The sequence below is a fragment of the Melanotaenia boesemani genome, chromosome 17, assembly GCF_017639745.1.
Source record: "Melanotaenia boesemani isolate fMelBoe1 chromosome 17, fMelBoe1.pri, whole genome shotgun sequence".
Classification (NCBI taxonomy): Eukaryota; Metazoa; Chordata; class Actinopteri; order Atheriniformes; family Melanotaeniidae; genus Melanotaenia; species Melanotaenia boesemani.
Genome location: NC_055698.1, coordinates 7121388 through 7265566, shown reverse-complemented (window position 1 = coordinate 7265566; position 144179 = coordinate 7121388). Strand labels below are relative to the sequence as shown.

Genomic DNA, 144179 nt, shown 5'->3' with positions numbered 1-144179 from the left:
TTTATGTCTCTCTGAGAATGTACTTTACCATTATCTCCTCCACCACCAGTTTGTTACTGTCTGAACTCTGCACTGCCCTCTAGTGGAATCATTGCTTAACAATCCTGCTAATGTGGACAATACTGTATATGGGGAGAGATGTTTAAAAAAAACTGAAACAGACGTTTCTATTCATGTATGTAAAGGGAGCATAAATGAGGCTTTAAATGTATAAAACACTTATTTTAAACAGTAAAACAAATTAACCTGCAAACACTGTTTACCATTTCATTGCAATCTAACCCATTGCTGTAATTAATTTGCACTCAATTGTGCTCTCCTCTCACTCCACTGTAAACTATAAGTTCTAGTTTCCCCTCATTTATAAAGTATGGCATGGGAGCTACCAACACTTCATTATACCAAACTGCCCCAATGCACACATCTGTCAAAAACTCAGCAAACTCTGTCAAACAGTTCAGTCACCTCTAAACTTTTTTCTTAGCTTCTACCATTAAGCTCAGCCTTGTGAGTTAAAGCAAAAGTCAATTAAGATATTCGACCCCCACCTCTCTCTCCTTGCGGTTTTGAGCATGATATGAGCCGAGGAGTTAATAAGCATATTAATTACCTGTGTAGGAGACAAACCAGCTCCCAAAGCGTGCTCAGAACCCCCTCGTCTGCTTCTTCCCACACCAACTAATGGCCATTACAGTCATTTTGGAATGAGCCATTATTGTCTCTCCCCATTGTGTCCAAGGTCAGCTGAGGGTTTGCTGCTAGCACAGTACCATCTACAGGAAATCTCAGCTATGAGAATAATTTGAATAATATAATGTCAGGGAGGACAAGAAAGAACATAGAGACAGAGTGAACAGCAACTGGGATAAAGTAGGGGGAGAGGAGATAGTAGTAACCTTGGAGATTGAATGCGATCACAGCTCAATGCTTTTTAACATGTTTTCAGGATACATGTAATTAATAATGTGCCAAATCTTCACTCTTTCTGGAGATATCTGAGAAAAAATAAAAAGTGTAAAAATTTCATAGGTTTGCTTGACCATGTCGCTAAATTCAAGGCTATATATCCATCACTCACACCCTCACAAGCACCTGTATATACTGTGCAGTAATGTGATATCTTCTCCAGATATTAACATACATGTATTTGATGCTTTGGGCAAGCCAGGGCAGAGGTGCTTTTTAAAAGCAAGCTCCAGCAGAGGCAACCGGCAGCACAGCCAGAAACGAAGAGCAGCAGTTCAGTGTGCACAGCGCATAGAGCCAGAGGTGAGCACAGCCCAGCTCACGGAGCATATAACAAGCCCAAATAACAAGCAGAACTAACAGCAGGCTTTCACTTCTCTGCTGCAGTCTTTCTCTGAAAGCTTAAAGGAATCAGTCCATCGGTGCTGTAATGATCACAGATTTGGACTTTCATAAGTTTCAACAGTTTTTAGCCCTTTGTTGATGTCAGACAAATGTTTGAAAGTCATACTGTGCTTCAGGTTTACTTACACCAGCAGATTCTTTTAAAAGACGTTGGGCAACTTTATTAAGTTTTGTAACTGACTGAAGGTGAACTCCAAATATTTGCTCATGATCTTGCAAGACGCTGGTCAGTTGTGAGTTTGTTGTCGACCAATTTATACAAGAAACAAATGGTGAGACTTAAATTTTATCGCAACCAGGTGTGAATTGTATCTATTTCCCTTAATGTAAATTAAATCTTCAAATCAAGAAAGAAAAAAAACACTTTAAGCAATTTTGTTTAAATTTTTTTCCAACTTTATCCAGTTTCACAACTCCTTTCATTCACATCTTAAACAAGAATGGAAACCAAGCTATTGTTAGCGAGGAGCACATCAGCATCACCTGACTACAAGGCTGCAGGGATCTGTTAGTAAAATATGCACCCTGGTTCTAGGTTTGCCTTTCAGAAAGCCATGTTGAGATCTTTTTGTTTTAGCTGTTTTGCTCTTTTACCACAGCCCTATGTCAACAACCAGAGCCCCATATCCTGTTTTCTTCTTCCTCTGATCAATCCACTTATGTCTTCTGGTAAAGATTAAGAATTTGCTGCGTTCAGATACACATCCTGTGCAAACACAGAACATCTAGGAAGTTGTTTTAATCCCTCACAAAGGCACAAAGCAGACAATGCTGTGACTGAAGAACAAGAGGTGGGAAGAAGAAGCATGTGCCCACGAAGCTTTTTGTGGCTGCCATGAGCTCACTTCTTCAGCTTGCTGGTATTTGAGTGTCTGCTGGGTCTTCAGATCTTTGCAGTCTCATTTGCATTTGTATGACAGAGCAGCCGCCATAAAAATGACATAATGTAATAGCCTTTTTTCAGAGTAATAATGTACAGAGTGGGTATATTTATGTGAATGTCACTAAGTGCGTGATGGTAAAAGGGTAGGAGTTACAGTGTGTGTGTGCGTGTGTGTGGAGGGGGAGGTTAACTTTCTCGCTTCATGTGGCTGCTGCACATCATCAACGAAGTGAAAGACAGCATTCTGGCATCTTTTACACACCGATACACAGGAGAATAAAAACTCCCTCACCAGACCACCCTTTCCTCCATATGTGCACATGTGCACGCACACACAGCAACCTTCTAAAAAAAGCACAAACATCAGACACGAGTAAGTTGCTGAGAAGCAAAAAAGCCGTCTAAGCTGTTGATCCTGTTTGCTGCTTTGAAATTTACTGGGGAATCTTTCTTTTCAATCTCCTCCACTGAGGGATGAGCATGTGGTGAAGGGGGCTGACAGAGAAAGGGTCTTATCTTTTGTAGGACAGAGTAGCGTCCTCAGATGCGTCATCTCATGCATCCTCTGCTGGCAAGCTTGAAGCCCTTATAAAACAGCAGGGAGGACCAGTATATACTGGAAAGGTTTTATAAACAGGGTTCAATCTACAGATAATGTACATTGTTTTGGGGATACTTTATACGTGGGTGCTTCAAATCTTACAAATGTCATTTGGCTTTAAGTAACTAAACCTAATGATGACACTGATTTATTCTAGTGTCCAACACAGTCCGTTTGTATGCCCAAGCTTTACACAGTGCCCAAAGTAAAGATGTGGTGATGAAACAAAGTAGATTTTTTAAACTAGTAATGCTGTTGGTTTATTTTAATATCTTCTTCTTCCAGTCCCTCATAAAACCTCAAAATAAACCCAGAAAGAGGCAGTTTTTGCACTGTTTGCACCACCTACAGCAAGTTTTCTTTAGAATGAACATTAAACTCTCTAGACTATAGATGGCAGTGGTAGAGTAGAAATGGATAGCTAAATCAGGATTTTGTAAAGCTCAGCACAACACAGACAGACATATAGCCCTCCAAAAAGCTAACAGTGTAGTGTAATAAAAGGAAGAGAGAAACTAAAGAGGGGCACAGATCTGAAGTTGTTCCAAAATGTACAGCACCGCCTCCATGTGGCAGATCAATGCAAAAACAAGTAGACATTAGCAGGCAAGACACCACTGCAGAGACATGCCAGAGCTTATGTAGATGTTTAAGTCTTAGGCCTGGTACACAGATAACAATTTTTTTTAATCTTATGACACTTTTTATCTGGTTGCGACCTCACACGTGAAGATAAAAAAATCAGTTTTGATCATATTGTGTGTGGTGTGTTCCGATAATGTAATCAGAGAACAACACACATATAACAATGCTGTCCCGTAACTCATCTACAGTATAGTCCACCGAACTGGACAAACGTTGAAACGTAAAAGAAGAATAGCAACCGGCAAAAATCGAAGAAGAAGAAAGATAGTAACAATCTGAAAACACAACACCAGGCATGGAAGAGGATATATAGGACGAGGGAATAATGGTGGTCTTGGGACTATTGTTAACAGAAAAAGCCAGAAATGAAAAGAAAACACTAACAGACTGGAGGTGGTGTGAACATGGACTTTATTTACTTCCTTGTTCTCCAGTCAGCTCGCTCTCTGATTGGCTACATTCCATACCACGTCACCATCCATGCAGTCACAATGCACGAGTCGCTCCTCAGAAATCGGCTCTGAAGTATTGAACACGTTCAATATTCCCAGTTGTCGGCTACGACCCATTTGGGAGCGGATTATCGGGACAAATCGGATCATAACACACCACAGACTAAATCATGACTGGACAGGGAAATCTCATGATGATCGGGTGTTTGCTTTCTGAGGTCGGGAAGACGCAAAATCAGGACAAAAACAGCCTAAAAATCGTGATGTGTGTATCAGGTTTTAAGGACATGCTGCATGTTCAAGATGAATTGGAGACAGTAAGTAGAGTTGTACTAAAGATAATTTACATATATATATATATACACTGAACAAAAATATATGCAACACAACATTTTTGTTTAGACAAATTTATCTAATCTGTTAGTGAGCACTTCTCCTTTGCTGAGATAATCCATCCACCTCACAGGTGCGGCATATCAAGATACTGATTAGGCAGCATTAAATATTGCACAGGTGTGCCTTAGGCTGCTCACAGTAAAAGGCCACTCTGAAATGTGCAGTTTTGTCACGCAGAAAAAAGCCACAGATGTTGCAAGTTTTGTGGGACCGTGCAATTGGCATGCTGATAATTAAATTAATGACAGAAAGCAGCAACATATGTTACAGATGGAAGTGTTCACTACAGCCAACATTATATGCGTGGCTAACTACTGTATGAAATATAAGCAGATGAGAGTAGTGGGGTTTAAAGGGTTTGGTGGGTAAAAACCAGACTGTTCCAGTAAAAACAAGATCCACCTTCAATCAGTAGCTTCCAGTAGCTCCAAGAACAGCTAAGTTAACTGGATGATCGCTGGTCTATCTGTGTGTTTACTCTGCAGTAATGTTTAAAGCCTTTCTTTCCTCTATGAGATGAAGGATTTTGTCTTACCAATTAGCTCCTTTTCAAAATTCATATACTGTATAATCTTTTACTATGTAAACAGTGTTTTGGTTTTGACATTGGAAAGGGTTCAAAGCTATTACGTAAGTATTTTCATACATCCAAGAATCCCTGTACTTCTCACATTGATTCTAATTAAACTTAACAATGATTCTGCTAAACATTGTACTTAGTGATATTTACTGATTGGCCACCCCAACTACTTTCTTATCTTGGCCACCCCATTAAAATTTCCTGGATACGCCACTGCTACAGGATGCTGATCCCCCTGTTTCTTCAACAGAATGCACCAATTTATTTGTATTACTTTACTTTACTTTTTTTTTCATACAAAGGAGCACAGAAATACAGCAGATGAAGGTTAAAGCTTTAGGCTACGTGTAGGCGTCACATAGGCTATGTTTTTGTTTCTTATTGGAACATTTGACAACTGTTAGTTCAGTAACAAGAGGTTGGGTTTCTTTAAACATTAAAGATCCCCTCTCCCAAGTTTGTATCCCTACTGAGGAGGATGACAATGGATGAAGCAAACTAAGGAGAAAAAGTTGCAGGGGCCGGAGTGAAAGACGAGAATGGAAAATAAAACACATATCGAGCGTTGAGGAGAGAGAAGCCTCTGAGGAGAGGCGAGCTTTGCTCATTTCATCTCAACCTGCTTGTGTTCATTTGAGGAGGTGCTGCAGAGACATACTCTGAGTTATGGGGGAGAATAAGTCAGGAGGGAGAAAAGCAGCACGGTGAAATTGCGACAAGCCTTTTTTGGAAATTCTTATCTGACTGGAGGAAGAGGGACCAAGGCCCTGACAGATTCAGGGCACAGCATGGCAGAGTGTGTGTTTTCCTTTTATTTGTCCTGTGAAATAGGACATAGTAAAAAAAAAAAAAAGATTCCTCCTCATCCACTCCTCAGTCGTTCCTTCTAGGGCAAATAATCTATTTGGCTGTAGAAGGGGGTTTTATTTGAACAGATACACACCAAGAGTGTCATGCAGTAGAAGCAATCAGAGAAGCTGGAATTTTCTCGTCTCTCAGTCTGAAGGTAACCTTTCCCTTCGCTGCTTTATCTTCATCTGCGTAGCGCCCTCTCCTCTCTTCGTTTCTCACCTCCTTTTCTCTCACTCCACAAAAAGGACACCTTGCTGAAAGGTGACGCCTGCAATGAAATGAAATCTTATCGGACAAAAGGGAGCGTTTAATGGATAACCAAACTGGGAAGACACAGAAAGAAACCCCTTTGCTCAGCTTTTACAGACAGTCGGAGCGGCAGCCAGCTCGACAGAAAACACCCCAAATCAACGCCTTCTCCCGGACTGCTCGTGCTGCGAAAGTAACAACCACTGACAAATTGAGTTGCGTTCTTTTCATGCCACTTGTGTCATCAAGTGTTTTGTGAGGCAGCTAAAATAGCCGGGAAAATGGTTTACCGAGCCAGAGGATGGTGTGTGCAGTCAGCAAAACGGGTGGCAGGTCATGAATTCTCTTTTGCTCAGGAAAAAAAAGAGGATGAAAAACTCTTCTAAGGGAATGAATGATGGAGGAGTCATGTTGGTCTCAAAGCCTGATGCTGTCAAAACACACTGCTGGATGCTTAAGTGTGTGTATTTGTGTGTGAATGTCTGAAAAAGGGCCTGTGTTGCTGGTGTACCGTGGAGTTAAGCCCTCCTTCAGGTCTTTGACCTGATCCCTCTGGGAACTGCACAGAAAAAAAGTCATTAAATAAGAATTTAAAAATGCATTCACCACAACATGCAGCAGCAGGAAATTACAGTTACAGTTTCCCCCTGGAGTGTGAGATTTTTCCTTTTTGTGTCTCTGGGATTATGAAAGTCATGACCGTTAAATCCTCATCATGACTGTCTTTATGTTGACTGCGTTGTCTAATGATGTGTTCATGCTACTACAAAATTCAAGGTGGCGGCCAGCAGTGTTGACATTATCTCCAGTCATTACAAAAGATTAGCGCAGTCCCTGTAGGTTTTGGTCGTTTTTAATTGTGCCTGTTGATCTCTCTTTCTTGTTCCCTTCCTGGTTGAGGCAGATGGCCGCCCTTCCTGAGTCTGGTTCTACTTCCTGTTAAAGGTAGTAGTGGGAAATCTGGTGTTCTGTCATCCCATCCCAGACATTTTATGCCTGGTGCACACCAGAGATTTGTTTTTATCTGGTCGAGACCTCACATATAGATAAAAAATTCAGGCATGTAAGGATAAAAAAATCAGACATTTAACAGTGTTGATCGTACTGGGTGTGGTGTGCTCCGATAATCTAATCACAGAACAACACACACATAACGATTCTGTCCCGCAACCGATCTACAATCTAGTCCTCCGAGCAGGAAAACTGTCGTGATCAAACGTGATCTAAAAAACAAAACAAAGAAGAAGAAACATAAAAACAACCAGAAAACACAACACCCAACATGGAAGAGGATCTACAAGATCTGGGAATGATGGTGGTCTGGGACTATTGTTAAAAGAAAAAGCCTTTCCTCACACACATGAAGATTTTTGGTAGTAAATATTCAACACCTTCAACAGTTGGCCACAACTCTTTTTGGAGCCGATTATTGGGACAAATTCGCTCTTAATGCACCTCAGACCAAATGATAGCTTTATAGGAAAATCCTATAAGACTCAGGATAATCTGGCGTTTGCTGTCCTTGGTCGTAAACGGGCAAAATCAGGACAAAAACAACCCGATAATCTTTATGTGTGTATCAGGCCAAACCTAAGCTTTCTGCACACACACACAACATGGAAACACCATTTTATCTATGGGTGAGGACACCCTCGGCTCTGTTTATGAAAAAATAAATTAATTTATTAACCTTCTGATGCATGAATTATTATGTCCAGTGGACACTATGCATTAAAGGGTTAATAATTTTCATTGTTAGTATTTTTATTTATTTTTATAGAAATTGTATATAATAAATTATTTTAACCCATAAAGGCCCGACCCTTAAAAAAAATGGTTAGAAAAATCCAATTTTTTTAATTTGAGGTCTTTATTTGGCCCTTTAACAAAATGTAACAAAATAAATTAACATTTTTATGGGGGGGGGGGGGGGGGGGGTATCTACCATTTACCATGTGATATATTGAAAATATTCTAAGGTGGTTTTCTGCTTCTGGGTATCTATTAGGGGACAGAAGTTTCACATTGTGTTCAACAGGATTTTGAGCAAAGTTTATACCATAAATTGAAGCAAAATGTCTCAGAAACTGTGTGTAACATATATGTCACGTCGGGCTCTTATGGGTTAAATCTTGAGTTTTTCATTATTATGGATGAACAATCAGTGGAACAGAAAAAATAAGATGGCACTGCTGAGACAGGAAAAACAGCAGAAGCGATCGGAGGGCTATATGAATGAGCATCTGACTAAAAGAAATGCAGACTGCTGTGAAAACAGAAGATCTGTTCAACATGGACCTCCAACTGTTAAGTCTTCATAAAACTGAATGGTGCACCAGAGGAATCTTAAGTGCTTGTCAATAGAAATGTGGAAGTGTTGGACAAGTACTCATAAGAAGAGTAACGCAGTAAAGCTTAAACATAAATGTCAACTGTGTGGAACTTCAGGGTGATTTAACTGATGTTTGGACCTGAAGAAAATAGTTTTCCTAATAACAATTTCTAGAATAACCTTAGCACTAATTTTCAATACTACACAGATGAACAGTTTGATTCAAAGTTTGAGTCTGGTAATTATTTGTCACATGTTCTTTTCAGCAGCAGACGTTTATATGTCTAAATATCTAAACCAGTTTACCAAACCATTCAATGTGATAGCTATTTCACGAACTTGGCTCAGTCCAGAGAAGAAGATGATGAAGAAATGAACTAGAATAACTGAAAGAAAAAAGGGGGTGTGGTTTTGTACAGTAGAAAATGTGACAGTTGATTATGTAATGGAGTGTATTACTATAGAAATCTACATGGAAAATAGGAGAAATATAATAGTTAGCTGTGTATAGCAGACACCAAGTGCTAATATTGACACTTTTAGAAATATCATGGAAGACGTGTTTGCAAAGTCTCATCATCATCAGAAGATCACCTTCATCTTAACATAGACTTGTTGAATCCCAGCAAGCATGCAATGACAGTTTGTTGCATCCATGAACAGTATGAGCCTCTATCCACTCATTACTAAGCTGAGCAGAATAACACCACATATAGATAATATTTTTACTATAAATATGGACACATACCTAGTAAGTGAGCTGCTACTGAATGATATTAGTGACCATCTCTTTTTGACAAAACAACACTGAGTTGTGTGAAAAATATGCTTGGTATTCTTCTCAGACGGGGTAGCATAGATTGACAAATGTATCCATGAATTCAGTCCGTGGAAGGATGTTTCAACACAGTAGCAAGTTTTGACACAACACCGGCTCTTTTGGCTCAGCTCCTATTGGTCTAATTTAGCAAATATGATGTGTTTGTATGTTCCAAAGACATTTTTATTAATCTTTTTGGTAAAAACTTTTTATGCATATTTTTATTAAAAGAATACAGTTAAAATGTAATATTTTAATTAAACCTTTAAATTAACAACTGAACACAGAATCATAACAAACAAATAATAAAATGAAGTACAGTTTTCACATTCTGAGACTTTAGTTTCACCACTTGTTATTTAAATCCAGCTCCCACTCTATACCTGCCATGTACCAGTACTCTCCGTCTTCTGAGTCTGCCCCCTTTCCTCCTTTCAAAAAATGGTATGATCCTAGTCTTCTCATGCATGTGATTGGATGCATGGTGTGCCAGTCAAAATAAAGCCCAGCCCTTCTAAAGAATAGGTTCTTCCTCCCCCTCTCAGCCCCACCCATTTTTGTATTTTCCGGAAGCATGAGGCTGCCAAGATGGCGATGGTAGCCCGAGGAGCTTCACTTTTTCTCCTCAGAAACCTACGGGTGACGTCATGGGGGCTCCGTCCATCTTTTATATACAGTCTATATGCAGAACTGAATCAAAGAAAAGTTTAAATGTTAGGATGTTTAATAAACAAAATAGCAATTACGCTAACGGCTAGCTTTAGAGTCAACTGATCACTAAGTTATTTTTAAATGAAAACCCCAAAATTTTATTTAGCCATCAGATATTGTATTAAACTAATGAGAAGTTGTGTAACGTATGGAGTGAATACATGTCTTTACTACCAAGCACAATGACCTCTTTTAACTTTGCTTTTGTATTAATAACATCATTCTGTTGGGGGGTAATTCCATGTGCATGTTTTATAAATAGCTTAATTTATTTTTCATTTAACCCTAATTTAACCAGACAAGACAGACTGAAAAATTCTTATTTAAAACTTCGACTTGGCAAAAGGCAAGGCCTGTTGCCTCTCCCACAGCTGAAGTAAAGTTTAACCATAAAATTCCTTACTTTAAACATCAGTTGATATACTCCATATATTAGACATAATTATGGACTAAACACCTGCATAAGATGAATGAGCCGTATAAATTTAAATGTGTACATGTATTTTTTTTCTTTTTTGACTTTCAGTAAAAAACAAATTAACTGGGTTTTGGCTGCAGATTTTGGAAAGAGACTGTGCTGCATGCATGGAGGTTAACAAGCCACTGAACACGTACATAAATTACTAGTTTATTAGGGAAATGGATTTCTATGTTTTGCGTTAATAGTTGTATTCAACCTCTTAACTAACCTCTTTTGTTATTTTTGGTGTAATTCTGGCCATAAAATTATTCCCATTGCTGCAGCAAAGTTTCCATGCTTCTGAAAAGAAATGGATCTCTTACAGGGAAAGATAAAATCAACAGAAAAATCAACAGAATAAAAACATTTCACTGGCTGCAGCTCAAAAGCCGCTAACACGGCATCATCTCGCTGGGAAAACTCTTGACTTCTCAGAAGCTTGAGGCCCAGGTAAGTTGTCCTGCAGAAGACATGTTTGTTCGAATTTATTTATATTCATCTCATCATAAGTTCTTTAGAAATGAAAATGTAGCATGAGCTGCTGCACTGGGGAAGCAGTGATGGTTTATGGGTATTTAGTTTAAATAACATGTCTTGTAGTGTTTTAAAGCCTCCGAGCTTGTCATTCAGGGAGACAATGACCTCATTCACATCCCTGGGATTCGCAAAATCATCTTGGAGAGGAACGATAAGGATGATGTGCCGTCAGGTGTCACCCGACCTCTACTCTAAACAACATATTGGGGGTGAACTTGACTGAACGCTTCAGACCGTGTGGTCAACTAAAGCACAGCTGCTCTGGGGATGTCTTCAGACTGCATGGAGAAGGAGGCAATAAGCTACCGGGGAAAATTCGCTCATCAAAATCAGATTTTGAGGAGCTGAGCTCAAAGACAAAGACAGCTCTTTAGAGGAGTAAAAAATCTAATCCCTGTTACATCAAACTTCATGCTGACTTGCACTGTTTTCCCTCAGATTTGATGTTTTTGCATTACCTTTCTGTGTGTGCTTGGGGTGATGGTGCACTTACAGTCAGGTCTTTAGCAGCATGGTTTTTTAACTGTTCCTTTGTACACCCGGACAATGGATTTGAATTGATTTGAATCTGTCCGTTTGTCCTTGGGTGAGACACCTTACCCTCTTTGCCTCCAGTGTTAGCATTGCTGCTGTATGAATGGTGGTCGGAGTTTGCTGCTTCAGGGCAACTGTGGCTACACATGTAGCTTACCACCACCCAGTGTGAAGGAGTGAATGAATAATGGATTCACTGTAAAGCACTTTAGGTGCCTTGAACAGCGCTGTAAATCAAATCCATTATTATTATCATCATTACTGAAGCTATGAATGTTTACTGCAGCCCCGGTTTGGTGTTGCATGTTTGACTTTCTGCTTTCAGCTTTGTCTCCAGTAAGTACACACTCATCTGGGCTGAGGTCAGGTTCCCAGCTGAGCCTTTCACAAAGTTTTCATTTTGGACCATTATCCATCTATGCTGTGAAGATGACCCAAATGCATGTCGTGTTGTTTATGTGGCATAATCATCTTATAAGTTTTTATCTTTCTCTGCCGCATCTGATTCACTTTGCTGAACAGAAAAACACTTGGTCAAAACTCTTCTCTGCCACACTGAAAGAGAACTGACTGCCAAAAAAAGGGGGGGGGAGAAAAGTTGTTTTATGTAGTCAATATAAATTCAGTAAAAAAAAAATTTAAAAGATGAGTGTAAAGTAGCCGATTGGCCACAATGTTCTTAAAGGTGAATAAAGCCATATTTTAATAGCTTTGAATGTTCACACATTTGTATGTATCTACACAGTCAAGGTACATTCACACTGGTGCCACTTCCACAGATCGTCCCATTCATTTGGATTAGTGTGAATATGCATCCCAACTCCGGCTCGGATGCATATCCGATCTGTGTTGAAGCACAGATCCGAATGGAATGGAAAATGGAATAGAAAATGCTGTATTTCATACAACTTTTACGAGGCGGGTCAGGGTAAGATGGAATGTAAACAATGGACAGAACAATGTTAGGCTGCCTTCACACCGCAGGTCTTACTGCTGAAATCTGACTTTATTTTTTTTTTAATGAAATCTGTTTTTTTTGTTGCATGGTCATTCACATTATCATTTCAAAGCGAACTTCATCACGCTGAAGTGTGAAAGGCACGTGGCCCTGAAGTGACACGCGGGTTGTATTGAAATGATAATGTGAACGACCACGTAAAAAAAAAGAAAATAAAAAATAATTGGTTTTGGTGAAAACTCAGATTTGAGCATTAAGGCTTGCTGTGTGAACGTCGCCTCTGATGTGGACCAAAGACGTGAAGTCTGATCTTCTGTTCTCTTGCCAGTAAAACCTGGTGTAGTTCGCTTGCAGTGTAAAAGCAAACGGACCATCCAGTGAATCAAAGTGAGGAAGTGATGTGGGGGCGCATCACCAAAGTAAAAACAAAGACAAGTCTTTAAGTTTATTGTTGACTTGTTGTGAATGAACTGCTTTCGGTCCTGGCCGATCAATGAGCCAGATTTTCTTCCCCTTTCTTTCTGGAATATCACCTGTAATGAGCAGCTGTTGTAGCTGCGTGACGGTGTCCTGCTTGGTGAATTGGTTCGCTTGAGTAAAGTACAGTGTGCAAGCAAACCAAAGGAAGGTGGGAAATTCTTCAGAATCCCAGTTAAACTAAGTGCCACGGACTATCCTGGTATGAATGCACCGTGGAAGCGAAGTACTCTCTTGGGAAAATTTGGAACAATGAAATCTTTAATGAAATCTTTATATGTGAGGGAAAAAAATCATTCTGGTTTGGATTTGATGGGGAACCAATGAAAAAAAGCAGAACTGGAGAAAAATGACCCTGCTAGTTCTCTTCAGAACCCTCACTACAGCATTTTGGATCAGCTGGACACTTTCCGGCCATATGTGGGATACCCCAATAATAAAGATTCTGTATTAAATCGCTGACGCATTTATCACTGTCTGATTTATACCCCACCTACCAAGTAAGGGTACGAGGTGGCTGTGTAAACCCAACAGGGATCAGGGTTTATGTAAACACACTGTCCACTCCAAGCTGGACCCCTTGGTTGAACTGGGGTTTAAAACTTTCTGCTCTATTTCATTCTCTTCCCATCATCCAGATTGAAGTTCACCATGGTGCCATCTGTCCAAAAACACTTACCCAGAACTAATCTATCTGCTCTTGCTGCCAGTGCTTTGCATCTTTAGGCAAAATAGCTTTATAATGCCTGTATGAGGCCTTTTAAAATTCCAGATTTACTCAAAAATTCTATGAAAATTATAAACCCGAACAGCTGAACAAATAGCCAAAAACCAATATAGAGATATTTCAATTACAAGAAATAAATATATATATATATATATATATATATATATACATTGCAGATGCGATGGGAAAACCCTGTTTGACTTGACCTGATCCTTTAGTATTTTAGCTCTGCAGAGGTGAACTCTGCTCTAAACAACAACAACAATAATATATTTAGAGGTGCTGGTTTTGGGGTACTGATGAGATTTTCTGCTAAAGTTCCTTTTTAATTCCATTATTTCTCTAGTGAATTGTTCACACTGGTTACAGTAAGTCACGCTACATTCAATGTGTTTTTGGAGTTGAGAAGCAGTTGTGAAAACTGACAGTTTTTCTCTGCATAAAGTTGGTTCACACCAAGATACACTTGGTCTTTGGGTTGTTAAATGTGCAAGATCAATTAGCAAAAATATGCAGGAAATGTCGGAAAACTTGAGAAAACTAAGAGCTGAGCTAATCTGACTTGTAAATGCATGAGTGTGATTTCTGACACTTGTTAGAAACCTGTTAGGATGTGTTAAAACTGGTTTTATTGTTTTAAGTTATTTGCTGAAAATAAATTTTTTCATTTTATTTATTTACCTATTTATTTATTTATTCTTAAATATGGTGCACATGTTTCTTATTTACATCAAGCATCTGAACACAACAGAATTTATATCAGTGGGAAACAGCAGATCTGAGCTGAACATGTCACAATGTCGCCCTCCTGTGGTGAAGAAGAGAATTAGCATGAAAATGCAGCCTGATTTCCTCGTGATTTCTGAGTGGACACAGTGCAAGCATACACACATCAATACACACCGTGTTCAGATACGGATACCACCCCATGCACACACCATCAGTCGATTTAAGTAGTAACAGATTAAAAAAAACAAAAAACAAAAAAAAAAAAAACATAGCTTCAGTCTCAAGCTGTCTGCACCACACAGACACAGCGGTCTGGACAGATTTGATCAGATTTGTTTTTAAAACACTTAACATTAAATTCTGAGTTAATATAGTTAAAATCAATAAAATGTTTTATCCATTTCCTCCCGCTTCTAGTCATTTTTAGCAACCTAATAATGCTTAAAAGAAATTCTAAGATTTAAAAACCCAATTTACATTAAATAATTCTAACAGCTGAAATAAAATTATGTTTGACTTGACATGTTGACTTCAACACCAGAGGGGTGTTGAAGTCAACATGAGGCAGTGAGGTCTGCAGTTCTGAATCTTCTGAACTTTTTAAAGTAAGAGCGATCAGATTGCTTAACCGGGTTGGATCCTTTTACCTCCAGAACCGCCTCTAGTTTTGGTGTCAAAGCTTCAACAACTAGTTGGAAACATTCTCAGAGGTTTTGCTCCATATTAACATGACAGCATCACACAGCTGCTGCAGGTTTGATGAGAATCTCCCGTTCCACCTCATCCCAGAGCTGCACTACTGGACTGAGATCTAGTGGCTGTGGAGGCCGTTGGGAGTCCAATGAACTCTGTCATGTTTAAGAAAGCAGTTGGAGATGATTTTAGCTTTGACATGGAAAATTAACCTGCTGGAAGTAGCCATCAGAAGATGCTACACTGTGGTGTCTTTTAAAGTGGCGTCAGTGTAAAAGAAAATAAAAAAAAACACAAACTCAAAATGAATCGAGACACATCCCGCAGTTTGTGTACTCTTTTTATTATGTTTTTCCCTCGTCAGATAAAAGCAGAAAGAGAGGAGCATAATAATCAGGAACTGCAGCAGCTTTGGGGATTCTTGTCCAAAGCTGGACGAGAACTGTCTGAGGTGAGTGTACACTGAGTGTGCGGCGTGAAGGCCGCCGCCGTTACTGCTACATAACACTGTCCATATCATAAACAGTCCTAACAGCTGCTGCCAGTGGTTCCTGACAGCTGGCCTGTAAATCAGTCATGATAGTTACTCTGAGGTAAGCTAGAGGTTGCTAGTGTTGTACTGAGCAAAAAAAAAACTATATTCTGCACTGTGTATCTATAGTGCTGTGATTCATGTCCTGCTCCTGTAAGCTCTGCTGCTCTGTCGTCTTGGCATAGCTTTGGCATTAGGAGGCAACATGGTGGCACCAAGCGTCTTTGTTCATTACATGAACACACAGGAGAGGACGCCTGAGGCCTTGGCCTGGTAAATATGAGGGTCTACGAGACGCAGAGTGTAAGTCGGCTATTTCAAGTTTGAGAAGTTTCTATATACTGCTTATATAATCTGAATGAAAGCACCCACAGACGTGTATTTACTTGGTTATGTACAGGAAAGCTCCCTTCTTATGATTACATGAACTTTTAGCTTTTAGCTCAACCCAGTAAGAGAGAAGGTGCTTGTAGCGTTTCTGGTGAGCCTTTTTGTTTTTAGCGTTCTTTCAAACGATTTTTAAAAAATAAAAGAAACTAGTCTAGCTTTGTTGGCAGAAGATTGGAGCATAAAAGCAGCGTTCATTAAAAGAAAGAAAAACAGATCCTGTCGTAGGCGTGTTTGGCAAATATAAAAACAAATATAAATAAAACTTCCTGTGTTGGTTAAACAAACACAGCGAAGAACACGTTAAGACACGAAGAAAGAAAACCTGGTGCAAATTGGTCGCCATCTTTATCCGTAATTGGTGGGAATCTACCTGAGACTACGGGTGTCCCTCTGGGTTTTGTGGATTTGCTGATGGATCGGCGGATTAAATCAATCAAAATGATTGAGGTCAGGTCGGATACATTCGAGCAAGCAGACTTTTTTTTTTTTTTTTAAACTCGATCACACCTGACCTGCAGGCTCAGCACATTCATGTCACCACAGTCCATCACAGACTCCTTCTGAAGAAGCTGAAGTTGTAGCAAAGAAAGCAGGAAAAGCTTAAAATGGGCGAGGTATCAGAATTCTCCCTCTAAGGAATTTAGGCCGTTAATACCATCTTGGAATGCACTATATATCGATATATATTTATCTATACATAGACTGTATATTGCCATTAATATAAGCAGGATTACTGTTGTTAAATACAGTGCCCTCCTTAACATCTGAGGCACCCTCCTCCCTTTCATTTCTGGGTGGCCTGAAAATGTCCCACACAGGTGGAGCAGGAGGTGTTTAAACTTTTCCTATTTCACTGGATTAAAATTCAGATTTGACGATTCAAAACTCTTCCTGGATTGAGTCACTCTTCGTCTACGGGCTCCCTTATTGTATCCTCTTCCTTTTGTTCCCCGACCTGAGAGCTGGGGCTCGGCAGGGCTGCCATCTCCGCTGGAGCCAGCGAGGAGGGGTCCGGCTGGTCGACGACTCTCTGGGAAGAAGCCTCCTCCTGTGGAGAGCAAACAGTCGATGTGTGAGCTGTTGGTTTTGGAATTGATCCGTATGTTAAAGTCGGTGAAATTAATCTGTGTTAACACGAGGTGTTCAGCAGGGTTGTGCATCTTCACTAGTCTCACGATTTCATTACGATTATCTGGTCAACGATTCAATTTGATTCAACGATGAGTCGCTCCGTGTTGCATCCTCCATGTTCTTAATCACTGCTACTTTCTTCATCAATGAACACAAGCAGATAATTATGAACTGCCTGTTTATTAATAATTATTTCAGAAATGAATCTGAATGTCCGGATTATCACAAACGTCATAAACATGTAAACGATGTTATTTTCAACTTCATTATTCAACTTTATTTTTCCTTTGCTGGAAAATCAAGAAACCTCACTATAATGTGACATTAAATTTTGCAGTAAAGCAGTGCGTTTTGTCCCTTCAGTCTTTCCGTAGTCAGTCCAGACAGAATATGGAAGATGTCTTTTATGGCCAGAAAACATATTCTTTAAGTCTTCAGTTTGTAACTGAACACAGAATATTGTTGTAAACATTTGTTGATGGACAAAGTAAATGTGTTTAGTCCAGCGGCTGCCGGTGAGTCGGTCATGATCGAATGGTCCATCTTTGAAACTTTCCCTGTAGCTCTTGAAAATAAAAGAAAAACACATTTGGTCTCTCAGATTAATGCCCAGTTTGGCTCCAATCTTCTAATCCAGTTTTTATTTTTTCAGTGTAGCGCTGCACTAAGTGACCAGTGACATGAGAAGAGTGCTGTAACGTTTACATATGGCACCCCGGTGAGAGCGAGTTGACACACCGTTAGCTAGCATGAAAAAAAGCAAAAACCTACAATTTCCATCCAGACTGGGAGGAATTTTTCTCCTTGTTGCTTCTGTCAACAAGGAACGAGGATCGGCGGAACGTTCAGCTGAGCGTGGCGACTGGACCTCGGGTTTCTGACAGACTCCCTCAACAGCGAGCTCCAGGGAAGAGACCGACACCTTCCCCACATGGTAAGCGCCATCAATGAGTTCAAGGCCAAGCTCAGGGTCTGGACCACAGAAAGGGAGGCTGACACACAAAATGTCTCAGTCCATCAAAGACAACTAAGAGCATTAGTGTGTGTACCTGCATAAACTGGCAGCAGTTCAGTCTGCGTTTTGATGAGTTAGACAGCATGGAAGATATTGCTGCATGTGTCTCAAACCCATTCATGCCTGTTAATATAGAGGAGGTAGCAGCCAGATCCCAGCAGGTATTTGCTTTGTCATGTGGAACTGACATGGAAATGGTTGATTTGCAGAATGATGTGGAGCTAAAAGCCGGATCAGAGAGAAGTTTCCTCTCCTCAGCGCATGGGCATTAAAAATGAGTGCCTACTTCGGATCCACTTACCTCTGTGAATCGGCATTTTCACAGATGAAAATAATCAAAGTACAGGAGCCGACTTTCTGACAGACACCTCCCAGACTGCCTCAGACTGGCTGTAGTTATGAGCCAAACGGCCCAGTGTTCAGCCACGGCCATCACACGAATTTAAGCAACAGTTTTTGCTTTGTGATGGAACAAAAGTTGCATGAAACCTGAACTGCACTTACCTGAAAATCCATTTGCTAAACAACATGGGTACATGGGAACTGGGTCATTTGTATGCTCACTGCAAGCGTTTTTCTTTGTTGTTATTCATTTCCTCAAATGGGAAATCGGTCACGTGCTTCTGTTTTTTGTGACACTGATGATAAGAGTTCAGGAATATAAGTTGTGAATGCCTTACTATAACAGTGTTACAGTACATTCTTGGTCACATCTATTTGAAAGCTGGACTAAAGTTTTTTATGCATGTTTATTACAATAAGCCTGAACTTGTAGTGATTATCTGGACAGACTTTTTCTCTCAACTCCTCAGCAGGGTAGAGCTTTCCTGTCACCCATGCTGAGGTAAAACATCTTAAAGAGGTTGGTGATCACTGCTTTAGTCCATTCACGCATGCTAACCGCTAGCTTGCCAATGGTATTTTCCTTAGACGTTAGCGTTAAGCTAACTTATTGGTTTTTATACGTTTTTATGTATGTTACATGATTTTTGCTTAGTTTTACATTTTTCTAAGTGAAGGTCTCAAAACGCATTCAGCCTTCTTTTAATTCTAGTATTCTAGTATTCTGATGTCATTTTTAATGTTTCTTTTAAACCTTACTTTTAATGTTTCATGTAAAATAATTAGTGTTTGCTTGTACAGGAAATGTGCTGTACAAATAAACTTCACTTGCCTCGCCTTGGGGTCTGAGGCTGTGTTTGAATACTTTGTTGTTTCCTTTATATACCACAGAAAAAAGATGTTTGGTATATGTGTGTCAGCTATATGATCTGATAATTATCTTTTCACTTTAAGCTTATTTAATGAAATTTAAAAAGGGTCAGTGCTTTGATACAATAAAAACAGCCACTGGATTAAAGAGATTTGGAGCAGGGTGGGTAGAGAAGGTGGCATCCTTCTCTTAAAAAACAACTTAAAAAAACAAGTTGTCCCTGTTGTTATTGAGTGTATTCTTTATATCTTGTGAACAAATTTAGTTTATTTCAATGGGACTGGGCATTGAGCATTTTTGTGGGTATCAATGTCAAGTTTAAAATGATTACATGATGTGATCATGTTTAAATGTTTTTAAAAACATTTTGTTTTATAATAAAAAAGCAACCATCCTTGTGCTGAAGGTTTAATGTTTGCACCAGACTGCAGTCCTCTGTAGTGGTACAAACTCAGTAACTCATTTAAAACGTGCAGGAATTTAATGTTAATGTGCAACTCGTAACACTTTAGGCTGGTAGGGAAAAAAATTCCTCACTGTGGACACTCAGAAATCTTCATTCAGTCTAACTCTATGACCTGAGGTCAGCCTGAGTGTACGAAGTGTTCTGGTTACATTTGTTGTCAATATAAACTAACCCACACAACATCTGGGCAAAATGAAGCAATCCCTCTGAATCATTGTTCTCTTTAATGTTGATTTCTGATGTTTCTTATTTAAAGTTTTAGAGCAGCGTGATCTGGCTCTTTAGATCCACCAAGCGGACTCACCTGCTCTGAGAAGCGATGATTCACCTGATCTGCGAACTCCTGCATCTCTCCCTCCTCGCCGTTTGAGTGGCAGCTTGGACTCTGAACCTCGATGCCGTGGCTTTCTAAAATGGCAGCTTCTGGTTGTGTCAGACAGGAGAGGAAAGTTGGAGAAATGCCAATGTACGTGTAAACTGTTGGGTCTTCTCCTCCTCATCGGGTCTCACCGATATTCGCTCTTCTCTTCATCTCCTTCCGACGGTTGGCGAACCAGTTGTACACTTTCAGCGCTGTGACACGCTCAAACTCAGACAGTTTACAGCCTGAAGGAGAAAACAAACAAAACTTTAAAATAAATTTAACAGTTTTTCCTTGTAGAAATGAATAAAATAAAATTCGATTATATAAACAACTTAATTTTTACTAGAAACAATGAACCTACCAGATAGTAAAAAGCATTCTATGCATCCTGAATTTAGAGCTGCACACCCGGAGATCATTATCATTACACCTGACGTCTGTCTTTATTCTTCATTTAGTCTAAAACCACTGACGCTGGTGGCTGGTTCTGTGTCAGGGGCAGCTGTGTTTAGGGGGTGTGGCCTCTGTATATGGAGGGGCTGCTCTACAAGGTGAGTGAAACTGGTTCTACCTGGCTTCTGGATGACGGAGTTGCAGGCGTTGGCGATCTCCTCCCGCTTTGCCTCATCCGGGTACTGGTTCTCCATAAAGAAACTGGAAGAGATGAGGAGCAGAACTCTTTTACACTTCGTTGATTTTCTGTCACTGTATCAAACCCCAGAAGAACGACGACTATTTTTATTCAGTGTGGGAGCATCAGGTGTCCTGATTGGACAGGAATAAATGAATAAACACACCAAATCAGACATTACAGTCAGATCTCCTTCTCAACCCACCAAGACAAAGTCCCTTTTATAAAATTGTATTAATCTGGAGCAAAAACTTCTTTTCCCTGTGAAAATTTGTCCTGCTAATGTCCTTCTTTCTGTCCCTTCATGGCGGAATCATTATCTCGCATTACAAAACACAAAGGGATCAATCTCCTCCCAGCACTCCTATCCTCTAACCCTCTGAGCTGCCCTATCCTGCCTCACACACGCACACACACACACACACATCACATCATCTTCACCTCTACTGTATCGTCCTTGAGTCTAAACTAGCTCATAAGGATCAGCACTGCAGCAGAATTGCGTAATCTCTGCTGGTGAGCGTTGTCTGTGTGGTCTTATTACTCTGAGTGCCCAGACTGCACTGTACTTACAGCAACCATGTAATACAGAAATCAATTGCAGACAGAGGCTACTTTGCTCCTCTTCCTCAGTGCTCCTCTGGGTTACCAAAGAGACTGTCTGGGACCAATATGTTACAGAGAATCTGTTCACAGTATGTTTAATGATGTTAAAAAAAGCAAATCAGGCATGAAAAAGTTGCCTGCAGAGCTCAGGCTGCTCCTGATGAGCTTTTTATAGCTCAAAGCAAAATGAAAAACTGAATGTAAATGACAAACTGGGCCTGCTTACCACAGCTCAACACACAAGCTTTGTTTTGGTATGTATTCAGTTTATGAAACTGACTAGAGATTCTCTATCATTAACACATTTAGCCTTTTTCATGCAGAAATGTCAAACATTCATCTCAGTATGTCTCTCTAATTCTTCATTTTCATATTTCTCAGTGTTGCATAAGTGTTTTCTATTGACGTGGTTTTAGTTTCTCTGCAGGATTGTCTATGATAAAACAGAATTATCAATATTAGACCTGATATTCAGGGAAGACACTTGAGCTACGTTCACGCTGCAGGCAAATCTGCCTTTCTTCCTCCCTTACATGTGACCCATATCTGATTTTTGATGTCAGTCTTAAGAGCACAAATCAGATTTTTCCATTTTTCTGGTTTCATACGAGGTCCTAAATCAGATAAATATCCAATGTTTTCAAAGCGATCTCAGTCTGACTGGTCATGTCTAATTTCATCCTTTAACGAAGTGAGACAGATGTCACAATCTGCTCCAGAGGAGGGGAAAATGAAAACAGACAAAACAACATTACACTTAATTTTGTCAACTGATCACACAACAACAAAACTGATGCACACGCGTCACATGTAGCATCCATGTTTACATGCTTTGTGACATCATGTCTTCTCCTGCACATGCGGGTCACTTAGGGAACAAGAACATTCATACTGGATATTGCATTAAAACTAATATGGACAACCACGCAGAAAAGTCTTAGCAAGGAAAAGGAATCGAGTATTGAAGTCAAACCCCTAAAATTTGGCAGATTTTCTCAGTAAGGTGCTCCCTAAAGATGACCTATTCAGAATCAATTTTGCATCCTCTCTCTCCTCTGAGCTATCTCCAGCCATTAAAAGTCAGTCTGATGCTGACTCTTGTCTTATCTCTTTCTTATGGTTATATTATGGTGGAAAAGTCAGAGGTGTTCTTCTATTATGACATTCCTTTTAGTTCAGTTTTCATAGTTTGGATATTTGTTTTTTTAGAAAGTGTGAACATATATTGTCTCAGCTGAGACCTCACATTGTCCCTGACAGCTGTGAACATCTGGGTCACCATTAAACTACCGACTTTGTCAGCAGATGAACTTCTCAGACTTCTCCCTTTACTGGCTTTTAAAGCAGCAAATAACTTTAACTTTCTTCATTGAAGTTGAGCCAACTAACATTCAAATGGTTTAAAATGATCCCACACAGATAAAGTGTGTATTATTATTTTGAACAGAAATTGTGCACATCTGAGTCTTTCGTCTTAACAGATAAGTTACCACTGCTTCATCGTATCACTAATCCACCTCTTTCCAGATGACTTCCCACATGGTTCATTCAAACAAACCTTTAGGTTAGTCTGGCAGACTTCCAGAAGCCACGGTACAGTGGATCGACTTCTTAAGGTGTACACATCTCAATTCTTCAAAGAATAACGTTCGAGCTTTCACCTCTCCATGATTGACTGGCATTCCTTCCTCCAGGTGAACCTGCTTCCTCTACGCAGCCTCAGAGGACCACCCACTATCCCCACTCTTTCGGCAGCCATAATCCCCGTCCTCCAATCAGGTTCCTCCTTCACCAGAGAACGCATTGATAAGGTGGCCCCTGAGGAAGAGAGAATATGTAGAAATTCAACTGACAGAAGTTCAAACAAAGACAGCCGGTTGTGGATCTGACTGGAGAGGATAAAGGGTTAAAGGCCCACTTTAAGTTCCTCCCTTTGGACTCAGACCTTCACTAGGCAAGGATAAGAGTACAGATCATCCATTCCTTCAATCGGGACATTGCCAGCTATTTTTGTGGCAATGATGCTACCACTGCTATGGTGCACCTACCTGCAAGAATTGATGAAGTAAAGCCGAGGGGAGGAAGTGGGATTGGGCTTAGATTAACAGTAGATGCTATGTTATAACTTATTAGATACATATTTGCCCTTTCTTCTTCCTAAAAAATCATCACGAAGCCATGTTTTAATGTAAACATGTTACAGAAGGAAGACACCTTTAACAGATCAAACATCAAAGCTTTGTCACCAAGTCAGAGTTGAATTTTTTAACATTTTTACTTTGTATTTCACACTTTAGGCAATTTCAGCAGGAAGTAAAAAGTTATCAAACCACCTACAAAGTGGTTTTTGACCACAAGAGAAAAGACAGCATCTCGGTTAACATACATTATTGATGCACCCTGCTAACCAAGCCAGTGCAAGTGCTTGCTGATGATTTGGTGTTCCTTCTCGTCCAAATAGAATCACTTTAGGAGATAGCTGAATGCAGAACTCAAGGTTTTGTAGCCGTGGGGCACAAATCATTATCACACTGGCTACACCCTCCTTATCACAGAATTTATACCAGCAAAGGTATGAAAGCATGAGGCAAGAGCACTGAGGATGATATAGAGTGGAGAGCATAGAGAATGATTTATGATTACATTAATTTTTTTCAGTTGTACCTGGCAGACATCCATTTTCTGCACCTGTTTTTTATCCTGTTCAGGGTCAGAGCAGCTGGAGTATGTCCCACCCTCAACAGCCATCAGTCATTCATGGGGCCACTTCCTGGTAGGACACTGGGATTTATTTTATTATTTATTCATTAACCCTTAAAACTACAACTTTTGTTTTTTGCTGTTTTTAATCTGTTTGGATTTTTTAATTTAACAATGCAACCTTTTTAATCACAGCCAACATACAGACATTACTTTGTAAGCTGTCAGATCAGGAGGCTAAAATTATGGTAAATACATGTATCATATATATATTTAGCACCATAAAGGCCAAACAAACAAACAAACCAGAATTCATGACCAACATTAACACACAGATTAACAATGACCAAGCCTATTCTCATCTGCGTATCATTCTCTCAAGTCTTGACTTTCAGGAGAAAAATGTTGGCATTAAAACCAGCACAACAGAACATATTTACATATTTACACTTTTTCCTCCAGCTGTTTTTTGCTATTTACAGTTATTTATTCTAATATGTACCTACTATCTTTACAAAACCAACTCCATCCTAGATTGTTTGTGGCACCACCGTGCATCACAAACAACTTCAAGGCTTTTTTCCAGCCATAGAGGACCATTATTTTTGTTCTTTTCAGACAGGCATATAAGTTTCTTGTAGCTTAATTATGTTTGGCTGCTACTGACTGGACATTATCGGCAACTTAAGCTCTCTGATTGGTGGAAGGTTTGACAAGAAGTGGCTTCATCATAATTTCTGGGTCAAAATAGAGGTCTCTTAGGAACATCGTAGTAATAGCGATCCTTTTTTTATTACAAAAATGTGAGAAATGATTATGTTATCATGGATTATTCATTAAAGATGTATCATGTAGAGTCTCTAAATAATCACTACATTGTGCAGCTGGATTGTAAACCTCCTGGAGGGGATATAAAAGCCTAGAAAACTTACGTACATCACTCAAAAGGGTCAATTATCCATCACAATTTACCCCACAGAGTTAAACACTACTGTTCTGAGACATTGTTGACAATATAAGCATTAGGGTTCTGAGGTGCGTGCGATCTAGTAGAGTCTTAACGGTTAAATGTGACATGGAACCAAAACCAGAAAATAAATGGCTTGCTGAAACAATCCCCCTTTCAGTTTCTAAATGAACGTATCCCTGCTAGGCTCAAAGACATCTGAACCAACGCGTAGCTGCAGCGTGCTCATGTGGATGCTATGGAGCTACGTCCTGTTGGTATTACAGGTGGAAATGATCTGTTTTACGGTCAAATTTCAAACTGTTAAACAGCACTCCAAGCTGACAGAGCGAACACATGGCGATAAACATGCAGGTGTCTTCTGCAGCATGCTCTGAGCCCAGAGCGGGGAGGGCATGGTTACCTGGCTGGGTCTGGGCAGCTGCGGCGGCGGCAGCGGTGTACCACGGCAGCAGGTGCATCAGCAGCTCCCTCTGCCTGCTCCACGACGGGTTGGGGTTCAGGTTGGTGTTGGGGTTGGGGAAGATGTTGGCGAGGCTGCCACTTGCCCCTGCTACCGTCCCGTCTCTGTCCCCTCCCCTGGCCCTGGCTGGGGGACTCACGCTGTGCTGGCTTTCACTCCACCTCAGCCCTTCAGTCGGGACAAAACCAATAGTCAGGCAGGCCACGGATCAGGTTAAAGACACCACTTGTGGCAAATAATTGGAGCTTTATAGTTTACCAATTAACATCCATGTCTCCTGTAGACCTGCCGTGACATTTTTAAGACATTGTTAACAAATGTCTTGTTAATGAGTTTTTGTGCATTTGCAAGTTGGAGGTCAATTTGACTGACAGCTCTGCCGAAGTCGGGATTCATGAGGGGCAGGTCAGTAGGAGGCCGTGCAACAAGCAAAGCACCGCGGCTGCTTTGGATTGCAGGAAAAGTCTTTATTGTTAGTATTACTGTTAAAGAGTCTGTTAGCCATGTAGGGATGAAAACCAGCACCAGAGTACATCCAGCGTCACAGCTAAGAACTACAGAGGAGCTAAAGCAAGGCTTAGCCGGGTCAAAAAGGTAAAAAATAAAAAAAATAGCAAGGGGAGACAGCAGATGCTCATTCACTGTTTTTTAAACTAATAAAAGTACAAAAAAAGCGACTCCTGTCATGGTTTGTTGTGATTTACTGTTTGACAAAGCACAAGAGACGTTGTGAGCATCTACTGCCGTGTAATTTACCAGAAAGCAGAATATTTTTAAGTAGCTGTGTGGCAGGACATAAGGTCAGAACTGACCCAAGCTGTTACTTTAGCCCACAAAGACAAACCACTTTCACCCACTACAGTTTCATTTCCTAACCAGAAGCCTTATCGATTAGATTCTCCTGTGATGGGACTGCCTTTCCTCTGAAATTATAGATTTGTCTCCTGTCCCTTCTTGACCTCACAGCCTTTGAGGACCAGCTTGGGAGTTAGCGTGAGGAATTAGAGGTATGTGGGTTTACCATGCAGGAGTATGAAGGTAGGGGGGTAAGGAGGATGACAGATAGATGAGCAAGCAGTGGTTCGCATTCATGTAACACAACACATATCGCCTTTTAATAAGCCTTCCATTATCTAATCTATGATCTATCATCATTAACCTGACATTCAACCTTGGTGCACTAATCTGCTCTCTCATAATGATTCTTCCCCTACGTAGCATCTGCTGTCCCTGTGGGAATATGTGACCCCTTCACTTTGCTCTGTAAAAGTCAAATTCTACAAAGCAGTGACAGCCCCTCGCGTGTCCTGCATCTCACCTGGATTGTTCCTCTCCAGCAGGTACCAGCGGTAGAAGGCTCTGCGCTTGGAGTCGCTCATCTCCAGGCCCTGCTGCAGCAGCCACTGGGAGATGTAGCTCTGGCTGATGCCTGCGTACACAAGGCCACACATGCATGGCATTGCATTTAACATGACAAAGGCAGATTTATGCCAGACCGCAGGGGCAGCGTTAAGATAATGAAGCCATCTCAACCTCTATACCTTAATTAAGAGCATGTGATTTAGAGCAGTACACTATCAGGGGAGTGGTGGAAAGGAAAAAGTTTATTGATATGAACTTCATGCAACTTGTGAGGCATTAGCTCTTCTCTTTTAATGAATTAGCAATGCAAACATAAATATTACCTACAGCACTGTCAGACCTATTAAAAGTGGATACCTATTAACAGACTCTTGAAATACACATCTGGCTCTTAGGAGAGAGCTGTTGCCAATCTGCTCTGTGAAAACTTAAACATTAGGTTTTGAGGTTTCAGGCATAAACCAGGTCTTAAAATGAGGTAAAGGAAACCTCAGATGAACAAAAACACAACATATTACACATTATTTAACACAAACTGCAAAATGCAGGAACACAGGGATTCAATAACTTGTAGAAGCACCTTTAGCAGCAATAAATGAAGTAATTGTTTTCTCTATGATGCCGTCAGTGTCTCACATTGTTAACAAAGGAAAACATGGTGTGTATTAAAGCCAAAGAGAAGCTGGTTTTTATAGAATTCAAGTCCATGTAGATCATAATAAAAAAGATTACCATGAATCCAGAGGAGGGAAATTTGCCAGAAGCCTCATGAGCTATTTCAAAGTTTGAATGTTTAGTTTCATTTAGTTCGGTGAAGCTAGATCTTTATTATTTATTTTTTACTAAACATTCATGCTTCAAATAAAGACAATGCATTTTTCTAATTTAAATAACCAACATCTGTAATGATCGAAAGACGATTATTAAAATCAGCTGCTGATAGGAACACAGTAAAAATTGGGGTGCACCCAAATGAAAAAGTCAGGCGCATCAGTGCAACCAATGCTAAAAGTTACTCTGGAGCAATATCTAAGGTTGAAGTGCTCCTAAACAGAGACACTCAAAATAAATCAAATATATGCATAATATTGGTCTCAATGGATAGCTGAGACCTCAGAATATACTTCCAGTCAAGAATTACATTTTTGTCCTCAACTACATTGTTTTGTTTTTTTTTTTAAGTTTACAAAGTGGAAAAACTCCATTATAGCAATAATTTTTCTAACACTTTGACTACAAATGTACCAAAGTACATGAGAATATCACACAGATTTTATAAAAGCTGAAGTAAGGATAGTACCAGGTGGACTCCCCATTTGGCCACTTGGATACCTAAACTATGTCAAAGTTTGCCAAATGGGTTTTTTACCTCTTGGAAGGGGATCTGGTTACGAATTACTTACGCTAAAAGAGGCTATGTCCGTCTGGCCAAGACATTTATCCACTACATAAACAGATTCTACCATTGTGCACAAAAATCATAAAACTGAAGTGTTCCACTTTGGTTTCAGTAGTTCCATATGACACCCACCATGTTGGGGTGAATGCATCACGTGCACTGTTATTTTCTGCCTATATATTTTAAAGTTATCAGAAAACAAATACTCTTGTGACAAACATACTTGGAGGTGTTGTTTTAGCGCCTTTAGGACTTCTTATTCTAGAAAAATTAGAACAAAAAAACTCCCACAGAACTTAAGTAACTTCTCACGTACATGAATTAGGTCAGAGCGGCCCGGACCGGTGCCGGGTTCGTCAGGCTGAAAGGGTCAATGTCCTACCACAGCTTTTGAGCTGAGCTGAGGTCCAGGCTTAAACTGGATCATGTCAACATCTTGAATCTCCAAAACGGAATAAGGAATTTAAGGGGTGATCCAGAGCATGGTCTGGGTTTAGGATTTTTTTTTTTTTTTTAAGGATTCTTTACTATTGGGAGAGATATCAAAATAATGCCCAGAATCTTTGAAAAGAATTACAAGATGACATCACGGTAGATGTAATAATACAACATTGTTTGACCTGAATTGTGTTGATATCCTGGATCTGGTCATCCAGATGGTTCAAAAATATAGGGGGTACTTGGTGGGCTGTTGGGACTTTTGGGGCTTTCCTCAGGAGAGTTACCCTAAGGCTTGGCAGAGGTCTGCATCTAGTTTGGAAATGATTTTATAACCTCTTCTAGCAATGACTCAAGATGAGATAATTGATCTTTTTGCTCCTTGTCATTGTGTTAACCAGCAAACAACCAAATCTTCTGCTTCTGCTATTGTTTACTTGATACTACAGTTATGTAATTTCATGACCTGGTGAGGCGATTGTGACATTTTAAAACCTTTGAGTATAAAGATGTTGTATCTTCTTTACACGACTTATGTTTTATAATGTAGCTTTACGTCAGTGTTTAAGCTCAGGCTGAAACAATCAGAATATTTTATCATCATTTTATTGTCAAGCTTTGTTTTCTAAATTTCCTTCAATAAATTTAGCTTAATGAGGCTGAAACTGCTCGTCCATCCATTCCTCTTATGTCTGAACAGAGACAAGCATACAAACATAGAAAAACTAATTAGATGAGAGAATTTGTATTAATTACAAACATTTCCAAAGATTTTCCAGCAGGCATCTTTAATATAGAAACCCCATCCAACATTCAGGCAGAGTATCTGTGAATTTACACCATGAAAATGTAAGAATATACAAGTTTGGACACACCTACCCATCAGATTTAATGGAAACGTGTGTCCAAACTTTTGACTGGTAGTGTCGATATATGTGGTCACACCCACACTAAACACCATCACCTAACGATAGCTTTCATTTAGACATAATGACACTATAAGTTTTTTTTTTTTACGTATTACAGTGGCGAGTTTATCTCTCAGAGCAGAGACTATTTATTACTTTACTTATGAATATTTATCAGGTATTTATCAGGTAAACCTTTTCTCCTGCACATATCAGTCAACAAATCAGAAGAAGGAATCAGAATTTTTTTTTTTCTTTGTTAATTTGTCCAACAATTTCTCAGTATGCAGTACATCTACATTTTGGACATATATATATTTATTAACTACATTTTTTTTCATGAAAGAAAGGTGAAGTATTGTGCAAACGTGCCCTACATCAGTAAAGTACAGCAGGAACTGTACAAAGACAAGAAAAAAAAAGTCTAATGCACACATTGTGTTTATAACTTGTTTTACGGTAAAATATTTTTACAACTTTGTGCACGATGATGGGTTGATACATACAAATGTTATTCTGTAAACCTGCTGGAACTGTTTACCATTTCACACCAGAAAATGTATATAAACCTCCGTTTCTATAAACATCCTTGATAATCAATCAGCATTGTTCGTCAGCAGCTTACCATTTATGATGACTTAAAAAAAACTGTGTGATCCTACCATCAGTGGTTCTAATAAACTGAACAGCCAAACAGCTGGACAATACTGCATACACCCCCAAACAACGGTGTATTCAGACAGAGGTTTCTTCAGCTCAGCTGCAGAAAGGACATGACTAAACTTTAATTTAATTTAAATCACAAATCGTCCATTATTATTTTGCAACATCAGATTTTTTCCTTTTTGGAAAAAATAAAGTTCTCTCTTCCGTTCCCCAAACAGGCATCAGTTTTTTGTGTTAAGTCTTTCATCACTAAATGTGTAACTGTCTGCTATGAGCCTTGGTTGTGTTTGTGTTTCATAATGCAAAACAGCTGACTTGAAAAGCCAAAGCACAGAGTGAAGGAGGAAGGGTAGAAAGCAAAGTAGTTCTCCCTTAGTCACTTTGTTCAGTCAACGACCTGTTTATATTTAATCTCTATAGCAGGATTCACACCAATTTCAGCTGTCTCCTTTCTCATCTTCTTTGGAAGTGATGCTGTGCTTTGCCAAATTAATTTATGGCTCAATTGCTTTAGGTGGAAAGTAGAAACTCACAAATGTGATAATGAATCATGTTTCCATTCAGACCGAGCAATACTAGGAAGAGATGGAAAGTCTAACATCACTGGTAAATATTCCCATGATGATTTACACTCACCGGCCACTTTATTAGTCACAGTTGCTCAAGTGTTTGTTAACACAAATAACTTATCATCAATCACATGGCAGCTACTCAATACATTTAGTAATGTAGGCCACTTGCTGAAGTTCAAACCAAGCATCAGAATGGGGAAGAAAGAAGTTTTACAAAAGGGGATGAATGTGGCATGGTTTCTGGTAGCAGGGGGTGCTGGTCTGAGTATTTCAGAAACTGCTGATCTACTGGAATTTTACATTACAGTCATTTAGCTGCGCTAAACTTACAATAGTTAGGCAGTAGCATTAAGGGTCTTGCCTAAGAACCCAACTGCAAGATATCTGTCCTCTGGGGGATTCAAAACCTGGTCTCCCACATAGGAGACTGATGCTCTGCTAACTGAGCTAACCATCTTCACACACAACCATCTCTAGGGTTTTCAGAGAATGGTCTGAAGAGAAAATATCCAGTGAGCAGCAGTTGTCTGGACCTTTATGGCTTGTTGATGTCAGAGGAGAATGGGTAGACTGGTTGGAGGTGATTTGGAGGCAACAGGAAGTCAAACAACCACTGGTTCCAACCAAAGTTTGCAGAATAGAATCTCTGAACACGCAACATTTCCAACCTTGAAGCAGATGGGCTACAGCAGCAGAAGACCATACCAGGTGTCACTCCTGTCACCTAACAACTGGAAACTGAGGCTACAATTCACACAGACTCACCAAAACTGGACAATAGAAGATGGAAAAACTTTGTCTGGTCTGATGAGTCTCCATTTCAACTGCAACATTCAGTTGCATTAAATCATGGATCCATCCTGGATCAGCATCAGTACTGTCAGTTAGCAGATGCTTTTCTCCAAAGTGATTCACCACAGAAAGATTCAAACTTCGGTCTCCGGCATGGCAGACGGAAACTCTACCGATCGAGATGTCCAGCCACATGTTCCGTTACCTCTAGCCTGTCTTGCCTTCTGACACTGCAATGACAGCATCTGCCACCTGCTGCCACTATTCTGCCTTTCTGACATAAGTAATGCCCACGCCGTGCCCACCAATTAAACATTTTTTATTTTGTCAACGTGGTCCATCAGGATCTCTGTCTCAGACCCCCAAAAAAATCCACTTTTTCCCTCCTTTTCCACTGCCAAACCATCATGGAAAGGATGTGATGGATATGTATTACAGGCGTCCACCTGACCATTTATAGCCACCATGTGGGCGTGAGAAGGCATTCCCTCACCTGCACCTGCTTTAGAGTTGATTCTGATTTATAAACGGAAACAAGTGTAAGACGTGTGTGTGCACGCTTTTATAAATCTGAAAGTAGAAGTGCGCAGCATTTCCTTTTTGCGCCGCAAACGCCACCTGTAGTTTGCTTTGCTGTGCAGAGTTTCATAAATGAGGCCCCAGATCTCAGTCCAGTACAGCAGCTTTGGGATGTGGTGGAACGGGAGATTCTCATCATGGATAAAGCAACTGTGTGATGCTATCATGTCATATGGAGCAAACTCTCTGAGGAATGTTTCCACCTTGTTGAATTTATGTCACCAAGAATTAAGGCAGTTCAACCCAGCACAACCAAAGTGTACCTAATAAAGTGGCTGGTGCTGCTTTTCATTTCTCCACTGTGCTGGTTAGTTGTTGGACATGCAGCCGTCAGTAATATATTTGAACAGTTCTATTTCTAGTCAAACCTCTTTTCATTGTTGATATTACAATCGCATTTTGTGCAGACTTAGTTCAAGTGAATACTCCCCCACATTTCAAAACTGCTGAGTAACAGTTAATAACTATTTTGTAACACAATACCGAAAGGAGAGTACCTGTAACTTGGCCTACGATTGCCTGAGAGATCCTGCGATTGTTGAGGAACGTTTTGATTTCTTCCTTCACCAGGTTGCTGTCCCTCCTGTAAAAGCAGTACCACGGCATAAGTACCATTACATGGTAGTTAACACATCAGCCCTAGCTCTGACTAACCTTATTCACTGATGCGTCTCTTTTTTCAGCCATCCCTACACACCTGACCTGAATTAGCTCAACTACAATTCTGGAGAATAAGCCTGCAGCTCTGGGGACGCTAGCTGTCATTATCTGATAATAGTCTCCTTCACTCTGCATTTCTTTTACTCTATCTTTCCAACTCATCCTCACGCAGCACTAATTCATCTCTGATAACACTTAGCACCGTCCTCTTCTTACCTCATGTACTCTTCCACCTTTTCCTCCAGGTCCCACTCCTCTTCCCCCATCATGTCATAGCTGAACGACCGCTGAACTGCCACACTGGGAGGGTAGAGAGGCGGAGGTGAGGCCTCATAGCTGTTGCTGGGCGACAGTGCGGCACCATCCAGGCCAGAGGTCTGAGTGGTGGCAGAAGCCAAGGATAGCGATGAGGAGGATGAAGAAGATGAAGATGGTGCTGGGGCGGCCGTGGCGGGGGCGTTGTTGGATGGGGCGGGGTGAGAGTCACAGTGCGATGGCCGGTGGTCCGGGTCAAGCCTCTCCAGGGACTCCAAAGCGTGGATGATCTGAGGTTTGGTCATGCCGGAGAGACGCAGGCGCTGCAGGAGGTCGATCTGTTCGATGGTGTAGCGCGGCTCCACCTCGCAGCACTCCATCCTCGGATCTGGGTTGCAGAGTTTGTCAAAGAGAATCTCAGACGGGCAATTAAACTGAAATACAAAATCTGCATGGCTGAGTTGATTTCCTGTTAGATAATCAGCACCATAAAGACTTCACAACGTGTTACCAAGACACACACACAGCTATATTTATCTCAACTCAACATTAAATTTAGATAAGATTGCACAGTGTCTCTCTCTCTGAAACAGCAAACTGATTAATTATAAAAGAATTATTAATAGATGAAATGCATTATTATAAAAAAACAACAAAAAAACATGCTCAACTGAACTCAAACACTGCTCTTTTTTTGTAGATCTCATTTATCAGGAATATTTTATATGCAAATCTGACTTCATTATTTAACTCAGATTAAAAAACACCAGTTTACAGAATTGCACTTAATAAAAAAGAGCAGACTGCATTCTCCTCTGAAGAACCTGTGGGTCATTCAAAGTTCTGGCAACCTTTCAAACACTTGGCACGCACAGTTGAGGCTAACCTTGGTCTATATGTCTAAAGTGGAAGTGAAGTAAGATCACACAAACCCTAACATCAGGGGGCTCTTAGGATTTGTTATCCATTCTTCCTCTTGTCCCATCTGTCTGTCCTGCAAAGTTGCTCTGGTTTATCAAGGAATTATGACATGACCTCGCATGCTTCATAACTAATCATCCTCATAACATCACCAAAATAAAGAAAGGGTAACTACAATAAGAAGTACTTGTGGCTTAATAAGAAAAAGAAAGCCGGAATTCCCAGAAAGATGTAAACATCTTAAAACAGTCCTGCTTTTATACTGAGGTATATTTGTTAACAAAGCAAACAAAGTTAACTTTATGGATTTTTTTTTCACTATTCTACCACTACTATGGTGTTAATAGGGATGATTTCAGTGATTTAAGCCGGCCACTTTTATCCTTCTGCTAGTTATTGATCTCTCTACGTATGAATATTAGATTTAGAACCAAACGACGGGCTGACTTTGGCTTTAAAGGTACAACGATGTCCCGTCTTTGACTTACCTGATGGAAGGGGTGACGCGGACAGGCGCCCCGGGAGTGGTTCAGCGCGTGGGGTCGCAATGGGGACACACCACTGTCGCATGGCTCAGCGGAGTTCAGCTCGGCCAGACCTCAGCAGAGTAAGAGAGGAGACTTACTGCAGTGTGTTGCGGTTAAACTGTCCCAATTAGCATGCTGGCAACCCTTCAACGACAGATGACTCGCTAGCAGGCAATGTTGGCTAAGCTAGCAACGTCAACTCTGGTTGGTTCCCCTGAGCAATAACCTCCCATCGATAGTTGCTTTGCTATCTTGTTAGCCAGTTTGAAAGTGGAAAGCGGAAGTAATGCACGCAATCTTCAAAATAAAAATACATTTTAAGCAACTCATAGCTTAAGTTTTTATTTCACATTAATACTATATTCATTAATAATTAATAGGACAGACTCGGTTGAAAGTTAAAAATATTTATGGCATTTTGAATGTTATTTTAAAGCTCTATTCACACATACACACAAAATAAAATAAACACAAAAGGTGCTGTAATATTAAAGGACACCGGAAACAACACTAAGACGTTTGGGCAACTTAACACTGCTTTGTCTCTGCTAACTACTTACCTAAAACTTACACCTTATGGTTCAGGTGTAATTATAGCCATATTTAAAATGACTGCCATTTACGAATTCTTCTCTGACACCCCATGCAAAACACGTGTTGCGTTTCGTCGAGGAGCTAAGACACAACCACCTCCTAACGACTTAGCTCGCTAGTTAGCTAACTTAGCTGGTGGCTAGCACCGGATCGTCCCACCAAGGAGCACCTCTCTTACCTCTCGTTGCTATGGATAGACAGCTGCAGCCGACTGAACTGACCGAGGAGTAAGACAGTTAAAACTGTACAAAAAGTCACTGTTCACGCCCCACACTGCAAACGAAAGTGATTTCCCCCGAAGATGACGGTTTACTAACGCCCAGGGGGCGAGCGATGCGGGGTCATATTGTAATTCAGCTATGCAGTGGGAAAATAGTGTATGCAAACATGCGTAGAGAGCTTCTTACTCAATTTGTAACCCCTCACTCGACACTACTGTAAAGGCAGCTGGATTTATGATTTCCGGTTGTACTATCCTTAATGACTATACATTATTTGTCAGCTAATTTTAATTTGGTCAATATACATGGAAAATGAAATATGTTATTTTTAATGTAGAAAGGAGATGTTTAAAAGAACATCTGATTGCCGATTTATAATATTTTAAATATGCATGTATTTATTTAAACATTGTTTTGTTTTTATACATTTAGATACTATACATTGCCTAGCCTTTGTGTGTTTTTTCTTAGACCTCTTTTTTTTCTCACAGTCGTGTTGCTATAGATGGAGGCTTGATACAAGCATGTTTTGGCTTTTCTTCTTCTTCTTCTTCTTCTTCTTCTTCTTCTTCTTCTTTTTCTTCTTCTTCTTCTTCTTTTACCTCTTCCTGCACTGTATCATCTGTTATATTTTTTCTATCAACTGTACATTTTAAATGTGCTAAATAAAAACAAAACAAAAATATCAGTAATGCTCTAAAATATTTATGACACAATATTACTATTACTGACACTATTTTATCTACACTAAACTTCAATTGAAATATATTTGCATTAAAAGAAAAAAGGGTTAAGGATTTGCACTGCTGTAATGGGGCACAGAAGCTCCATTGGTACATGGAAAAATTTATATAGACTTGTAGTCACTAGTGTTGAACCCTATAATATATAGTGCTGGGCAATGATTCAAATAATTTGTAATTGTGATTAATCGCATGAAATGTTGCAATTAATCATATTGGTACATGCAAAATGTATTTTCCTCTAAAAGAAGGTGCTATATGAAGAAAATGCAGTAAAATTTGGTTTACAAACACTACATCAGGAGTCTTCCTGCAGATGCAAGTGGCCCTCTGGACCTTCCACAATGGCTCTTAATACATGGCTAAAAATGCTAAAAAAAAAAAACATTTGTTCTTTTAATTTTTTTTTTCATTGAATAATTGCACTGAATTTTCACAACATGATGACTCTAAAAGTACCATTAATATTTTTTAATCAATTTTTCTTGTCATTAGGTTGACAACTATGGGCTTTTTTTAAACATAATTTTTCACATATATCTGCATACCATAGAAGAAAGTCTGTCTACTGCAGAAGTTTTATTTCTTTATTTTAAAAACTAAAAATAGAAATAAAAATGTGGTTCTTCAAAAATAACAACAAATTTTCTATAATGGACAGTTGTCAGAAATTATAAATAGTCTACTTTCAAAAGGCCTCATAACATTTGCGGTTGTAAAGTTTTATTTAGCTGGCTGAGGGAAAAATGGCTCTTTGGATTGTAAAGGCTGCAGACCCCTGCACTAAACACATAAACAGATTTAGCAGCAGTTTTCTCTTTAAACAGCAACAGTTAACATATTTTTAATATATATAAAATCAAATATTTATGACAAAGAAGGATGAATGTTCAGGATTTACTAACTAAAAGGTAAAAAGTCAGCAGGATGAATTTAAAGCTGTGAAGCTGTTTCCTTCTAAACACAGAAGGAACAATATGTGATGAATATCAGCATCAGGTTAACAGACAGAAAGCAGGATTAGAATCTCACAGCTTCTAGATGGTGAGGAGAGAGAAATGTTCACAATATGCACAATAACTTCCATCCATGCAGCTTCAGTCAGTCATTATCCAGATTCCCTGCCTATAAATTCCCTAACTTTGCATTCTTAGCTTGGTTGTTTAGCTTAACCTCTTGCTCTTGAACCCTCCGTTACTGGGAATTAAGGGTGTAACGTCAGGTCTGTAAATGCAACTATAGGCATGTGTGGTATCCATAGAAAGTCCAGAATCTCAGCTAACAGCTAGGTAAAACCATTTCTGTGACCACCAAACGCAGTTAAGACAAAAAAAAAAAAAAAAACAATTAAAAGACCAGGTACACAGGTCTGAAAATATATATAAAAACAAATTATGTCTCCCCATGTCCACCCAACAGCATGAACATGGAAAACGACTCCTCTACTGAAAGCTCACATCACACAGATTCCACAGCTGAAAGTTTCATCTTGTAAGACCAAGATTCACAGAACCAGAGGTAAAAGAAGGCCCTTTTTATGCTTCACGTTTTTAAAACATAGTCAAAAAATGTCTTACCTTTGCTTTACCTTTACCTTTGTCTTAAAAACGTATATCCACCAGGATAACCTACGATAAATAAATTAACGCCATTAGTCAACTACTATGTTAACACGATAATAATGCTTAACGTGCCCAACCCCTAATTTTTTTAAACATTTCTTTACTGATGCTTTAATAAGTCTTATCTTCAGCTGCTGCCATGCTCTGTGGGGATTAAATCAAATGTTTGACTTGGCCACTGCAGAATGTTCCACTTCCTTAACTCCAAAAAGTTATGGGTTACTTTTGTTTTATATTTTGGACAATATGGGCCTGTATTTGCAAGACAGTAATTGCAGCTTCGCATCTCATTCGGAATGAATCTTCTTAGTAGCCGCTGCGATTCCCGACCCCGGATGAGCAGTAGAAAATGTATGGACCCATTCATTTGGTCATGTGTAGCTTGCCATAGTTTTTATAGTGTAGCAGACATTTCGCCCTACCACACGGATCGACAACTTTTCGTAAGTATGAATACATGCTCTTCAAGGACCCATAAAATCCAGTGTAGGGTTCCCCAAGGATCAATTGTAGTCCCAATTCTTTTTAATCTTTACATGTTTTCTCTTGGGGATGACATCAAGAAACACAGCATTAATTTTCACAGCTATGCTGATGATACACAGCTTTACATTGCTGTGTCTCCTGATGATCTGAAGCCAGCTAACACCATTTTAAACTGTATTTTTAGATATAAAGTCATGGATGGCAGAGAACTTCCTACAGCTTAACCAGGTCAAAACTGAAGATTTAATCATTGGTCCTGAAGACAAGAGAAGTATAATTTTACCTAAATTATGTCATTTTAAACCTTTTCAGTGTGGGAAAGATTTCTTTTATTTTTGGACTCCAAGCTGGATTTTATTCCACATATTAGAAATGTCACAATGACAGGATTTTATCATCTGAAAAACATTGCCAGAATTTGCCCATTTCTCGCTCCTACCAGCACGGAGATGCTGATGCATGCTTTTATTTCTAGTAGATTAGATTATTGTAATGCCCTGCTCTCTGGTCTTCCCAAAAACAGTATTTCCAACCTACAGTTGCTCCAGAACTCAGCGGCACAAGACGAGAGGGTGGGAACATATTACTCCAGTTTTGAAATCGCAGCATTGGCTCCCCATGCATTTCAGGATTAATTTTAAGGTTCTTTTAGTCATTTATTAATGTCTTAATGGTATTGGGCCTTCTTATTTTTATGCACCTCTTTTAAATTATGAGCCCTCGCGGACCTTGAGACCCTTTATTTATTTTTCATTTATATAATTATTTTATCAATTGATTTGTGTTTTAGTCTGTTTTAATGTTATTCTATTTCGGTACATTATTTTTATGCTTTTAAACTTCCTTTTGTAAATGATTATTTTTAGCTTTATTTGATCTTTGTTTTAACTTTTTGAACTCCAGTGTTTTCCTCATGGGGATCCACCACACTAGGGGCTCTGCCTGCTCAGTCTGCAGGGTTGCTGTTGCAGCGTTTGTCCTGTCTGGATGGCTGGAGGTCCTGCGCTGCAACCCCATGGCTGTGTTGGGGATCCTGGCCAAATGTGATCAGGGCAGTTCTTGTGATGGCGCTCACTGTGGTCATGGGTGGGTGGGCTCTGGGTGTGGATGGATCCCCAAAATATTGTTTCCTCACAGCAGCATCAAGCCAGATGCTTATTCCATTATTGTTTCTACATTTGATTAAAAGACAAAAAAAAAGAAAAGTGGGTAAGAGTTCTTGTTTGAGTAGAATAGAGGGGGAGGGAGACGTAGGGGAACTTAGGAAGGGGGTATACTGTCAATAGTGGAAAATAGAGGTTAACCAAAGCTGCCTGTTGAACTTATACCATTTGTAAGTCTGTGTCTCAGTGAATGGACATGATTGACTGAGGTGAAGACCAGAATTTGTAGGGTAAAGTATAGTTTATGTTTTAACATTTAATACAAAGCCCAACAGTGTAACATGAGATTTAAAGGCAGAATTTAGTGTGTATTTAGGAGCAGTTGGGATTATAAACTTTTCTAAGGTTGAAAACCTAGAAGGACTTTAGCTCGCTGTCTGCATTCTGTAGGGTTTTATCTGTTAAAAATAGCAATTGTTCCATAAATGAACAAATGGATCTGTCTTCAAAATATCAAACTTTGTGCATTTGAGAAAACACAGCTGTGAGAAGAGAATGAATGAACACATCTTTTTTTTATCTATTCAAGCTTCCCATTTTCTAAATAGTCTCAAGTTAAAATCAATCAAAGGTGAATTCATGGATTGGGAGTTTCTCAAAGGTCTTCTTAGGGGAGTCAAAGAGTACTCCACTGCTTTTTGATGGATCTGGCTATCAGTGGTCTTTGTCTTTTGGGTTCTGGTCTTTGTGTTGGCCACTGAAAAGGTGTGGAGGGACCATCAGGGACACCCACCAACCAGGTTGCACAAACATCTTTTATGACTACATTTTCCCCACCTCTCACATCCAACTCATCTTTGTCACTTGCCCTTCCTTCATGGTGCTTCATGTGACTAAAGGCCCACTTATGCCCGACACAGGAGACAGCTACGCAGATGGATGGACAGTTTCGCCTGTCTCCTGATCCGTCTACACAGATCTTAGCCATCAGTAGCTTGATGCAGAAAAAAGGGGCAATATCACCAGAAATTGCAGGGGCAGTGATGAGCAGGAAAGCTGACATGTGACCAGCAAAAAAAAAAAAAAAAAAAAAAAAAAAAAAAAAGAAGAAGAAAGCACAACTGTTGAAATTGTGTGAACTTTAGAAGAAAGCCTATTCTAGTGTTTAGATAGATAGATAGATAGATAGATAGATAGATAGATAGATAGATAGATAGATAGATAGATAGATAGATGTGTGTAATTGGTGCTCTGACAGAGGTAGAGGAGTTCTGATTGCAGAAGGTAGGAAGGATTTCCTGTATCGTTCCTTAGAGCAACGGGTTGCGCGGTTGGAAACAATTTTATACCAAAGCAAAGCAACCAGTGTCTGAAACAGATGTCGGATTCTGGAAGTGAACTCTGAACTTAGCACTGCCTATAGTGGAGGAGTTGACTTAACAACCATGGCAACGTAAAAGCCTCATGGGAAGTATGAGGATGGCAACGTATGACAATGTTTGAAACGGATGTTTATGTACGTAAGGGAGCATAAATGGGTCTTTATCGGGAAGCACTAGGCCAAGCATGGCGAGGACACTCGACTGTACGACAACCCAGGCCAAAAGCATGGCGACCTGTGGTGGACCTAATAAGTCTCTTCATGAAAACAGGGTTAGATAACTTTTCTCTACTTGCTCCACTACATCTACAACAGCTTTAAGCTGCCCAGGAAGGTCCAGTCAGTCTTTATCCAAACTTGGTGGACTGCTACATATTCCTTCCAAATGAGAAGACTGTTTTCACCTACTTTATCTGTCCCATGTGTTGAGCACCACACACAGGACAGAGGCTGAGATTTTCTATCTGATAGCTTCCAGGGTGGCAAATCTGAAGCATAAAGGCTTTACTACCACTAGATGTTCAAAATAACCAGCTGTGAGAACAAACGCTAAACTTCATTGTATTTCTACAAGAGGAGTTCAACTCTACTGTAGCGAGGATATAAAAACGTGTCAAACAATAGGAAAATTCAAACAAAAGATAAAAGATGAGATAATTAAAGGATATAATAGGATATAATAATAGAATATAATCGTATCAGTTGAAAGCTATGTATATTGTATATTCTGATTTATTGTGTGTAGTAACATTGTGCGTTATGTAAGTGATGTTGTAATAGGTCATAATGTGTAATATTATTCAGAGATGCTGTGAAAGTGTCAGTATTTAAGTTGTTATTGACAAAAGGTTTTGGACTAGATAAGTGCTCAACTTCTTCCAAAACCCTTTTCGAACTTTGAAAGCTTTTTTTTTTTTTTTTTTTGTAACAAATATTTACTTTGTTTTAAATTTTTAGTTTGAAATAAAAAAGAAAGAAAAAGAAAGAAAAAAGATATAGGAAGGCTCACTATGATATGAACTGTGATAGCTGAAGCTGAGTTTCTATTGGTATCTAATCACTTTACTAAAAATGTATGACCATACTTCTCTTTGCTATGGATCAACATACATGGCAGCTGCCATATCGGTGCCACCATATTTACTATGGTGTTTCTGAATAGACAAACAACTGTATGTGAAGTGAGAACTCTGTGAGCTTTGTTTGATGTAACGCCTTAATGGGTCCACAGAAAAAGACATTCAACGTGAACGCAATATTGAAGTAGTTACCTGTAGTGAAGTAATTGCTGCCCCTGAAACCACCAGATCCTCTCAAAGATGAAAACATCTTCTGGCCATCGACGGCAACCGTCCATTCAGCATTGTGCTTGGCATTTGAAGTAAATTCTATGACCATCTTTAACACTAGATGTCAGTAATTATTACACACTAACCCTTCAAAGACAACCTTTGAAAAGGGTCAATGTAACCTTCAAGCTCATCGTATTTTGTTAATTGATTTTAGTCTATAATATAAATGTTCTCTGATTGTGTTGGAATTATATTTTACACGTGAAATAAACATTTCTGTTCCAGAGTATACATTGGATAAATCATTTAATGAAGAAATGAGCCGCTGCATAAAACATTTATGATTGCTTTCAGCATAACAATTGGCAAAGCTGACTATTTGTCTTTGTATTCCATTTAAAGCACAAATACAACATTTACTCTATTGTAATATTACTGTACCAGGACAAAACGATTCAACAGTATGAGCTGCCTCAGTGTCTTTCTCCACTTGGTGGCAGAAAAGTTCCAATCATTGAGGACTGAGAGGCCCTCAGGAAATATTGCAAGGATTTCAGAGCCATTGTAGCTTGTGATCAACCAAAAGCTGTGGATCCCCCTCATGCCCGTGTTGAAACCATGCTTGTTTTTATTCTTTCATTAGCTGCTTTTCACCATAGATTCATTCTCTCTGACTGCTTTCTTTCAATAAATCCAAAGTTAAGGTAATTATCAACATATAGTCTTACTTTTTTTTCTTTCATATTTTCTTCCAGAAAAGGACGAATCATTTGAACTGTGGCATTTCTCAGACATGTCGTATTAATGGAATGGGGCATGGCTAGTGTTTTCTGGCTGCTAAAAAAAAAACTGGTTCCATGTGAATGAGACACCCAAATGAGAGGTATTTATATATATATATATATATATATATATATATATATATATATATATATATATATATATACTTTAGAGCACTGAGCACATACAGTAAAGTCTTGCTGTATTCTTAGATTCTAGCTAGGATTTATATCAAACATTTACACAGTCTTGAGCCACTTTAAATTTCTGTATATGCTGTTTCCAAGCGGCCAGAGTTTCTTATATTCTTTTAAGTGGTCATGAGCAGTTTTTTTCAGGCTTCCTGAAAGGCTTTGATTGGTTGGTTTTACTGTCTAAATGGTAGACATATTCTAGAAAACAACCCGTTTTTAATGTAAAACTGTTTAAAATTATCTATACTTTTTCCAGTAAGTTGTCTAAAAATTCTTCATTTACTACAATGTTGTGCTATCACTATCCAGCACCCAGTACCATCGGAATCCCCTCTCAATCGGCTCTCAGACTTCGACAGTGTGTAAAATATATGGGTTCACTTCAGCGCATGCGCAATTTTTTTAATGGTTGTTTGTGTTACGCATGCGCATTAATTGAGAGTAACCCATTCTAATGGGAGTACCAAATTGTCACAACACCAGACTGAATATTTTGCTTTGAGGAGAACCGAAACTGCTCTCAGAGGAGTCTCCGTCATTCAAAACGAATGGAGACCTAACAGAGATGGCCGGTACAGGTAACTAAAAGCCACACCTGCGAAGTTAATGCTGAACTGGTGTCGTTTAAAACTTTAACGGCGTTTGCAATATTTTGCGGAAACATTTGCATTATTCTGATAAATGAAGCAGTTTTAGAAAAAAAAACTTAGTGTTTCACGAGCACATTTTAAACCACATTATTTCGCTTTGCTTTAAAAATGTCCCGTGGCTGTCATGGTTTAAATATCTCGACCAACAGCTTTGAAGAGTACAAGTTGTCAGCTCTGCATGTGGCATGTCAGAAACATGCAGGAATGCGTGAGAATTCCCCAGGTATTTTGTTTTGAAATGGTTTTGACGTGTAAATATTCACTTTAATTAAATAAGGCTACATTAGTTATCAAAGTACACATAAAAGAAGTCACAAAAAAGCCAAGAAAATATTAACACCATGAGTCGTTAAATGTGATGAGACAATCACTGTGGAATAAATAAATTTATACCCAAGGTCTGAACATACTGTACATTTTAAAGAGGGGTTAAGCAAAAGTGCATGTTTGCTCAGATGAAACATTACATAGGAGTAAAATTCTTTCATGGCATTTTTGGTTTAAAAAAAAACAAAAAACTGAATGCATGGTGCTTCTGCTTTCCAGAAGGAAACAAACTAAATCAGTCTCATTAGATGAGATCAAAATGGGGACTTCTCCGTGTTGTATTTATCCACAAACAAGATGTTATTTGGCTCAGTTTAGAATATTCATTGCTTGTAAGAACATTTAAGGGTCAGTTTCAGGTAAAAGTGCAAATAACATGAAATTTGTCCTAAATATTTTCTATTTTATTTAGTTTATTGTACCATCCGATATTTCTCTTTAATTCAACTTTGCCACACTTGTTTTGGACTGTGCCAGTTCAAACAGTCTGTACTGTAACTACTGCATGCAACTCTGCAGCCAATCATTAACGCAGGTGACATCTCTGCTTTGCTTTTGACCTGGACGTTGTGTTTCTGATCAATACAACATGAATGATGCAACACTATGTGAAGCCACGTCTGCTTCTCCTCTTCCTCTCTCCCTCCTCAGGAGTGTGTTGTGCCAACCTGGAGGAGGCCAAAGCCCTGATGAAGATGGGCCTAAGCACGATCCTCATCGGTCATGTTAACTTCCTGCTGGGAGCGCTTGTGCACGGCGTGGTGCTCAGACACATAAACCTGCACATGCAGGCCCGGGCCATGGAGTATGCCATCTCCAATGTGGTCGCTCTCAGTACAGGCTTGTTGGTAAGTGCTATACAAAGACCAGTATAAGTAGCATTTCTGCAAGGTCAAGGTGGGAGTCTTTCTAGAGGGTATGGAGAGAATGTTGAAGCATTCTTCTTTTTCTGCTTGAACAGCTCATAAAATGTACCAACAGCACCTCCGGTTTCCACTGATTCTTTTAACTATTTTTAGCTTTTGTTGGTGCTTTCTTCCTGTAGATGAGTAATGTGACAACACAATGATTACTTTCATTAAATACGTCAGTGTTGAAGACAAATTTAGCTAAATTATTTTTGCATTTTTTTCTCTTAAATCTCATATGGATCATTTAAGGTGGATTAGATGTAAAACTTAAAGGGCAAATTTGTGTTTTGTCAAAACACCTTTAAAGTTCAGAAGGGTCTTTTGTAAGTTGTGTGTAATCATACCATTTTTGTTTTATTTTCTTTTACACAGACAAAAACTAGAGCAGTTGCATGAGTAATCTTTGCTAACACAAATACAAAAGCATTACTTAAAAACTACTGATACCAACTAACCACTTAATATAGAGCTGTAACGTGGCCAGAGGAAGAGCATTTAAAGTTTGGGGTGCTTTGATATTAGCATTGTTAATAATGCAAACCGAGTTTGCCCTCGGCAGAGGAGGTGCTCTTCTTTTTCATCTTTTGTTAACATTTTTCTGTCTTTTCTGTCCTCTCTTTGCAGGGTGCAATCGTTGGTATTCTGGCTATTGTCCTGTCCAAGAACAAGAAGAGCAAAGGCCTGGTTAGTATCACTTCTGGCTTTATTTCGTGTGATTGATTCACCCATGTTGCACCAAATTAGTATTTCCATTCCGTTTCAGCTCAGGCCTGCAGAGCTGGAATAGTTTCTGTTTTTTCCACTCTTTACCTCCAGTCTGTGCTGCCCAGTTTTTCCGTTGTTTACTCAGACTCAGCTGTCAGGCTGCTCAGACGAGCCTGATGAGGCAGACGGCTACAATGAAAGAATAAGCCTAAGCTCAATAAACCACACCCTATTTCACCCTGTTTGTGAGCGAGTCATCGTGGAGAAGGCATGGAAGGGCTAACAGGCACACCAAATGTCTTTTCTTATTCATTCATTGAGTATCTCATGGCATGAATGAAAACATTACATACCTTTATCGCTTGTATGTGCTTGTCACCAGAGCCTCTTATCTCTTTGAAAAGTTTTTTTGCACTTCATTTGACAGCTTAGTCATCTTAAAATGACTTTTTAAAGGTCTAATGACTTTCTGTACCTTTGTCTCATCTTGTAAAGTCAAACGACTCCTTATGCGGCTTTTGTTATTGCACATAGTGTATGATATAAATACAACCCCAATTCCAAAAAAGTCTGACGTGCTGTGTAAAATGTAAATAAGACAGAGTGCATTGATGTGTAAATCTTATGAACGCATAGAAGATAAACATAATCAGATGTTGAAACTGAGACATTTTACCATTTTTTTTAAGGAAAATATTAGCTCATTTCAAATATGATGGCAGCAAAACATCTAAAAAAGTTGGAACGGGTTAATTTTTAGCGTTGTGTAGCATCCCCTCTTCTTTTAACAGCTGTCTGTAAACATCTGGGAAGTGAAGAGACCTGTCACTGGAGTTTTAGGGGAAGAGTCTTGTCCCATTCTGGTCTGCTTTTGTGATGGATGCAGGATGTGGTTTTACATTGTCTTACTGAAATCTACAAGACCTTTCCCGAAAGAGACGTTGTCTGGATGGGAGCAGGCGTTGCTATAAAACCTCCATGTGCTGTTCAGGATTGATAGAGCTTCACAGATTTGGAAGCTGCCCACTCTACAGGCCACAATGCAACCCCATACCATCTGAGATGCAGGCTGTCCACTGATAACAAGCTGAATGCTCCCTCTCCTCTTCAGTCTGCAGGACACATTGTCCATGGTATCATAAAGGAATTTAAATTTTTTATCCATTATCTTAAACCATTTTAAATGCGCTTTGGACCCATCGAAGATGCCATTCACATTCACATATGGCCTCTTCTTTGCATGACATAGCTTTAGTTTTGGTAAGTTGGTTTAGCATTATCTTGCTAAAATCTGCAAGACTGGATAGGAGCAGATGTTGCTGTAAAGCCTCCACCTTTTTCAGCATTGGTGGAACCTTTGCAGGGTTAGGGTTTTGCAGGCTTTGAAAGGTGCTCACAGACAGTGATTTCTGGAAGTGTACCTGAGCCCACGGAGTGATTTACAGTAGAAAATCATGCCTGTTTTTATACCGTGCTGCCTGAAGGACTGAAGATCATTCAGTTGTGACCTTTGGCTTTGCCCCAGGTTACAAGATTCCCCCTGATTCACTGAATCTTGGATTATATTTTACACTGTAGATGGTGCATTTTGCATTGAAAAACATTTTTGTGAAATCGTTCCACAATTTTTTAGAAGCAGTTTATGACAGACTGATTGACCTCTGCCTATCTGAACATCTGAGAGATTCTGACTCCCTGAAATTCTTATTTTATACTCAGTCATGTTACTTACCAGCTCCCAGTTAACCTAGTATGTTGCCAAATGCTCCACTAGTTGTTTCTAGTGAATTTTTTAGCCTCTTGTTTGTTTTTAATGTACCTTTTGAATGCTTCTTCTTCACCTTGCTGTCATGTTTTTAATGTTTTATGTAAAGCGCTTTGAACTATCTTGTACATGAAATGTGCTACACAAGTAAACTTGCTTTACAAGTAAACAGATGAACATTGCCCCCAGTCTGAAATGTGAAGCCAGTGCTTTAAATCAGCATTCTGCTTTCTGGCCAGCAGGGGGCAACCAAAATTCCCTTATTATTTCATGAGATACCCTCTTAAGTCCATATTTTGTTAAAGATAATTTTCTTTTTGGCTCCATTGTGAACAGTGCAAAGCCCTGATAATGTACCACTAAAGAACACAGAACTTAAAAGATCTTTAAAGCTGCACTTCTGAACTTTGGTGGATTTTGGTGATGGTTAATTATTCATGCATGTTGCATCCTATCTCTTCTCTGATTTCTCTCCCCTAATAAAACTCAGTCTGTTAACTCAAGTCTTATCTCTTGCTCTGTCCCTTTCTCTCTTTCTTTTCCATGCTCATGTCCTCTGTTTCTGTCATGAATCAGCCACAGTTCACATTCAAAATGGCCAGTATGTTGATATCCAGTTACTGGCGTGAGGTGGTTTCTCAGCCTTAGGATGTTCCAAAAATGTACATAATAAATGCCATCATTCCATTGAAACACATATTTTTAAGGTCAGAATGTTACATAGTGCTACTTAAAAAATAAATATGTCATCATCCCACTTTTAACAACTCCTGAAACCACAGTAAGAACTTTTAATGTACCGTATCTCTGGTGGAGCCCTACAGACAAAAACTGCTTGTTTTCACATGAAGACAAATCAGATGACTGCATTGCTCAGTGTGTCGCATCCTACATCCAGCTAAACACGGGCCTATTATAAAATACATCTGAAAGAGGGAGGATCAGGTAGATGGGAGGCTTTCTGGAGGAGCTATAAGCAAGGATACTCCAGTGTTTCTTTCTGGAAATCTTAACAGCATCCATGACATTTGAAGAAGGTGTGACTTTTATACAGTTTATTATTTCCAATGTCACTAATGCCTTTTAATGCAGCTCTGATAGAAATTTTGAATAAATGTTCCATTAAAGTTGTGTCACTTTTTAACTGACATGAGTATGAAATGATCGCATTTAAATACATATTACCTCACTTCCTCTACTAGCATCTCTTGTGGGAATACAAGTACACAAATCAAGGTGCAGGAATTGAGTGTATCCAAGATGGTTAGTATTTTGTTGATGTTAATATTGCAGAAGAGACAGCGACAAAAGAGGAATAGTTGATGGTATTTAAAGTCCATAAATCAAAGCCATCCGTCTTGTTTGCAGATGCACTGCCTCTGCTGGTCACTGATAGTACTGCATCTTTTACTTGCACCATTAATGTTTAGGAGAGGCGCACAAACAATTCTCCAAAAAATGCAGGATAAATAACTCAATAAATCATTAGAATAAAATAAGAAAATCAAAAGAAGGATAATGAGAGGTAACCATTGGTTGAAGCCTTTTCCTAATAAATGAACCCATAATGAAACTTGACACGTTCTCTGAACTGCACAAGCCCATGGTCATTTTTTTCAAACTTTTTTCCAGCTTCTGTTTTAATGTTTGCTTTAGAGCTACTTTCTGTTGGTGCAGACCTTTTTTTTAACAGCAAGCATGTCTAAGTTGGTGAATAATGATGGCTCCATTCCATTTAATGCTCAGAAATCCAGTAAGTCAGCATGGACATTAATGGGAAGAAATGCAAAACAGCCTCCATTAATACACCTGTCCTCTCGTTGCTGTGACGTGTCAAAACATCTGATGTTGTTTACTCTCTGTTGCCTTTTTATCTGTTTACTGCTGCAGATGACCCAGTTTCCCAACAGGGAGCATTAAAGCTTTATTATAGCAGTGATCAAGACTTTCTTTCATGATTATTTTAAGTTTGTGTCTCTTTTCTTCCCCCAGATGTGGTCTCTGTTCACAGTCAGTCTGGTTTCAGCTCTCATGGCAGCAGCCTCATCCATCGGGCTCTTTGTGTCCATGGTGATGGCCATCGTTCACGGTGGGCAGAGCCTTCTAACTCACTGCCGCTTTCCCGATGCCATTGGCTACTCCAGTGTCACCAACGAGTGCCCTTTTGACCCCACTCGCATCTATGTGAGTATATCACGATACTTAAATAGCTCATGTAATCCTCATAAACAGCCTCATTATTTTAGCTTTGGGTTTGCTAGCAGAGGTTTACATTCTGCAATGCTCAAAAACACATTTCTTTTCATCCAGTGGCAGATCTAGGACTTTTGCAGATAAGAAAAATCTGGACTTTCAAGCAGTCAAGCATTAAACATTCCTGGTATGTCTGCTAAAGGTCCCAGAGAAACGTCAACCATGTGTAGTTACAGGGATGTTATATGCAAGAAAAAATCAAAAGCCAGTTCAACTTTACAACTCAACTCAAATCAAATCGAACTTTATTTATAAAGCACCTTTCATACAACACAAAGTGCTTTACATGATTAAAAACATTTATGCATATTAAAAACAAAAAGTGGAAATACATAATAATAGAAACACTCACCAAAATAATAAACACTCACCAAAATATTTCACACACACACACACACCAAGCAGACCCCCCTCCCCATTCTATACAAACATGATTCTCTTATTTCTGTGTCGAACTGAATGTTATTATAAAATACTAAAAGTGATAAGCATCCGGCCTGATGCTGCTGTGAGGAAACAATATCAGTGTCATGGGGGTCCATCCACACCAGGGGCCAGTACACCCATGTCTAACAGCGGCAACCACCCCCATCAGGACAGACCGGGGCCCACACCACAGCTAAAAGGCTGCAGTGCAGGGCCCCAGTCATCCCTTTTGGTGCAATCATAGCGGCAGCAGCCCCCAGACCGAGTAGGCAAAACCCCCGGTGTGGAGGATCCCCACGAGGAAAACACTGGAGTTACAATTAAAATTAAACGGCCTTAAGAAACAATTAGAACAGCTAAGAATTAATGAATAAATAAGTAAATTAATAAATAAATAAGAAGTAATACAGTTGAATAAAATGAAAATAAAATAACATGAAATAAAATTATTTAAAATAATTTAAGATCAAATAAAATTTGGTTAAAAGCTAAGCTAATGTAAGCTAGGCTACACTCACCAGCCACTTTATTAAGTACCAGGATGGACCCTTCTGTCTTAATTCTTCATGGCACAGATTCAGCAAGGTGTTGGAAACATTTCTCAGAGATTTTGCTCCATATTACACAGTTGCTGCAGAGATGTCGCAATACTCTGGAAAGCTGTGGTGGTTAATGTGTTTTCAACGAGACTTTAAAATGATGAAGGGTCTGACATAAAAAGATAAGCTGTTCCACTGATTAGGATCCACAACTGACAAGGACAACAGCTGGAACTGGGCTCAGCCATCTTTGAATCTGGAATCATGGGGTCTTCTGCAACTTATGACTTCTCAGTTCGAAAAAACAAACCTCATCATTTCCAGTAAAATTTCTAAACAACCTCCGAAGACAACTGGATGTTCAGATAAGATGCCGCCAAGCCTTAAGGACACCTAAAAACAAGTAATAAGATGTTAAAATGGACCCTTTTAATACAGTGGTTCCCAACCTGGGTTATCACAGGGGGTCCCCAAGACTTTGAACATCCAGAGCCATTGTGATTAATGTCCACACATTGTTTCTATTTTAAGAAAAACAAAAAGGTTATATGTTGTTGTTTTAACTTAGGTTTTATCAAAAGACAGGACTCAGTCAGAATACATTATTCATTATTCATGGTGAGAATCTCACTTTTGAAAGCACAAAACCAAGCATGGTTTCAATAGGGGGTGGGGCAGGGGGGTCCATGGCATTTTAGTTTTTGCACGAAGGAGGTTCCCAAGAAAAATAGGTTGGAGACCACTAACTCCCATTTAATAGATGGGAAGACAGCGTAAGGAGGAAAAAACATGTAATGTGATCATGTCATTTGTCATGCTGTTACACCAACAAATAAAGAGTTGCAATAATCTAAATAAAGTTATAAAGGCACAGATACTCTCTGAAGACCATTCTCTATAAACCATAGATGCTTGTGCATTAAAATCCCAGTATACCAGCAAGCATGCTAAGTCTCTTAAATCCCCTTTCTTCTTCATTCTGGTGTTCAGTTTGAACTTCATCATGCCATTATGCCATTATGACTGTGTCTACATAAGTAAATGCATTGAGTTGCTGCCATGTGATTGGCTGAATAATTATTTGTGTTAACAAGCATAGGTGCAGCTCATAAAGTAGGCGGCGAGTGTATGAACATGCATGACACGTTTAATGAACATCCTTGCAAAGTCCGGATGTCCTAAACAGGTGTGAAGGAAGGAAATGTTATCTGTCGAACCAAATTGGAACTTTTCCTCTTTGAGAATACTAAACAACATCATGTTATCACCTTCTAAGTCCTGGTAACAGCTTGTTGAAAAGATCATTGCAGCAGTTAATAGCAGACAAGGTAAATTTGATTTACAGGAAACATCCTTTGTTTGATGGGAATATGGTATTACCGGCAGCTTAAGAGCATGTTTGTGCTGGTGTGTATGAGAAGGAGTACATTGTGTTAGGGAGGTATGGTGTTTGTCTACTCTGCCACTAAGTCGGTCACGCTTTCCAGCTGATGGGCTGGTAGCAGAAACGCTGACCTGACCCTGTCGGTCCACTCCAGGCTGTGTCCTGTTCCAGTGTGCTACAGATGGACTGTCAGAGCTGTTCAGCCTCACAGCTGCGGCCACACATCAGCAGCACTGTGGCATTTTAACGTGTGGTTGACAGTTTGTCAGTTAAGCGTCCTTAAGCTGGATTTATTCTTGATACAAGGGGTTAATGGAGGAGCAGATGTAGATGCACAGAGGATTTTATAGCTCAAAGTCGGATTTTAGCTGTCAATAGCACAAACCCAGCACTTCATAGATGTACATTCCCCTCAGCTGTTTCTATTCTTTCAGTTATTATGTGATTTAATGCTGAACTTGCCTCATTATTACATTTGCTGTACTGTCTGTTAACTGGGTATATATTTAAGTTTACATGAAGGTGAGAGCATTGTTTAAAAAGTAATTTTTTTTTTTTTTTTGATGTTAATATTCTAGCACACAATCAAAGAGAAGTCTCACCACCTGACAGTGTGTTGTTATCCATGCTTGTCTATTCAGTGTTGCAGCATTCAGTTTGGGTCTCCATGCAGGGCTTCTTGCTGTAAGTCTGGAGCAGATTAACTTCCACCAGCGTTGGGTTGTGATAGAGTTACAAGCTGCTTGATTGTGTCTAAGTTAGGTTTAATATTCAGTTGAGACAACCAGCATTTTTTTTTTTTTTTTTGATACCTTTTTGACAATGATATAATTTTTATGTTAAACTTCTCTTGGTCGGAGACTGGCTGTACACTTTAGCTGCCTTGCACTGACCTCAAGTTTGCGCACTCAAGGTCAGTCTGTACAAGTGTTAGCCAGCCAACCCACTGGCAGCTTGGTAAACATACTGTCTGATGCCTGAATCCTCTTCACGTCCCATCTTCATCCTTGTTAGCCATCATTATCCTGGAAATCTATTTAAAAGACTTGATTTCAGAATCAGAATCAGAAATACTTTATTAATCACTTTGGAATTCCTCAGGGAAATTTGTGTTTCCAGTACAACCTGTCCAAGACTAGACAATAACAACATATAACACAAACAGCATCAGGCGTACTGAGGCCAAATAATGAACAATACTAAAAACTTGAATTATTAGTATTGTTTTTTATTCTTTTTATAGATTTATTTTTCTATTGACGTCTTGATTTTACCCTTTTATTTTATTCAAGGTGAGAGAGTGGCTGTGATTGTATTGTCTTGGTTGTCTTGATTGTCCCTTGTTTGTTGCACTGCAAACAAATTTCCCCTTGAGGGACAATAAAGGAACTGAACTTAAGTTTGTCAGAAAAGAAATGTTCAAACTTGTACTTACTTGATATGAGGTGTTAATCTGAATCTGAGATGTTTGATTCAGCAGATCATTAAAAGGAAGCTCTAAAGTCTCAACAAAGAACTGTGTTTTGGTGTTAGGATGGATTAAAACTCACAGGGGCCAGCGTAGCTGACACACGTGAATGGGGACAGCTTGGTGCTTGTTCTCGACACATCGGCTGAGCTTTCTTCTCGAGGGGCTACGAGAAGTACTGTGTGATTGGTCAGACATTTGAGGTAGATGTGGTTAACGTGGCAAAGCGTGAAGCATAAGTTTGTGGCCTCCGCATTTCCTCTGATGCCAGGCTGAACGGATAGTTTCAATTAACAGTTGATGAAGGTAGTGAGAAAGTATGTAAATGTATACACATGGCTTTTAAGGACACAGATTCGATGTCAGCAACATATCTGTCAAAAAAAGTGGAAACAGGGGCAACAAAAGGCTGGAAAAGTAATTGACAAATAAAAAATGAGACAACTAATTAGGTTAATTGTAAGCAGATCGATTATATTGCTGGATATGAAAGGAGCATTTCAGAGAGGCAGAGTATCTCAGATGTAAAGATGCACAGATGTTCACCATTCTGCTACAAACAAACATCAAAAAACTGGAACAATTGCAGAAAAATGTGCCTCAATGTAAAATTGTGAAGATTTTGAAGATCCTACTGTTTAAAATATTATCAAAGGATTTTCAAGAATCAGAAGGAATCTCTGTGCACAAAAACAAGGCCAAAGGTCAAAACTGAAGGCTTGTGATCTTCTGTCCCTCAGGCAGCACTGCATTAAAAACAGACATGATCTCCTACTGAAAATCACTGCATGGACTCAGGAAAACTTCCAGAAATCCGTCTGTGAACACAATTCACTGAATCCAGAAATGCTGGAATGCTGAAATATTGGGAATAAAATCCGGGTTTATGAGATTAGTATATAATTGCATTCTGTTTTTATTTAGATTTAACACACCATCCCAACTTATTTGGAGTTGGGCTTGTAACATATTCGAGGAAAAAGACTTTTTCTTTATCACAATAAAACCTACAATTCAAACATGCCTGTGGGGTGTTTGTGTTTACCTCAAGTATACTTAGCTAAGCTGGATCTGCTTGTCACTTTCAGTGACTTGTCATGCTAGTTTAGCTATGCAGCTAAACAGCAACAATAAGTCATCTAAATGGTCAAGAACGTAGCTAACATTAATGGGAATTCTTGTAATTCTTTCATAACTCTTTCATAACTTGGATTGTAGTTTTAAAGACAAAAACCATGTGGAAAAAATGTGAAAAAGTAAGGTTTCCTAAAGTGAGGAGGATTATTGTTTTAGGTAGGCTCCCTTCTTGTTTGACCTCCAAATAAAGTTGGTAATAAACCAGTTTAAACTGGGTTTCAACTCAAAACTGAACTTTTTTGCCATTATCTACAAAGACTGCTTATCTTAGTGTTTATTCAGAACCACATGAGGAAGAGTACACCTCCAGTACGATCGCAGGAGGGTAAATTTCATTGACTTTGGTTTCTGATCGTCCTAGTTGCTTGCGGGCTACAGTGATGATGGTTATGCATGGTTTATTTTCTTTGCTTCTTGCATATTTTATCATGATTTTCAAAGAATGCACCAAACTTTGTGTTGTTAAACTTCTTATTCTCTTTGTTGTCTAAAAGTAAGCATACACATAAAAGGAAAAGAAACAGCTCCCATATTTTAAATTCTCTCTACACACTTTGATATGTTTTGCTCTGCATATTTTATTCACAGTGCAGACTCTCCTCTGCAAACTGAAATTCCCAGACTTGGTTGAGTTATTTTTATTTATTTTTTTATTTTTTTGCAACCATCTGAGAATAACCGAGCATCACGTCCATCCAGCCCTTTAAGCTCTCTTGTTTCAGATTAAGCTCTGAATGATCCAGCTGGTGTTTTATACCAATCTTTCTCCTCCTCTTTCCTCCCCAGAGTACCACTTTGATCCTTTGGGTGCCTCTGATTGTGACATGTTTCATTCAGCTAGTGTTTTCTGCCCGTTGCTTCGCTGCCTGTATTTCCTTCCTGGGCCTGCCCTGCTGTCCAACCAGGAAGAGACCTGCACACTGCTCCAGAGCTGTGAGTCTTTAATGCAGATAAATAATGAATTGATAGATAATGCAGATGTCCTTCAAAATGTATATTTCATGGTAGAGAGATTATGCATGAGACTGTTTTAGTTGGGCATTATTTTAGAAAACTGATAAAAAAAAAAAAAAACTATCAATATTTTATTTAATTAATTAATATCTTTTTATTTATAGATTAATGTTGTGAGGCCAGTGCAGGAAACTTGCCCTGTCCATGCTGAACCTCCAAGAAGACACAATGAACCTGTACAAATTTACATCGATCCTCCAAGAAACCACCATCATGAACTCCCGAGACGGGCTTCTGCACCCCCAAGACAGCACCAACATCCACCACCTCCACAGCATCTTTCCCGTCAGCACCGGAGTCTTCCTCACTCAGAGAGGCAGCCTCTTCGCCAACCGTATAGGGAGAGGTCAGTCAGAAAAAAGTCAGAAATGAGGGCTGACAGCCAAGAAAAGACACCAGAGCAGCACCAGCTCCTGCAGAGAGGTACACAAGAAAGGTCCAGCTTCTGGATTTAGTTATATTTGACTTTCCAAATCTTCTTGAATAAAGGATAGTGCTGTAAAGGTTTACACTCTTGTTCTAGCTACAGCACAGGGAATCAGATGCCACACACCACTCATTCTCTGTCCGTACAGATTCAGTTGAAAGCTGTGGCCGGAGAGGCTGGAGATGTTTTATTTAGTGGACCTGACCTGAATTTTCTGAGGGTTGTAATGTTTGCACATTGTTGAAGATACCAGTTGTGTGGTAGTTTCTGTTTTTCTACTTGTGTGGAACAAAATATCCAAATTGAAGAAGAAAACTAAGTTAAATTCTTTCAAATGTGGATGTGGTGCCAGTTCTTAATGGGTTTTACATGATGGGAAATGGCTTCTCACTTTCGTGCCAAGAACTGAAGACAGATACTACTGTGTCTGCGCAAAGTGTGGCTACAGAGCTGTCAAACATATTTAGCTTAAGTTAGCGTAGGAGCTTTAAGGCTTTTTTGTTTGTGTGTGTGTGTGTGTGTGGAGGGGGTAGTGGGGGGGCTAAAGCTTACCTCAAGCTTATTTATGAACACCTAAATCTCCTTCAACCATTCCCCCCGCCCTGAAGTTTTCTCAATAAGGTTAACGGTTATGCTAGCTGTGTTCTCCTGTCCAGCTGTTTGCTAAGCTAATTATTTATGGAGAGGTTTGGAGATATTTTAGTCTGCCCAACAAAATTGTATTTTCTAAAAATGTTTGACTTTATTTCTCTGAATGGTTTTTCATGTAATTAAGCTGTGACATGCCAAATACGTGTTAACGTGCCTTCAGTTGAGCAACCTAAGGATGGATCCTCTAAATGTTGCTGGACTGAGTATGCAACATAAAGGGGGTTTCCCCCCCTGCTCTTGGGTCAAGATGAGCTAGTATAGCAACTTTTCATATTTATTTCCTACATAAATAAATTTTTTTACTCAAATTACTCAATGTTCTGTGCCTTGTGTCTAAACTTTGTGAAAACATTTAATTACAGCATGTGGTAATGGAAGCTAGTGGCCTGACAGGTATGACTGGTTAACACTGAAGCACACAGGTTAAGATCCTGACAGGTGTGTTAACAAAGACCTACAGTTTACCTTGACATACTTTAAATGTATGATAGTAATGTTTTGCAGTCCAATCAGACATTTGTATTTGCCACATAAAAAATGACAGTCAACAACAGGCTGCTTTGAAACACATAGGTATATTTAGATATCAGGTCAAACAGAACAAACATGGCATCCTCACTTGAGGTTATCATGCAACAGAAAAATAGTAAGGGGAGGGGCTGGGGTGGTGGGGGGTGAGGATAAGAGAAAGAAAGAAGGGGGCTTATTTATTCAACACAAGATACCAGTTCATCAAGAGGCAGTGAGAATAGAAAAGGATTGAAACGGTAGCTCAAGGAGAAGCAACTGTTGTTTCTTATCCTACCAGCAGAAGGCAGTGACACTCAAGGATCCCCAAAGCAGAGGTGCAGCTGGTTAGGAAGCTCCTGGACAAATGTTTTGTACAGATGAACTTTAGATCAGTCTTAATGTCTATTGAACAGCCGTCATGCTCTCACTAGTTGTTCACTTGCACACAATTATTCAGCGTGAAAGAAAATGGAATTGGGTAATGATAATAACCATTGCACTTTTCTAGTGTAATATATGATATAAATTCTACCATTTTCATTCAGTTTAATAAGAATGTTTTAATATGGGCAAGGGAATGGTTAAATACAGAGATTCTGAATGTGCACCTCCTTGTGCATCATGCTCCCCACCTTAGACTGAATTTGTAAGATTGTGTTAACATCCAAAAGAGAAAATGGGAATAGAGGAATTCAAAATGAGACATAAGAAAACAATGCTGCTTGTGCATATGTGCACAGTATTTCAGGATAATTTTAACATCACACATAGTGAAAGTCTGATCTTTTAATAGTTGCCATTAGTGCTCAATGTATGAATGAAATCAAATGGAGTAAGCGTCTTGAACATTTATGGTGCAGGTCTAATATAAAATCAAAGCACTGTTCATCATCAGTGTACTTCATATGTCTGGACACCCTAAAAAATAATAAGAAATCCAAGTGTTTGAACTTGCTGTTGTTACATGAAACATGTCCCTTTATCTTACTGCTCTGCAAGCGGACTGATCCAGGAATTCAGAAAAGCATTCAGCTATAGAGAGATGAAGAAGCCCTTAGTGATTCCTGTCAGAAGAAAGAAGAACCGGCAAAGGGGGAAAGAGGATGGGGTTGCCCCAAAGCTAGAGAAAGATCCAAACATTTCTGAGGAGGCTGCAGAGCTACAAAAAGATATCACTGTGCGTAAACTGTTTGTTGTGAGCTTTTGTCACCGTCTGGTTTGTAGGATCATGCAGTATAGTGACAGGTTACAACTATCTTATGTTTACTGCTCGATATTAAAGATTTTTTTAAGATACTTAGAAATTAAGAGACAACACAACATGATAATACTGTAAAACATAGTCTCAAGCATACGGTGTATATTCACATGCACACACGCATTCGGACCAAATGGACAGCTGCACTTTTAAAAACATGTGGCTAAAACTATATGTGCTATTGGTGTCATTGATCCAAATGCATTAATGGATTCCCCACTGTTTCTCTGGAATTTCATATTCTTTATCTTGAACAAATCCATATATCCCAGAGAGATCAACTTTTTGTCTTCACTTCGTCATTGTAAACTGGAATACAGTCATCTCGAGCAACTTATCAAACCACAATATAAAGAATAAAAATAAATAAAACAACATGAAAGAGGAAAATGATATGTACAAATAAAGAAAAAATAACATCCATTCAAAATTAGAAAAAAAAAATTCAGTAGATATCAATAAAAACCTAATGGGATCTTAGGCCCTCAATTTTCTTAGCGAAAGATCATATAGCAGTAAAATCCCAAGACTCCCTCCCCCATCCCCACCACCCATTCACATCAGACCAGGAAGCTACGCTACATAATACTGCCTTTCAATGCAAGAGAGTATGTGCCATACAGCAAATGAAGACAAATGTACTTCATCTTATGACATACATAAACTTACTTCAGTATATACATGATATACACAAGTGTTGGAGGAGAATATGAGCCATCCCCACACTGCAGAAAACATCCACACGGTGCAACAAGCTCTGTGGAAATCCCTCGTTCCAGATACAGCTCAAGATATTCGGGAACGCCCTTTGGACCAATCATTGTATGTATGCATGTCCGTTTATTTTCTTAAATATAAAAGCAAAATGAAAATGATTTCTTCTTATTTTCTTCTTCAATCCCTCCACAAAACAGCAAAATAGATGATATGAGATGCGAACCATCATGCATTGATTAGAGCGACTGAACAATAACAGAAAAAAAGTGAGAAAAAAAAGAAGAGGCTCGCGGCAGCCGGGCGGTTCAGAACTGAGAGGCCGAGCTGGGGTCGCACTGGAGTAGCCGAACAATGGAGGGGTCACTTTTGGCACCTTTGATAAACTCCTCCAGGGATAATTTACCTGCAAAAGAGATGGAAAAAAATCATGAAAACAGACATATTGTTGCAAGGTCACACTGGATAAATTCACTAGATAATGAGTTACCACAAAACAGGTGTGTTTAAATGAGTCAACATGGTGTCAATAGTGGTGATTAAAGAAGTAAACTAGCTGAAGCTTCAATGTTTGTGCAGATTTTGCTCCTGAATGGAAACTTTCCAAGAGTACAACATATAGGGATTGGAGCACTTGAGTCCATGATCTTTAACCCTTTAACTTTGTTAAAGGGTTAATATGTCTCATGCATGTCTCATGCAGATTATGAGACATATAGCATGACTTTGCTCAAAACCCTGCTGTAAACAATCTGATTGTCTTCTGCCTCCCAGTGGATACCTTGCACTACAAAAACGGGAACATAATCCAACATACTATATATGCATTATATATGAATTATTTAACGATTTTTAATTTATTTTAAAGGGTTAAAGGGCCAATTAAAGACTTAAGATAAAAAATACAATACCATTACAATAATATCCTGCAATTTGTGATGTCTCACAATATATTTATAACAGATCACAACATAATTTATCACATCTAAAACAACTTTGAGTTGTTTTATTTCTGTGGATAAAAAGAGGAGACATTGTTAGAGTGTCATTCTGATGTCCTGTGACTGTGTGGTTACTCTTTTTGTGCACAAGATTTTTATTAAACTCATCTGTGGATCCTCATCAAGACTGTAAATTATTTCAATCTAAAAGCTTTAAGCTTTTAGCTTACTGGTCAGGTAAGCTTCTGTTCAGTAAAAAAAAAAAAGTTAATAAGATAATATGTAAGCATCACATTTTTATTTAGTAAAACTTGCTGACATTTTCTCTGTTGCTATGGCATCCCAACCTTGTTGCATTTACAGTATGGAAACTGCACAGTACCCTATGCATTTAAAACCAACTCAGCAGACTCCTGACTAAGCATCAGCATGTGATCAGTTTGAGAATACATAAACAACTGGCTTTACTCTGTAATTAACAGTGACCGAGTCTGTGAGTGTTTGAGCACAAAACTGATATAAAAACATAATACAATGATTTGCAACTCATTCAAACTTTATATTTTGTTAAAAAAAGAAGAAGTAAAAAATCATTCAAAGACAACAAAAAATAAAGCCGGTACCAAATATCTGACAGTCTGAAATCAAAATCAAACATTTGCCTTTCAAAACGACAGACACTGCTAACATTTAGAGGTGATCAAAGAAGAAATGAGACGTAATAGGTGATGCTACATGTTGCAGTGATTATAACCCCATAAAACAAGAAAGTTCATCAGTTGCATCATTTAGTTATGATGTTTTTGTTGTATTTTCATTTAATAGTGATGAGTAAAATTATTATTTTATTTTCATAAGAATTTTCCTAAATGACAAAACATTTTTACTTTAATATGTTGTATCAACCTTTAAAAAACCATACTGGAATAGATTTTAGCCTTTTGGTGTTTTTCTAACATAATCTGAATAAAACACACTCATTCTTTGCAAAACATTTTGTTCCACATTAAAAGAGCAAATTCCAAAGATTATCTTCAAAGAACTGTCAGATTTAAATGGCCCTTCCCTCTCCATAGTGTCCCTCTATACAGCCATTTCCTTCTCTCACCATCATTATTGAGGTCCATTTGTCTGAAGATCTTATCTGTCCTTTTCTCTGGCGTGGATTCATCTTCTGGCATCTTCATCACAGATGACACCATTTTGTAGATGGCCTGAAAGACAGAGTGAAAGAGGAGGAGGAAGAGGAGAGAGACACAGTGGGCGGTGGCAGGAAAACAGACAGATAAGTGAATTCAAGCCAGGAGGGAACCATTATGGAGGCTCAGTAGGAGAGAACTAAAACACAACTAAACTGAAAAAAGCAGAAACTGAAGGTCCTGAGGTCATCAGAAATGCCCCCTAAAACTTCACCATTCACCTACATTCATTCCTAATGCCTGGATGTAATGCAGCTATGCATGATCAGGAATATTGTCTGTAGCATCAAGCCACCAAGCTGCGGGAACATGAATACAGAACATGAATTACATGTGTTAGCAGGCTGCCTGTGTGTGTTTGTGGGTCAGGGTTTACGAGCATGGCTTACGATATTGATCTGATACATCTTTATCTGTTGACCGATGCGAGTGCCTCCCATCCCCTGGTAGCATTAAATTAACCCCTGCAAGTGAGCACGGATAAGCTCAGAGTATCAGCCGGCCTCAGTCACGGATCTAAATTCAGCTTACGTGCCCATTGAATTTTCTCCATTATGGTGTTAAACTGGCTGTAGATCGATGTCATGGCAACGCCCATGAAGAAAAAGGAACACCCACTTTCAATTCCATATCAGGATATCAGGTCTCTACCAGGTGTTAGAACAAGGTTTGAATTTGACATTGATAGGGACATAAAATTGGTCCACATGCAGTTCTATTCCACTTAATGATTTCTGGAATTTATGAGACTAAGACATCTGTTGGCATATTTGCTTCACATCAATATTGTCCACTCTGCAATGCAAATTACTTTCATCAACAGCAATGTTCTTTCATTTTTTTTTTTTTTTTTCATTATCATGCGTTCCAGTAGTCCTTGGACCTTAGAATTCCAAAGAATTTTTTTCAGAAATCTTGTTTATCAGACATTTTGTTTTTTTCTGAATGGCAAACTCGCAAGTTTCAGAAGACCCCTAGATCCAAAACTTAAAGATGGCTGTGCACAGTATCACTTGTACAGTATTACGTTGTTATGGCAGGTTTGTTCATGAAAAAAATCGTATCAATATTTGTGGTTTCTCTCCATGGTGTCCTCATGGTTCACGTTTTTACAGTGGTTTTGTGGTATTCTAGTTTTATATAGTATTTGTAGATGCTCACAAATATGTTGGAGGTGTCCATTTTTTCTGAGTTGGTGAAACTGGAACACAAACTATCTGGTAAAGACGTCACCCACTCTCGACCGCTCGGAATTCCAAGACAACTGGAACACACAATTATATTGCACAATTATACTAGCAAGCCAGAAATGCTAGCTAAATGCTAGCCAAAAGTGCTAGCTCTTTGAACAGAGTGACTGACAGCTGGAACAGCACTTGCAGCAAGAAGCGCAAGTACAAAGCCAATCAGAACAGATTAAATTGTTCATAAGGTGAGACTTAAAGCAGTGATGTTGCTGAGCCAGCCAGTATCTCTCAGCTGTCCTGTGCGATGGAAATTGGTAGTAACAACCAAGAAGTTGCTGGATATTTGTAGGGACGTGTCCCTATCTCCATAAATATACCTCAGGTGAACAACAAAATTAAGATATTTGTCATTGTTTATAGAACAAAATAATAATGAAGCAATGTGTGAAAGACCCCATATACACCCCATATTTAATAACTTGTAGAGCCACCTTTAACAGCAATAACTTGAAGTAATCATTTACTGCATGAGCCTTATGACCAAATAGCTTCCCTTTGGTCTGGTCTGTCCAAATGAAATTGCTCCACAAATTTTCTGGTTTGTTTGGCTGCAACTTTGCAAACCTAAGATGTGCTATCATGTTCTTTCTTTTTAGAGAGAAGAGTCTTTCTTCTGCATCTCTCCCAAACAAGTCATACTTGTTCAGCTTATAATGTTATAGTTATAAACTTTAACAATTAACATGCTAACTGAGGCCTGTAGAATCTGGTATTTAACTCTTGTTTTTTTTGTTGTTTCTTTGAGCATTGTCTTGAATGCTTTCTACTAGATTTCCAGAACTGTAACATGGTGGATTTCATCTTATCTAGAAATTATCTTATACCCCTTCCCATATTGATGGGCAGCAGCAGTTGCTTCCATAAAATTCTCAAATGTAAGTCGCTTTGGATAAAAGCATCTGCTAAATGACTGTAGAATAGAACATAATAGAATAAAATAGAATAGTAGATTGATTGCTGATGTCTTTCCTCCTTGTTATTGGGTAAACACACACCTGAATGCTCCATAGCAGCAAACTAGTTTATCAAGTGCATTAAAAGCACCTGGTTGCTACCTTACTGAAAAAGGGTGTTCTTAGTTCTTCACACACAGCTTCTGCCTTTTGGCTTAGAAGTTGTTGTAATGTCACAGTGTTATATGTCATGTTGTTTATCTGACGTTGCATTTACCTCATTTAAAGACCTTCTAAGAACCAGATGATTTTTTTTATTTCCTGATATGTCAAGCCTAAGAAGTGAAAAAGGATGTACTTCCTTTTTCACATGACTAAGTTTATAACTTTCAAGAAAATACACTAATCAGTCCAACACAAACACAAATAGGAAAACAAGCACACACAAATTCAATTTGCAACCAGTCAGAAATAAGTGTTTAATTACTAAATCTACATTTGTGATTGTAGCCTGGAATGATACACATCATTCAAGTCCCACAAGGTGTAGCTTTCCAATGCGTGTAGGTGCTTGGAGGGGAGACTGAGTAAAATACATGTTTATTTGTCACTTCCCATCCACGGGACGTCTGCTACCAACAGGTAAATAAATCTAGCCTGAGATGTTTCTGTTACTGAGTCTTAAACCTGTAACAATCCTTTAATATTTTTACCACCAACCAACTGTATGCCATAAAAGCTTCTTTGATGCAGATTTTTTTTCCAGATTTGATGGGTATATATTTCCCCCTTACACCATTTTTAGTCCAGGAAGAAGACCCCAATTCCAGGTTTGACTTGTGGTTATTCCATAGCCATATCCATTGATTGCATCAAGTAGGGTAAATGTGTGGTCTAATAACAAGGTCCAAACAAGTTTGACCTCAGTCATCATAACAATCTCCTCCCCCCTCTTAGTGCACAATTACACAATAATGCCCTCCTCTCTCTTCTCTATAATATTAACCTCTATGAGCTCGGAGATAATCCGAGCATTCTGCACACTCTGGATAAACTCTGGTTAAATTTAACTTGCTAATCCACAAGAACCATGAAACACCCACACGAAGACATACAACATATAGAATGATCCTCAGTCTTCTATCTCGCCATGAGAGTCCCTATATTTCTTCTCCTCAACAGTAATTACTTAGCAGTGTAGTTTCAGTGAAACTTGACTCACACTTACCAGTCAAATATAGTTACCAATGGGAATAAAATCCAATCCCTGAAATAACTAAGTAAATAAATAAAGTCAAACTACTGAGTCGGTCCTATTAAAGCCAGACTTAAAATACATGTAAACATGTTAGTCTGACTAAACGTTTTTCTAGATTAAATTCAAAATCAATGGCCATTTCGGAGTCTTGACTGAACTGTCTGTACTAAAATGCTCTAATTTTTTTCTACTTTACTTTATCAGAGTTGGCCTTTGCAGAGATCATTCTTACGTGTTGTACAATTTTTTAAAAAAATTTTTTATAGAGGTTTAAAGTCACAGTTGCATCATTCCAAAGAGATATTCATATTCATGAGAGCAGTTTTTAAGCAGATGCATAAAAAATGGGCCCAGGGCTTAAAGCAAAGCAAAATCACTTTGTAAGTTTGGGTTAATCCCCAAAAAGGTAGCATGATGGATTATGTATATTTATCAGGAAAAAGTCCTTGCGTAGAGTTATTGTTGTGAGCAGGAATGAGTGCCCATGTCATTCTTTGTTGCAGTGAAGCTGAAGAAGCCTCTGACTGAACACATTTCTTTGTACAGAGTATTCATTATTCTTCTTTATGTTGAACAGCTTTTGCGTTATTCTTCTGTGCATTATCAGCTCAATGGGCTCCAGAACCAACCATCTTTAATATAAGATTGTTTAGTTGCTGCGAGTCCCTAGCCGTAATGCTGTCGCTCCATATAAATACCATATAACTATAACTATGTTCAGTTGGACTCAAACTGGTCTTGGCACTTTGCAGATGTTCCTACTCTGGATTCTCACCCAAAAGTAGTAAAGGACCCACAAGGGACAGAGCACATCTCATTGGTAGAAAAAGAAGTAAATCATACAAGGAACAGCCCAATACCTAAAACCCGAAAGAGGGAAAATCAACACATATCTTAGCCAAATCAGACAAAAGACTTGTCTATCACTCCAGGTGACTTGGAATTTTACTATATTTGTGAACACTCAACTTGAACACAACTGGAAGTTGCTTCTTTTCTCTTTGACAAACTTTACTGCAAGCTGCATGGTAACATGGTGGCTTTCTCCCATGTTTAAAAAACACTTATGTTCGGTTAATTGTCAATTCCTAATTTACTGTTTTACTGTTTGTTTAGTTTGTATTTGTGTTGGCCCTGTGATTGGCTAGAAACCCGTTCTGGGTATGCCTTGCATCTTGCTCTGTGGCTGGTGGAACAGGCTGTAAATTGGTCAGGCTAATTATCACCCAAAGTAAATGACAGTTAATAAAAATATTTCAATAGCTGTTTATTTTCTTACAAGTTTTTCTTCTTTTTTTTAACATTAGATGATCTCTTTAGTTGTATTGATCAGTTCAATATTTTATAAAATCTAGACCTTAAAACAGGTCTCATTATGCCCCCTTTTTTCCTGATCAGTGCCCCTGCCTGGCCACCTATTAAAACTTAATTACTTATTTCAAAATCGTGTTCTGTGGCACTGCACCACACATTGGTCTATGTGTGGGAAACCCTGGATATGGACTAAAATAAGGCAGTTCCAGATTTAAGTAAATACCAATTCTTAAACTTGAAATAGTTTCCAAACACACTGTTACCAACTGAGACCAGATAAAGAGCATCTACTACAAGGAGTCCCAATATTCAGCATAGTTTAAGAAGAAATCTTACTATCCAGCTCCCATTGCTCACCTGTACTATCTCCAGCATCTCCTCACGGCTGATGTACCCATTTCCATCCAGATCGTACATACTGAAGGCCCATTTCAGCTTCTGCTCCAGCTTTCCCCGTGACGTCACACTCAAGGCGATGATGAACTCCCGGAAGTCTATCGTTCCGTCACCGTTGGTGTCAAAAGTACGGAAGACATGCTCAGCAAACTTGGAAGCGTCACCGTAGGGAAAGAAGTTGGCGTAGATCTTCTTGAACTCCTCCACATTCAAGGTTCCACTGGGGCAATCCTTCAAGAAACCCTGGGATAAAAAGAAGCTCATGTGAAGTTTGGCGTAAATTAAAAGCTTTGCATAAGCATTCACTCCACAGTCTGACCCAATAAAACAATATGAATATTTGTGTAAGAAGTAATACATGTTTCAAAAGAAAGGGGGCATGGCTCTGCCAATTCTCAGGTATTCTATATTATATGCAGCGAAATTAAGACCATTTAGGGCAAGATGGAAGGAAATAGGGGAGGCAGAATCTACATGACCACCACTACAAGCCATAATAGCAGATAGTAAACTGACAGATAACCATCACAATGATAACCCTTAGATAAAAGTATCTCTAAAAATATGGCAGAAAAGATATTGCCGTGGTGTGTGTATGATACAGATTTTATGCCAAACAAGACAGGCTCTAGATTTAAAATATGGAGGATTACTGGTTACTGCTGTTTAATACAGAAGGAAGTTGCAAAAAGGTCTGAAATGTGACAGAGGGAAAACGAATTGGAGAACAAAGACTTCATTAGGTATTTACAGATACGTAATCGGTTGAATGAGATCATAGCTGAGGGATCAGGAAAACTGGGCAGTGACATACTAAATGTTTTAGTGACAACCTATATGTCTGGGAGTGGACGTTCAATAATAACCACACTATACAAGATACAACACCCAGCATGTTAAAAGTAAATAGGAAAGAGAAGGAAGAGTGCAAATATCTGAAGAAGATTGAGCGAATATCTGTAAATTGCAATGGAAAACTACTCATTCACACAGCTGGAGGGAATTTGGGTGGAAAAGAATCATCACCACATATTCTGGGGTTGCCCAAAACTTGCAACCATTTGGTGAGAAGTTCATAAATGTTTGGAAACTGCATTTTCAAATAATTATTCTATTTTATGCTTCCACACTGTATCTGGGAGTAGTAGTACAACACGCTCACCAGACAAATATTTAATGAGAATATTACTTGTGGGCAGGAAGAAGACCATGACTACGAAGTAACTACAACCAACATTGTATGATTGGTACACAATTATACATGATAATAACATCCTGGAGAGACTGAAGTTTTCAATAAGGATGCAATCAGAGACATTTCTGAGATGGTGGATAAAATGGGTGAAGTATACTGGTCCACGGAGACCAGACTTGCTTCTATAAAATATTGATTCTACAGGATTACCAAATAGATTGTGTTGTGAGTATCTTTATGAACAAATGGGTGAGAATGACAGTTATTTTTTCTGGTTTATTTGTTTTTTGGTTTAGAAATGTATACAATTCCTTAAAATGTAATTGAAACCTACAGGAGGAGCAATAACTAAAGAATAATACTATTGAAGCATGATATATATGTGTATATAGATGTAACGCGAATGATTTGAATTTGATATGAACTTGAACTTTGTATGATCTCCCTGATAGAAAAAAAAGAATAATATTGAAAGAAAAGAAAAGTTAATACATGTTTTATTGTTTCTAAAGAGACTGCAGAAGGAAATATAGCTGATGGTGGAAGAAATGGCATCATTTCAAGTAGTCATAAAGGGGTTTGCACCCTGGAGACAAAGATAGGTAAAAGTCATGTCAGTCTCAGTCTTTGCTAGCAGAGGTGAAGCTCTTTTTACAGACCTGGAAGACAGAGGCAGCAAGGTGGCACGGCAGTTATGTTTTGACCATCATAGAAGATATTCTTACAAGCGAGGGCTGAGAGTCTGCTCCACTGTGCTCTTAATAAAACTTTTTTATTGCCAGTGTCTGTGACATTTTCTGGGCTTTGAGAGAGCATCGCAGTGTTTAGCCAAGCTTCCTGACTTGAAGCTCAGATTTATAGCTAATAAATCACTACCCACACCTCAAAAAAAAAAAAAAAGAAAAAGACGAGCAAGATAAATTCTCAGAGACCAGAAGTTACTCAACATCCTGTGGAATATATGTGGCATCTCCAGCTGTTAATCTGGGAACAGTCACTGTAAGGAGACCTGGGGTCATGGGTCATGGAGGATGAGTACTATACTATGCTAATCCATGCACAGAGCCATTCAGCTGTTATGTGCACACAGGAGAGGATTACAATGATTAAACCTCATGCAGAAGCGTCCACAGCGTAGAGCAGGCAAACATACACTTCCTCTCTGACAATGTTCTTTTTTTGTACGTGTGTTTGGAGAATTAAATGTCTGCATCGTTAATACCTTTTATGTGCAGATGGTATACAACATCTGACTACAATCCCAAAGACAAAGAATTTCTAAAAGGGCCAATAGAGGAAGCTAACTATGTGGGCAAGAAGGGATAATTAATGCAGTTGGGTCACTGTGGTACTTCATCATGCCAAGGTCTAATCGGATAACGGCTAACGGACTGGGTGTGGATGGTGCTCTGCCCCTGACAGAGACAAACCACTCAAGGCTGCTGCAACATCACGGATAGAGAATGTATCATCAGGAAAAAGCAAGGTCACTCTGACAGACTCAATTTAATGCACTTCATATAATTTAAACCATAAATACGGTAAATGACATATTACAAGCCAGGATGTTTGTTGTTCTTTGGAAAAATTTATAGTTGTTGTTTGGTGCTGTCAAATGTTGACCTAAATGTTAACTTCATACAGTCTATAAGATTTAATTGTTTTTCTTTTTACTAAGGCTGGGCAATATTATGGTCTAATAACATAAGATATAACCCATAATACAAATACAAAGTGAATGCAAACATTTTGCCATTTCATATATAAGCTTATTTTGGGATCTAAGAAGATTAGCTATCCTGGGCCTTAATTTGCTATATTTTGCATTTCATGATGTACTAAAAGTGCAAGTAATACCACCACTACTCTACTACATTTTATTTTTTATTACAAGAGATGGCATTATCCTGCAAAATCCTCCCTGAAAGCTACGTTATCTGGATGGAAACGCAAGTTACTCTAAAACCTGGATATACCTTTCTGCATTGATGGTACCTTTTCAAATGTGCATAGTGCTTATGCTCCACCATAATATTAAATATTGAACTGAACCATAATAACAAGCCAGATGGTCCCTCTATTTTCTAGTCCATGATTTACATAAAAAATGAAAGATTTTGATTCACTTAGTTACAGATAACAATTTTCTAATTTGCCTCTATTCATTTTAAATTAGTTTTGGCCCAGAGAAGTTTCTGGATCATGCTCACCTACAGCTTGTTTATTAACCTGCGTTTGTAGATGGCACGGTGAACTGTGCGATTTCTAGAAGAGCTCCTAAGTCTGTGCAGTAGCTTCCATGACACTATCCCTCCACTCTTTCCTCTTTATTTTCTATAAATTTGACAAGCTTGTTGACCTCTCTTTCCTACAGGGCATGGGAACGTGACGTCACAACACCAGCCCCGCAGTGGCTGATGGGGAAAATAGCTATTGTTGAAAGCCACTCATGAGGCACCGCAATCGACATGGGAAGAAGTTGTTGCATAATGGGTTGCAATGCAGATGATCAACAGGGGAAAAATAGCAAACGGACTGTCTTTTTATTATTTTCCTACATGGAAAAAAAAATCAAGGGAGTCCTGTGTTAGAAGTAACAAGGAGGAAGTGGATGGTGTGGATTTCCATCATTGGACGCATGGACAGAATTTTTTCTGATATCCCAAGCTGGTTGAAAGTGTGCTCAAGGCATTTTCATTCTGGTAAGTGTGAACATTTCACTTAGTGAGACGATCATGTGCTTATTTTGTTCCATATCTGAGAAAATTAACAGCAGATTCCTCTGCATGTTTTTACTCTAGCACCAGTCGACAAAGCAAGCAAGCAGGTTAAGGAAGGCTAGTTCAAACATCAGATGAATGAATAGGACCCAAAAAGCACTCAACTGAACTACTGTGAGAAACTGGATGTAACCCAGCTACTGTGGCTTTGAATGAAGCCTGACAAATTATCCAAATAATCCCTACAAGGGTGTTTGGTATTTGATCAAGTAGACTGACAAATAGAGAGTTTGTAAACTGTACATGAGCCTCCAAAGACTTAAAATTCTAAACTGAGCTTCTTTAAAGTTGCTCACACTACAGACCAGACTCACAAAAAGAAGAATTCAGAGGAGCTAAGGCATCTTTAGCTGATGTAGGAGCCATGTTTTTTTTTGGTTCTTCCTCCGACCAGTAGGGGTCATGTTCGATTTTGTGTGCACCTGTGCAGGAGGATGGGGGGTCATTTAAGGCCGTGCATCATTCCCAACAGGGGTTGTGATAGAAGTGAGGGAAACAGTTTTCTACTGCACTCGAATGTTATATGTTGAAAAGTTACCTTGATTCTATTGGAATTTACATGACAAATGAAACATGGATATACGACTACCTTTTGAACTACCGAGTCATTCATTATTAAGCAAAGAGTACACGTAGGAAAAGCCGAAAACATCACAACCGGTAGCAAGTTGTAGAAGTAACGCTACAGCTGACATTTCATATAGTTTATTATCTCCAATCGATGGAATCTTAGGAAGAAGCTTGTCCCTGTAGCGCACATTTTGTTTATTTCTAACTTTCAAAATTATGGTTGTTTAAATACTTGTTGATCTGCAATGGTCAGGTTTGTGTCTGTGGCCTCAGAAAATAGTGCCAGTGTATCGTTTACGTTCCAGAATGCACTGCGCAGTGTCGTCGACTCCTATGTCCTATCCTTTCCTTGGTCTAGGCCAAGGCAGATGGCTGCCTTTCCCAGGGTCTGGTTCTGCTGCAAGTTTTGCCTTCTGGTTAAAAGTGAGATTTTCCTCTCCACTTTCACCTGCTGACCCATGCATGCTCGAAGAGAAAATTCATTGCAGTTTTTTGGTTCCTTTAGCAAGGCTATTATTTATTATGAATTGGCTTATATGAACACAGATATTACACAGTGGACTATTATGGATGATGATATGGATTTATTATACCTGGACTACAGTGAATTAGACTGTATCTTTAAAAGTGCAAATGTTTTGTTCAATAAATGGTGGAAAAATAAGTTGTATTTAAATGGTACTGCTTCAGGTTATCACAGTCAGTCTCAACTTGGCCCATGTCTTCATAGAATGAAATAAAAATACAACCTAACAATGTATTTTGACCCCTGTGAATAAAACCACAGGGTTACTTTCTGCTATGGTTTAATACTTCCCAACAAGGTCTGTTTTCAGTGTGTGAAGCATGCTACCTTGTACCACTCCTGCAGCTCGTGGTCGGAGAACTCGGTATTCTCCCGGAGGTCCTGTAGCATCTCTGGCCGCAGCTTGCTGTTCTGTTTCCCCATGGCAACGGGACAGGTTTTTTGGTTTCCTTGACAACAAAGGTGTCTGTAGCACTAGCCAGGCTGCTTTTCACACCTGTCAGTCAGAGATAAGGATGCAGGAGGTCAGTAACAACTAAGCAGACGGGAGCATGAAGGATGAGAGGCTGCTGGTGTTGGTCACTGAGGCTGTTCAGCAACCCTAACCCTAAATTATGATGGAAAGGAGGCTGTAATGGTTTGTTTTTGGGCATGACAAACACAAATATAAATGTATTCCCTAAGAGACACTGACAGATCAATAGAGTGGCTATCCAAAAAAAAAAAAAAAGAAAAAAAAAGAAAAAGAGATCAACTAAACCCGAGCCTTGTCACAGGTCCGTGTCCCAATCCTCATGACACAAGATATTATGCAAGTCAGCAAGTCCTGAAGTGCTGCATCACAGGCACAAAACATAATCCTGAACACACCCTGGTGACGTCAAGCACAAGCCTGTTGATCACATTTGGATGGGGTTTATCTGGCCAGCTGTGTGTTTGTGTGTTAAATCAGCTGTCTGGTGTGATTGTTGATGTGTTCCTGTCCCTTAATCTTCATCTCAGCTCTAACCTGTCGGACAAAAGGCGATTTCAGTTGATTCAATTATGTAACGAAGCCTTTGCATTTAAACAGAATACTTTGCTTTTTAATCTCTACAGTCATATTTACTTGTTTAATATTCATTATGTATTTAAACTATTTTGAATTTACTTTGAATTTGAATCAGTAGAAATTTGATTAGTTGTAATTCATTTAATTGATCATAAACACAGTTTTAGAAATTTAAAACAAACTCAAAGCAGAAGAACTGAAAATACATTTGAGGTTTTCATGATTTTGATAAATAAATAATGGATTATAACTTAAAGAAAATAGTAATTGTTAAAGGGACCACATTGTTCAAATACTCCTGGATAAAAAAAGTGTAAAAAAAACTTGCACTTGTTAACTTGCAACCTTGCTCTAGACAGCTAATTAGTGGGTGTACAACCATCAAAGCCTTTGCTACTGTGTGCATGTGTGTGTGTGTGTTTATGCATATGGTCAGGATCGTTGAGCCAGTGAGGATGTCTGACCCCCAGTCTCTCCTCAGGGATAATTCCAGGGTTTTTGTGAACTTGAGGAACAAGTCAAACAGTATTGGTGATGCATATGAGATGCAACGCGTGGGTGTTACAGGTGTTTATTGGTGCCCGACGAGCTTCAAGAACAGAAAAACAAAACCCACATCGCCCATCCGCCTCTTCGCTCAGCTAATAAAATTAGATTCATATTAAATCTCATGTCCCCAAGGCATTAGAGTAAATTCTGGTGCACTGACAGCAGTGCTTGTAGCCAATTTCCAGGCTACTGCGAGGCGAACTGTAGACGTCAGTTATGATTTCTTCTCTTCTGTTTAGGGACTGGTGAAAAACTTGCACAGGCGGAGGATTACATGCCATTTGCAACTTGGCATAAAAGAGCTGAATATAGTCAAACTGTGTCTGTATGTGTTGTATGATTTACTGGACTTCCTTATAAAGGTAGAATAAAATGTTAGCTAAATATTACTGTACACCTGTTGTTTTAATTTGACTGTACACTTAATTGTTATTCATCATGCCACACCTAATTTAACCTGCTGTATAAATAAAAAAACAAACAAACATAAGTCACCAACATGGCTTTTAGGTAAAGCTAGTAAATGGTAAGTCTATCACTATGAGCAGTCATTTAAGCATTTAACAGACCATCCACAAATCAGCAGTGGTTAGCTTTTTCACCAGATGAAGTTTGATGTTAGACATGAAGATGAACCCGCCGACCTCATCTCAGAGATGCAAACCATTAGTTGAAGGTTTTTGAAGTTTGATGGAATTTGTTAAACACGAGTGTACATTCCCATCAAGACATGTCATCAGCATAGAACTGAAGAAACAGTTTGATGATACTGGAGGCGAACTTCATGGACATAAGTTGTATTTTCTGTCATGTCATGTCACTCAACTACAAAAATACACAGTGATGTTCTGGAGACCAAAATTCCAAATGTGCACCCTATAGCTAATGAACTGGGCACTAAATTAAAAAGTAGCAGTATATGTACTGTACATGACAATATTAGCAACAGGATGTTAGCAAACATTAGAATCAGAAAAAGTTTTCTTCTTTAAGACATGAAACGGTCACCCAGTTTATCAGGTAGATTTATTGCCACAAAAGAAACACTGTGTTGGATGTCCTGATTTTATTTAAGCCATTACTCACTTTTTCCTGTATTGTTATTACTTCTTTTTTGTTTTTTGCTACTCACTCTACACATTATTTTAGTAGTGTAGTGAAGTGTTACTTTGGTGTTTTTTTTCCTGTTTGTGGTCCTGGTTTGATGCGTTAATCAAACTTGGTCCTGTCACACTCTATGTTTTATTCTGCAATAAAGACATTTTGTTCTTCTATGCTAATAAGCATTAATAACATTATTATTTTTACTACTATCGGTGTGGCCCACAATTTCAGGTGAAATCTAGTTTTCTAAGATTGGGTTGCCTTATGTATGAAATGTGCTTTATAAATAATTTTGCCTTGACTTGCATAACATTGACAAGAAGATTAGATAATAGGAAGAACTGTCATCAAAAGACAAAACCAACATCACTGTGAACACTTAGCTGACACAAGCCAGTTTTTACCATTTTTTTGTAATTTTACTGACGTCTTCAGAATAAAAGCCCCCCAAAATCAAATGATTCATAAGGCTCTGCCAAAATCAGCATCAAGTGAGCATTTGCCATTTTGCTCCATGTGATTTTCTGTCCTTCTTGAGCTCACCTCAGGACATCTGGATGTCTATCTGACAGGTGCGCGCCCTCCCAATCTATCTCCTCACCTGCTGCTATCACTGGAGCAAAGTAGCCTTCTTAGGGCTCACCTCTCTGCCTCACAGGGTAAATAAATAAACAATGAGATAAACAGCACAACACATGAACTACACATATGAACTGCAACCGGCATACATTTCAAGAAAAGTTAACTAAATAAGTAAATGCAGTGCAGCCACACATATTGTAAAGTAAGAGCAGTCTTCAACTACATGCAATTATTTCATTTAAATGGCTGAATTAAAGTGGATCTCCCCATTTAATACATCTTCAGCACTGATACAGACAGTTTAGCCTTAAAAATACTAAATGGCTGCTTTAATTTTAAAGGAAAGGGGTAAAGATTACGAAAATTATTTATTTCTCCTTTGTGTTAAAAAATCCAATGATTTCTAGTATTGTGAGAAGCCTTGATTGGTGTGACTCCGCCCGCCTCACAGTAGAAGAAGTTTCTGTCCCAACAGGAAATAGAAACAAATTCCAGACAAAAAAACCCAGGAAAGATGGCAATGGATGTCCAGAAAAGAGAGAAAGGAAGAGCTCTGAGGGCTTAGATTAATTTATGGGAATTGAAAATGGCAATGAAAAGCCTGTTACTGCCATCATGTTGCTTTGACAATAAACCAGAAAACACCCATCCATCCATCCATCCATTTTCTGCCGCTTATCCAGAGTCGGGTTGCGGAGGCAGCTTCCTAAGCAGGGAAACCCAGACTTCCCTCTCCCCGTCCACATTCACCAGCTCATCCGGACGGATCCCGAGTCGGTCCCAGGCCAGCCGAGAGATGTAGTCCGTCCAGCGTATCCTAGGTCTTCCCCGGGGCCTCTTTCCGGTGGGACGGGCCAGGAACACCTCACCAGGGAGGCATCCAGGAGGCATCCTAACCAGATGCCCGAGCCACCTCATCCTCTCGATGCGGAGGAGCAGCGACTCAACTCTGAGCCCCTCCCAGATCACCGAGCTCCTCACCCTATCTCTAAGGGAGAGCCCGGCCACCCTGCGGGGAAAACTCATTTTGGCCGGTTGTATTCAAGATCTTCTTTCGGTCACAACCCACAGCTCGTGACAATAGGTGAGGGTAGGAACGTAGATTGGCCGGTAAATCGAGAGCTTTGCCTTTTGGCTCAGCTCCTTCTTCACCATGACAGACCGATGCAGAGTCTGCATCACTGCACACGGCGCATCAATCCGCCTGTCGATCTCCCACTCCATCCTTCCCTCACTCGTGAACAAGACCCAGCGATACGTGAACTCCTCCACTTGAGGCAGGACCCTATTGCAGACCTAGAGACAGCACTAAACCCTTTTCCAGCTGAGGACCATGGTCTCGGATTTGGAGGTGCTGATTCTCATGCCAGCAGCTTCACACTTGGCAGCGAATCGCTTCAGTGAGAGCTGAAGATCAAGGCCCGATGAAGCCAACAGAACCACATCATCCGCAAAGAGCAGAGACCCAATCCTGAGGCCATCAAACTGGATCCCCTCAGCACCTCAGCTGCGCCTAGAAATTCTGTCCATAAAAGTTATGAACAGAATCGGTGACAAAGGGCAGCCTTGGTGGAGTCCAACCCGCACTGGAAACTATTCTGATTTACTACTGGCAAATTGGACCGAGCTCTGACACCGGTCATACAGGGACGGGACAGCTTGTACAAGCAGGTCCGGCACTCCATACTCCCGGAGTACCCCCCACAGGAGTCCCCGGGGGACACGGTCAAATGCCTTCTTCAAGTCCACAAAGCACATGTAGATTGGTTGAGCAAACTCCCATGCCCCCTCAAAGACCTTGAAAAGGGTGTAGAGCTGGTCCACTGTTCCACGACCGGGACGAAAACCACACTGCTCTTCCTTAACCTGAGGTTCGACTATCCGACAGACCCTCTTCTCCAGCACCCCTGAATAGACCAGAAAACAAATTTTGACAATCTAATTGTAAAAAAAAGAAAAAAAAAAATAGCAATAAAAAAGAAAAAAAAATGTAATAAGTAAAGCTTAGGACGATGATTCTTAATTTTCAGGAATTATGTCTTCCTGGTGACAAACAGACACACAGCACAGGTTAACTTGAGCTCTTTTTAACATTAATGTTGTAGATTTTCTACTGTTAGATGAGTTGAAATAACAACCAATAGCTGCACTGAAAATACAAAAACAAACATACAGGAACTGTCAGCAACAAAGGTACCAGGGGTTTGATATTTATTTGGGCTGTAAACTCTACAGAGCAAGGTTTCTGCCTGGCTGACCCAAATGGCAAGCAGAGAAATTGTAGAACGCTAGTTAAAACTTAAGTGTATTCAATAAAGCTCATGGGATTAATAAAACTGTCAGAGCGATCACAGCCAACTGTGTTAGCATGCTAACTGATGGACAACAACTAGAGCACTGCCAAAATATTTCAGGAAACTCTCGTGTCTTCAGGTTTTTGTGCCAAAAGCACAACACAGGCAGTTTGAGACAACGGAAATGTCATACCTAACCTCTGAATGAACAGTTCTGAAGATACATGTTATGTCCCTAACATGTAGACCTAAAAGTTGCCATTGGCTGCGTCTATCGTTCCATGTCATTCTTTCTTAGTTGTCCATCAAATCTCTTCCTGCGACAGCCCCATAAAGATTCATTGAAGCCCCAAAGACAGAAGCTCAGAGAGTGACTGATTCTAAACTGACAGGCCCACTGCCAGAACTCTGCTAGCTAAAAATCACACAAGTCAAACATGAAGACATTTCTTAAACCAGCTGTGACCTGCTGAAGGTTTTTGAGTCTGAGGATCACAGTGTTTCTTTCCATCCTCACCAGCCAAGGTTGCTTTAATCTCAGTGTAGCCCCCAAAACCAAAACCCTGTTCCTTTTTTTATCAGGCTCTGCATGCTGCAGCATGAAACATTAATCCATCTTCCCCGTCTGAGTGCCCTCTGCTTGTTAGTTGTTGTTCTGCCTTGTCACAAGTAGACATGCACACACATACACACACAGTCCGTGAACATCTGTTTCAGTGTACCAGAACTGATAAGCAGGTCATCGACCTTTGGACTGACGATTCTTGCAAAGAGGAACAAAAAGAGAAAGACAAAGTAAGGAGAGACATATAGCTGGATGATGTAAGAACAAGGAGAGGAAAAGGAGAACAGGGGCTAGGGACATGAGTGTGCTACCAAAGAAAAATAGTGTAAACCTTAAAACTTAAGTTTCCTAATTTAAAGAAAAAGGAGAAAAAAAGATAGTGACAGTGTTGCTAAAGTACTATTAAGTAATTATTTAGCAACAGTTACCATTTGAAATTCAACAATTTACAAATCATTATTAGGTATTAATTCTTAATCAACTACGCTTGTTTGTTCATTTAGTTGCTGCAGCTAGCCATTACATTTACCTTCATGGAGAGAAAAAAAAATTAGTTCATATATATATATATATATATATATATATATATATATATATATGCAATGGATTTGTTTTATAATGTTGATTTGTTTTATAATTGGACTAAAATTAATGGGATTGAATGAAAGCATGTCTCTGAAAGTTGACTGAGATGATTTTGTCAGGAAATAAAATTAAATTGAACTAGAAAAAAAAAAAAAAAAGCAACACTCCAACGACGCAGAACCAGTAAACCCACCAATGTCAACAGGTTTTATGAGACATGATTGGTGAAATAATACTGGGAACAGGGTGGTTTTCATGGAAGAATTTTTGTATGTCCAGAACACAACTATTGACTTTGACTGAGCTTGGTCAGAAAACCAGTCAGTATCTGGTGGGACCACCATCTGCCTCACGCACTGAAATGGTGAATGGTCTGTATTTATATAGCACTTTTCTGTACCTGGAATGATACCCAAAGTGCTTTACATCATACATCACATTCACCCATTCACACACACATTCACACACTGATGGCAGAAGCTGCCATGCAAGGCGCTAACCACAACCCATCAGGAGCAATTTGGGGGTTCAGTGTCTTGCTCAGAGACACCTCGACATGAGCTTGACAGGACGAGGATCAAACCAGCAACCCTCAGGCCACAAGACGACCACTCTACCCATTGAGCTTGTGGGTAGAGTGGGTAGAGTCACGCCGCCCCAGTTGATTGTGGCCTGTGGAATGTTGCTTAACTCCTCTTCAATGGCTGTACGATATTCCTGGATATTGGCAGGAATTGGAACATGCTATCGTATACACCGATTCAGGGCATCACTAACATGCTCTGCATTATCATGCTGCAACATGAGGTGATGGTCGTGGATGAATGGTACAACAGTGGACCTCAGGATCTCATCACAGTATCTATGTGTATTCAAAATGCCATCAATAAAATGCACCTGTGTTCCTTGTACATAAAATATGCCAGCCAATACCATAACTCCACTGCCACCATGGGCCACTCCATTTACAATAATATGCACACTGTCTGTCTTCTGCCCTGTACAGTGAAAACGGGATTCAATCATAAAGAGAACACCTCTCCAAAGTGCCAGACACCATCGAAGGCGAGCATTTCCCCACTCCAGTCAATTACGATGATTAACTGCAGTCAGGTCATGAACCCGATGAGGACCACTAGCATGCAGATGAGCTTCCCTGAGACTGTTTCTGACAGTTTATGCAGAAATTCTTTGGTTATGCAAACCGATTGTTACAGCAGGAGTCCGGGTGGCTGGTCTCAGGCGATCTTGGAGGTGAAGATGCTGGAGGCTTGTGGAGGTCCTGGGCTGGTGTGGTTACACGTGGTCGGAAGCTGTGAGGCCGGTTGGATGTCCTGCCAAATTATCTGAAATGCCTTTGAAAATGACTTATGGTGCAGAAATGAACATTCAGTTCACAGGCAACAGCTCTGGCGAACATTCCCGCAGTCAGCATGCCAATTGCATGCTCCATCAAAACTTGCGACATCTGTGGCATGATAAAACTGCACATTTTAGAGTGGCCTTTTATTGTGGGCAGCCTAAGACTAAAAAGTCTTGGATCTTTGAGCTCAGCCCATGAAAAATCAATATTTTTGTTTAGTGTATTTTGCACCATCATAATTGCATTTTTTCCTTTTCTTTTTTTTATTTAGTCATTTTATTGTCCAGGAACCCTTTGGAGGAGCTTTAAAGCCCAGCAGTGGATATGAAAAGTAATTTAGTTCCTCAAATTGCGTAAGCCGCTCCTTAAGGAGGATTGATGCAGGTTTTGTTTAAAGTTTTACAGACAATAGAGTGAAAATCCTCCCACAACAGGCTGAAATTATTTCTCTGAGTGGCCCTGTGAAGTGGAATAACATTAAAAAGCATACTGACTGATGGTGGGCAGGGTGTTACTGACATTATAAATATAATGGATGAGAGTGGTCAGGTAATCACAAATTTTTAATAAAAAAAAATGTTACAGGGCACCTCACCATCATAAGCTAGGACAATATGGAAAAATAAAAAAGATTTATTAGAGACTGAGATAAAGAAAAGGCAGAAAGAGAGTTTCAGAGCAGATAAAGCAATAGTCCATGTCACGTTTTAGAAAGCTGGTCTCTCTTGCGGCTGTTTAATGCGCTCATAAGATGAGAAAATGCCGCCTTCCCTTTGCCTGCCAACAGCTCAGTCATTAGGGAGGAAAAAGGGATGGAGAGAAGATAGATCTTGAAGGGAAGATGCTCTGGAGAGGTATGCAGCACTAAAATAAAAACGTGCACGGCTCTGGTACCATGTGCAAAAAGGGTTCCATTAAAAAAAACTGACAGGCGCCATTGATTTATTTATTTTTTTTCTCCATTTAAATATTTTTTTCAGCCTACCGTCTCCCGTTGCTACTTCTCGAAGAACAGCAATCTGAGAGGCCACCTGAGACAAACGCCAGCTCGTACCTTTAAACCATATTACTCCTCTTTTCTTCTCTCTCTCTCCTCTCATTTCTGACAAGTGACTTGTTTTTGTACTTTTGCAGTTTCCCGGTGACCTGCTGTTTCTGTCACACTGGAGGGAAGTGATGGCCGTCTCGTCTCACTCAAATTGGTTTTACAGGGGATTCGTAGAACTTTGTGGTATGTTAGGACTCAGTGTTTGGGCCAATTTCTGATCACCCTCTACATTTCCCGGCATGCCTGTAATATCATACAGTATATTGTCACAGCTCCTACTTCCACTGTTATGCCTGTTATGTCCACCTTTAAATATCTGTTAAATCTATTATTACTACATCCCACTCTACCCAGACTAACTGGATCACAAAAATTATGTCATAGATACATGCTAGCTCAGTCTCAGGACATATCTGAAGGCTAGTACAAGCTACTGTATGCTTTAAAAAAGCTATTCAGGAACATGCAGTCTTGTGGGGTTTTGATTAATCAATTAACTGAAATGCTTCCATTTTTCCTAGGGTAATGTGGGAAAGAGTAATGTGTTCGTTACAAGAAAATTATTGTCAACATCTGCCTCACCATCTGCAGGGCTTCTTCTCCTTGTATGTTTTCTATGAATAGATTTTAACTCTGCCCAACCCTCCCTTTTACTGCTGCTGAAGCTCTACTCATCCAGATACCAGGACTGCAGCAGAAATATTCAAAATAGATTTAGTTTCCTCTACTTTCCAATTCCTCTGGCTAAATGATAGCTCCTAGCTAGTGGCTAACTTTGCCTCCTTGTAGCATATAGCAAGTTAATCAGATCCTGTCTGACTGGTTTTTCCAGAAAAAGAACTTTGAAGAGAGTGTTGAAACTAACCCAAAACCATATGTGGAGGGTATTACATCAAAACTGGGGAGCTAAAAATACTTACATGCTTGTGAGGCTGCAGAGAACAGGCAGTAATAATCCACTGGTTTAACTCACATCTAAATAACACTATTAAAATGACATACTAGGTTAGAGTTCACACTTTAAAAGCAACAATTGGTAAATTATTGGTTTAAAAGCAGTTTAAATAACTCAAATAATTGAGAAATTGCAGAGAAATATACTTCTGAAAGGGACAACTCCTGTCAATAAACACAATAAATGGCGCTTTCAACACTTACCTTCTCTATTAACTCAGTTTTTAATTTTGTTATTTGTTGTCACATCAGTTTGTAACATCTGACACCTATTGAACAAAAGTAGGATTCCGATATCCAGGAAAAAACCTAAGCTTGGTTAATCAATTTCAAAACAAGAGCATCCAGGCTTTAATTAGTTGCTGCACACTCGCAGCTTCCTCAAATATACCCTCACGTTCTACCACAGAATCACTGATCTACCATGGCAACAGAAGCAGCAGACTTCTGTCCGTTGGAGCAGGAAATCCTCTTAGAAGCATATGAAGTCAAGGACCAAATAAAAAAGAAGGGAAAGACACCATGGTTATTAAACAAAGAAAGTGTAGCAAAGTATTGCAGACTGCCTGAATGTGTAAAAAGTGCACAAATACACACTCACTACTACACGCTCAGTACTCCGCTGAAACCATCACAATCACAAGCCAAATAATTAATTAACATCTGCAAATGAATCTGCAGATGTGAGTGAAATGATGTAAATCTGTGTCTGGCTATTAAAGCACAACCAGATGTCTTTATCTCTTTCTCTGGCCAAGCAAGACTCCACAACATCAAAAAGGATTTTTATAGGATTGCAGGGAAGAGAAATGACTAATTACAGGACAAGTGTCATAGTAGGATATTATTTCTGTCACAATGATGCACTGGACTGCACGCACATCAAAATAAAACCCATGAGGGGGATTTTGTAAATGAGAAATCCTTTCACAGAATCCTGGTGAACATAAAGTTTTTGATGTTGTCCATTATTAAAGACTGAACGTTGCTGGTGATGTGGACTGATTGGTTTAATGGTTGACGTCTTATAATTTCAGATGATCTGCAAAGCAGCTTCGCTTAATTCAGTGGTTCCCAAACTGAGGGGCAGGCCCAGAGTTATGAGAAAGGGAGTGCAGCAAGGTGAAATCACTTAGTTTGTGCACTGCTAGCAAAACATAGACAAATTTGTGAAAGTACCAGTGGGCAAACAATGATGAATCAACAACAGAGACAGATTTCAACAACCATAAAAAAGACAAGAAAATATGATGACGCATAACTTGCCCTAGGCATGATCAGGTAATAGTCAAGTAATGACCAATGGTGGGTAATGGAGAGAGACCAATGTGTTGTTAGCATCTGACAGTATGAACCCACTTGGGGACTACTTATCCTGAACACAAAGAAAAGCCAGTTGATTACTACAGAAGTAAACTCAACTGTTACATATTGCAGAGTTGTTTAATTAAAGCAGCGTCCATCTCATTGAAAGCTCAACTCACCTGAAGTACTTTGCAGAGTTTCCTGGTTTAAAATTCCTCACACTAAATATACTGACATGGCTTTAACTGTAGTTAACAAGTAGCAGTAAAGACTATTTTGTTTCACATATCTTTGCATATGTTTCTCTGTATGGATTGGGGTGCATGTGGTAGTGGGGGCGTTGTCGATGAAAATGGGGGCCCCTCAGAAAAAGTTTGGGAAACACTAGCTTAATTAATATCTAACTATATACTAAATTTTAGAATTGATTCATATCTGATAATCAGTTTTTATGACAACACCAGCACCTATGCATGACTGAGAGTGAAGCGGTATAAACATGTATAATAAGGTTTTTACTTCATTACCTAAAAAGTTATTTTGAATTGTGTTTGACCACCATCTACTGGAGGGATGACACTGCTCTGACATATTCAAAACAACCCCACTTCTCTTTAATTTTTGTCTCAGTAAAATATGCATGTAACGTCACTTTTTGATCCTAAACTGTCAACTTTTCCTGTCATCTTGAAAGCAGAATTCATCTGGCAGGTTTTCAGCCATGTACAAGGAGTGTGATCTCGGCTTAGACTGGTAGGTTTTACCCTGCCGTTGATGTGTTGTCATAATAACCACACAACATCAAGAAAAAAGCCTTCAGTATCTCGGCTATCCAACAGTATTAAGTTCAACCCAATCTAGTTCACCATTTTGTACAAATTACACCTTTGAGAGTAATTTTCCTGTCAACCCTTTATTTCCAACCTGCCCCTTGTTTCCGGCTGATCAATACGAATCAAACTATTGAACCTGAAAATTCATCTTAAAGAGAGCAAGAAAAAACAGACACAGCAAAGCAAAAGGAGAGAAAAGAGACAAGAAGAACGACTGATGAAGACAAGGGGAGTTAGAGAAAGAAAAGGCATTAATGGAGTGGATAAAAATAAGAACGAGGGCTGGTCCTCAGTGTGAGCTCTCCTCTGCTGAACAGAGTTTTCAGAGCAAATCCTGATTATAACTCGCTATCAAAAAGGAAGAGCACACATACACAAGGTGTCACGTATATCTGTGCACACATATACACAGGTTATTAGAACTGTGTGTTCTATCTTTCTTTATTTCAAAAGGGCTAATGTGGAAAAACAAGAAGGGGAGAATGAAGTAAGTTTTAAGGTCACATAAGTACAGAGGAAATGGTTTAAAAGGCTTATGTGGAACTTCAGGAACAGGATAAGACAGGGTGAAAAAAGACAGAAATAAGGGCAGTTTGGTTAAATCAGGGATTTTGGCAAAACTCTGATAAAATAAGCATGTATGCAAAAATAATTCTCTAGAGGTTTAAATCAAATTTAGACAGAAAGAGCTTACGCTTTGATACTGGCTTCTATATGCACCATCCATTTAATATTTATTTTCATGCAATCTGAAAGTCAACATTGTTAAGCCTAAAGTCTGTGTATATACTTGCTGTGAACACAAGCGTACACGTCAACATTCTGCTATGTCTGTGTATATACTTGCTTCCAACGACGGGAGCACGACATGGTCAAAACACTCAATACTGGAGGTCACCACTAGGGGGAGTACACAGCACTTGGATTCTGAAATTTTGTATTTCTGAAATTTTCTGTATTTCCAGGGCATCAGTCCCCCAAACACTTTCAATTTGTTGCCAGCTGTTAAGACGCGAGTGTTTCTCACTGTGCAATGGGAAGAAAAAAATAATATAGATGCCGGTAGTTGTGGACAAGGTTCGAGAGACTATCCGCCATTGTGTCTACCTTGGACCTGTCGTGCTGTTCGCATGAGCGCCTCTAGCGTATAAGATAATATTGAAACTCGCTTACGCAACATGTTACCTCCCGTCAACGTGAGCAGCCTACGTGCCAAACAAATGCAAGGAACGTATGACAACAAATATATCATTGTTAACAGCTTGTTACTGGTTCATACTGAAAATTAAAGGTGTGACAGTCAGAAACCAGTCAATTCCTTTGAGCGGCTCTTTTTAATGAAGAATGAAAACTGAGTTGCACTTGTGAGCCATACGTTTGTGAGTTTTGTTATGAACCCTAAAATTAGGCTCAACTCTAGGGCAGAAGGGTTGGTAACAAACTGGGCCGGGTCAACTCAAATGGTATAAAAAAAAAGATAATTATTTGACAATTAACATAATTAAACAAGATTTTCCTATAAAAAAACAAAAAACAAAACAACAAAAAAAACAAAAAATGGGTTCAGCTGACAGATAATTTAAAAGATCCTACAACCAAAAATATACTATTACCACACAATTAACAATAAACAAACAAAACTACGATAATAAAAGGTGTCCAATTTATGGTAACTTTCAAAATACTAAATACAAACAAAAGAATGTCAACCAGACTAACTCTGGGACGTCACTCTAATTACAAACAAAACACAACTCAACACAGCTTCTCAAAAAGGAGAGCGTTACTTATCCAAATATTTACAAAACTTAAATGCTTCTCCAAAACTAAACGAGAGCGTCTTTTCTCCAAACCAGAAGTCAATCCTCAGAATGCTCTTACAGCAAACACAGCCGGATAACCACAATGGGTATTAAACACTTATTATGGGTATTAAAACGCAATCCCAAACTGGCTAACTGTGTGCCGCCACGAGTACTGCTGATCCACGAGTGCGGGCTTTTATGGGCAAGGAGTCCTTCAGTTTGACCCAGCTGATGTTATCCTAAACTGCAGGCAACCAATCCGGACAGAGGAGAGAGTTCCGGTGCCAATTCCATAGCCAATCCTTGCGTTGTTCCAGCGCAGTGGGATTTGCATCTCCGGCTCCAATACAAAAGGCCAACATAGGCCAGGGGCCGTAACAGTTCTTTTAAAAACGTTTTAAAAATTTTTTGTGTATTTGTGTATTTTTCCTGTATACTTAAAAAACCTTGTGTAGTAGATTTTATATAGGTACATTTACTATAATTTATTATAATTCTTATGTAGTTTTTAATATTACTAAAATGTTCTTGTGAATAAAAATTTTTAACTAACAGTGTTTTGCAAGGAAGTTCATTTTAGCCAGCTTAGTGTTTGTTCTGGCACAAAGTATTTTTAGTGAGAGAAAATCCAAAATAGTGATCTCACTGTCAAAGCATGGGGATATTTTTAAGTATTGCTATTTTTAAGTATTATTTTAAGTAATACTGTTTAAATATTGTTCTGTGTAAACATCTTGCTAACGTGATGCAAAACAAAATTCAGATGTGTCTGACAATCAAGGTGAATTGTATGGTATGGTATCGTATATTGAGCCACATTATGGAATGGTTACAATGAAAACACAAGCCAAATTAAATTATAACCAACAACTTTTTTACAGTTTTTTATTCGTCTTTTACCACAAACACCCGTTCAAACAGCCTAAATAATGCTGGGAACGTTCGTTTGAAGGGGGACTTTCTTTACTGTTGCACTATTAAACATGCATGCAGCAGAGCAGCTCTGTTAGCGGAGATATTAAAAAAGTTCAGAAAGTGAAGCAGTAGCAGACACTGAAGTTGAACATGATGACATAGAAAAGAGGAGACATACCTGTTATCTGAAGGTATCTGGTTAAAGAATTTCAGAGGTGGACCAAACTGCTATTAACTGCAAACACTCTCGAGCACTATCAAGGTTGCAACACAAGCAATTTGCTGCACTACCATAGCCACAAACACACATATTAACAATGTACGAAACTAATATCAGGGAAACTGGAAGACACTTCAATCAGATGTCACATGTAGATGTGTTTGCTAGAAGCACTGACTAGTTCAAAAAGACAAAGTGGTGGGTCAATATATCGCCACCTACTGGACCGGAGTATGGAACAGAAAATTTAAAGGGAAAAATGTGTTCCCTTTTCATAAAATTCCACCTGGTAGTTAATTTTCACATGTAGGAATACAGGCTGTTTTACACCTTCATACATCACTCTAAAAACTTGAACTAACAAAAAGGTAATTAAAAGATAACAACTGATTTTATAACAAAGAAAAATTATTTTTGCAAAAACAAACAAACAAAAAAAAAAAAAACATGTAGACAGGTATCTGCAAAAGCCCACAGAGCATGTTAACGTATGTCCTGAGCTGAAAGAATACAGAAGATCATTTCATTTTTACAAATAAAAGGGAAAAATGTCTTTGTGGATTTTCTTTGCAATAGATTAAACAAAGAAATAAATAAATTCAATGCAACAAACAAATGAAAAATAAGTCAAAGAATATATCTTATATATCTATCAAAATAAGCTTCTCAAAATGGGATTAAAAACAGTAAATAATCAAATTCTGCCTTTTAGGATTTCCCTGTTTTGATGGTGAAAAAAAAAAGGATTTGACTTCTAGACAAAAATGTTATGGAGAACCAAAGGAACTATAGCAGTGGACTTTGTGTTCAGGAACTCTGACCTCTATTTGAGAGCAAGCTGAACTCATAAACAACAAATCTATTGAAGGATAATTCCTTTCCAGCTGGATCACATAGATAAGAAAAAGTGCCCTCCATGCAGGAGCAAAAATCTCGATTATGTGACTGTAAACTTAATACAGCCCACATGCGTCAATTTCTCCGGATCCTCTGCAAACAAAAAGAGATCAAATCTCTGCTAGGAAGTCTGGGACTATTCAAAGGCCTCAAAGTAATGCATATAGACTTGTTCCGATAAGCAATAACGACTCCCCTTTGCTCAGTTTAGCTTAAAACAAAGACATTAAAAATCTTATCTCCATAAATAGAGAAGAGGATTCAGAGACCATCACAGCTGTCCAGTCAACCAAAATACTAAACTCTCTGAACATTTTCTAGCAAAGATGTAGAGTAAATGCAAACATGTTGCTTTACTTTTTCCTTGCAGGGTAGTTATGAGCCAGCTGTTCCCACCCAGAAGCATCATGTATGTAATTTTCATATAATATTCACCAAGGCTTTGAGAAAGCTTTTCACTTGTGGAAAGCTTTCTCGCAGCAGCTCCTTATGAAATATTTACACAGGGAAGTTCATCTTCACAGTCGGCAACAAAAAAATTTACTGTGTACCCTGCGCGCATTTATTAACCAGTTCCCTCTTGTAGCTGCTCCGCTCTCTACATGTAGGAGAGACTGCATATAAAAGCTAAATTACACTTGACATTTGCATGCAATAACAGCAGTTCCTGCTGTGAATTCGTGTATAAATGACATTTGTCCCGCTGAGTTGAAGACAAAAGCAATATGCGTTCAAGACTGTGTTGTAACCGCACAATTTGGACACTTCTCTGCGCCCACTTTCAGCACAGAAATCTGCCCAAAACAGCCCTTTAACCACCCACCTCCCACTGTTTATGCCAGCGATTTGTGTGAGAGCACAGTGATAGAGTAAGGTGAGTTTGCACAAACAGGATAGTGTGGGCAGCTATTACTCCATTTTTTTAGGAAGGAGGGAGGGAGGGGGGGTAATTTAATGGCTAAGACACTGCAGCTTTTTATTCTACTGAAACTGTTTTGATGGATTCAGCAGATCAAGTATTTGGTTGAGTGCTGTGAGGACTCAAAGCTGTGGTTGTGGGAAAAGTCTGGTGTTCGCTGGCATACGGCTCGGGTCAGATCTGCATCTGTCCCTGCACTCGCAGCAGGGGAGGTGTTCTAGCTAGCGCTGCCGACAGTAGCATGCCATGTGTTTGTGTGGGAAGGACCACGTTTGAAGAAACCAGAAACGGAGTGCCTGCACAGTTGGTGTATCAAAGGGAATTGAACTTATACTTTTCCTGATTCCACCATATGTGAGAACCTTCAACATTATGAGTGGAAAATGAGTGTAGGGTTAGATTTCGTTTTCTCACTGTGGAGGATTAAAGAAGAGCGGAAAAGATGAGCTATTAAATCAGAGATTAAATCAAACAAGAGGAGTGCTGATGGATAATTAATGCCACTTTTTCCTCTACCTCCCTCTCTCTTCTCTCTGTCTGTGTTCGTGTCAGTATCTGCTCCGTGCAGCGCTATGACCTTTAACGAGTGTGTAATTCTAGCGCAAAGCCTGAGCATATTTAATATATGAAAATCCATAGGGTCTGCTGCACACTGTGCAAACTGAAGACATGAGGCTGTGATGCTGACAGGCTGATTCGTGGGCCTACACTCGGACAGACTATTATATGAGCAGCAGCCATACTCCCATGGGGCATGAATACAGCCACAGGTTTGCTCATCTTCCAGCTATTGACCTCAGACATTTTGACCTCATCAACTGATCTTAGCATAGTATAATATTCAAGATATCCCTCTAAAATGATCTGATCTCATTCTCATGAAGGTATATGTACTCATTCTTTAATGTAACTTGTACTAATATAAAAAACCTTCATGTTGAGGGAGGCTCTGGGACAACCAGGCCTCAAACCTCTGAAACCAATCAATTAAACTTAGAACTTACAAACCACAGATATTTTACCAAAATCATAATCTGAGGTGTTTAGTTGCGTACCAACATGCTGAAGTGTTGCAGCTATTAGAGTAATCCTGTGGATGAACTGAGGATTATAAACAGATTATTGGGGCATTTCTCACCAGTGATATGGCTTGCACAACAGCCTCACTATACATGAAGTTCAGGAAGAAACTGTGATTCACTTTCTTCAGTCTTTAGCGTCAAAGATCCATCATCATCCACCATCAAATACTAAAACATACAAAGGAGGCACCAATGGACGGGGTGAGATTTTCCTGACAGCTATTATGACCACATCAGTGGTAATTTTTCTGTAACTGCTCATACAAAGACATATATTTTGCCCTTTTTTCCCTGTGGTCTGAATTAAGTATCAGTTTTAGCCATGAACGTACAACTCTATTGGGATCAGCCAGTTTTAGAACATCGAAGGACCCACTTGGCTCTACTCCAGTGTTCCACAATCCTTAAATTGCTTTCTAACTGTCCTATCACATACAGTAAATGGCGTCAGAGCTTATCTCTAACTTTGCCTCCTAAAATGTGGGGTTCCACAAGGTTCAGTCCTGAGTCCATTATTATTTTCATTCAATATGCTTTCTTTAGCAGGCATCATATAATTTCTATGCCGATGACATTCACCTGTATATGCCTTTTAATTCTCATAGGCTGGCCACCCTTCCAGGTTAGTGATTGGCTTTCTAGTAGTCATGTTCTTTAAGAGCATGATTATAGCTCATCCTGAATCATTTCCAAACATCATTCCAGCTCTTTTTGTTGCTAAGTCCAGCATTCAAAAATTTAGTGTAATATTTGATTTTTATCTGTGTTTTGGCACAATTTTAAAATCAAGGGACATTTTTAAATTGTGACATGTGGCCTTAGCTGAACAGAAAAAAAAAATGCATTCCTGTCACTGCGCTTAGATTGTTGGAATGACCTGTTTACCAGCTTGGACAAATCAGCTCTTTCATGACTCCAAGCAATATAAAATGCTGCAACCAGAGTATTAACATGTTCTGGCTAGCGCTTAATGAATAAACGTTACTTATTTACTTTCAAAAAACTGATAACAAAAAGTGTGACTGGCAATAACATACTCAAATGCCTCATTTCTATTGTCTACGGCTCAGCCATTGCCAGAATAAATTGCTCTTTTGGGCTCTTTTGAACTGACCTGTTGATATGGGCCAGATTAACCCAACACAGCAGTGTAGAACATTAATCAGCCATTGACCGATTAATGTATCACTTAAAAAATAAATAAATAACCTATATTTCTCTATCAAGCATTTGCATTTGCCGTAGAGGCTTCTTAGAGAATTGCTTATTATTTGGGTTTCTGTTACTGAACTGAACACACTTTTTTAGAAAACAAGTGTTTTATTTTATTTAATTTAATTTTATTTATTTATTTTTTTATATATAAATATACCATCTCCCAACATTGACAAGGAGATGTCACATCAGCTTTTATCTTTTGATAGGTAGAGAACAACATAGCTACTGATGGAAACTTATTGTTAATAGTAAAATGTTAGAGCAAAAAAGTTGTAAAAGTTGTGCAAATGCAGCACAATCTGATGTTGGATTCCGGTGAAGATAAAGAAATGGAAGCTTAGGCTCTAAACAGACTGCCATGGATGTACCAAAATTAGGCTCCTGTGCTCTTTTATGGGATTTATTTTATTTACCCAAATCCTGTGCTACAATGCTAATGGATCAGAAACTGATTAACCTGCAAACAGGTTGGCTTCCTGTATCATGGTTATTTTTTTAAAAATTATTTAATCAATTTAGCATCTATGATCCAATACACTGGTACATTAGCATGTATTACATATTTGAAAATAAACTTGTATGAATATATACAAAACTGGCAATATGACCAAGCAGAACTTCAGCAACTTAGACAGAGCTGCTCCAATTTTTCATTTTAGATTCTAAAATTACTCATGAGATGATTTAATTGGGTGTAAAATTAGCATATACCCGCAAGTCCAAGGATGAGTCATCAACATCTTTTGTTGTCCAGGAAATATAAGCCATATAAAACACCTACACCATAAATAATTTGTCATTGATGGGACAGATGCCAATGTGCAGCTTGGGTTTAAAGAAAGACATTATGTGAAAATACATAAACACTGTTGTTTTCATTGAGGTTTCAATAGATACCACTTTGTAATGTCTTTCAGAAGTCATACTGATATAGTCACTTTGAGGTTACTCTGAAATACAATCAGTATTTCCATATCCTGTGTTTTTTCTTTTCCACAAAACAGATAATTGACACTTTTGTTGGTTCAAGAAATATCAGTTTATGCTGCCTTGAAACTAAGCTTATTTTGTGAATCTAATATTCAACTTAAGAGGTTGCAAATATCAAATGTTCACATTTGAAGTCAAGACTATAGTAATATTATAACACTGCCATTAAATAATTTATCTTCTGTCTGAGACTGTCTCCTAAACAGATCTATAGTATCCACAGAGGCAGCTATTCCTCCTGCTGGGGTGAAGGAGAATCCTGATATAGTTCCTATCCTTAGCTGCAATCGATCTGCTGACATACAACACCCATCTTCCCAATCCTCTCATTTACCTTCTCCCTTTTTCTTTCCCTATTGCCTACACCCACCTTCTGTCCCCTTTAAACCATTTCCAATGTCAGTTTGTCGTTTCTTTAACAGCCCTTGATCTTTGCTAAATGCCTTGGGCCTAGCTTGCTGCTTTCTGTGCTCCCATGTTGCGACTGCTCTAGATCCTTCAGTCCTGCTGTTGCCAACACAAATTGGCAACAGGACTGTCAGAACCTGGCATGTGACCTTTCTCTTTGCTCTCCTGAAAGTGGGTTTAGATGCTTTGTGTTGTGCTGGGATTCATCAGTGTTAGACTCCTGGTTTAGCTGCATTGCTTAGAAGAGCTAACAGATGAGTAAGAACACAGTGTAAACCTAACATATCTGGGTTTTGGTGAGACATCTGTATGCATGCCCACAGACTAGGATGCAATTATTCTAAAAGTCAGTGCAAATGCAAGGCGTGAAGTGTTACTCTGCTAATGTCTGCTCAGCAGCTCTGACAGTAAGAAAAGCTTATGGTTAGCGTTAGTTGTAGCTTGAGTGTAACTGATATCGTAAGGGCAAGTTAAACAGGACACTGAATCAAACATCTCTCCTTTCAAACCTGCCAGCAGGATCACATTGCTTGGGAAGTGAAAGCTTGGAGAACTTAAAGAGTTACTGTGCTGCATCTTCAGCTCTCCAAGGGCCCTCAAAAAGGGGACATCCCTTACTGAGAGAGGCCTCCAGGGTGAAGGGCTTTCGAGGTAGGAAGTGAATTTTAGCTCATGTCCCAGAACAGAAATGTGCTGGAGCGCAGGGGCAAGAGCGCTCACGGCCACATTCAAGAGTTACGCGGCTCATAAACACTGACTACAGGGGCCCACACTTCCCAGAATGAAGAGGGTAATTATTCTCCCAGCATCAACTTTTTCTTTTGCTGCTGAAGGCAATTACTCACTTATTCAGGTCAAGGATTGTTCTGTGATGAAAGTACAGAAAAGAAAGACAGCTGGGCATTTAGACGTCCCTGAGTTTGGTGAGATGTGACACTGGCCTTGGTTTAGCCTGGGAGGATCCAGTTTGAATTCACTGCTTTTATTGCCACCAGATTTCTTGTATAAGGACTCCCTAGAACTCTAAAAAAAATTTACTTTCTGTAATCAGATATGACATGAAAACTAGTTACTGAGGCCATGAGCAAGAAGGACGGCCGCAAAATTATCAGAGAGGTGAAATGTGAGCAGCAGGGCTGAAACAATTATTTGAGTAGCTGAAATAAATAGATCACAAAAAGCCCTTGAAGCATATTATTGGCTTCAATGCTTTGCTTAATCCACACAAATATATTCTGCTCAGTGATCACCATGTCTCACACTAACAATTATCATCATCACACAATGTGTTAATGTGCTGTATTATGTCTGTAGTAGGACTGAGCTGATGGTATGATGGAGGAAATCAGAGTAAACAGCAAGAAGAAAAGCAAAGATAATGACAAAAAAGTATGAAGTTTGGGACCTAAACCTAGAAATTGATAGAATACTCGATTAGCTAAGTTAGTGTATGCTGCAGGCCGAGTGAGGTGTGCAGAAGAGACAGGGAAGAGGAAAGTGAATGAGGTTCTGGTTGTGTGGTCCTGATGGGTGGCGGGTGTATGAGAGACAGATGGGAGAGGCAGGAGCATCAGTCTTTTCCAGCTGTTCTCTGGCACAAACACTGATGACAAGGTTATGACTCCCCTTTCAATTTCTGTCCTCCCTCACTAACATTTCTTTTTCCCCCCTGCTTCATTCATCTCATCGCTCCTGCACATATTCTGGATTCTGTGTGATTTGATTCTGTCAATCCCTACCTCCCCACCTCCACGTTCTCCTTGGCTGAATTCCACCTCCCTTTCGACATTTGGTGATCACGTTTCCTTTGAAATGTGTGATACAAAAACCAATATGTAAAGACTGAACTGAATGGAAAGCCTATCTACAATTCTGGCAGCTTTCCCACCGACAGATCATACATATGAAGGAAAAATTATGAGTGCATGCTATTTTGAATCACTTCATCTACAGATATTTACTGAGTGCAGCATGTCCTTACATGAAATCCTGTTATCTTTACAAAAAGCAAAGCTGTCCTGAGCAGATTTCCAATCCCTTTGGTGTGTCACTCTTGGTCATTACATTGATTTGGACTTTGATGTGTATCCCTGTCGCAGAAGTGGCATGTGTTCAGAAGAGGCCCTAGATACTGTAGCCAAAAAGTCATCACTTTAATATAAGGCAGAGGACATCACTCACTGAAACACTTACATAAAGAGGATTTAGCTTTTTCTCCGTGTTCTCATAACTATAATCTAACTCTCAATCAGCATTGCTTATTTCATACAACCTTCCCATATCACAGGAAGATTTGATCTGATGTAGTTGATGATACATCTGTGCTATCTCTCTTGATGCAGTGGGAAAGTCAGATGTTACATTTAAGACTGAGTTATGATATGCAGGGAGAGGGAGGACGCTTTAACAACCAAAGAGGGGTGACTGAAAAAGTATACTGTAGCATCTCGCCACATGAAAGCTGTCTCACTTTCAAATTTCCTGTACCACTGATGAAGACAGGAAAAAAAGTGTCTAAAAATACCCCTGACTTTTGTCAGGGAGGGAATGAGCCGACTCAGCAAGAGTTTTCCCTTCAAAAGCTCTCATGCCACATCAACAGAGGCCTGCAAGCTGCGAGGCAGAGATGTCCCACGACGCATCGCAGGGATCTGATTTGTACAGCAGTGTAGTGCAAGACTCGTCACCCAGCTCTGATGGAAAGACTTGTTCAGCCATCGCCTTCCCTTGCTTGTAGATATCTTTTTTTTATACAGAGAATCACATCACAAGTTGATGGTTTCCTCAGCTTCTCATTGTCACCACAGCTGTGGATTACAATGGCTAAAAGTGACACTATTTCATAAACTTGGATACCAGTGTTTCTCAATACAGCACAGATGTAGGTACAGCACAATACAGCACTATATATATATATATATAGTCAAAACATAGAAATGCAGCAAAGATTAGCGTCTTTGCCCTTTTAGCTAGCTGAGTTATTGCTGTTTAAGCTAACAACATTTAGGAAAAACAAGCAAGCAATGCTATCAATTAAGTCCAGCAAACAACATGAGAGGTAGTATAATTTCGTTTCAACATTATAGCCATAAAATAGGATTTAGACATCAGTTTAGGAGTTTTACTGCTTCTTAAAATAGAGTTACATTTGTCACTATGTGAGTTAAGAGAGGTAACACAGCTAAAATCTGCAGCTTGGTTTAGGATTAGAGTTTGCAGGCTGCATTCAAAGTAATTTGAACACATTCAGTGTTATGCTGTGATCTATTTGCATCTGAAGTTTGAAATTCAGAGCTAGAAATGATGTCATCCAAGTTACAGGCCAGAAACCCAGTAGGATTTCACTGCTAGGCTAGCTATGGTTAGCAAGTATATGAAAACACATTACACAGTATTTTACATTATACAAACCTTTAAGCAATATGTTTCCTGATACAGGTTATACAGTATTATATATGTGATCAATTTTATTTTGTTAGATTTAGAAGACAAGGAAATTTTTGGAGAAATTTTCCTATTGGGAACTAATTTAGACAACTGAGTTCATATCAAACATAGGATATGAACTAGAGGATTTTACTAAATGGCACACTATAGAGAACTCAGAGCGAACAGAGTTGAATAGCGATGGGGCTAAATTTTAATGAGACTTTTTACATGTTTACACATAATTGTTTGTCAAAAAATATGGCGGAAAGGAGTCGTAAGAACTATCCAACAATACAAAACCCAGTTTCATCATTGCTGGTTTTGAACTAGATCCAATTTGACCTTGACCTGGTTGGACAACTTTGAGAATGAGGATTTGGGGCGGGGGGGTTGTGGAAGAATGGCAAGACAATTTTCATATGTCCAACTGCTTCACCCTGATGTTCAAGAGCAGAAGCTTTCCTGTCAGTCCTGTCAAAAAACATAGCATTCCAACTTTTTTATCTTTTTTTGACATTTGCTTTTTTTCAAACTGCATAAAAAGCTATTTCAAAAAAACAATTTCCCTACCATGAAAAATGAAGCTTTAAATTCTTTTTAAAAAGCCATGTGGACACATTCCACACACAAAAGAAAACATGATGATCTAACAAGAAGAGTTGCTGCTAAAAGCTTGTAGCCTGATATCAGATAGAACTGATACATCAGTTTATTTGACATTTTATAAAAACAATTACAATAAAATGGATTAAATTTGGATTTTAATTATCTTTAAATTAAATAGATTATAACTAAATTGCGGTCAATTTAACATTATCTTTAAAAGCCACTTTGCCATGTTAAAAAGTTGGTTTGCACAATATTAGAAGAAACACGTCATTTGCAATATCATGGTTGAATATTGCAAAGTCAGTATAGCTTATGACATATAAATAAATATGTAAATATGGTGCTAGTCTGAGGTGTATTAATAAGGGCTGAGTTACACGTCTGCACATGTGCGCAGAGGCAGAACTTTCTTAAATTGGAATACAGCCCTCATTACAACACTGAAGTTTGTCCTAAAATCTTTTGGAAGATAACATCATGATGTTAACATCATGAGAACCATCTCAAAGGCACAAATATTAACGGATTTGAGAGAAAATATTCAGGAAAAATCAAACACTAAAAGAGACGACTGATTATTCTAATGAATTTTCTTTAAATATGGATGCACATCTGATGCACAAACTGCAGCAACTCAGAACAGCCTTCATGACTATACCAAAACATGAAGTAGCACAGCAGTGCAAGGAATTAGTAAATCAAACATTGTGTGTTCTCCGTAGAAATGATTGAGAAAACTAATTAGAGGGATTTTTTAAATAAAATTCATCTAAAGACCCAACACAACCAGTCAGCTTGTTGTATCCTAGAAGAACTGTTTTATCTTCTTTTCAGGTTTTAGTCCTAAATTTGAAGCAAACCAGCTGAAGCCAGAGTCTTTCTGGTTGTACTAAAGGCAACTTATCCAACAAACAAACATGTTCAGACCGTAAGATATTCTGTTGGCAACTATTACATCTAAAAAAAACTTTTTCGCTAGACATTTTTTGTACTTTGATTGTACACTTACTGGCCATTTAATAAAGTACACCTGTCCAACTGCTGGTTAACAAAGATGGAACATAGTGCATCCCGACTGCAGACAAAAAACCTGGACATTCATTAAGGATCGATGAATAAAATAAAATTTAGGACCTTCATACATGATCAGAACACTGCTGCACAGCTTTATTTATTTATTTATGGTAAAGACACAGGTCAGAACATGACACAGCACATTTATTCAAAATGTTCAGTTGTAGTTGTAGAAAATCTTCTCTTCAATGGACACTGAGCTGAACTGTATCATGCTGCATGTTTTCTGCACAGCAGTTTGTCCTTTAGTGTAGAACACACATCTACACTCACCATCCACCTTATTAGGTCCACTTGTTCTTTGCTAGTTAACACAAATATCTCATCAGCCAATCACATGGCAGCAACTCAATACATTTAGTCATGTAGACATGGTCAAGATGGCATGATGAAGTTCAATCTGAGCATCAAAAGGAGGAAGCTGATAAAGAGAAAATATCCAGTGAGCAGCAGTTGTCTGGACCAAAATGTCTTTTTGATGTCAGAGGTCAGAGGAGGATGGGAAGACTGCCTGGAGTTGGGATCTGGAGGAAAGGGAGATTCCCATCCTGTATGTGCAGCCGATTAATCTGCAGCACCTGAGTGATGCTGTCATGTTGATGTGGAGCAAAACCTTTGAGGAATGTTTCCAACACCTTGTTGAATACATTTTCATTTTTTTTCTTTTAGACTTTTATCTTTAACTTTGAGATAAATAAAGTATATTTAATTTAATTTAATTAAAATTACTTTAATTTGTCATTTGAATCTACACTATGAAGGATTAAGGCTGTTCTGAAAGCAAAGGAGACTTCAGCCCAGTGGCGGTTATAACAAAAAGATAGAGCATTTCTATCTGTGGACGATCAGAGATTGACTCCATAAAAGCAGTGAAGAGTGATGCCTGTTAACGCAGGAAATGACTAGTTTTATATGGTGACTGCAGGGTCAGTGGCACCACTTATCCCTCAGCACTCAGATAATAAACAAAAACTGTGAAGAAAACACGACTTTACGCCTGTACTGAATAAATGAGACAAGTCCTTGTGTAGTAGCCAGAGAGTCATTTCAATTGGTCTCTGTTATACAGCTACAGCGACTTGTCAGACTCCATGAGCCAAACTCCAAGGCTGCTTTCATGTCTATGGTTTGTCAGTGATGAAAGGCAGGACTATTCTCCACTGTGCAGATCACAAAAAGAACATATTTCCCTCTAACAATCAAATCAGGTCATTATAGAAAATGCTATGAATATCACAGCAGAGATTTCTCTTCATTTCTTGTCTGATATCAGACAGAATTGATGAATTGTTGCACAGTGAATCCATCTTCATTGGAGAGAAAGTATTCAAATGTCTGAACCCTGTTAGCTTCCTCCAACTGCATATCTTACCTTTTAATGTTGGGTTTTAAAGTGGTTTATTTAATAGAGGCAGAAAAGGGCTGAACTGGGACACGTAATTCTGAGAAAGCAATTAAAACATTTTGCCATTTTAACCGGGCGGCTCCTCACTTCAATTAAATTCATAGCAGAGCCTGACTTGGACATCATCTCTACACCGCTCAGCTTTAATAATGAAGGGGGACACAATATTATTCCCTTTCAGTAACAGAGGCTGAATTTCTTAGTTCCAATTTCAGTGAAATTGGAAAGAATCTTGTTTTAATGGATACCTAAATTCAACGGAGAGGTGCAAATTAGGTCATTTTAAAGGTAACACTAACTTTTTCCCAAATAGTTGGACTAAGTTTTCCTGTAACTGGTACCAGTTGGCTAGCAGATATCTGTGGCTGACTAGTTGTTACCTATGCTGGAGAACACATTCAAACTACACCTTCATGCCCTAACAAGTCACTTTAAAAACAGACACATTTCACTGGTTATAATGAGGCATCTACCAATACAATACAGTAGGTTTATCAATAAAGTTATAGACTAAGGATTTAAGTTTAAATAACTTATTTATGCTCTCAACAGCTGCTTTAAACCTTTTAACACAGTTTAACACAAATTCTGAGCCTATCATCTGAACTTAGCAGCTGAAATGAAGACTCATCAGACCAGCAACTTTTCTCCATCTTCTATTGTCCGGTTTTGTTGAGTGTGTGTGAGTTGTAGCCTCAGTTTCCTGTTCTTAGCTGACAGGAGGCATCCGATGTGGTCTTCTGCGGCTGTAGCCCATCTACTTCAAGCTTGGAAATGTTGTGCATTCAGAGATGCTGTTCTGCATACCTTGCATACCTTGAATGGAACCAGTGGCTATTTGAGTTCCTGTTGCCTTTTTATCATCACCAACCAGTCTGCCCATTTTCCGCTGACCTCCGACATTCTCTATAAACCCTAGAGATGGTTGTAGGTGAAAATCCCAGTAGATCAGCAGTTTGTGAAATACTCAAACCAGCCCACCTGGTACCAACAACCATGCCACGTTCAACGCCACTTCAACGTTCTGCCTCCTTTTGATGCTCAGTTTGAACATTATGTCATCTTGACCTGTGTCTTTACATGTTTCTTTCTTGGAGTTATTCTTATGGTAGCTTTATAATGGTAACCAGGTAGCATGTGGAGACTGCGGCCATAAATAAAGCTGTGCAGCAGTGTTCTGATCATGCATGAAGGTCCTTATCTTTATTTTATTCGTCCATCCTTAATAAAGGTCGGGATGCACTATGTTGCATCTTTGTTAACCAGCAGTTGAACAGGAGTACTTTATTAAATGACTAGTGAGTGTAGGATGAAAGTATGGCAATGTTTAGTGAGGTTTAGTGTCTGCACTATGTTGCATTTTTCCCAAGGAACACCACAATTCTCTGGTTTATGCTTCTGTAATACCCTAGATTTGGTGCATTTTTTCCTAATTTTTAAACTTTATAATCAACACTTTCTGAGTTGAGGACGAATGAAGGCATTTTAAGGTGTCACTTTGGACTTTGAAATGGAAATTCATCACATAGGCAATAATGTTGCACATTAATTCATCTGGGGAAAAGATAAACCGGCATGAAAGAAGAGAAATGAAACAGAGATGAAGAGAAGATTTTTCTTTAAAAAGACCTTAAGGGTGTTTTGATCTGAAACGTGGCGAGAAATTCAACAACCCATTCTGATGATGTAATCCATGAAGCGCGTCTGGTCCAGCACTACTCACGCTGATCATCAACATGAGAGCAGCTGTGAATTAAACTCCATGTGAAAAGAGTAATGTGGCTAATATCTGGCCCTGACCCTCATCGATCACCCCACCTCCGCCCCACCCAAAGACGTCCCTGATGACTACTAAATGAGAGCAACAGCAAAGAAGCAGCATCATCATCAATTAGTCTGACTGGCATCTAATCAGTTTGTACAAATAAGCCGACAGAATTCAGGAAGTTATAATTAGGGTTACAAAAAACAAGAGAAAAAAAGCATGATTGTATAATAAGAGTGCAATGCTGTGACCGGAGAGGCCGGGAGCACATTTACAGTAATTGAACAGGCTCTACAGAGTAACTCTGCTCTTTTCACTCACGGCTCGGCAGAAAAAGCTTGCTGTGTGATTGCACCAGCAGCCCGAGAAATGACTCTGCAGTCATTACTGCTGCTTGTAAATGCATCCAAGCCAGCCGACGCCAGATCGATTTTGCTATTTCTGATTGGCTCTTCGTTATTAGCTGAGAGAGGCAGGCAAAGAGGCTGCCGGCGGGTGGACAAGAACAGAGCCTAATTGATGCTGTCACCGTTTGAATTTTTTAACCTAGAACATTTCATCTTGTCCTTTTCAATTTCATAATAACTACATAAATAAATAAGAAAGAAAGGCGCCACGTCCAGCTCTCTGTTTGTAATTTGCAGCCGAGGTTGAGACACAGCTGGTGGTGGTTGTTCTAAAAAATTTCTCGCATTCTGCTCAGGTGTAAGAGAGGGATGTAAATCTGAAAGGAACCCCAGGAGGGTTGAATGATCAGGGGGATATACTTCTTTTTACTTAGTTATTTATTTGTGCTTCTTGTAAGCATAAAGGGACTAACTCAATTCCTTTTTTATGTCTTGAGCCTTTGCAGATGGTCAGACGGGCAATGTGAAGATGAAAAAAGAAAGTAAAAGGGGTGTTGTTGTGGCGAAGGCGTAGATGCAACAATGAAGAGGGAGAAGTGGAGGGTAGATAGAGGAAGAAGGGCTAAGTCGCTCTGAGATATGATCTCAGCAGAGGTATGGGGGATACGTGTAGCAGGTGTGTGTGTGTTCTCCACCATGCCTTATCAGTAGAGAGGTGTTGGCCCTTTCATGCTGCAGAACACACAAACACACACACGCACACACACACACACACACACACACACACACACACACACACACACCCCTTAACCCCACCCGCTCCCCCGGCATCATTAGCCAAACCGCATGCCGAGCTCTGGGAGTAATTGGCTGCCCTTTCAGCCTCCTAATGGCTGGAGGAGAGGAAAAAGGAGGAGAGAAGAGGAGCCCAACCTGCAGGATTACTGTTGTTTGTTAGAATAAAAACTTTTATTACTCACTTTCATGTGATTTTTTGTGTTTTATAAATTCTGTGTTTAATTTAAACGTTAAAAAGTGAAATAACTTACTTGTGTTCTCCAATTACTGCTTTTGCCAAACAAAGTTGTGGTTATTGTTGTGTAAGGACGATGCCAGACATCATCCGAGTCCGAGTGCTTTTAGTTTAGAAACAAGTTCACTCATTAGATGCGTTAAATTTGAGCTAAGTAATGATATAGATCCTTACATGTTATCCAAGAATGATTTAAGCTTTGACTTGGTGAGATACTTGTCATTTAAATTCCCCACATCTTGAACTATCTGGTGCTTTAGACGAGCTTCGACAAGCGGATGAAAGGATGGAAAAGCTTGGAAGTCTAGCTTTTCCAGGTGTGTATGATTTAAAGCAGGTGGGATTAAGATCCTTCATGATAAATCCTGCATTATTTCTGCTTCTTTAAGTACACAGTTTGGTGTTTTCATTGCACAGTTTCTACGTATTTGGTACAAACAAACTGCGACAAGCTGTTTTACTCTATTATCGTAAAGATTCTTCAAAGGAGGCCAGTATATGTCGTCTTCACCATAAAGATTTCTAGGAGATCCTGGTGAATGAAGGTAAAGCATTAGCTCATGTTTAGCTAAACTCACGTGTTGTTGTTGGCTTCTTGCTTAGCAACTGCAATCTTGATAAGAAAACCAAGAAAGCTAGAAAGACTAGACGTTATCCAAGGAAAAGACTCAGAAGCCTCTTCTTCTCAACATCTTTTGAAACAATCTTCGACTCGTTCACCTCTTTATGACTTCATGAAGAAACCTGAGATACCCCAGATGAGTTTCATGATTTCAACAAATGGAAAATCCCAAAACAACACAAACATGAAGCTTTTTTCAGCAAGCGCGCACGCTCTGATCTGCAATGAGCTACATTGATCACCATTTCATTTTATGTATAACTTGCAGTGTCACAGGAACACAAGCAATCAGACCGATGCCTTATTATTTGGATTCACTTTAAGTGGAGCAGCAAAATTTCCCTAAAATAAAAAATCTGGACAATTGGGCTTCATTTCTTATTGTTTTTTAAAACAAGGCAACCTCAGTGTACCCATGAAAGAGAAAAAAGAAAGAAAACACACAGCATTGTCATGCTTATACACCCAGCAGCAACTCTAACAAGGACCAACCTCACCGCTCGCTCTGAGGGACACTCTAATCCAAGCACCACCTCGGACTGATGGGTAAAATTTTTAGTTTTCAGCGTTTTACTTTGAGCCGTCCACCTCCCACAGAGCAGCCGCTCTCTCAGCCTTATCACAGGCATCATCAGACTGGCTGTCTGACCGGGCAGGAGACGTCCCTCCACAGTGGGATCAGAGCAGATTATGGGGCCAGTGGCACACATGGGAAACAAACCTTCTATAAACGTACATGGGCCACATCCTACAACCATGTGTGACAACAGCCACATAGAGGAAATGTTTAGAAATTATAATGACGTGTCTCTAAGCTGCTAGACTGGATATAAAGGCCATGTCTACACAGAGGTGAGTTAAGATGTATGATTTGGTCATTTATTCCACATGGAACGGCTGTTTTGGGAAAATGATCATCATTGAAACCAATCCCAAAGTGAATAAATCTGAAAACACAACCCCTTTCATTTTTGTGTTTACAACCCATGTGCATTTTTCCTGAACCGATGACATCATAGCCCCACACCTCCCTTAACCTGCATGTGAAAAACACAGCCGATGGCTACATCTATGGAGGACTACAGTATTTGTTTTGTGTTCATGCTAAAAAAGCTACAATTTCTTCTTCATATGTCTGTTTACATCAAGTTCTTGTGCATGCTCTGTGTCTTATTTTCTGCTGCTGGTGTATTTCTGTAGCGGCCTGGTATATATGCTACAGTGTTTTCACTGGTTTTGTGTGGATGCACAAATTTCTTAGAACCAGTTCTGTTTACAAAACACTTTAAAAATTAATTTGCTTCTGTCTCCATGTGGCTATAGTCTAAGTCAGGCGTGTCCAGCTCCGGTCCTTGAGGGCCACAATTCTTCAGGCTTTCTATGTTTTCCTGCTCCAACACACCTGACTCAAATTAAATGGATAATTGAAAGGGAAACATTGAAAACCAGAAGGAGTGCGGCCCTTATAGAACCGAATTTGGACCCCCCTGGCTCAAGTTTTCATTTATACCCGTTTTCTTTTACATGACATAAACATTTTAAAGCTCAATAAACAGAATGGGGTACAGTCAGTGTTATATTTTGATATTTTAGTTGTTTTCTGGGATTTCATATAAAGTGACTTTATTAAATCAGCATGTGATTTGTTTCATTTCAGTCATTAGATACTGAATCATACTGACTCAGAAGTGTACCCTTGCAGAAGTTGCAATATCATTGAATTGTTGTCCATTGAATGGATGTAGTAGTATACAGTGATCAAACTAGTGATTTACACTCCTACCATTTACACCAGATGACTTTCTGTAGAATAAACATATGGTTAAAATATCAGCATTATCTGCATCTCTAGTCATGTAGCCATCCTCCCACCTCTTAGTCTGAAGCAGAAAGAAAAACAGCTAAACTATTATCAATATATCTGCCATTAAAAATTCACAGTTAGATGATCTAAAACATCGCTGGGTTTTACGCTGACTGTTTCAAGCCATGATGATGCAAAGATCGTCTTCAGCTTCATTCTTGTTCAAATCACTTAATAAAAGCTAATGCATTTTCCTCTGATGAGGAAGCGTCTCTCCATTAATGTCTACTAGGTAACATCATCAGGAATATAATGGCAATAATGACAGGAAAGTGTCTACTTTGTATTCACTAATTAAAATGTAACATAACTCTCATTGAGTACAAAAAGACAGTTTTCAATTTCCCCTCCATTACTGCTACAGACCACAAATCCACTTTACACAGAGCCTTTAACTTCAGCTTTTTGCTGTTTCTTGCAATGATTGATTGATTTCTTTTTCTTCAGTTCCCCCCAGAAAGGCCTCAGAGGTCCTGAGGCTCTTCTGAGCACAACAAAGTTTCTGAGCATCAGTAACACTGAAAGGTTGTGCTTGTCTCTGGAAGAAAGAGCCTCGGCCTGCGTCCACGTGACCAGACAGAAACCTTAATTCAAAGTGACTTTCTCACTGCATACATGCAATCGGGGCCTCTTGTCAAGAATTTCGACAACATCATGTGACCAAGGTCACCCACATGAGAGGAGCTGCACTGAGTCTTATTAATGTGACAGCCTGAAGTATTGAACACAGAGATGAGCGGAAACTGTCTCCATTCATTCTTGTTTCTGCAAGCAAACATCAACATTAAAACCCACCTCAGCTACGGTATCTCTCATCTGCCAGGTGCTTAATGCCTCGGTGTTAAAACCTCTTCTCATGTGTACTATACAAGCAGGAGGAGTGTGTGAGGCTTATGAGTCTAAGTGACACACAGAGCAGTGCTCCAGTACACATTTATCCTCTTATATAACAACTAGACTAGCATAAGCACACGCAGGCTAAATGCTGCCTTGACCCAACACAACACACGAGTACATCATCAGTTTGTTTGGGGCTGTTCGTCCACATTCTCGTGAACCCGGGGTCAGTAACACTACACTATTGCCTTCTTTCCTCCCCTTCCTTTTCATCATCACCTGAACAACAATGACAACCTATGACCCTGTGATTGTTTTTCCTTATTCCCAACCAGATGACTTTTCTGTAGAAATTCCAATTTCCAGAGCCTGACTGCAACTTGTTTAATCTGCGAGGATTAGGACTGTACAGAAGGCGTGCAACAGCTGGGACTGGGTGGCATTTAGGAAAGAAGGCGTAGAAGCGAATATATCATGCAGTGAGCGTAGCAGAGTCAGGCACAAGCAGAAGTCCTGAGCATCTCGGCTGAGAGAAGATAATTTAAGATGGCATGCCATGTGCCCCTGAGGGCCACAGAGGCCCCTGCCTTGTATTTAATTTGCTTAGTTCCCAACGATACCGCCATCAGTGAGAGAAGCTCCACTCTCATTATCTCCAATAAGGATAAAATGGTGTGTTAATGGATGCGGAGAGAAGGGATACAAGTGGGTGAGGGGTATCTGTGTAAACCCCTGGCTGCTTTGTGAGCTGACTGGCTGTTAGTAACATATTACAAAGCAGTGAGAGAGCCTCAAGGAAGAAAACACTCTGAACACTAAAGAGGCAACCCACACTCAATATTTGATGCCTCATTTTACAATATTTTCATGCATATATAATAAAAACTCTTTAAAAAGCTTTTAAACATATTTAAAGTGACTGGTTTAGAAATACAGCAGAAAATAATCGTTTTGTGAGCCAGGCAACCCACTTCAAGTCTGCACCAGAGGAGAAAAGGTGGAATAACCAGAGCGGCACCGCGTCCCACGTTAAGATCATTCATAAAAAATGGCAGGCCTGCACTACTCTAACGCTATTGGCTGTGCAAATATGGTTTTTCCTCCACCTTTTTATGGTTGCCAAACTGTCCTGAGAGCTGCAGAAAAATTGCAAAGCACACGTGGTGATGTGGTGAAATAAATAAAGAGGATGCAGGAGAATGTTTCGGTGGCTTTTTGTCACCACACAGCTGGAGAACACAGTTCCCCGCGGGTAAACAAAAGCCTCGCGCTTCCAGAGTCCTATTTTAAGGAAGCATTAAGGAAAACTATTATATATCTTTTATAAAAGGAGAAGAAACATCTGGGGGTGTAAATGTTTTCCCCTTACCCGTTGTGGAGATGGGGAAGCGGAGAGTATCCCTGCTGCCGGTGGAGATGCAGTGATGCTCGGCTCGCTCTGGACGCCTTCCCCCCCTTCGGAGCTCCGGCTGAATAACCTTGCTGGAGAGAGATCGAGATCTCTCTCTCTCTTTTTGTTTTTTTCTTTTGGCTAGGGTGCTGTTTCTTTCAGCACACTCACACGCTTCCAACACTTCGCCGGCTGGCTGCGTAACTAAGCTAAGGTGGCCCTGAGCTACAACAACCAAACCCTGCAAACCATGTTACCGTGCAGGCTGAGGCAGCCGTGGCGGTACTGCTGGTATTGCGGCTCGGTCTTCCTCCAGAGGCAGGGACGGGACAGCAGCGGAGGGCTGTGTGTGTTTAAGTGATGAGCGCTGGTGGAGTGGATTTAAATGGGGGGATGGTGTCGTTTGGATTACGTGGTAGGGGTTTAATTAGATAGCGCTGCGCCTATTGGCACCGACGATGCGCACAGCCCTCCTCCTCTTTCTCCTCCTCGCTTGCCTTTCTCCTTCTCTGGCAGTGAAAGGGATGGATGTGTAGCGGCGAAAGTCACAACACAGAATGATGGCGCACCACGCTGTGTGTAATGTTTACTGCGTTTCGTTTTTGTTATAGTGTCTGGAGATGAGTTAAACATTAAGCTGCCAAACTGTGATGTATGTAATGTTCCCGTATGTTCCTGGGAGATAAAATATTGTACAGTTATCTCAACAGCAGCCCATCATTTTTGTTTATTAACCGATAAAGCGACAAAATACCTTTAAAAAAGAGAGATTTATTATTGAAAAAAAAAGCTGAACAGCTACAAATTGTAAAATAATTCTTGATTGTATTAATGCATCAGTAGTACTTCCACCTCTCTGGACCTACCAGACATACAGTAACTATGTATGAAGTCCTTGTCACTAATAGGCCACAATATCTGTCAAATGTAAGATTTAATGCCTAAAAACACCATATACACTCACTGGCCACTTTATAAAGTCCACCTTGCCAATACCTGATGGACCCCTTTTGCCTTAAGAACTGCCTAAATTCTTCATCAACAAGGTGTTGGAAACAGTCCTCAGAAATTTTGCTCCATGATAGCATCACAGAATTGCTGCAGATTTATCAGCTTTACATCCATGATGAGAATCTCCCGTTCCACCACACACCACTCAGATTGAGATCTGGTGATTGTGGAGGACATTGAAGTACAGTGAATTCATTATGTCCATAAAAAGCAGTTGGAGATGATCTGAGCTTTGTGACATGGTGCATTATCCTGCTGGAAGTGGCCATCAGAAGATGCTACACTGGTCATGAAGGGATGGACATGATCGGCAACAATACTCAGGTAGACGTTTAAATGAGGTACTATGGGGACAAAAGTCTGAACTACAAGTCAGGATGGATCCATGCTTTCATGTTTCCACCAAATTCTGACCCTACCATCTGAATGTTGCAGCTGAAATCAATGTCTTCTCTTTCCTGGTACCTTGGAACATTTGGATCTAAAGAATGATTTTCAACATTTATTTATATAATTTCAGGAAATAAAAGGGAGGCTAATAATGGGTCTGTAACTTGCCAGCACTCCTGGAGCATAATAGTTGTATGTATGAAGATGATAAGATCCAATCATGGAAGTGTAATTTATGGGCTGGGGGTTTCCTTGTTGGGACAATGTTCTTGGGAAAATGTATGAAAGACTAGCTGGTAGTTGAGACAAACCCATGACTGTTTTAAGCTTACTTAATCATTGTGAATTCAGGGTGCATTCACAATGACACCGTTTGGTCCGCTTTAAACAAACCCTGGTCTGCTGCCGGTTCATTGTGATCCCTCTGGTGTTGAGCAAGGAAGCAAACTCTGGTCTCAGTTCACTTGCATGTAAACCCTGGTGCTGCTCACCAGTGTTGAGTAACAACACACTGTTACTTTTGTCAGTAACTAATACTCTAATGCAGTGATTCCCATCCTAGGGTCCAGGACCCCCCAAGGTGTATGATGTATGTAGCCGACGAATCTGCACTTTGTAGAACCTGAACTGGGACACAGCCATGGTGTTGCCCAATGTTTATCTGTGGTAAACTAGCCATTTTCAGTTCTGGCCAGTAAACAAGCTGGATTTTCTTCTTCTTTCTTCTTGGTCAGTTAACACTTTGGGAAATATCGCCCCCACCAAGCAGCTGTTGCAGCTGCATGATGTTCTCCAGGTGGTTTGGTCTGCTCGAGTAAAATTCAGTGTGAAAGCAAACCAAACTAAAAAGGCACTCAATTTTTTGGAATGGTAATTTTAGATTATTTTTTTTTAAAGTTTTACAATATATTTTCAGTCTAAGTGAGATTCTTTACAATTAGTGGAACACCTCTCCAGCTTTATCCAAGTCTACTTTTAAACTACACAGTGAGTTATACTCAGGAGACAGCCTCCCCTGACCTTTTTTCTCAGTGACAGCCTTGTCAGGTGTTGAGGCTACACCACTGTCTGCAAGATTTGCACTTCACAAATTTGCACGGGCACCAAATAAACTTCCCTTTTAGGTTTAATCTCCATCAGATGATTCTGAAACATTAATTGTGACCTCTCAGTCAAAATGTTCATTTTAGGTTTTACTGGCTGTCTTATGTATGATCACTGGTCTCCTATTCTGCGGTTAAACTATCCCAGAAAAGAAGGCAAATTCAATTAAAGACCTTATCTAAATAAAAAAACAAAAAAAAAAACAAAAAAAAAAAAAAAACAAACAAAAAACACCTCAATCCATTTTTGTGAAACAGAAGACCAATAATAAAGAAAACAGCACATAACATAATTAACTAAATTACTGCAGTATTTCACCTAGCCATGGTGTGTAGACTGGTTCAACAGTATTTTAGAAGAGTCGGGGTCAAGCAGCAGAGATGAAAACCAGCCTTATTTGAATATTCAGAGATTTCTGCATAATTAATGGTATAAAAGTACATCTAAGCCATTTTAGGCATTAATAAATGATTTCACATGGAATAAAGGTTCAAAATATGTAATTTTTTATGAAAAATTATTAGGTTTAAAAAATGTAATCAATGTCAAGAGAGAAACTTTAAATTGGCACTATTTGGATGGACGTGCGAGTTCACTCTGTGGGAGGTCTGAGTTTTGCAAACATATGAAATATGGCTAGACTGCACAACTCATATTCAGCCCTGGGTGGACAGTATGACAGGTCATTACTGGTTCTAGGCTGACCTGTTGATACTGATCCATGTGAGCCCTCTTCTTTTACCTAATACAACCAAACCTGAACAAATGCTGTAATGCACATCCACCTACACAATGCTTGTGGAGGCAACTTTTAAATCAAATAAATGACATGTCTACTCAGATTTCCCTTACATATTTTTATATGTTTTGTGTTGGTTCATTAATTCCTCACCTTAATGCCACGAAAAGTTGTGCATTCCATAAATTCATGGTTTTGCAGTTCTGCCATGTGTGACCATTATTATTAACCTCCTTATTTCAGATGAAACCCTAGTGGAGCAAAATGGAGAACAAGGGCAAAAGCATACTTTAAAGCTGTCAGTGACAAGGTTTATTTCTTCACACTGTCTCTGTTGGATGAAATCAACTAAATTGATTGGATATTGTTTGCAGCTCATCAGTTGACAAATGTAGTGCAGTCCATCAAATGAAAATCTACCTTTTGTGTAGGATGTCATTGGGTACATCAAAAGGACTGCATCTATCCCTAAAAGCTCTTTCTTTCCTCAGCGTTCCTCTCAAGATCAGCGCACCAAAGTGGACAGGATGTTCTAAGAATGGGCAGGCCATATTCCAGGAGAACTGATTGGTCAGGAGATGGTGGTTTTATACTTGCTGAACTCTTTTTCAGAACATAACCGGACCAGGTTAGCCGTTCAGTGTAAGTTACCATGGTGATTGACCCCAGTAAGGACTTGTTGTAGAACAGAAAACCTCTCTGAAAACTCTGAAATGACCTTGATAAGAGAAAATACAACTTTGTAATACAGGCCTCTGGTGATTTTTCTTATTTAAAGTTTTTAATTCTGTTATTTATCTACTGTCCCCACAAAACAAACTCAGCTGGTTTTTGGCGCCTCTGTGTGTCAAAAAACATGTTATTGGCTCTGTATTCCAGCCATAGAGGACCATTACGTAGTTTTATTCTTTTCAGACAGACATAGAACTTTCTTACCACTTGTTTATTTTTGGCTGCTTTTGATTGGATGTTACAGGTAATTTACATTTAATTGGTTGAAAATACGTTAGGAAATAACGGTCAAAATAGAGGTCTCATAGCAACATAGTATTGATGACAATCTTTTTTTTTTATTGCAAAAATGTGTTGAATAATAGTTTTGTCACGGATTTACCATTTCAAGTCTTTGAATAAACGCTACATTTTGCATCCGGATTGTAAACCTCCTGGATGGGATATAAAAGCCTAGAAAATATCCATAAATCACTTAAAGGGTAAACTATCCATTACAATTTACCCCACAGAGTTACACGCTACTGTACCTGAGAAACTGTTGACAATATAACCATAGCGCCTGGCGGGCGTCAGCAATTTAGTAGAGTTTTAAGTGTATAGAGGGGAAGTAGCTGCCGTGTTCTGCCAATCAACTGCAATTTATTAACTTTTTCATCAGTGTGAGCACTTCTATAAAAGGTAAAGTTTTCCCAGTTTGTTAGTCTGTAGCATATGTGTGTTTTTCACCACACTACTTTTGGTTTTCTGAGCACATTTAGCACTATAGCCAAGACAGTTGCCAACAATATCTTCATGGCCTCGGATAATGGACCCTACTTGTCTTATTAGAGCTCAGTTCATTTGAATGTCATCCATTTATTATAATCATTCGTTTCATAACAAAAGCTTGAAAATGTTTTTCAAATTAAAGAAGCTGCATTAGGCAGATTCAGACATAAAAAATGAGTTTCTATGTCTGCCTTCTTCCACCTGCACAATAGGTCTTAGATTGATGTAGGAAAACAAGCGTATTCATTTGTTACTTCTAGGCTGGACTATTGTAATTCCGTATTTTCAAGATGTACAAATAGCTCTCTGCAAAGCCCTCAGATGATGTAACACTGCAGCTAGAGCTCAGATGGGAACAAGCAAGAGAGATGACATTCTTCCAGTTTTAGTTTCTCTTCAGCCTCCAGTAAAATCCACAACATAATTTAACATCCTTCTCCACACTCTTTTTACTATCCACTCAGAGTACTTCACTCTTAGACTCAGTAGTTTCCAAAAGTAAAGTTGGGAACAGAGACTTCAGACATCAGGCCCCACTCTAGTGGAACAAGCAGACTTCATCTCTACCTTGAAGATTATATTTAAATCTTTCTATTTTGATAAAGCTTTACCTCAGGGATGCCTCGGGTGACTGAGTCATTTCTTTAGATATGATGCTTTAAGTCTAGGTGTGGAGGACGTTGTTGCTGTTCTTCCAGTCCTCTGCTGCCCACCACCTTATGCATGCTCAGGACAGGGGACTGAACTGAAGATGCAAAGCAATCCAATGATGCTGAATTATGTTATAATGAATTAGGTTGTAATCTGATTCAACTGGACTTGTGCTGACTTTGTTTACCTTGTACATATAGTGTTTGCTTTCATTATGAATTAGCACTATAAAATAAATACACTCATTGACCATTTTATCAGATCCAGCTTGCTAGTACCAGGTTGGACCCCCTTTTCCCTTCAGACTGGCATAAAATTCTTCATAACTAGATTCAACAAGGTGTTGGAAACATTCCTCTGAGATTTTGCTCCATATTGACATGATAGCATCAAAGAGTTGCTGCAGATTTATTGGCCGCTCATCATGATGAGAATCTCCTGTTCCCAAGCATTCCACGCCAGGCTGACTGGGAATAAATGGGATTCAAACTGCCAACTTTCTGGTTATCAAAACCTGCTCTATCACCCGAAGCACCCACTCTGGAGGCCATTGGAGAAGCGAGAACTCATTATCATTTTCAAGTAGCAGTTGGAGATGATTTTAACTTTGTGACATGGTGCATTATCCTGCTGGAAGTAGCATCAGAAGATACTACACTGTGGTCATAAAGTGATGGACATGGTTAGCAACAATACTCAGGAAGGCTGTGGTGGTTAAATAATGCTCACGTGATCATATCAAAAAAGTAAAATAAATTAAGGCCAAACTCTGAAGCAAAAATATCTTCAGATAAGGTTTTTCTTTTACACATTCTAAACTTAGCTTTGCAGTCTTTAAATCATTGAAATGCTGCCAGATGATGCTTCTTCTTCTGTTTTTTTGCTAATTTTGTCACTCTTTTCCTGCTGTTGCGTTTAAGTTCTGTGTTTTGTTGAAATGTGTTACCTTGTAAAAACATCCTACTACAGGTTGAATTGATAGGTATATCTGTTGATCAGTGCAACCCCATAAGAAAGGATTACCACACATATTTTTAATAAAATTCACAGATATGTGCTTTCCGATAATAGTTAGTTTAAAGATAATTAATCCACATATAAACTAACTAAGAAGTAATGGCATGCACACCCCATCAAAATGCATTACCATAATGAGTATGTTTATGCAGGTTAGATGACTGGACTGTGTAAATTAATTAATGTATCTATTCATATTACTGCGATGGGCTGGCGATCTGTCCAGGGTGTCCCCTGCCTCTTGTCTACTAATAGGCTCCAGCGTCCCCACGAACCTGAATTGGACTGAGTTATAAGAAACACGATGTCCTGCGTAGGTTGCAGTTTGTAGACGTAAATTCCAATAAAAAATGTTTTCACGTAAATAATGACAGACTTTTACATTTTGCCTTCTTTGGCCCTGTACTGAACTGATGTTATCTATCTATCTATCTATCTATCTATCTATCTATCTATCTATCTATCTATCTATCTATCTATCTATCTATCTATCTATCTGTCTGTCTGTCTGTCTGTCTGTCTGTCTGTCTGTCTGTCTGTCTGTCTGTCTGTCTGTCTGTCTCTCTCTCTCTCTCTCTCTCTCTCTCTATATATATATATATATATACATATAACATACATGTTTAATCCCCTTAATCTTCCTCATTCTGATGTTTGAGCTTCATCAAGTCGTCTTAACCGTGTCTACATGATTAAATGCACTGAGTTGCTGCCATGCTGATTAGCTAGTTGTGTTAACAAGTACTATTACAAGCAAAACTAATAAAGCAGCCTGTGAGAGTATGGTTACATTATAAGTTATTTCTATTAAGATAACATTGTACTAACCTTGACAAGAGTCATGCTGACATAACATAACATCAGGTACAACTATTAACTGCACAGTTTCTTTCAAAATACAACCTATTAAAGAATAACCTCTGTTAAAATAAGAAGCACACACACACACACACACACATACACACACACAGAGGTTCAACATCTGAGCCAGACATCAGCCACACTTCGTTATATCTTACAGCATGACGGAGCTGTGGGAAGGTTTTTTATTAACTCAAAAGGTTGGAGATGAGTCACTGTCGGTGGTCTCTCCACTACGTTCTGCTGCAGGGACGGCTGGCCTCCATGACAAGGTCTACCCCAACAGAAAAATGAAAAACAACATTCCTAGAAGGAGCATATAACTGTTTGGAGCAGCAACAGCAAACAGATCGTGCCACGGTGAATTTTAGATGAGGGGGGATTCAAGGATGGTCAGTTTCTTAATCAGATGCTGTAGTGTGTGATAATCGTCTCATCAGCTCGTCTTTCCTCAGGCCAAACGTATCACTTTGACATGCTGCACCCTCTGTTCACCACTTCACTTCTTGCCGAGTGATGAATCCTTTTTCTCTTTAAAGCTGCAGAGAGAAACTATTAAATTGAATTAATGCCATCTCTTCAAAGCTGGGGGTGGGGCTATAGGGATTTTGGGGGGTAGGGGGGCAACACTTAAATAAATTTGAATTGCATGTTTATTTCGTATTCTCTTTTTTTTTTACTTGCTGTTTTATAAAGTGACAATCTTACAGTCAACAGATGGATGGATTTCATTTACTGCTTTCACAGATGCACTAAAACGCTGAAATGCTGAAGAGATGTTCCAGAGAGGTGGCATCAGGCAACACGAATATGCACAACGCCCCAGATTTTCTTTCTCTGCAGATTTTCCTCCCAAGTTCTCTGTAACATCTCTGGATCCTTTTGTGGATACATGAAGTACTCAGATCAACACAATAAGGTGTTCTGAACATTTTATAAAGAAAACAAAGCCGTTCTCACAGACTATTTCCTGAATCACATGCTGCCTCCTGTGCACTCCAGAGAGCCATTCCTCTGCACCTCCTCCCTTGCTTGTTTACCAGCTGGGGGGGAGCATTTCCAGCAGAAAGCCTCCTGCTGGGGTGGGCTTCTGAGAACAACAGCTCAGAAAAAAAGATCAAATCAAATTGTAAAGATGTTAAATAACTTGAACTTTTAATCTTTAATTAAAATAGGACATACATGACTTGTCTCGAAAAGACCTGGGGTAAAACCTAAAATAAAAACTGTCCCCTACTCATGTTGTTATGAGACACTGATGTCCCTCAGCCTCATTGATAGAAGGTTTTTTGAGGAGCTGCAAGATGAGCCCACTAATACACTCTCTTTCATAGTTTTATGTACATTTTACATATTTCGGTTTTATTCGCGGGCTTTGGCACTGTTGCTGTGTCAAATGAAGTTGTGCTTGCAAGTGGGTAGGGGCTTGTCAGTTAGGACAGCCGCGGTAACCAAGGAAACAGCTGTTGACATTACTTCATGAAAAAAAAAGAGAACTGTTCATGTTACTGGTCTGCATCCAGGGGTTTTTGCTGTTTTGTAGACAGCTGTGAGAAAATCGGGAGAGCTTCATAATAGGCGATGGACAAGCTTAAATAAGCAACTACGTAAACTCAGAAAAACAAGCCCCAAAATCCACAACTCGTGACTGACGATGTTTTCACGTGACTTCACAGGAAAACAAGCCCAGAGTTGCTTTTAACAGCGGATTTAGCAACACTGCTGCCTTTCTTTGACACAATCATCTGTATCGCTTCCTTTGTTTTATGTAGCTGGCTTTCTTTGTCCTTCTACCATCTTGTTACCTCCCTCTTAAGCTCGCATCTGTCTTCGCTGTAGTGCGGCAAAGTTTAACGCCAGAAGCCTCACAGACTTAGTTGACTGAGTGTACACGTGGGATGGCTCAACTTACATGCAGATGGTCTGCGTGTTTCCTAACCACTGCTGTGAAGACTGCAAAAGTTGTGTCAATTAAAATAAAAGCACTGCATCAGATTTTATATTTTAGGTCCATGTGGGACAGGTTTCTGGGTCCGGATCTGGACTGCATACCGCTTGATAATGACTTCTGCTATAGATGAACGAGTTTTCTTTGTTTTTCGTCTTTTCTCACTCTTTAGTAAGTCTTGATGCAGCGCTGCTTCTGGCAACGATGGGAACACTTTATTCAAAAGGTCCAATTTGTTTGAGAAAGTGCAGTGTGAAAGCAATCTCGGACCTGTTGAATGTTGCAACCCCCTGCTGAACCAAGCCCCCAATCGTACAGAGTCTAGCAGAGTATTAAGTGTGAATGTCATGAAAACATGTTCATGCATCTGACATAGAGCTTATGGAGAAATGAAATGTCTGATCCTCAGTATTGCATAGGTTTATAATTAGATTTCCTTAACATTGCATAGGTTATGACTATATCTGGTTGCAGCTGTAAGCAGTCTGCCATTTGTAAAGAGCCAGTGAAGTTTAGACTCCATGTATGGACAGGGTTTTAGGTTCCCTGTAGGGGTCCATATATAGTGTTTTATGCAAGTCTCAGGAAGGGTTCCAGATGTTAGCTTAGGGATGTTCTTTGTTCGTGAACCTATATAAGGCCACTGGTATGGATAGTCAATGGGATTCTCTACATTGGCTTTAAGAGACCTCACAGAGACTGCAGATCTGTTTAAAATGTCACTTTTTGTGATAAACCTTTTTTTTTTTATTATTATTATACATCAAGCTGGCGTCCAGAGCAATTTGTAACTCCAACTATTTTTGTCACATCATCTGCTTTAAGTAATTCACATCAAAATGGCATCATGAACCAGAAAGAAAGTAGCCACACAACGGAGCCACCTCCCAGCAACAACAGAACAACTTAAGAAATTCTGAAGTTGGAACTTCTTCAGATGTTATTGATCCATTAATTCCACTGGACAAACACATAATATTCATCCTTTCTACAAATTTCCTGACTTGCTCCTCAGAGGGCTGGGGCTGTATCTGTAGAAAAGAAGCCTGGGGCTGGAGTGTGTGGATGATAGTGGGAAGTTGTTTACTATGGTGGGCAGCAGAGTCTCTCTCCTCCTGTACCCCTGACCTTCAACTTGAAAGTGTGGAGGAATCACTGTACAATAACACTGCCCAGCTGTGGAGTGTTTTCTCTGCCCCTACTTTCATCCCTCTCCTTGCCTCACCTCTCTGTTGTTTCCCTGAGAGTCAGACAGAAGCTAATATCTGACTCAGCTTTTGCTTATTTCATTAGTTGTTCATAACACCATCCCTCTATCCAGTGAACAAGGGTACTGATGTGATTAAAATGGCCCCTCCTCCACTCATTCCTTCTCCTTTTTGTTTTTTGCGTGCTGTTTGCACTTTCCCTTCTCTAAGCCAGGGTTCACTGCTGTTGTTGCACTTTCTCGGGTCTTACGTAACTGTGCAGCGGTCATGTTGCATTGCATCCTCCATCTCCTCTTCCTTTGGCAGGATGGTCACTGTGGGAAACGGCGGCCCAGAAAGCTGACCTTCATTTCAGTATTCTAGAAAGACTTCCCTAGCTGCACAGAACGCTCGACTCCCACCGGGACAGCGTCATTAGACCTATTTGACCTTCGCTGAAGTAGGATAAAGCATTGAGAGCTGCTTTGGACAAAGACTGGCGCTCTTAGATGACTCGGGCAACAATGAGTTTATTTCATTATTTATTGATGAGAGTGTTTCGGCTTTCTGCTGCTCTCGTCGTCATTCACCACTAAGAAACACACACGTGTTTAAATACAGGAACAGAAGGATGACAAGAAAGTGACTTTAGTTTCAAAAGGAAATTTAATAAAAGATACCTGCGGAAAACATGATCTAAGTAAATAATTGTTTTTACTCATTAATCATTAATAACAGAAATATGTCAGCATGTAACCGAATACCTGGGGTACTTATTCTATAGGTCTGCACATTTAATTATTTAAACATAGCCATTTTTACAGGTTACAGGTTACTGTATGCAACATAAAAAGAGATCATTCTAATTCATTTAAGTGCTTTGCAAAACTCTTGAACCACCACTCATTTCATTATATTTTAATTACAAGCACCTGGAATTACTTTTTTAATCTTTTAAAATTGATTAAAGTAACCTTGAGTGATAGTTATTCAGCTTTCTGAAGTCTATGATTTTATTTCAACACTTGCTGCTTTTTCACTCATTTTCTTTAACTACTTTATATTGAACCATGAATCATTCAAGCATAAAAAGGCACCTACCTATCAGTGGATGAACCAGTGTTGTGTCATCACGAAACAAGCACCTTAACAAGAACTAGTTTTAGACAGTAATTACACACTTTGTAACCAGCAGCCTGTTGCAGTGACACATAATTTGTTCCTATTTCTTTAGTTGCATCTTGAAAAAAATGCCAAAGATAAATGGATTGTATTTGCTTAGTGGTTTTTTAGACCACTCAAAGCAATTTTGCACTACATGTCACATTCACCAAATCACACATGTTAGTTACAAGAAGTGGAGACTTGATTAAGTTATAAGCTTTAGCAATCATGCACACATTCATCCCCTGAAAGACGCATCGGGGGCTGTGTGAGACTCAGTGTCATCCTTGGTTGGTAGGCGGCTGCTCTTCTTTCAGTTAAGCTGCAGCTTCATATATCTTGGCATAGGGTGCAGTGTGTCCTTAAAAAATCTAAAGTGAACCAGATGTGAATGGAATAATAGAAATAGTGTTGGGCTTAATCCTCCTCAGATCCTGGACTTAAACATCAGTGTGGCATCATCTCAACAGAGAACTGAAAAAAAGTCAGTCAACATCTAAAGAGGAGCTTTGGAAAGTCCTCCAGGAAGCCTGGGGACCTATTCCTGAAGTTTTTTTTTTTTTTTTTAAACGTGTTCTGTCGAGCATTATGGTAGCCAAATCAAGTCTGGCTGTAGTGTTGTGCTGAACAAATATGCTCAGCCAAGAGGAAGCTTTATGGATAATAGGCTGCCTTTATTTTTTAATTTTGTTTATGGCTGAATAACATATCAACAGGAGGAACAAAGACAGAAACAAAAAAAAAGAAAAAAAAAGAAAAAAAAGAAAGAGGGAGAGAGAGAGAGAAAGAGAGAGAGAGAGGACTAAAGAATAGAGTGGAAAAAAGAAGAAAAAAGAGGACAAAAACTAAATATAGAAAACAAAAGCAACAACTGTGCAATCAAAACCAAAACATAAAAGAAAGACAACCGGTTGCTAAATCAGTAAAGAAAACATCTGTGAGAAACTCTGTAAGAAAACAAAGCAGATAATCATCAGGAGCACCTAAAGGAAGGAAAACTGGGAAAATATAAACAACAACAGCAACAAGAGCATGAAAACATAGCTATTGGTGATTAACCCTGTACGGTAACACAGAAACTGTGTAAGTATGTTAGTTAATAAGAATGTGTGTGTGTGTGTGTGTGTGTGTGTGTGTGTGTGTGTGTGTCTGTATTTAACTGATTTGTATTGAGGAAAGCTTGTCTAAAGAGGTTTAGTGTGTCTTGACGAGTAAAGGTGATCCCCATAAATATGAACTTTCTTGCTGATAAGAAACTTATATAATTTACGACATTTATCTTTGCATGTTTAAGTAAATCAAGTCAAGAATTCTGATTTTAAACAAAACTGATCATCAAGTAGTCTCATTGGAAACACAATCAGATGGATCTGAAGCACATTTTAAATGTGCCGGGATAATCATCTCCATATTTCTACACAGATACGAAGCCTGTGGCTGCGTTAGATGATATGTGAGCACTTGAGTCAAATTTTGGGCATCAGAGGTGCATGTTTAATTTCTCCAATAGACAGATAGTAGGTTCTGTTTAAACAGCCAAGTTTTGGAAATGTCCACTGAGCATTGTGTGTTTTCCACAGGCCCCAGCAGAAAGTAACAATGCCTGTAGCCATGGCAACTGTAAACAAAGATGGTACCTGCTGTTGCCTCAAAATACTTAGTAGATATAAACATTAACAATGCAAAAATAAGATTAAAATGTCACTGTGGTCAACTCTAAAAAGACTGAAAGGTCACGGATATTGATCACAGTGTTGTCAGAGGTGGGTTAAGACGCTTAAAAATCGACTCACTTCCTCAGTTTTTGTCCCCTTGACTCTGAAAAGGCTTTTTGACACCAAGTTAGAAAATAACAATTGACTAAAGAACCACAGGACATTTCAGTTTGCGTCAGTCTTACCAAGAATAACAGTTTGCATGTTTGTGCACCCCAACATGCCTCAAAGTGTCAACAAATGTAAACTATTGACCTCTTTCCCTGGACATGACTTTTGTTTTCCATGCATGTGAAAATCACCAAGTGAGAACTTATTATCACTGATTTGGCAGAGCTGATCTGCTTGGTGAGAGTGACTTCTGATCTGATGTCGATTCCCAAAAGAGATCCTGTTTCTGCTGAGATTTCGGACCTGTGTTACAGAGTTAAACTGTCCTGTAGCTAAACTATTTTAGTGAATTTCCTAATTGAGTTTTCGGTCACCAACATGAGAAAGCTAACAGATTGCATATTTCCTGACCATTACTCAGTTGGATTATACCAGCCGTTTTGGATGTGGTCTTTTCTTTGGGCCAAAAATGCTTTATGGGCTTGACGCACGGGAAGCGACTTCGCTCCTTCTCCATTCATTTTCTATGGAACTTGAGCGATGAGGTGAAAATTTCTGCCCTCTTCCAGCAAGCGACAGGCGACATTTGTGCATATGAAATGTTGCGCTCGTTTATGTAGACGTGCACACGGGGGTTTGTGAAAAATGCTGAATTTTTGTCACTGTCGCATGGTACTACAACCAACCAGCTGACCAGTGAGCTGAGCGCAGGCTAGACAGCTAGTCTGCAAACACTTTCAACATGGAGGAACAGATCATTTTAGCTGGGTCTGACTTTACCATACTTTACAGCACTTCACGCAAAGATTATAAGATGTAAATGAAAAGACAGCAGCGTGGCGCCAGGGTGAATTTGTCCGAACGTAGGTTCTGGATTTATCTGGATCAGCCTTGAGGTCTGCTATCAAATAATGATATTCATCATACTGTTTCCTTGTTTTTAAAATTGATTGAACCCAAGGTTGTCTTTTTTTTTTGTACAATAGAGTCAACAGCAGGATTTCTGTCAATTCAAGCAAAATCTTCTGACTCGTCCTCCTTCATTCCTTGTCTGTCACGGACTGCTTTGAAAATGTCAAAAAAATCCCTCCAATATCATAACCCATTAAATTTTTGGGAGAAAACCGATCAAAATTGCCACCGTTGCTGCTGTTTGTCGCATCCGGTGTGTTGGGCTTCACCTGGGTGGCCATGAGTTTCGCCTGTCGATGTCATTGGTCGCCTTCCGTGTGTCGAGCCTATTAATTTCACACTACACCTTTTCAATTCAACATCAAGCTGAAATGAAATGGTGAAGACCTGTAGTGATGCTAGGAATGTGTGCATACACGTCAAATCATATTTGGATCTATTCCAGGCAACTTTTGGTACTTAAAGTTATGACACCAACGAGTATCGTTTGGGCCAGATGTGAACCAAATATGAGGAGCCAGCCTGGACACAGATTACAGCTAATATGGGCCAAACAAAACCGCAGATGTGGGCCATATTTGAGCCATATTGGGTCTTCTCTGTTGCATCTCCATAACTGTGGAATAATCTGCCTTTACACATCAGACAGACCCCATCAGAGTCCATTTTTAAAACTTTGGCTTTTAACCCCAGCACATCTTAGTTTTTTTTTAAATTTGATTTTATTTGTTATTTTGTTTTACTGTGTTGGGTTTAGCTGTTCGTATGTCTCATGTTTTTATTTGTATTTTTGTTTTAAATTATGGATTGATTTTATTTGCATGCAGCACTTTCAACTGTGGTTGTTTTAAAGTGCTTAATAAATAAAGTTGGTATGGTATATCCATTGAAGATTTAAAACCAACCAATGTTAACCAAAGAGTGTGACAGGATAAAAATACAACATCCAGAAGTGGAAGTTCTGTCAGGTTCTGCCCTACTCCAGTTGCAGCTACATCTTGTCTGTGTACCGTGACATTATTTGTTTGAGATTGATATAGACCTATTTAACTTTTTTATTTCTGATAAAAATCAGAAATTAAATTTCATTTACTGCTGTATTTTCTCTCTGCAGCACGTATTTCTTTATTTATTGTTAGTTAACTCTTTTTTAATGTAGTAAAGGATTGTTAAATCAAAAAGATCTCCTGCTCTTGCACTAATATGTGCTTCAAATCTATTTTTAAATTATTTTAATTAAACTTTAAGTGAAACTGAGGGAACAAAACAGAGATGTTTGGTTGTCTTTAAACTCAGTTTCGTTTTTCCTCTCCTTCACTCTGAGGAGGAACACAAGGCACTTTGGTGTAATATTTAAAGAGGTGTGTTGTTACCATATGTAGTTAACTGAGGACACTTCTCAAAGTCAATCCCCATGAATGGAAGGAGCAGATGATGAAGAGCATAGTTAAATATTAACATGCGTATAAACATGTTCAGCAACAATATTCAGGTAGGCTGTGGTGGTTAAATAATGCTTATTTGGCACTAAGAGGTCCTGAACCAGTTGATACAAGGCAGGATGGATCCATGCTTTCATGTTTCCACTAAATTCTGAGCCTATTATCTAAATAGTGCAGCTGAAATGGAGACTCATCAGACCAGACAACGTTTCTCCATCTTCTATTGTCCAGTTTTGGTGAGTGTGTGTGAATTGTAGCCTCAGCTTCCTGTTCTTAGCTGACAGGCAGGTGTGGTCTTCTGCTGCTGTAGGCCATCTGCTTTAAGGTTGGAGTTGTGTGTTCAGAGATGCTATTCTACATCCCTTGTCTGGAACCAGTGGTTATTTGAGTTACTGTTACCTTTTTATCATGTACAACCAGTCTCCCAACTCTCCTCACCTCTGACATCAACAAGGCCACATTCAAAGTAATTTAAATCCTCTTTTCTTCCTCATTCCAATGTTCAGTATGATCTTAAGCCAGTTATTTGGACCATGTCTACATGTCCGAATGTGTTGAATAGCTGCCATGTGATTTACTGGTTAGATATTTATGTTAATAAGCAACTGAACAGGTGCGCCATATAGGCTTCCATAAAATTCACCAGTTTACTATTTTGTTTAGCAATTCAATTAGTCGGTGTATTTTTTAGTCAGAAAAACAGAAGCTGTAGAGAATAAATGAGCCACGGGGACACCAATTAGAAACAGGAGCGAGACAAAGCAAATAAATAAAAAAAAACAAAACAAAACAAAAAAAAAAAAGAAGTGGGTCACCAGCAGGGTCAGAGAAGCGAAAGTACCCAAAAGAAAAACAAGCCATAATTTGCAGCTGGGATTGAAGGACAATAGGACCCAGGTCACCATAACATAAGCTGCAAGACCACCTGAGCAGCAGGAGGCATCCTCAGAGACAGACAGGGGTGAGTTAAAGTAAACACAGAAACACCCACACAAAGCATGAAAGACTTGTAACCCTTATGCAAAAAAGATGGATGGATTTAGTCTTTTTTTTAAATTTCACAGCTCACTACTCACTTTCAACATTTCAAAATGAAAAGCGAAACACTTCCATATAAAGATAAACAGGATGCAAAAGTACAGGATGCAAAAGTTTCCCTAATGCTGGCTTCTGCATCTGTGTGTTATCACTGGGAAACCTGGTGTTTTTCCGTACTAACTTGTTCTCCTGTCTGGTGTCGTGCCGATACCCTGTAGAACTGAATATTGTGGAATGAGGAAGTAATTTTAATCCCTATTGAGATTCAATGGCCAATTCAATGGCCAACCACGAACCTGCTGGAAAAACAATGCACATTCGTAAGCTAACACAGCTTGCTAGGGACTTGATTGCCGATCGTCAAGAGCAAATGCAAATGTGAAGACACAAAAGCAACAACTAGTTTTCAATCAAGTCTAGCAAGCTTTCATTACATGCAGAAGCAGAACAGTATAAAGTCCCTGTTTACTCCCAACCAGTTCATCATTTTGTCCTAGACCTCAGCCTACAGAGATGCAGAGAAGATTCACCACCACGCAGGCTTTGCAAATCATTCTGGGTGACGCAAGCCTTCTTGACTCCGATGCAGATGAGATCGACATTGAAGAGGAATCTGAACCGGAGCAGTTTTCGGAGGTAGGAGGTGGTCCATTTTGCGGGCTGGTTGTTTTTTCCCTGGTGGCGGGTCTGGTGCAGGCGGGGGCAATGGGGGGAAAGGTAAAACTAAAATGATTGCATCCAGCAAACTTATTGCAATATTTTTTGTTATTGTGCAATTAACTGACGTATTTCTTATTTTGACAGGCCGATTCTGAGGACGATGCTCCCCATCCCCTGAAAAAGAATCCTCGGCTTGATACCACGGTAACAGAGACTGCTAAAGATGGCACAGTTTGGCGTAAAGAAGAAGTTGGACGACATCTGCATTTCACTCCTATTGAACCTTACGCTGCAGATGGAGAGCCAACACCTGAAGCCAGAACAAGGATCACAACTCGCCTCCAAAGCTTCCTCTGCTTTCTTTCCCTCCAGATGCTTCGCACCATTCAAGCCTGCACAATTCAACATGCAAGAGACACAGAGACTGTGGATTGGTTCATGGCTGTTCCAGAATTGATGGCATTCATAGCAATTATCATCTGGAGAGGGGTGAAGAAGGTTCCATCCTTGTCTGACAACTGGTCCAAGATGTATGGAAACAAAGAGATCATGGCAACAATGGCTAGAGACCGCTTCCAAAAAATCATGCAACACCTTCGCTTTGATTGCAAGGACACCCGGCATGAGCGAGTGCAGACAGACAGGTTTGCAGCAATTTCAGAACTATGGGAATCATTTCGGAAGAACTGTGTCAAATTCTACAGACCTGGTCGGCACATCACCATTGACGAACAGCTGTACCCATCAAAAACACGTTGCCCTTTTTTGCAGTACATTGCCACAAAACCAGATAAGTTTGGAATAAAATTTAGGGTGGCGTGCGACCTGAAATCCAAGTATATCTGCAATGTTTATCCCTATGTTGGCAAAGACCCCAGTCGTCCCAAAGAAGAGAGACTGTCTGAGAGTGTGGTTATGAAGTTGATTGAACCATTTCTGGATCAGGGCAGAACCGTCACAACGGACAATTTCTTCACGTCAATTTCACTTTCCAAAAAGTTGCTCAGCCGGAAAACCACCATCATTGGGACAGTCAATAAGATTCGCAGAGAAATTCCTCCTTCTGCGAAAGTGAAAAACTGCAGTGAGTTCAGCACTCAGGTGTTTACAACAACTAACGCCACATTGACTGTTTACGCAGCCAGCCGGAAGAAGACGGTCTATGTCATGAGCAGCATGCATGGGCTCATTCAGACTGAGGACACACACAAAAAAAAACCAACCACCATCACCCAGTACAACAAAACAAAATGTGGGGTGGATTCCATGGACCAGATGGTGCGGGAATACTCCGTACGAGCTGGAACAAGAAGATGGCCAGTGGCTGTGTTCTATAACATGGTGGACATGGCAGCCCTGAACGCCTATGTGCTTTATCAAGCCTGCACAGGAAGAAAGGAAAGGCGGCCAGATTTTTTGATGCAGCTTGCCAGTGAGTTGGCCGCGTCTCACGTGACAGCGAAGCAGATTGAAAGGGACAACGGTCTTCGCAAACAGGCTGCTGAACCAGAGGAACCTGCCAAAAGGAAAAAGTGCCAAGTCAGGAACCAGTGCAGAAAGAACCTTGCTGCAAAAAGATGTGTTGAATGTAGCAAGTTCACATGTGGAATGTGCAAAAAAGAAGAGCCATGGCGCTGCAAGGTCTGCGCAGACTAAGGACAGTTTATTGTGTTGTGTTGTGTGAATTTTTGGATTTTCTGTTTTGTTTAAACTTTTCAATAAACCATTTGAAATAAGCAGTTTCTAGTTTGTGTTTTCATTCTCTTACTAAATTGAACTTTTATGTAGTCCAATCTAAGCAATGCAAAATATTTACGAAAAAACCAGGAAGATTCAAGCTCTCAAGAGGAAGATTGGAGTCAGAAGCAATGAAGTTAGTTTGAGTTGCTATAAAAACTTGCTGCTTTTGTCTTCACATTTGCATTTGCTCTGACGATCGGCCATCAACGCCCAATAAAGCAGTGCAACATTGTTAGCATACTGGTTAGCATAATGGTCGGCACAGGTTCAAAACTGGTCCGACTGGTTCTGGAGAGGGGTATCAAAGTGATACCTCTTTAGTAGTTAGGGTTATAAGGTATCCAATTGTTACCTTTTAGGTTTTCCAGTGTTATACCATTAGAGTCTCTGTCAACAAGCACATTCTCCTGGTCACTGTTTGGGTCAGCTGTGCTGAAGCTTCCCATGCATGGGAGTCATTGAGGTGTGGATAAAGGAGTTCTCCTACAAAGTCTCTCCTCAAAACTATATGTTTTCTGCTCCTCATCTTCTTTGGTATTGTGTGTGTGTGTGTGTGTGTGTGTGTGTGTGTGTGTGTGTGTGTGTGTGTGTGTGTGTGTGCAAATATTTGGGCAGTACTTGGCTGCAGAGGGACCTGGTAGACCGGTGAAATTTCCATCACATGGACCTCACACACAAGTAGCATCAGTGACGTTTTACTGGAGTGAAAAGAGCTCATCCGATGTGTGACTAGGGTCCTCTGTGGTCAGCTTCTAGCAATGACCATGTTTTAAAGGCTTGACTAAAAAGCTAAATAGGTCAGAATGCCAACTGTTTTTGTTTTTCTAAGACCCAAATCAACAATCACTCAGAAATGACCTTTTACATGTGAGATCTTGGATAACAGAGGCAACATATCTCCAAATCTGGTGATCCACAGCAGAGAAGAAAATCACATTCCTCCACAAACCTTTCTGTAACAAAGTTTTTCTTTTTTTTTACTTTCATTGGGTACCCTCATGCAGATTGAATCAATCCAATACAACACTGATTTATGGATCAGTATTTAGACCCTTTACTTTAGTAATAGTACAACGTAAAAATGTTTTATTACAAGTATTTAAAATAATGGAGATTTTTAGATTAAACAGAATGGGGCACTTCTTAGATACAAATATTACATTATCATGAGTACTGATTCATATGTTATATGTTAGTAATAACTGAGGGAATAGGAGGGGGTGGAAATATGGACAAGGTCAGACAGATGAGGAGGGAAAGGTGATGGATGCTTTGAATGTGTACACAAGGATTTTGATATCGGCTTAAATTTAATGGGGAGTCGGTGAAGCAGCTGTAAAATGGGTAATGTGGTGAATAACGGGAGTTTAAGGGATTATACAAGTGGAATAGTTTTTAAATGATTGTAGCTCATGGAAGGATTGGTGGGAAAGACCAAATAGGAGGGTACTGCAGTAATCAATATGAGAAGTGACAAAAAAGGGAAAGCAGGCACAAAGTGGTAGTTACAAAAACAATAATTCATTAAAGAAAAGATTAAACAAAACAAAACAAACAACAGCAAAAACAACCAGAACAAACCCTTCCGCCTGCACAGAATCCAGGTGATCTCTCAGCACAAGCCTGGGCGACACACTGAGTCCACGCTGGTGAGCCTTTTGACTAGGTGGCAGAGCACACCTAGCCCAGGTGTGGCTCGTGTCACTCATCACCAGAGAGGGCACCTGCAACACAAACTTAAACAAGTGGAGGTGGTGGGGCCGTCACCCACATCAATGTCATGCTTCAACAACTGAATACAGGTTGGAACGTCACCAAACACAGGTAACCGTTAACGGTTCAGACAGATCAGCCCGGCAGCCTTCAGATGAATGCTCAAAGAAAGAACCCAGATTACAAGGAATCTCTGAATTCCTCAACCTGCAGTATCCTATTGTCAGGTGATGTAACCCCATCATCCTCCTCAGGTACAGTAAAATCCAGAGATCTCCCCTCAGTATCTGCCATTAATTTGGGTTTAGCTGTGTGTGGTGACCTAAGTTAACAAAGTGCTATTTACAAAAAAGCTATTTATTAAAGAGAAAAACAAAGCAAAACAAAAAGAACAAAACAAACCCTGCACAGAACCCATGATCTCTCATCCCAAGCCTGGGAGACACACTGGCCCTCATTTATCAAACAAACGTGGGAATGAGCGCACATCTGATCGCAGAAATTATCTTATGATAGGATTCATGTGTGATCTATGAAACATTATATCTGACTGATCCCAGCATAGGAATGATTGGGCCTTAATAAGTGCAGAGACTGAAATCCATCGTCATTTACATGTAACGCCCTTATTTATTCATGGTCCAGAGGCTTCGCCCAGTGAGGTCAAATCATGAAGAGGAGACATTCTGCCAAAAAAAAGAAAAAAAAAAAAAAAGAAATTTTTTGGAGGATGAGATCAAGAGCCTCACTTGTGAAGTAGAAAAGAATAAATAGCTGCTGTTGGGCAACCTAAAAACCGGAGTCAAAGGAGTGCACACAAACACTACATGGAAGAGGATCACAGAGGCAGTTAGCAGCCTTGCTGTTGTTAATCCGACTCCTGCTGAGGTATGAATAAAACTCTCAATAAGTAGCATACCATATATATGCCCATGATTAATGTTTTATTAGTTTTATTCATTTTTAATTTGGAAATAGCCGATGCCTGGTAACTGAAAGTCACAATTCATTACATTGTACACTTGAAAATATAAACGACATGCTAAGACATCAATGAAAATATAAAAAAAAAAACAGTGAATAAAACTTTTTCAAACCACTAAAAGTTATCTGTGTTTACTTGCATTATCTAAGCATTATTGTGTTTAAGGCTCTGGTATATGAAGCCATCTTTTATAGCTTTCAAAAAAGAAAATTAGTAGCTTATAGCATTTTCACCAGTCCAGTAAAGAACTACACATTTTAGTGCACAGCATGGGAAACATTAGCCTACTGATTAAATAGAGTAGTTTTACAACTTTAAAGTATAGACTACTTGTTTAGAAAAGACAGATCAGATCCAGCCTCCTCTGTAGCCCCCAGTGTGGAGGCTATGCTGGGCAAGGTGGTCTTTGCTCCTCTTGCTGAACCAGGGTATCAAAATGTTCCATTAGCCAGAGCAATATTGAGCAAGACTGCACCGGAAAGAATTATGTTGGAGACTTTCTCTAGAGAGTACAGCACCATTCCCCCGCACGTCCGAAACACATCCACCTGCCCTTCAGCAACCCAAAGCATGGCTCCACCATGCCACGTGTGTGCACACTGTTAAACCTGCACTCCTGCTCTGTGGCAGTGTTTGCCAGTGGGTTGAATGTTCCAAGAGTGAATATAGATATTTATCATTATTTTAAACTGTACTGTATAATGATTTATAGGCCTTTTTTTAAATTTGAGCTATTCTAATTGTCATGTGTGGGCTTAGGCTGTTTATCATATTTGTTATTTTCCCAAATCATTTTAACTGCATCAGTGTGCACTCCAAGCAGATCAGTAAGTTATTTTATTTTATTCGTTTTGGGAATCCATTTCTCCACGATCTCAGACCCGAGGTGAGATTTGATCATATCTACACATTCACCTCCAGAGCGTAGACTCTTGACTCAGGGGTAGAGCTGTCAACTGATTGAGGAGTTTTCATTATATCGAACTGCAACATAGAAAACGTTTAATTTACCTTTGTTGAATTAACCAGTCTATAAATGGTTCACCATAAACTGGCAATAGTATTCTATTGTATTATATTTCTGTTCAAGAAGAATACCATATAACATATGACATGTAATGTTTACTTCACATAATACTTAACAAAGTATATATAGTTAATACTTATAAATAATATGACTTGTTTTATTGTAAAGTATTGGGGCTGGGATTCGGTGTAAATAAAAACTACTGTAAATGGTTATGCTGCAACATTGCTTGATTAATAATTTCAAGTAAGCATGCTAAATTCTCCCTAGGAGAGAGTGTGTGTGTGAATGGTTGTTTGTCTATCTGTGTTGGCCCTGCGACAGACTGGTGACCTGTCCAGGGTGTACCCTGCCTCTCACCTGTTAAAATGCTGGGATAGGCTCCAGCTCACCTGCGACCCGTAATGGAATAAGCGGTCAAGATAATGAATGATGAATAATTAAGCATTTTACTTTTTAGGAAAAAAATGTGACTGGGTTGAAAGTGCAATCTTTTTTTAAAATCAGCTACACATCATGTAGACCATGCGACTATGCCACGACTATGGATTGAGACTGTGCTGATACTCCTGTCTCAAAGTTCATTAGTATTCTTGGGCTGTTTCAGTTTGGCAGTGACCTTTAAAATTTTGATTCTTAACATGAAGTGTTATTTATTGAAATTATTCACTCGTCTGTTACATGAGGTGGTACAAGTGTGGGTGAGAATAAATGAAAACCTTTGCCTTTGCAGCCAAATTGCTTGTGCCATTTTGAGCTTCAGTTAAAAATAAATCATCCAGGTTATGACCTGAATACTTACAGCAACTTGTTCATTTAGTTTGTCTTCATGGTATACCTTTCCTATATTTTCCCACAAAATACAACCAGTGTTTTAAGAACAATATATTTATCTTATTATTTTTTATTTATTTATTTATTTTGTGTGTGTGTGTGTGTGTGTGTGTGTGTGTGTGTGTGCGGATCCTTATTCTAACCCAAGTGAACAGATTGTCTAAATCCAACCAAGAAGCAAAAATTTGTACAGCGTTGTCAGTAATATGTATGTATACATTCAATAAACCATGAAAACCAGAGATTGAAAAACCAGTATCATGTTCTGAGTAAAATTAGCATCCCATGGTTAAAACCATTATTTAGTTGTGTTGTTTATGTTCTTCCTTCTCTACAAGAGGACCTTGTAGCTTTTAAAATCACATTTGAAATTATGTTTGCTCCTTTTAAGGTTATTTTTTTAAGGTTATCCTGTAGATGTAGAACTAGAGTCTGTCAATGTTTACAATGGAAAAAACAAAACTGAAAAAAATGCACTATAAATACCAATAGCACAATGGTACTGATTAAGTGCGTTTTGACCTAAGAAAAAAGTAAAAATAGAAGTCATTCACTTTCAAATGGAAAATATTGCTTGCTGTGCCACTTCCAAAGTATGCTAAATTCTAACAAACATGGTTAATTCTGGTCTTTTGACTGGTGACCTGTCCAGGATGTGCCCTACCTCTCACCTGCCAAATGTTGGGTTGGGCTTCAGCTTCCCTCAATGGACCGAGCGGTATCTAAATTAACTAATGCATTCTGGTCTTTACAGCTCCAATCACATGTTACACCTCAAGCTGTGGACTTATTTCTCCTTTGAGTTACCAACTGGTTTTCCAGTATTTACGTGTTCAGCCACTTAGACATCACTTTCAGAATAAACCTTTATTACCAAGCTGTGGAGCTGTATTGAAATTTCAATATATTTTATATTTATTCAGTTATTTTAACATTATGCACTTATCAAATCTCCTTAAAGAATGTGATGTCTAGCTCCTTGTTGCCTGGGCTTTGTCTTTGGAGTGTCATGATGGTGTAGTTTGCGATGGTTGTACTACTTAGGGACAGAGTCTGGATAAGGCCTAGCTAGACATTTAGACTCTTTTCTGTTGTGCTTGAGTGTCATATAAACAGCAGCATGCCATTTGACCTGGGACACTCCTGAGGACTGCTGTGTGCCTTCTACTGACCATTGTGATCAGAATTATAGAAATGTACTTTGAAACTTTTACTTCACTTGTCATTGTGTCTTTGTTAAGCAAAATTTCCACAACATAGCTCGGGGTCTGTTTTTCCCCTCCCAGTATGCTGCAACAACAATCTTATCTGGCTGTATTTTTATTTTTTCTTTCATTACAGATGGCCAGGAAAGAAAAAATAACATCAGTGGTACATTTCAAAGGATTTTCCAATTTCATTTGACCCTAGCCCCATGATGTGGAAAATCCAGGAATAGCTCTCAACATGTAACAGGATATTTGTCTTTCAAGGACTACAATGGCAGCGGCATTGCCCTGCACTTCACCTGCATCTCCAGCACAAATGCAAGCTCGCCACGGATCCCTTTCTTCTGCTCTGTAAAGAGCAGATCTGATTTCACAACACGCACTTCACATGTTTTATTAGCTGTTGTACAGTTATGCTTCCCTCTGACCTGAAGTACATCTTCTCACCAATGATTAAATGTTAGAAATAAGGTTGGCCTGCACAAATATGTGGCAAAGCACCATCAACACAAGCCCTCTTGTATATCAGCAGTGCATTGTTTTCTCTATAGGTCACAAATTTAGAAACAACCCACTCAACTCTATCTAGTTTTCACACCACTTGTTATCATCTGGTAACAGTTTTAACATGGGAGGTGAATTGATAGTGGTCTACTGAGATCATATTTGTAAGCGTCTTCTGTAATTAATACATACAAGTGTATTAGTCTGACACAGGTGTGGAGGCTGGATTAGTTTGATATAAATAGCTGTTACTGTAAAACCTTAAACTCTCACATATTTAACTTTAACACTATAGTCATTAATTATATTCCAAATGTTATACTATTTTAAAAGAAATGCAACTTAAATGAATAAATAAAACTGTATTTATTAGGAAAAAGAGAATAAAACTTAGTAAATCTCACATTTTAAATGTCTTAATAACCTTAAAACAAATATGCAAAACAAACAATGCCTGCAGGTCTGAACTATAAAGCAGGTTATGATGCTTATTGTTTCAATCAGTCAACCCAGGTTCAGACTCTGGATATGAAACTGAGTTAAATAAATTAAATGAAAAATACATTATCATTTCTGTGGGGATGCTGCAGCTTAACTGGATCCATACCTCTGATACCAGGTATTTCTGTTCTAGAATCAGTTTTTATTTAAAAATGATATTTTAATAATTTGGGATAAATATGTAGTTTAGCACTGAAATACACTGAAATGCATTCATTTTTTTTTAACGCATAAAAAACAAAAATATTACTTAGATTACATCAGAAATCTGAATTGGTCATTATCTTGGTGAGAGAAGCTGATTTTGGGCAAGTAGGTTCTTAGTCACAGTAGTGAACTGAATCCAACGAAAAACACTTTATCCTCCTTATTTATGAAGAACCTGACATTTTTTAAGCTGGTTCCAACCCTGGCTTGGCTAGGGAAAGGGGATGCAACATAAAGATGCCCAGATGTGCTGCAAAGTAACAGGAAATTTATTTCCCCATGTGGCAGGTGGACACAAAAAAATAGGAATACGCGGAGGGGATGGGTGGGTGGTGGCCTACCTAACTTATCATTAATAATTACAATAAACATAAACACAATGGAAAGTAACTAAACTATCCACCTGCTTTTGTCATATGCTAAATAAAGCATAGCATCGTAGCAGCATGCCTATCGCTGACTGATCAGTGATCAACCAGTCCAAAGCGCTGTGATATTTGGAGACATTTCAGCTCCAAAAACCCAGAATAACGTGCAATTTGCTGTGTGGGAAGACCTCAGACACCCTTAAACATCTGAAACTCAACCAGAACACAGAAGCAGAGATAATCTGAGGAGGAGGAGAAGGATAGGTGCGAGACAGGCGTCACTCTGGAGTCGTTTGGAGCTGCAGGCAGATATTATCCAGATACTATCAGGTATCCAGGTACAGAGGGAGAAAATGTGGAGCTGTTGGAGACGTGTAACACTGTAGCTGATCTTTAGTGAAGTCATTTCCATCTGTCTGCTAGGTCAAAGTTTTTGTGCTGATAATCACACAGGAGTTCCCTGCAATCTTAAAGCTTCCTATTTTGCTCAAATGTCCAGTAATAAATATGGTTATCATATAAGTAATGGAAAAAGTAAATGCTACAATAAAAAGCTGCATGAGTTCAGCTGGGAGTGAGAAGTTACTGTGATCATAGGTAAATATTCCTGATATCAGCTCACATTATTTCAACAAGTCCAGATAAGATTGTCTGCAGAGTAAATCACAGACCAGCAAACATTAAAATGTTCACAGCTGTAGGAATAAAATGGTTAACTGAGGATGGATGGATGGATGGATGGATGGATGGATGGATGGATGGATGGATGGATGGATGTGGAAGGACATTCAGAGGGAAGTAGAAAGCAAAAAGAAGAGGACAGAACAGATGGAAAAAAGAGACAGGACATTAGCAAAAGGGAGTGGTTTGTGTGAAACCCAAGTTGCTTCCATTTTAAATAGATTTTCTGCTTCATTTTAGTCTCTTGAGATGTGTGGGTCATAATGGGTGGTGGACCTCGGTATTTCTAAAACCCTGGTTACGGCCTTTCATATATTCCTGGAAGGCTGAAAAGCAACAAAGCTGCTGGCTGCAGCGATAGCAGGAAGGAAAGATGAGGAAAAAATGCAGACTATCTAAATGCATGAATTAATAAGCCGATATCACTGCCACTTCATTACAATATGATTTACAAGTTTTTCAGTTCTATTCTTGAGTTACCTGAGATTCATCAGTATTTATTCTTTAAAATGCAACGCTGTTCTAAATGATCTTATAATAAAGAATAATAATAAAGAGCAAATACAAAGCTTATTCAAACTAGTTAGTGGGTTTATTGTAAACATTCAAGTCAATTAAAAACAAAAAAGTTGAAAACGTTTGAATTCATCCTGGATTTTGATATGAAATGAATATGAATGTGATCATTTGATGCAGCTACAACAGGAACAGTTTCTGTTTCAGGCTTCATTAACTTTCACTTCTGATGACAGTTAAGTCTATAACTGCAACTGTAAACTTCTCATGTGTCACAAAGCTCTGGTTTGATAAGTGACGAGGATAAAGGGATAAGAATAAGAATTCTGGACACTTATGGCCACCGTCCATTTACAACTGTGCTTTGCATTTCAAGTTATTTCTATGCCCATCTCAACCACTAGATGTCAATCATTTTTACATACTGTACCTTTAAATTAGCTTTATGGAAAACAACTTAGGTTTATTTAAGATTTCCCACCCCAGGCCACCTCTGGATCATCAGCAAGTGAAAAAAATTATGAATGGGTCAGCAAATAGATTTAGTATCAGGGACATATAATGATTTCCTACTTTTTGTATCCTGTGTGCCTTCAGACAGTTGTTCCTACACATCTGCTGTCATCATCTACTAAACAAGACCAGAAGAAATTGTTGAGAATTTCTCCCTGAAGAGAACTAAAGTAATAATTCATGAAAACAGGTTGAGAGTGATTTTTTTCTCCAGAGGAGCAACTAGTAATTTTCCAGAACTGACTGAAAAGCACTACATTAGGTCTTGGAACTTGAATTGTTAGTATTGTTTTTATACTTTTTTATAGATTGATCTTACCCTTTTTACGTGTCCATGGTTGTATTGTGGCTGTTGATTTTTTTTTTCTTGGTTGTCTTAATTGTCCCTTTTATGTTGTCCTGCACTGCAAACAAAAAATTCCCCCTTGAGGGACAACAAAGTAACTGAACTGAAGTGAGTAATGATGATGTGGAAACTTTACAGATCAGATGGACTGTTAGGAAGCAGTTTCCCTCCCCACCTGTCTGCTATGTGACAGCTCCTCCTGCAGCAGCTCATGCTACCTGTGTTCAGTTACAGTGATTGTACTTGTTTAAAATATGCAAGCACATCCTATTGTAAACCGTGACTGTGAAACACACCAAAAAACATAAGAGTAAAGGAAAACATAAAAAGAGAGGTCTATTGAAAATGTTACAATCAATTAGGAGAAGTTTAGAATATACAGAGTCAGAATAAATAGGTCAGAATCAAAGATGACTTTCCTGTTCATTGATGCATATAATAATACAGGATTTGGTTTCACAGACTTAAGCACTCACGTCCAGCCAGACGGAGAGAGCTAGCCTTAATGCATCTCTCACCAGTGCTTTGACTGCACACTGTAATGCTTCCCCTATTCTCCTTTGGTTGTAAGAAGAGGATGTTCTCACCTGTACGATCAGAGGACCTAATGACTGTAGACGAGAGGGAGGAGAGTTGCCAGTGAAATGATGATGAATTACTGTCTTTAATAAGCTTCTCAGGTGCTCAGTTATTACATTTGTACACCTACACTTTTTAGATAGATGAGATCATTTCAGATTAACTGTGTGAAGAAATTTAATGTCAAGAAATAACCACAACTCTCAAAGTTTATAAATTGTGGAGAGCCAAGTAACATTACACAGGGCATTGCTCACTTCTCTGGAAATGACTGTGCCTTCCACAAGGTGTTACAGTCTCAAAGGAAAAGGCACCATGTTCCCATCCCCACAAAGACCTGTTTATCTTAACCTAATCATAAAATTGGCAGCTGGTTCAAGGTCTTCCAGACCAAGGTGAGAAACTTCTGCATTTTGCTTTCCTCTAATGAAGCAGAAAGGCAGCGTTTTTAGTGTGAGGATGAGGAGTGTCATCTTTCAGATGAAACTGAGTGACTGTGCATAAAGCTGCAAATAGGATTGCATTGGCTCCATCACGATGAAAGGTTTCTGTTATAACGAGACTTATTCTGACTTTAAAAGCTCTGCCTTCAAACTGAAGATGACTTCACATGACTCTTTATTCTGCTCTCCTGTTTTCGATTTTTAATGTGAAAGAAGGATCAATAAAGAACAATGCCTGACTACTTCATTATCAGGTATAAAGGTTTATTAATTATCTATATCCTTTAATCACACCAGTCTTTTTTGTTTACATGCAGTGTAAAGTAAAATTTCATCGTAGTAAACTCTCTTTTTTTTACTTCACTATAATATTTGAAGTAAGACTGTCTGCAGGTAAATACATCCAAAACTCAACATTATTTCAAGTCTCCAAAATCACACAAGAAAACAAGCACAGTGCTAAAATGCTAATATGGTATGGGTGTAAAGATAACCCTACATCCAGTTTTCATGTTACATTTAAATGAAACATGTGGACCCCCGAGATTATATAAAATGTACCATAAACCATTTGATGGCCCACTTTTATTGTTTGAATAAGACTTTGGATTCCAAGCAGTTAGTCAGTTGTTAGCTCGATGTTTGCCTCTCCAGTGCTAATGCCAGCTTCTCCTTGCAAATAGATGGTGCTTAATCCAGTGGATCACCAGGCTAGACAAACTAGTCGTTTACCTGTCCAATGCTTATGCACAAAAAAAAAGGCAACAGACAATAGATGATGCAGTGAGTAGACATATTACAAACAGTGAGTGCTGGCCACCGGTCCATATCATTGATCAGATCAGCAACTTGCTGCAGATGGATGCAGTCTCCTCTTACAAGTCTACAGCCACCACAAGGTGCTCAATAGTCACATTTAACCCTTTAATGCCATTGATACATACAGTTGCTGATATCTTTTGCATCACTTCATGGTAAAAACTTTGCTTAAAACTAAGGCTGTCAAAAATAACGCATTAACGGCGGCAACTAATTTATATAATTAATAGCATTAACATTTTTTATGCATTTAACACTCGCGCAGCATCCGTCATTTATGACTGCCGCGGTACAAATTTGGCCTTCCAGCCTGTTACGTCTGGCCCTCCACTTAGATATCAAAACTATTTTGAGTATGTCACAACTGAAATATTGACTCACACCTTAATGACATACTCACCATGTCAGTGAGCCAGGTGCAGACTAACATTGACAGGCTAGTGATGTCCAAAGATCAGCTTCAGATGTTCCACTAGGGTTAACAGTTTGCTATGTTGAACACTGACATTTTGCACTATATTTGGTTATAATTTAGCACTCTAACTATGCATCTATTGTTATTTTGCCATATTAATATTTGTAGTGTGTTATTTGCACTGATGGAAAAGAATTAATTTGCATGCATAAACAATAATTAAGAGAACTATGATTTACATTTATTTGTGTTTCACCTTTAAATTGCTGTGTTTGGCACGTGGCTCACCCTTGGAGGCACAAAGTTTGGGCACCCCAGCTATACAGTCTGTTTTTAACCAAGAACATGATTACCCATGAGTCTTTATGGTTGCACTCACATAGAATGCTACAATATTATATTGTTTAATTCTTCCTAAGCATTCATTACTAGTTGTTCCTTACTTGGGATGAAGTAAAATTAAATTAAGAATATTTTATTAATACACTAAGATAAAATTATAAGGTTATTTTTAAGTAAGGAGCAGCAACGTTTCCATGTCAGCATCAATTAGTCTGTAATCCGCCTCATTGTCCTTTCGAAGACAGCCATGATAGTGTACTCAGTAGGATTACTTATACCTGGTTTGCCTTAGTTGCTCCTTCTTCTTCGTTTGGCGTTTATGGAATTTATTAATCTAGGATCCTCTGACAAGGCTTGGTCAAGTCCCGCTATCTTCTCTTATCCAGGATAACTAAATTCTACTCTTGTGAAACAGGCCCCGGATAACAAACACTGACATGTTGACAGCGCACCATAAAATCTAAAGTTGGGAAATCATTTGAATGTTATAAGCAGGACAGAACATTTGAGAAGTCTATCAAGCATTAACTAATCTGAGCGTTCTCCTGGTGAGACAGCATGGTGAATCCATCGGGGCAGTTCGATTCCTGCTTCATCCCAGTCAATCTGTCAGCATCGCTAGTGCATGTTGAATACTGATGAATGTTCCATGGTCGTGGGAGAGGCTGTTAGTATGGATTAGCTGCCATGTTTCTGTTAGTCTGCCACACAGCAGCTGTGGCTAGACATGTAGTTTACCACCACCAAGTATGAATGTGGAGCGAATGAATAATGTATTCACTGTAAAGCATTTTGGATTCCATGCAAAGCGCTCTTTAAATGTAATCTACTATAGATGCTAATTCAGCTAGCACAAGCAAGAAGAACAACTCAGCATGTAAAGACGGAGATCTATAACTGTCATGGTTCCTGGGTTTTGGTGTGTGTTAGATGTTGATCATGGTTTAGGATTTTGGTTTTTGTCACGTTGAGTTAGGTCTTGCTCTTGGTTTATAGTTCTGGGTTTTTGTCATGTTCAGTTTCTGTTATGTTCATGCTTTAGGTTTTCAGTTTTGTCATGTTTAGTTTGGTTTTCCCTCTTGTGTTCCTGTTTCTGGCTCATTAGTTCACCTGGTCTAATTACTCATTCACTTCACCTGTTCCTTGTTACTCCTCCTGTGCATTTATACGCCAAGATTTCCAGTTTGCTCTTGTCAGATCTTTATTTGGTTAACTCCCTGGTATTTAGTTTATCCCTATCATGTGTAGTTCCCTGTTCTGAGATTTGAGTGAATAAACCCTTTACCTGCACCGATTCTGCCTCCTGCCTTGACTGCCTTCATTTGGGTCCTCACCTCCGCCGCCATTCATGACATAACAATGTATTCAACTGCAACTGAGACAGGACAAGTTAGAAAGTAGTTACATCATCTTTTGCCCTTTTTTTTCTAAAGATTTCTGATCTTATATTAAAGTTGATATAACCTCAAAGTACCTAGGAAGTATATTACTTGACCTTACATGGTTAGTTTTAGCAAACAATCCTGATTATTGCTGAAATACATTCTTTTTGCAAGGTGACCACTTGATGATCACCGTTTTGCTTGTTGTTGTTTATACATGTAAACATGTAAAGTTAGTCACTTCCTGGTTAGGTTTAGCCAACTTCACTGTTACAATGTGTGTTGCAAACATAATTACAGCATATCTCTCCCAGCAACAAATGCATGGTAGGGAGGATTTTGGATGGAGGTCAGTCTCCAATGTTCCATTGTTCAATGGACATAAAATCAGGACACATTTAATGAATTATTATTAAACTCATTTAAAAAAATCTAAGCAACTGAACCTTGTAATATAATACCCATGTGACTGTGTAATTTTCCACTAGGTGTTTGAAATACTAGCAATAATTCCTGTTTGCATTTACATAAATGATAATTTTATTTTTAGAAATTTAACGTTAAAAAGCATTAATTTCCTCTAAAAGAATCTAATTCTTTTAGAAGAATGTAACAGGTCAGGCCAAGGGTTAGAAAGTATGCTATGATAGAAACCAATGAAGAAAATACACTGAAGAAAGTGAGCTATAAGGGAGATGCATGGACAACATGGTTTACATACTTTATACTTAACGATTCTTTTATAAATTTATAATTCTAGGGTTGAGCTGTGATGTGATGAGTTGTACTTGACTCATCTGTTGCAAGCTGCAAGCTTGGACAGCACCACTAATCATATGAGATGACCAGACCTGGATAATAGCCCACAGCTAATCAGCATCATCTAGTGATGAAAGCATCAAGGCTACTTTGCGGCACAGACACACACACACACACACACTTCTATTGTATCTGCTGGATTTTCATTGCAAAACATTTTTCACAATCAATAAAATCAATTTGAAGCACACTATGTGATCAATTTTAATATATTGCCTCTGGAATGAAACTGTTTTCATCTTCAGAAAGAGCCTTGACAAGCATGCCCAGCCCAGGACTCAACCTTGCAGCAATTCAAGGTTGCATAATGCAGGATCAATGTCCATGAACAACCTGACTAACAAAACCAGAGGTGAGGCTTAGAGTAACCTTTTGTTATAAATATGAGTCCCTGATTAAAACTACAAGGCAGGCAAACAAAGAATTCCTACTTAAAATGGTTAAAAATGTAATTAATCTTGTTTTGTTTTTGCTTTTTTTCTAGTCCACTTTAGCCGTCTAGCATGTAAACTTCATTCTGTTTTACTGGATGAATGTTTCAACAGTTCAGTTTGTAGCTTCTACAATGTGCAGGGACATTGCCCTCATCCCTATCCTCCTTTCAACCTCCTGGTTTGATCTGAGCAGGCCGAGGAGAAGCAGGCAGAGAAAACAGAAAAATAAAACTTAAATTAATAATGTGGCCTGGGCCTGTTGGCAGTGCGGTGGAGTGTCTTGCAATATTGATGTGTTGAGAATGACTCATCTAAGACTGGAAAGGAGGGAGAGCATACACAAACCTCGAGACTTGTACATTTTTTAATGTTGGGTCTTCAAATTATTGCACACCTTCTGACTGTAAGGAGTTTGCAGAGAATCTCAGCCTTATTCATGCCGCAAACTCTATGCAGCACAAAGTTGAAAACTAAACAAAATTTTAATTCTTGTGAAAGGAACTAAAAGGGATGATAACACTGTTGTGATAAAATAGTAAATTTGACATACTTTGGTAAGACTGCACAAATAGCTCCTCTATTGATTAGGAATTTATAGCTCTTTTCAGAGCAATTAGTTTTCGGTCCTTAAATCAGCTCATTTTACAGCTTAAAGCTTCAGGCTAATGTAAATTTGGACACAAGTTACACTTAATAACCCTTGAAGCATGTTATTAACCAACAATAGCATTTAGTAGCTAGCATAATATCTCACACTTGCACAGAAAACTGCTAAATAGTTAAAATTATTTTCATACTTAGTTTCCCCTGTCTTTACTGTGGTTAACTTGTACAATCATTGGTCCGTGAATACGCAAAATAAAGCAGAATAGTCCAGTTGGTATAACATCTCACCACAGACTAGCTGATTATTACAGTGTTCAATAGATCATGTTGTAATCTTTCCACCATCAACACAAATCCTTGGTTTCTATTGTCCATCTGTTGTTTGCTTTTTTGTTTTAAATTTGTTGAGTCTGAGTTCAAGAGCTGTTACTTGAAGGGGAAAAGTGGCAGGACATTATTACACTTCACTGTGTTCCCAGGTGGTCAAAGAATGAATGAGAAAAATGCATAAGGTTATAAATACCTTTTGATTTAAAAGCTACTAAAGTTTGAGTGTAAATGGTGTTTTTGGGCACTCAATAAAACCTCGTTTCCACCAATGAGTGAGGGTTGGGATGGGATGGTTAGGGCGCGGATATGGTTTAAACTTTAATCTTGTTGGTTCCCACAGCCAACCGTAACCTTTCCTGAGAGGCGGAGTATCAGCCAGATAGCAATAGATGCCTCAGCTACGTAATAGCATGATGCCACTGGAGCGCAACAACTGTATAACCAAAACAGGACTTAGAAACAGAGGAGAATGGTAGTCATCCAACATCCGACAACAACAAGAAAATCTCTTGCTGTAAACAAGGAGCCATTCCTGTTTTGTTTATATGCCAGGTCGCACGGGAAGAGACTTTCCTTTTTCAACCAATCAACGAATTGCAGTGTGTTGAGCTCCACCCTTTTAATTCAAATTGTTTAGATTTGTATCCCAATGGAACTGGAAATTAGGGTACCCTTCCCAGTTTTTGTTTGTGGAAATACAAAAAATGCATCCCAACTGGCCCCACCAGGACTAGCAGAAACAGGGCTTAAGATCCAGTCCTCAAATAGCATGTTCACTTTTAACCTTTTAAAATGTGAGGTAACCCAAAGGGAAGACTTTGAAAACACTGTGGAGACCTCACTTGAGTTGACTGGGCAATAATCTCGCTAAATTATGTTCTGCTTCACTTATCAGAGCTGACCCTTGCAGAGATGTTCACATATTCCACTATTATTATTAGAAGTTTAGAGTTGCAGCTGCATCATTTCAGAGATATTGAATTCAATTCAGCTTTATTTGTATAAAACCAATTCACAACAGTCATATCAACACACTTTACAGACATAATCGATTCAACTGTCTTCATAGAAGCAAATTCATAAAAAATAATTAATCCTGAAAGTTTTAGTAGAGTTTATATTGAGCCTCACTCTTAAAACAAACAAACAAAAAAAAAGTGCCATGTCCCATCTTCTTTTATTCTTCACCAGTAACACATAGACTGATACACATATTAAAGAAGCACTATGGAACTTTTGCTAATTTCCCAGTGATGAGTTCCCTACCAAAAGTTATTTCAGCCTCCATCCTACATTTGGCCTCCATCCTCCTCCATCCTTTTACATCCTGACGAGTAAGCCAGTCCAATTTTGACTCTTGTCTTATCTCTTGCTCTGTCCTTTTCCTTCTTTCTGTTCCTTGCTTCTTCCAATTAAGTCTTCTTGGATTTTTTTGATGAATCAGCCATGGTGCGTGTTCAAAACAGCAGGTGCATTGATATCCGGCCCTAACGTGTGATATAGTACATGAAGCGAATCTCAGCTGTAACATGACGCAACGTCCTGGATGCAAAATTTGTGCTGTTTTTCAGCCTCAGGACGCTATTTGGTCAAAATATATATATCCTCATTTCATTATGAGTGTGTAATTCTCGGGCAGATGTCTAAAAATAGACACAGGGCTCAATGGGTTAAACTAAAAACAAAGCAACTGCCTAAATTCTAACCTCAGTGTTTAAGAACTGCAATCCTGGGTGACATCATGGTGGATATCCATCCAGTCTATGCCTGCAACAGTCTTAATTTAAGGTTTTCTGCTATAACAGTTCCATGCCATTTGCATCGCCTGTTTCTTTATAAGTGCAAGGCATTGTCAACATTATTTTGTTGTCATCATAAATAACCACGTGCAGCAGTTTATGATTGGCTGTATTGCTAAACTAAAAGAAGGACACCTCAGAGATATGCTATGAATTTGTTACTGAAAACATTTATTACATTTTCTGGATTTTGGAGCTCTGCTTTTCATGAAACAAACAATGTTAAAAATTATTGTTTATAATTGCAGGCTCACCATAAGGTTTCCTTTTTTTTTAAATGTGTTGTACTTGTATTATTTTTTTTCCTGCTTGTGTGTCTTAAAAAGCGCTTTATGAACAAAATGTATTATGATTATCAAATTTTCATAGTCAACGCAGTCTCCAGGAACAAATGTGATCCAAAATATGATTGATTTGATAATTAGATAACTATAATTCTTCTTTCATCATTTTAATGGCATAACCATCACATAGGGAATAAAAAAATGTGGTGGAATAAATAAGATGCAACTGAATAACCTCACTGACCCAAACCTGAGCTCAAAGTACTCAAACAAAACCTCATGTGTTTGTTTTAAAGTAAAATGCTTGTGCTCTGCAGCAACAATGAAAAAGACCAGGCCATAAAATCAGAGCTGCTCAGATGATCAGTCATCAAATTTATCAATAGCCATTTGTCTTCTGTCACTTCCTTGTAGTTTCCATGCTGCAGCGATGTCCTAAGGGAGGTTATAAAGTGGACTATGTGAATGCTAATGGAAAACCCAGTATTTCAAGATCCGTAACTAAAACCTCTTGAGGTTGAATGTTAAGTTGGATTGTAAAAATCAAACTGGAGGTATTTGTTAGCAATGATGGAATACAGGAAAAATAGAGGACATTAATACGAATAATTGTTTTTTATTCACTAACAGTCAGGCCTGCAATTAAATAAATGTATTTAAAAATCTAAAACAACTTTCAATATTTTATAACAAATACATACCATGTAACCCATGTAAAATATACTATGATGTACTATGCTAAGCTGTATTTTTTGTATCTATGCACACATCTTTTTCATCCAATTGTGTGGACCCACAACAGTAAAACAAGAACCTGCTGTCAACCTCATA

At 39.1% G+C, this 144179-nt stretch overlaps 4 protein-coding genes across 8 annotated transcripts; 2 read left to right on the top strand and 2 right to left on the bottom strand.

The window, feature by feature from the left end:
* Positions 1-15330: 15330 nt before the first annotated feature.
* Positions 15331-35592, bottom strand: zgc:91944 (uncharacterized protein LOC436941 homolog). 5 transcript variants are annotated; one of them, XM_042012467.1, is made up of 11 exons: positions 35337-35592; positions 34526-34635; positions 33078-33504; positions 32699-32784; positions 26804-26914; positions 25426-25653; positions 23017-23173; positions 20690-20772; positions 20265-20360; positions 20059-20174; positions 15331-16977 (listed from the first exon to the last, which is right to left on the bottom strand). In XM_042012467.1, exons 2-11 carry the CDS (start codon positions 34605-34607, stop codon positions 16831-16833), a joined length of 1533 nt encoding a protein of 510 aa, XP_041868401.1. In that variant the 5' UTR covers positions 34608-34635; positions 35337-35592; the 3' UTR covers positions 15331-16830. The 5 variants fall into 5 exon arrangements, with proteins under 5 accessions (XP_041868401.1, XP_041868399.1, XP_041868403.1 ...); XM_042012465.1 differs by having other exon boundaries at positions 20059-20177; positions 35337-35589; XM_042012469.1 differs by lacking the exon at positions 25426-25653 and having other exon boundaries at positions 35337-35590.
* A 7852-nt stretch (positions 35593-43444) lies between these two features.
* tmem54b (transmembrane protein 54b) lies at positions 43445-56945 on the top strand. The gene is made up of 6 exons (XM_042012362.1): positions 43445-43558; positions 44609-44805; positions 45493-45552; positions 49331-49522; positions 55332-55478; positions 55664-56945. The coding sequence occupies exons 1-6, from the start codon at positions 43546-43548 to the stop codon at positions 56012-56014; spliced, it is 960 nt and encodes a 319-aa protein (XP_041868296.1). The 5' UTR covers positions 43445-43545; the 3' UTR covers positions 56015-56945.
* Positions 56946-57193: 248 nt separating this feature from the next.
* On the bottom strand, positions 57194-107042 carry hpca (hippocalcin). Its single transcript, XM_041967237.1, has 5 exons — positions 106480-107042; positions 71766-71934; positions 66329-66610; positions 61169-61274; positions 57194-59525 (listed from the first exon to the last, which is right to left on the bottom strand). The coding sequence occupies exons 2-5, from the start codon at positions 71859-71861 to the stop codon at positions 59428-59430; spliced, it is 582 nt and encodes a 193-aa protein (XP_041823171.1). The 5' UTR covers positions 71862-71934; positions 106480-107042; the 3' UTR covers positions 57194-59427.
* Positions 107043-123660: 16618 nt separating this feature from the next.
* On the top strand, positions 123661-125609 carry LOC121628037 (piggyBac transposable element-derived protein 3-like). The gene is made up of 2 exons (XM_041966932.1): positions 123661-123929; positions 124098-125609. Exons 1-2 carry the CDS (start codon positions 123807-123809, stop codon positions 125607-125609), a joined length of 1635 nt encoding a protein of 544 aa, XP_041822866.1. The 5' UTR covers positions 123661-123806.
* The last annotated feature ends 18570 nt before the right edge of the window (positions 125610-144179 follow it).

What these genes read in the sequence shown, in the direction of transcription:
- zgc:91944 (XM_042012465.1), bottom strand. Translation starts at nt 34,607, where the DNA reads ATGCGACAGTGGTGTGTCCCCATTGCGACCCCACGCGCTGAACCACTC. An exon ending in TGCCAGTCAATCATGGAGAG is followed by an intron (nt 20,773 to 23,016) that starts GTGAAAGCTCGA and finishes CATCTCTTCCAG; the next exon opens with TTTCTTTATGGAGAACCAGT. An exon ending in ATCATCGCTTCTCAGAGCAG is followed by an intron (nt 16,978 to 20,058) that starts GTGAGTCCGCTT and finishes TGCTCTCCACAG; the next exon opens with GAGGAGGCTTCTTCCCAGAG.
- tmem54b (XM_042012362.1), top strand. An exon ending in CTCTCAGTACAGGCTTGTTG is followed by an intron (nt 44,806 to 45,492) that starts GTAAGTGCTATA and finishes CTCTCTTTGCAG; the next exon opens with GGTGCAATCGTTGGTATTCT. An exon ending in ACAAGAAGAGCAAAGGCCTG is followed by an intron (nt 45,553 to 49,330) that starts GTTAGTATCACT and finishes TTCTTCCCCCAG; the next exon opens with ATGTGGTCTCTGTTCACAGT.
- hpca (XM_041967237.1), bottom strand. Translation starts at nt 71,861, where the DNA reads ATGGGGAAACAGAACAGCAAGCTGCGGCCAGAGATGCTACAGGACCTC. An exon ending in AGCTGCAGGAGTGGTACAAG is followed by an intron (nt 66,611 to 71,765) that starts GTAGCATGCTTC and finishes TTTTTATCCCAG; the next exon opens with GGTTTCTTGAAGGATTGCCC. An exon ending in AATGGACCTCAATAATGATG is followed by an intron (nt 59,526 to 61,168) that starts GTGAGAGAAGGA and finishes TCTCTTTTGCAG; the next exon opens with GTAAATTATCCCTGGAGGAG.
- LOC121628037 (XM_041966932.1), top strand. Translation starts at nt 123,807, where the DNA reads ATGCAGAGAAGATTCACCACCACGCAGGCTTTGCAAATCATTCTGGGT. An exon ending in AACCGGAGCAGTTTTCGGAG is followed by an intron (nt 123,930 to 124,097) that starts GTAGGAGGTGGT and finishes TTATTTTGACAG; the next exon opens with GCCGATTCTGAGGACGATGC.